Source organism: Ammospiza nelsoni, chromosome 2, assembly GCF_027579445.1.
Source record: "Ammospiza nelsoni isolate bAmmNel1 chromosome 2, bAmmNel1.pri, whole genome shotgun sequence".
In the NCBI taxonomy this organism is placed as follows: Eukaryota; Metazoa; Chordata; class Aves; order Passeriformes; family Passerellidae; genus Ammospiza; species Ammospiza nelsoni.
The window spans coordinates 36206509-36327361 of NC_080634.1; the positions used below are offsets into that span (position 1 = coordinate 36206509).

At 39.4% G+C, this 120853-nt stretch overlaps 2 protein-coding genes across 5 annotated transcripts; one reads left to right on the forward strand and one right to left on the reverse strand.

Annotated features, from left to right (window-relative positions):
- The first annotated feature begins 21538 nt into the window (after window positions 1-21538).
- Window positions 21539-87334, forward strand: PICALM (phosphatidylinositol binding clathrin assembly protein). Of its 4 annotated transcripts, XM_059492364.1 has the most exons (21): window positions 21539-21843; window positions 47002-47144; window positions 49299-49374; window positions 50606-50708; window positions 53004-53097; window positions 53597-53708; window positions 55077-55183; window positions 56072-56113; window positions 56829-56914; window positions 58126-58249; window positions 58585-58721; window positions 61039-61139; window positions 70476-70583; window positions 71455-71586; window positions 71676-71706; window positions 72511-72610; window positions 74386-74409; window positions 76406-76465; window positions 78789-78893; window positions 84872-84974; window positions 85894-87334. In XM_059492364.1, the coding sequence occupies exons 1-20, from the start codon at window positions 21714-21716 to the stop codon at window positions 84962-84964; spliced, it is 1908 nt and encodes a 635-aa protein (XP_059348347.1). In that variant the 5' UTR covers window positions 21539-21713; the 3' UTR covers window positions 84965-84974; window positions 85894-87334. The 4 variants fall into 4 exon arrangements, with proteins under 4 accessions (XP_059348347.1, XP_059348363.1, XP_059348354.1 ...); XM_059492380.1 differs by lacking the exon at window positions 84872-84974; XM_059492371.1 differs by lacking the exon at window positions 74386-74409.
- A 4964-nt stretch (window positions 87335-92298) lies between these two features.
- On the reverse strand, window positions 92299-109935 carry CCDC83 (coiled-coil domain containing 83). Its single transcript, XM_059492401.1, has 10 exons — window positions 109833-109935; window positions 107613-107697; window positions 104296-104464; window positions 103510-103677; window positions 100637-100728; window positions 99411-99479; window positions 96647-96768; window positions 95538-95617; window positions 93880-94031; window positions 92299-93166 (listed from the first exon to the last, which is right to left on the reverse strand). The coding sequence occupies exons 1-10, from the start codon at window positions 109916-109918 to the stop codon at window positions 92981-92983; spliced, it is 1209 nt and encodes a 402-aa protein (XP_059348384.1). The 5' UTR covers window positions 109919-109935; the 3' UTR covers window positions 92299-92980.
- Window positions 109936-120853: the final 10918 nt, after the last annotated feature.

Below are 120853 nucleotides of genomic sequence, written 5' to 3' on the forward strand. Positions count from 1 at the left end.
TCCTTTTAAGCTGGTGGATTCCTGTCATCCAGTTTAGCTGAGGCACACACTGACTTGTTGTGCATATCCAGTTATAATGGTAAAAATATTGAGAGCCCCAACTAGCACGGCTGGGTTATTTGCAATTACAAATGACCACAATTCTCAAATCTGGTGGGCAAAATTTTGGTTTTAGCAAGATGTTTCTCAGGTGATAAGCTAGGAAGAGATTTTTAAGCCTGATATCATTCTTTGTTTCTTCATGATAACTGCAAAAGATTTAAAAAGAGTTTGTCTGGTTTACATTTATCCTGGAAAAGAGATTGGAGAACTTGCATAAGTCTTACATGAAGTAAGCAAAAAATGGGTCTTAACCCATCTTTAAAGTATTTTGTCACCATTTAAAGTAGAATTTTCATTTATTTCTGTTGTTGCTACACATTACCTCCAATCTGACACATATCCTGAAGAAAACCATATCTGTTCAAGATCCCATGATGTATATTTATTTTGCTGAAACTGCTGAAAAATTCTCTGCTGCAAGAAAGGAGAAAGCTGATTTTCAGATTTTTAAAAGACAAAAACAATCAAACAAATTCCCAAACAAATAGATTGTGATGCCTCTAAAAATACACAAGTTAAACCATCTCTGTCTCAGATGCCAGGTTCCTGTACTGTTGTAACAATGACAGTTTATCTTTCTACACTGCACCACTGTGAAAAGATCAGTGGTGCTGTGTGTATATCAAATTCCCCCAAAACTGCGATCTTGTCTTCTTTATCTAATAACCAGACAGCTGAGGCCATGCTTGGCTGCTGTTGACAACAGTGATTCTGCTGAAGGAACTAAATAAACAGTTAAATGCCCAAAAGTGCTCATCCATGGCAAAACATCTCAACAATCAGAACTACTTCAGCTTTACCACAGCAGAAACAGAGTCAGAAACTTGTCCCATATCATTCTCATCCTGCTAATGATGAGTTCACTGAAGATGGCAGCTTCTGACTCTAAATGAAGAATAGAAATAAAACAGATATCTAGACTCCCAAGGTTTTTTCCAGACTGTGTTTGGTTTGTAGTGATGGTTCTTATATCTATACTCCACTCTGCTAAGACCACACCTGGAGTTCTGCGTCCAGCCCTGGAGTTACCAGTGGAGGAAAGGCATGGACTTGTTGGAGCAGGTCAAGAGAAGGGCCACAAAAGTGATCAGAGGGCTGGAGTACATCTTCTGTGAGGAAAGGCTGAGAGAAGAGGTTTTTCAGCCTGGAGAAGACAAGACTTCAAAAAGACCTTGTTACAGCCTTCCAATAAAAGATGGCTTACAAGAAAGCTTGAGAGAGACTTTTGACAAGGGCATGTAGTGCAGCAGAAGAAGAAATGGAGTTTCTGAAGTAGGGCAGGTTTACATTAGATATTAGGAAGACATCATTTGCTGTGAGAGTGATGAGACTGGCACAGAGAAGTGGTATATTCCCTATTCCTAGAAAATTTAAAGGGCAGGCTGGATGGTGCTGGAAGCTGGAAGGAAAGAAGGGCAGGAAGATGTCCCTGCTCAGGGCAGGGAGTATGGAATGAGATGATCTTCAAAGGTTCCTTCTCACCCATTCTATGATTCTATTCTTCCATACCTGATCAGCAGGTGCCAAACTCACCGCCTAAAAAAAGTCAAAGTGTTGCTATGCTCCACCAGTACAGTCTGCACCTGTAAAGCCACTTTGGAGCAATCTTGTATCTACCACACATCTAAAAAGGCTTAAGAGCATTTTTATCAACCGAAATCTTTGTTTGTGAACTGGAAAATGAAGTGGACCAGATTGTTTTGATTCCAGCTCCAGTGGGTACAGATGTTATTTGAACTTGCCATGCTCTTTTCAAGCCTGGCTGTGTCAAAGTGGTGACTTTTTTTTGTTTATTTGCAAAGAGCCCATTTGAATATATCCACTGCTTTATTTGTGTGTAATTTCACAGCATTCAAACATCTTAGTTTTTTATCCTTCTCTCACTGCAACATGGGAAGCTACAGAAAGCTAGCTTCACTCCTGGCATATCAAGCAGTCCACATCTGGGTCTGACTTCTTTTGATGACATTCAAGAAATTCCATTGCTCAAGGAGTTCTGTGAGGAAGACAAAAGTCAGCATTTCACAATGCCTTGGTCTGGATGTCTTGGACCAGGGGACCTAGTCAAAAATACTGCCTTTGATATACAAAACATAGTCAGAGTCCCTGAGCTCCACTGAATTTTGGACTGACAGGGGTGACACAGGTTCATCTCCTCTAAAAATCTCAAGCTCAAAAGCAACTACAGCCAATTTGGCCTCAAAAATAGTATAAATCAAAGCAAACTCAGAGAGACATCAGCTCTGCTGCTCATTGCTACATCAATACAACCTTAGAAGCAAATTTCAAATTTGCCTTTAAAAGAGTATTTATAAAGAGTTTAATCTCATTCAAGTAGTGTAAGAACATCTTGATAATAGCCTCTATACATTCTATAGGATGAAAACACCTGATTAAATACCTTACATAAACACGTTCTTAGCTTTGTGGTTTATCATTGCAGTACTGAAAGAAACACTATGCAAACATTCACTTTAAACATTTCATTAACCTTCTTAACTCTGACCCAGAATCATGGTACATGCTGAGAAACTAACAATGTATTTTACATAGCAAATGTATGTCTCTGTACCAGTAATTTCTGAGCAGAGAATAAATAAATGCCGATTTTCCAGCTGTACCGGCTGAGGAAATTATAGACCCTCCTCAGTAAAACACTTAGCATCTTGTTAATTTGAATAGCCCTGAAGGAAAGCTTTAAGCAGAATAAATGACCCTTTCCCTTAACAAGAAGTAAGGGGCAGCAAATGAGCAAATTTGCATATGGAAAATACTTACTATTCACCAGCACTAAATGTTTCCTGTTCAAACTGGCAACAGAGAAGAATCTAATTCTCTAGAATATTTTATTGAGGAACTAGAAAGTTAATGGAAGAGGGAAGATACTACTCATGTTTACCTCAGGAAATAAGCTAAAGTCAGCATTGATAAGTCTGCTGAAGTGCTCCCAGTTTGCATATTAAAGAGGTTCTTATTTGCTTGCTTAAATCCACATCTAAATAAGACAGGTCTGATGAGGCTTCAGGATTAATGCTTGTAGATTCTAATAATTCAAACAAATTTGCAGGGTCTTTTAAACATGCATAATAACTATAAGGTCAAAGAATAACTTGGCCAAGATTTTTAAGCGTCTGTGATTTTTGTTACTACCCATTTACTTTGTGACAACTGAAAAAGGTTCAATTTCACAGAAGAGAAGCACAGTTTTTTCCAAAAACAGACTTTCTGACATATTTTGTGGAGGCCACTCAGATATTAGAGATGTTAGTGCATTCAAGTAAACTGTATCTTTGGAAAATCTTAGCCGCAAGGGAACTGGCTTCTCAGCAATGTTGCAAGCTGCATGAGATAACCAGCTTGGCTTTAGTTTTCTGGCTAGCTCATAATCCAGCCCCTTCTTAAAACAAGCTATGAAAACACAGTCTGCTTGAAGTATTGCAAGAGGCTGTACCATTGGGGAAGCAGAAAAACCTTACATTCCCCTCACTGCATGACAAAATCCAACTGATAATGCTCAGATGTCCTTTTTAAGCAACCTAAGAGAAGCTGCCTCACCATTTTGGCAGATGTCCAGAGTGTGTATTTTGTGTCCAGAGCTGGGGGAAAAAAAGCCATAGAGGCAAATGATTTTCCAGGAAGACTGACACACAAAAAAAAGCAGTTGGAGTATTTTTAACAGAAGCAAATGTTTCACACTATTTTACCTTCAAAGGCCTGGCTGTGGCTCTTGTTTAGTTTCTTTTGTACTTGGCTGAATCCAAATGTATGATTTGCAGAACATAATCTGCCTTTCCTGTACCTATGGGTTTTTTGGTAGCTCCAGATTAGCATCCACTGAAAAAAGCATTTTGGAGATCTCAAGGCAGCACATTCAATTGCACTCACCAAAATCTATGTAAAAAAGATCAATAGCAGTGTGTGGGTTGTACAACCCAGAAAATAGTTCATCTTGGGCACCTCATCAGTCATTAGCAGTCACTGGAAAAGCCATAGGATTCCAACAGTGACTGCAGGTAGATACCAAATTTAATTGCAGCCAGAATTAAGTGTTTCAGGTTGGCAGACATTTGTTTAAACAGCTCTGTAAATGGCATAAGACTGGCCCATTACATCTACATAGCTGTTTCACATGGAGCACGGCATGTAAAAAATACCATAAAGGAAACCTTATCACGCTCTACAACTGAAAGGAGGTTGTAGTGAGGTGGGGACAAGTCCCTTCTCCCAGGTAGCAAGTGACAGGATGAAATGGCCTCAAGTTGTCCCAGGGGGAAGTTTAGATTGGATATTAGGATTTTTTTTTTTAATCTAAAGGGTTAAAAAGACATGTAGATGTGGCACTTATGGATATGGTTTAGTGTTGGGCTTGGCAGTTCTGGGTGAATGGGTGGACCCATTGATTTTTCTCACCTCAGTGACTCTATGATTCTGTAAAAGTAAATTCTCTTCCTGTCAGCTGCTCAGGTTCCCTCCACAGTGCATATTGGCTGCCCTATTCCAGCCATACACAGCAGCCATAAGTCCGCTGGGATGACCAATGTGACATGAACAGCAAGCACAAGGCAGCAAGGATGTTCTGTCTGAAAGCCTGACTCAGAGGAAGAGGACATATATGCATGTATAAGGGATGAGAGTTTGTGTAAATGCTGTGCATTTAAATATGCAGAGAAAGCATCTCTGCATATTTACATGCAGAGCTGTGTAAGGAGTCAGAAATTCCACTATCACTACATCATCACTGTTCCATCTGTGTCAGCAGAAGCATCCCACTGCACTGGACAGACAGTATGGCCTTGGTGGGAGAGAGGTGGAGAAAAATGAAGCTGTGAATGGAGTGCAGAGACAAAGAAAATATCTTCATGTCATCCACACTTCTGGTTTTTTTTGAGCATTGTCTTTATCCCCATCCTGTATTCCACAAAAGCTTCATATTTTTATGCTCTCAGCAAGGGAACTGTTCCACACTGACTATCCAGCCTAAATCCCACAAGGCCTGACAGCTCCTCAAAGCCTGCCTACAGTTTCTGTGATACACCAAACAGACAAACTCTTTAGGCCACTGTCCCTTTGAGTGGAAGAGCATGGGCCATGAGGTGAAGTTAGAAGAGGTGTGAAATAAACAGGAGATGGATCTTCATTTAATGGTTTGGCCACTGACCCTTTTGTCCCTGTGTCTTAGGGATGGGGATTAGTCCAACTCTGAAACACTATCAAAGCACTTCCTCAGAAACTAAGAAGGGATGAAAAAGGAGAGAAGGCAGAGAAAAGGAGAAGCCAAAGGACTGGAGGGAAGGGTGTCCGAAAAGAAAGAAAGACATGGCAACAAATGGTTAAAAAATTAAAAGTAAGGAATTGCAGAGGGAAAAAGAGCAAACTTCCAGCACTCTGGTGAGCTGCTGTAACAGTAGTGCTTTTCTGTCCAGGGGCAGAAGGACAGAAAAGAAACCTCACAAATTTAGGGATCAGTAAAGCTCAATCCTGTTAACACAAATGGACTTGCTGGCTTGGCCAAGACCAGAAGGAGGTAGGTGAGGAGGTCCAACACTGTGGTGGGAGTCTCAGTTGAGACAAAGGTAAATAAAAAGGTGAAGGGAAAAGAGCAGCTGCAGGGAGAAATTCTGTGGGAGCAAAAAGAAGGAACATCGATTGGCAAGCCTTATCTAAATATGTCATCTTACAGAAAAGGCATAATTCTTCTTATGAGCTGCTCTATGAACCTATTTCTGTAATAGAATCATAGAATAATGAAATGGTTTGTGTTGGAAGGGACCTTTGAAGAACCTCTAAGGGATTTTTCCACTTCTTGTCCACAGTGATCAGAGACATTAGATCACAACATAAACTGAAAGATTGGATACCGGGTTAAATAAAATCAGTGGAGAAAACAGGAGGAGAGGAAGAAATATCATTGTCAGGACAGAACATTTGGGCTAATATCTCCTGGATATATGGAGTGGAGGCACAGAGCTATGTGAATGATGACTGGACTCTCTTTGCATCTATTTTCAACAGAGCTTGACACTGTTACCATTACAGTTCTGGAGTGATGAGAAGTCAGGGATCATGGCTGGGATCAGGGCTGTCTGTATATGCCAGCTGCTTTTATTTCTCAAGTCTGAACACAAGAAACAAGAAGAGACAGTAAACAGACAGCAGCACTTTGAAAGAAAATGGTAGGTTAAGGAAGGAACACCTATATATCTTGTCATTAACATTTAAAAGACATCTATTGTCCTTTTTTCTAAATTCCAAACAAATTTACAGAATTACAGAGTTCAGAGGAACCATGTATTTCTCTCTTCTCTTCTGGAATGACAGTGGTAGGTCAACTGAGTCTTAAATAGATAATGTATAGAAGCATCTACTTCCTTTTCCAGAATTTAGAGCCCTTACTGAGACAGTCAGCTGGATTGAGGAAGACTAGTTTGTGGCATAAATTTAAGTGCAAGAACACAGACTTTCTGCCATGTACCAGTTAGACACTTTTTCAATTGTTTTTTTTAAGTACAGGAGTTCTTCATCTAACATAGAATTCATAATTCTCTTCGGGAATCCTATCCAGATCCCACAAGGAATGTATTGTCCTAAGTGGGTGAGGATAATACCTCTCTATTGCTCTGACATTCCCAGCAGGATATAAGTTAGAGGCCCTGTTTTGGCCCCCACCATACTTAGACAGCATATCTTATTCACTGGGAGTTAGAGTCTTTGCAAATGCATTCCAAATTCTCCTTGATTTAATCTGTGCAATTTTCTCTTTCCTAATGGATTGGCCTGTCCCTCTGCAAGCCAGGAAAAATTCAGCTGCAGCAAGAGCAGAGAGGGCTCACTGGTATCATAGCAAACCTTCCACCCTCCTGCTTTTCATGGTGTTTGTTCCTGATACCTTAACAGCAGCCCCTCCTCTCAAGGTCCACTTCAGCTCAGTGAACTTGACACCCTGTCACTTCTCACAGCCTCCTCACTCTTCTTGTAAATACAGGCTCCTTATAAACTCTCTGTCTCTGCAGTGACAAACTGCAACCTTCAACTCAGACTTAAGGAAAATTTATATCATCACAAAGCTCCCTCTTACCTCTTTTTGTCATCTCCAGGACCTCCCAGAGACCTCATCTCCAAAGGTTGTGGCAGAACTGCTTTTAAAAGGCTTCAAGCAATGGGAGGACTTTGTCCCAGACCAGTCCCCATATCTTGACTTTCCACCCCCACTTTCAGCTAGAATTTAATAAAATTGGCTCTTTTCCAAGAACAAAAACAAAGGAGAGAATATTGTTCTTAATCTCCGTGTCTTGCTTTCATTGTCTGTAAAGGAAGGATAATAAAACACATTTGCATGGTCTGAGGGGGATTGTGAGGGATAAATTAGTCTGTAACGTATCTGTAATTGCTCAAAATGCTATAACAAAAAGTGTGAACAGCATGTGAAAAAGGGATCACCTTTAGAGCCCAAGTGATGCTGAGCTGAAACCTTGCAGCAAGAATCATTTTAAGAATAAGAGTGCTGTGTGCTGAGCTCACTTGTAATGCTGATGAGAACACTGCATTGAGAAAAGTGGGGAAAAGCCACCACCTGTGAGATGTGCCATTCACATTGGCCTAAAGCTCTTCCTTTACTTGGAAGGAAAATAACTAACTGTGGAAAGGTGCAAGCAGTGCCTACCTGACATGACTTCTGAGATGTAAGCAGGTATCAGGGAACCTGTTGTACTACTATTAAACAACACAAACTGCACTGGGCCTATGACCAGATGCGAAAGAGTCTGTGGGACTATGCAAAAGACATTAAAATAGGACTATCAGCAGCTCAGATCTTAAAACAACATGACTCATATTTCATTACCATGAAATTTGCTTAAAAATAATACCATTTCCTAAAGGTAGCAATTATGGACAGGGGTTCCCCTTCCTCCTAACTTCTGAGCCCTGAATTCAGAAGTCCTTTCTTTGCAAACCTGAACACTAGAAACCTTCCAAAGAAACAAACAAAAATTGAATTTCTCACATAACCACTAAATTCCAGAAGCTGGGCTTTAATGTAAAATGCAAAGAATTATAAATGTTAACAACAGAGCTATCAGCTTGGCAAACTATTCTCTGTTCTTGGCAAAGGCTTCCTACAGGTGGCAAGTTTGAACTCTGCTCTGTCTGTGTCTCTCAGGGCACAGAAAGGGACAGGTTGAGGGAAGGGCACCTGTCACTAGATGATCCCTCAGGGGCAGCAAGGACTACTGCTAAGGTATAAAGGCTGCATCGACCTGTGCTGATTTGCTGAGCAAGTGACTTCAGAGGTGGGTATGGCTTCTATCAGTCCTCACATTTTTGAGTCATTAGACTGCAAGGCTGTGAATCAGTTGCTTTCATGCTACATGGAGAGCAATATTTACAGCGCCCAGAAACAGACTGAGGACGGGAGACACCCCATCAGTATGAAAGGCAAAGAGCTTAGCCACTTCCATAATTATGGTTTTAAGTATGTGCAGTCACATCTGGAGCGCAAAGCAGGATAGGTATTCTCCTCCCCCTTCCTCCTCCTTCCCATGTGAAAGGTATGGCACTATGATGTACTGTCCAAGGGCTAAGGTCATGTTTGCTTTGATCTGATAACAAATTGTATAATAATAGATGGTTGGCATTCAAGGAAAAACCTGCTTGTTTTAACTTGTGGTTTATCATCAGGAGTGGAAACAAGGATTACTTATTTTCAGGGAAACACCAAATGAAGGACAGTTTGCAGGAGACAAATTCCAGAGAACTGGTCCAGTGCACAGACCCAACTTAATAAACTCCAGCTTTTTATAGAGCTTCCAGCTACCTCTCAGACAGGAAATTCTGATAGTTGTGAGGTGGCATGGGCTTGAATCCCAGCAAGACCCAGTGTCTATTCTTACTTCTGCTACAAGTTTGCTTCTCAATGGCTTACTAGTTTCTAGAGGGAAACTGAAGAGCTTAAATGTACTTAGAATAAATTCCAGGGCATATCACCTTTAGCTTCTTTATGGAGATAATAGTGTTTACTCCTTAGCTTTATGAGGGTATTTGAGATGCTATTACAACTGCAGTACTTTGACCATGTAAATGCTACGTTGTCATAATATTCTCTCCTTCACTCTGTTATGTCTTGAACAGGACTTTGAGATTTATAGGTGTCTCACTCATCCTTCTTTCCTTAGTGTCAAAGACATCAGGAAATCATGCTTGCCTGTGACAAAGGCTTGTGAGTCAATATTAAATACAGCTGACAGTTTGACTCCTTGTTATTACATCACTAGGAGAACAGGTAATGTAGCTAGAAGCCATAGATCAAGGGTACATAATATATCACCTGCTCTTTGGGTACCAGCGGCACTCACAGAATCATCTTCTTGGAAAAGCTGGCCCTCTGACACTGTTGAGTGTATTTCAGAGCCAATGTTATGAACAAACCATTATTTCCTCTTTCAGATGCAGATTTTCACTGCAAATAAATATGCTTTGAATTGTGTCATCTTCAGAATTGTAACTCATATTTTATTGCTTGGGAAAAAAAAGGTTATTTTCAGCATTAATAACTAAGTCAGTGACGTTCTGACTAAAAACTCTTTCCAATGCCATTATATAGAACTATGCAACTCCTTGGATATGGTCAGAAATTCTGATATATATTAAAAAATTCAATTAAAAGCTTGCTTAGGAATCCTGGCTTTTAAATGTTTCAAGTCTTTCTCACTATTTGAAATTTTCTAAAGCTGTAAATCTAGATCACTCTCTTTCTCCCTGAGCAGAAGTCCTGCTACCTTTTTTAGTCATTCTGAAAGGATGAATTCTCACAGTTTCATTTTAAAAATGAAGGAAAAAGCAGTGGAGTATTCTATTTTGCATTTGTGAAATACATAAGTGATATGTTCAGCCACTGGGGAGGAAGGAGGGCTGGCAGATAAATTGTAGTGGAAATTCAGTAACTGTGTTTCTCTTTCAAAATAGGCTTGTTATAGTTTCAAAAGACATTATTTATAGAGCACCACATGCAGTAAGACTTTAACAGGTAAGGCAGACAGAAGGTATCCGTCTCAAAGCATGGTTCAATAGTCAGTCACTGGACACCAAAGACCCACGGTTTTCATATCCCTGAACTCCCACTCTCACCTGAACATTCCCACCTCTCACTGCCTTTACTCTGCTGACAGACTTCGGAGCCACATCACAAACTGGAACGGGGAACTCTGATCCAACTGAAAAAGTAACACTGCAAAAGAGGCCACATAAACATCAGCCATATTTTTCAGTCAGCTAAGTTCCCTGGTCAGATTCATCACCCAGAAGCACAAGTGCTGCAAGAACAAGGGTGGTGGAGGACGAAGAGGTGGCCACAGTGGGAGAAGAGGAGGAGGCTCACAGTGTCTGTTTAAGCAATGCAAACAGGGTGATTACTAAACTGGTCCTCTGGTGCCTTCACCCTAATGGTTTGAAAGCAGGCTTCACTTTGGATATGGTGAATCACTCCCTTTGCTAAATGGCACTATTCACAGCAAAGAAAGCCTAAGGTTGTCCCCTGTTCTTGTGATCTTTGTGGGAGCCTGGAGTCATGTCAGCCATGTGAGAACCTCAGCATCCCTTTCAAAAGGTCAGTTTAACTGGAATACCTCCTGACTGTGGAGGAAAAAGGCATGCACGTCACATCATAACACCTCAAACACTGAAAGCAAAGAGAAGAATCTCAGTGCCATAACAGCAAAAATGTAATGGCTCCATAGCCCTTGCTATGCCAAATGATATGATAATGCTCAGATATCTTCTTTAGGTAACCTAAGGGAAGCTGCCTTACCATTGTGGGATCATAGCTAGATATTCACATGTTCCACATAATCAGTGGAACTGTTTAATTACACAGAGTTGCTTCAACATGATGCTGTGCAAACTTCACTGACTATCATCAAAGTTCTGTTCCTGTGCTACAGCAAATGCCCTTGCTGCTTCTTAGTACTCAGAGAAGTGTCAGCACAGCTCTAAGACAGAGCATGTGGCTCCTGAGACTTGTACACTGCATGGAATCAAAGTTCTGTCAAAAGCTCTCATACTCATGGGAAATCCTCTTCATTATTAACATTTATGTAACGACTCCTTTGTGAGCCAAACATATGTTTACATTCCTCCAGTCTGTTTTTTTAAGGGACAGTGCTGGCCAGATGTTTTTGCTAGAGCACTGGAATTATGTCTTTGTTTTTAGATCTGCTTCATCTACCCATGCAATGTCTCTAAGTCTCTAAGGGGACAAATGCTCCCACACATGCCTTTGTTTACCAAAGAGCATGGATGCATTCTGCTTTTCTTGCGAGTAAGTATCAGGGAGAAGCGACAGAGAGCCTGTGGAGTGACTGAGTCATCCTACCTCCCCCACCAAAGGAGTATGGGTTTGGTGTAGAGAAGAGATCTCAGGATCTTTGAGAAACGATGCCCAAAATCGTGTCTCACTTAAAGGGGTCACAGCCCTTTGGAGTGTGCTGCAAAGGGAATCAGTGGCTCTGACTTGAGGAAAAGCAAGATTTCTGCCTCACCCTCTAATCTGCAGGGCCTTTCTTGTCTTTGTGCCTGCTGTCTTGGTGTTTATTGTCTGTAAAATGGAAGAACCACTATAATCCTCACCCATTGTGACTATAGAATACATCTCACAGACATCTGAAAGATGGAAGCTGGTAAAAGAGTAAGGTGCAGTCCAATTGGCTTTTGAGAAACTCTTCACTGCAAGTTCCCTTTCAGACTGGTTCACAGCCCTGGGACAATAACTTAATTTTGGTCAGAACCCCTATTTCGGGAACTGTTGCCTAAGGGTGCTCATGGTATACTGTGGTTTCTGAAGGCAAATTTTTTAACAAGCAAACCATCCATGCAAGGGAAACTCAGTCCTCTGAGGGGATGAGCTGTATTTTGTAGGAAACAAAGTGCTCTGGACTAGAGAAACACCAAGGGATGTGGCAATTTAGACAAGTTCTGCAGGTAGCTGCTTCTTCCCAAACCATGAAATGTTATATCTGGGAATGAGGCAGTCTTCATAATAAAATTCTTGAACAAAAATAAAATTTCTAAAGGCAGAAAATGCCACTAAAGGTAAATTTGGTAACTGTCTGCACACAGCCCTCTCATACAGGGGCCAGTGTTACCCAAGTTGAGCTGGGTTGTCTACAGAAAAGTGAATAGGGAGAGCAACTGCCACATGAACTAATTTAATGAATATCCCCCTCACCTTACTAGCAGGAATTTGAACTGCAATTTTAAACCATAAAGCTTTGCAGGGAGGGTAGCAAAGTCCTTCCTCAAGAAATTTCTCTGGATTTAGTCCTCACTGCCTCAGTGAAACTGAAAAATCAGTTTTACCTTTCTGTAACAGGACTGTTTCAAAAGCCGCATTTGATTTCATCAGAGGTTTTCTAATTGGGCTTTTCATAAGTTTTTCATGAGTTTCTTTGCTTAAGGATGTATATCTGAGAATGACAGAACTCTCGTCTAAAATTTCGACAAGAAGGTATCTGCTTAGGAAGACACTGAAGTTCATACACAGGGAGCTACTACATCTAGTCTAGATTTTGTAAGCACTAATGATGTTTACTCAGTTGATGTTTGTTTCTGTTTAATAAAGAATTTCTCCCCATCATAATATTATACCTCTAACCTAATCAAAACCCTTTTTTATGCAACTGAGCACACAGAAATGAAAAAGTGGTGGGTTTTAACATCTTGAAATGGAAAATGTTCACTCCAGTTGAAACACCTTGAGATTTTATTTGCCATAAAAGACTGGATTCCCAAATGAACAGAACTGTTCATAGGGGATGATGTTAATCTCTGTCAGTAAGAACACCAGAGTTTGGCTGAAGGACCTCACTGATTTCAATATGTAAGCAATATTCTTCAAAATTTTCATGTCACTGATAATCACTTTCTCTAGATTTTGTTTCTTTCAGCAACCTACAACTTTAAAATTGTGCTCTTCTGTTCTGTTAAAATGTGTGTACTAATCTCTGGTAAACCACCGTATTTGATTTAGTTGAATATGTTTTGGTAACATTTTAAGTTAGCACAGTTAGTTCATGTGCCAAGTATTACATTTTTTCATTCCCCACAAAATCAGGACAAACTGTACGTCTCCTGCTGTGTCCAAAGCTGATTTGGCTAACTTTCAGCTATGTTAATTAAAGAATTCAGCAATCCTATTTTTATCTGATTTTAAAATACTACAGATACACTGCTGGCAATTTTGCTTGTTTTGATGCAAAATTCCTTCAATGCAAAAAAAAGTTCGGTAGTTCATTTTATGCTATTCATTTTCACATCCATGCACAGATACCTGCTATAATGTTGAGAGCTGTCAACCAATTACAAAGATTTATCAAATCCACTTTCAGGATAAGGTTTAAGAATATAGATTTGGATAAACTTCACTAAAGCGAATATTGTGCAACAGAGGAGGAGGTAAAAAGAAAGAGAATACAAATGAAAAGGTTCAAAGATCTGTCTTGAGCAAAACTGGCTGCAATATCAAAAAGTTCTGGTTTGAAAAGAATGTTTCTAATGATTTTGAAAACATGGGTTAGCTATTTAAAAAATTATTTACCAAATAAAGCTTATTAGCAATAATCACTTCAGCCAATGGACTGTAAAATATTGTGGACCAAAAAAAGCAATGGTTGATATAATGTTCTAAGAGTAAAAGGGTTTAGTTTATTGCAAAATAAAAGGATTAAGATTAGGCATGCACTAAATTTCCAGCACCAACTCCCTACTCTTCACCTACACAATTTATTTCTATTCTGCATTAGTATTGCTGGCCATACTCATAGCTTAGAGGGACAAAACTTATTCTGTTTGAAGTCAGCAAGCATTTTGCCATAGATTCAATAGGAACAGAATATAGCATCTGAAAGTATACTGCCATGTGATGAAATTTGGACCTCCAAAGTATCTGATTTGCAGTTTTACCTGCCCACATTACTCTTTTCTGTACAACTGTTTTTAGTAAAATATTCTTTTAGGCATCTGATCTTTCGGGTCAACATGATGTCGCACAAACTACTCATCTTCTCCCCTTTCCTCCAACTGTGTTATTTAATCTGAATAAGTTCAATGCATGTGCTATCCATTTTTGCTCTTTATCATTCACTGATTTTTTTGGTTGTGAGGGTTAAAAAACACAGGTGCCCAGAATCATCAGCATCTTGGTTTTGTAGTTCTTCCTAGGTTTCATCTGCTATTGCAATGCACAAAGTCTTCAGCAATGCACAGGCTCTCTTGAAGAATATTAGAAGTGAACACCAACAAATTCAGGGCTGCTGTTTGACTTGAGAATATCCCAGTGCAATTTGAGAGACTGTAGTAATTTCTTTTGGATCGTTACTCCTTTACTCCTCTGGTAGCAAGCACTGCCAACATGTCTGGATTTCCATTGAAAAGGGATGCTGTATGAAAGGCAAAGGCATGCTTAACTGATTACTGAAAGCACATGGAAGTGGCACAAAGAGACGAACTGGGAAGGTGGATGCACCAAAACCACAGATCCTCTACTACCCTTTATTCCTGCCTTCAGAAAAAAAGTGACGAGTGAAAACTGTGGTGATTTTGTGATCCATAGAAACTGAGTTTGTTGGCCTGCAGCCAGTTGCCAGGGGAGAGATCCACATCAAACAGCTTTCAACACAGTGGGTGACTTATGATCTGAAGTCATAGAAGTTTGTTGCCAGATTCACTTGTAGCTTTAAACTGATACGGATTTATTGGGAGGTTACCAAGGAAATTTTACCCTTCTTGTAGCCCCTCTCCCACTCCACTGGAGTAGTGCTAGCAACTCCCTTGTTCCCAGAGGGGATATCATCTCATCCGCTCTCTGGCACCTCAACACTAGCCACAAGCAGTGGGGAGCTGTAGAGACAGCACAGCCTGAGTCAGGACTGTGATTTTGCATTCTCCTGCATTTGGCCCTCCACTGTGGGATCTCCTCAAGGCCATTGAGCTGTCAGAAAGGTGAGTGCCCAACACAGAGTTGTAAACAGAGTGCTGTGTCCCTGATATTAACATCTGGCCTGCATCTGTCCCTGGTTTCAGTAGAGAAGACAAGCAAAACATATTATTCAATCACTTCTAGACAAGGCTTGTGGCTGAAGCACATTATCAAGACAAGCCTGCTGTGCCACTACTACTAAGAAAGTATTGCTTTTTGAGTTCTAAGAAATAAATCTAGGAAACACAGGGTGACAGAGAATGTGAGAACATTCATTCCGATATTACTCACAATTCTTTGCTTCTCGGATCTTGAAAAAGAAAGCAATTTTAAATTGCCATTAACTTTTTTTTTCATGCATTTCCTCTAATTTACTAAACAGAAAGCACTTTCATTTATGTACTTGTGTTTACTGGAATGAATTAGGACAAATCCTCTATGGATTTTAAGATATAGAATAGCTTATACACCATCAGAATGTTAGGAGGCATTTAGTTAATGTTCTTTTCAGTGCAGTAGTTTGATTTAATCAGCATGAAGTCTTGCCCATGTGTAAATGCAGTCACTGACCCCTGAAGCACAGAGCCAAACACCGATAGCCTGACTCATTTCAGTGGGCAAGACTCAGATCTCACATGAAGACCAGAGAGTGGAACCGACCCATACAGGGCTTGAAGCCAGCTCATTGGCATAAAAGGATTGATTTGCTTGAGGAAGAAAACCAGGATTCACTTTTACTGCACAGACCTGATAATGAGAATACTTTTCACATGTAGGTTTTCTTCTGGGTAAGAAGCCCCATTCAAGTCAGCATTGGCAGGCCCCAGCTATTTACTCTCTATAGCTCGCATTGCCAGCATCCACATTTTTGTTTCAGCTCCACATCAAAATTCATGTGGGTGTAAAGCTTTCCCAGACACAGAGCACGAGCACATGATCCTCAACATTAATGAGGGAATTGATTAAGCTCTGCTGCACTTATATGTGTGCAAGAGTGTGAGAATGAGTACCAATTTTAGCTTGGCAGCAGTGGCTGTTCCATTGATACCCTGCCTGCTTTTTTGCTTATATCTTTACTTAAAAATATTCCTTTGGGGCTGGAGTGTGTTCTGCTTGCTTTTGGCTCAAAGGTGACTGAAGGAAATGATAGGGGCTGCTTCCGAGTTACAGGAGCCCAAAAGGAATGCAGTTCCTCCTGTACTTGCCCTGCTGGCTTGGTGTTTGTGAACTGGCAAGGAAGTGAAATGAATGCCAGTGCCCTCTCAGAGGTTCCCAGAGAAGGATTCTTATCAAATGCTCTCTCCTGCCAAGTCTCCCAAACACTGCCAGCCTGCAAGGATGGGGAGAAGCATTTGGCAGCAAGGCCCTAGGTTTTCAACATCAAATTAGGAAGAAGGGATAGGACAAGTGTCACTAGCAGGGATGGGGCCATTTTTTTTTTCCCTGTATGATAGATGGTCTACAGAAATGTTGGGGAAGTGTATAGGGGCACTTACCATGCTGGTGAGGCTGTGCTGTAAGGTTTGATTTTCCTTGTTCAGCACCTGAGTTACTGTGAGAGTGCCCACTGCCAAGAAATGATGTGTGAAAAACCACAGCAGGAAAGAGAGCAGCAGGAGTGCATTAGGAATGTTTGCTGATGGGCAATGCGTGGCAGGTGCAGAGGACAGAAAGCCTCTTGCTCTTCAGAGGTGTCAGTGTTTGACACATCCTCTGGGAAGTGTGAACAAAATGTAAGGGAGCTTGTTTCCTTTCTCTCTCACACTCAAAGACATTTACTATGTGCATTTGTCAGCCAGGTAGGAATCCTGCTCGCAGCATGAATGACACAATCAATCTTGCAGTGTGCAAGTTTCATGTCAGGACAAGAAGAGAAAGGTGTTAGAACACACAAGAGGATTCAGAAGCATCATATTTGTTGTTGGCCTCTACTTAGATACTCTCATGAGGCCTGGGAGCTCCTACACAGATGTCCTGCTCCTAAGTGAAAAAAATTAGTTCTGATTGCTACCCTCCTGTGCAATGGTATTGACTCACTTTTGTCCCTTCCTACATGCTTTTATCATGTCAAAATCACATTAGCTTTTGGACAGCTGCTTTCTTTATTGACAAAGTCAGCCTCTTTTCAGGGAACAGCACTGCAAGGGACATCAACTACTAGATAACTGGAGCTGCGTGAGAAGGTGCCACAAGCTGCAGAGCTCAGATGAGGAAGGAAGTTGGATATTTGCCTTACAGAGAGAGGCACAAAAGAGGAAATTTAAAAGGAACAAAAGAAACATGAAAGTTGTCACTATTTCCAAAAAGAGGGAAGAGAATTGTGAAAGAGATCTCTGATTCACTACAGACTTGAGGAAGTTGTCTTTGCAAGGAGTGAGTTGGAATAGATTTGAGGATTGATCGATTTGGAATAGTAGTGAGGACAGTGTGGAGCTTGAAGAAACACAGGTGATATGAGAGAAATGCAGAGCAAGAGCTCAATGTCACTTTCAGCAGGAAAATTCTGGATAGACTCAGGGTGGGTATTTGGGTGGATAAGGGTGATGTATTTGAAACAGGAATTAACATGAAGTAATGATCATTATGAAAGGAAGGAGCTGAGTACTAAAAGCATGAAGGACCAGAAACTGAATACAAGTGAAGCAAAAGGAAAACCTGTGGACATTTGGAGTAGTGAAGAGGTATATCACTTTAAAAAGTATCCTAACTCCACTGTGTTTCATTACTATTTTGAAATATTCCAGATTGCAGTGATAAATGATCCTGTTGCCTCCTTCCCTCCTAGCCAAGCAATGTGGCCACCTTGCCTACCTCTGTTGCCTTCTGCTCTTGTTGGCAGCATGAATGAGTTAACAAGAACCATACTCCTGGACTACTTCATTTCATTGTGCCACTAACAAGCATTATTTTAACCATAATTTTTCTTTGTTCCAGTTTAATTTACTTATCTTCTTAGAAGCATTGCTGGAAAAAGTTTATCATTGTCCATAAAATTATTTGTTAAGTTTCTATGGTGATGCAAATTATATTGAATTCTTGCTATTGTCATGGAAAAACAACATTGGGTAAATCTTTGCCAAACTGCTTGAACATGGTTTTGAAATTAATACACTGGAGTTAAACTGGCACAGTTCTACTAATTAGTCTACTCAAAAATGCATCACTAACTGTAGATCTCTGCATATGGTCAGTGAGTGGCCTGGTTCTAGCTGAGCAGCCGCTCTGGAGTTCTCTGTTGCCAGAGGTGCACAAGAAATGGGACCATATAGTGGCCACAGACATGGACAAATGTCATAGAGAGCTACATTTGGGAAGCTGGTGTTTTCTATTTCTTCCAGTCTATTCTACATCTTATGTCTACTCAGATGCTTAATTCCTGGAGCTAACATCAAAAACACCTTCCCTGAAAAGCTGGGGAAAATACTATAACCCTTAAGAGCAAATGAAACTGCAGTGATCCTTTAAATGGGTCATGGGAAACATTTGGATTGAAACTTATTTCCAAATCATTTATACAACACTGATAGGGCATTTCCCAACCTTACACAGGTGGCTTTGCCGCCCTTGCTTTTCCTCCCCATTGCTTCCTTGCCCCATCACTCTTACCATTTCCCTTCAGTTGTTCCAGTACCCATCCCTATTTCAAACTCATTCTCTCTTTTCAACTTCTCTTCACTAGACCCCTTAGCTTCCCAAATTATGGCTGATAGGATTTTTTTTTGTTGCTGTTAGCAGATATGGCCTCAAATCCTTGGTAATGAGCCTGCAATGGTTTATCAGCATATGCTCAGCTTTGTTCCTCTCTAGTTTTGTGGCACAGATGGGCTGATTTCTAATAGACCTGAAATTCAGCCAAAACACCTGGCTGAGATCTGAATCTAATTCATAGTGCCCCCAACCCATGGCTCTCCTAATACTGATTCCATGAAGCAATGAGGAAGAGCATGGATGCCAGCAGCACTGGGAACACCAAATCACCCTGGTGGACTGCAGACATGTCAGTGTGACAGGCACCTCACTGAGTGGAAATGACATTGTTGCAAGAAAATGATACACATAATAAATTGCAGAGGTCATGCTGAGGTTAGGTTTTCAGTACTATACAATACACATGGGAAGAAAAAGATCTGTTAGCTTGTTTGTCCTTCCAGGATAGCTGAATACCAGCTAAATACTGTCAATTTTGGGGAGCTTATGAATGTATGATACAGCACTTTCACAAGAGCTAGATCCAGATCCTGGAAGAACTTTTCACAAGAGAAAAGAATGTTGTTTAGGTTTGCTGCTTCACTAAATATAGGACTCCTATCTCTGGAGTAGTTTCTCTTCAGATATGTACTCCTTCCTCCTTTCATTTTCAAGCACATCCAGGCACACAAACAAAAACAAATGAGTTACAAGCTAATCAATCTTGTTTTCTCCAGGTTGGAAAGGAAAAGAGATAATATTTTGATTTCAATTTCCAAATCTTTGGGAGGTGCTCAGATATTATCTATCATAGTGCTTCAAGCTTCTTGCTGTAATGGCATCAAGTGCCTCCCAAGCAATTAAAAAGCAACAAATAATTATCAAAATACATTTTGCCATCAGTTCTCTCATCCATTTCTGCTTATGAACAAGCATTAAAAGCAGATTTTTTAACTGTGGAGTAAAACTGTGAGCTTTCTGTGAACAAGAAGAGATGTAAAAAAGGGAAAATTTATTTTTAGTTTTGGACTTCTAAGATCGAGGTCACTTTCTGTTCCCTTAGGAATGAGATATTTTGTCCAAATCTGGTCTCAGTAACTCCTAGAGTCACAAGCTTCCTCTGTTTGGACAGTTTCACTGCTCCTGGAGAAAGTGACAGGCATCATCTAAGAAGAACTGATGGAGCCTAATTTACTCAGGCGAATTCCATGGAGTTTCTCCAAATAGCAGCTTGAAATGGGGTGTTGAAATCCAGGTCCTAGTTGAAGTTAGCATAAAAAATACCAATGTGTGTTGCTGTATCACTAGCCTATAGCAGCCCCTGTGCTTCCAAAGTGTGAAGCTTTATGCTAAAGCTGTCTTATGCCAGAGTCTGCTGCTGTATACATCAGTGATTTACTTCCCCAGCCTGGATATTTGGGAGTCCTAAAGTAGTTCAGGAGGAGCTAAGAAATACAAATACAGCAGTATCCTCAAAGAGTTTGGCATTATGAAGAAAGCAAGTTCTACATGTTGCTAGCCTTCCTGACACACACACACACATAAATAGCATTATTTAGGTTCAGCTTTCACGCATTATAAACAGATAATGCTACTTACACATCCTGTCAAGCAGACAGAGCTGAGTATCATTTGTACACTGCTTCTCTTTAAGTTGCCCAATAAATATTTCAGTGGCTTCATGGATGGGGGGCACTTACAAAACAGCTGCTCAGGAGGCACTTCTGGGAGAGGAAGAACTTTGTCTGCTGGAAGCCTGTGGTTTTGCCGTGTTATTCACTGCTGTGTGTTCGGGGAGGAGGAGAGGAGCAGTGTTGCAAGGAGCAATGGAAGCTGCAGGGAGCGGGAGCCTGGGGCGGCTCTTGGGCAAGGGGCGCTGGGAGCTGAGGGCGCCCAGGAGCCGCTCCCCACTGTCTGTCACTGGCTGTCACTGTCTGTCACACGTAGCCAGGGTTACAGCTGTAGGTACCAGGCTGGGAGAAGGCACCTTTTTCTGATTTTTATGATTTTTATGAACAGAAACCGAGTAACTTCGTACAAAATCCCAGGCTGACAAGGACAGAGCTGCCGCATAGGTCCAAGAAGCATTAGCTGACTAGCAGAACGGTGGGAGGCTAAACATGAAAGACCTGAAAACCACCAGTGTTTTTATGCTAGCCGTGATGCACATTCGAGACATTTTTGGCCAGCTTTCAAGTAAAAGTAACTCCGAAGAGAAGCCCGATCGCAGCAACCAGCCGGCTCCGAACCCTTCGCTGCCTAAGAACAGATTTTTTTCCCTTTGAGCTTTCCCTAGCCTAAGGTGATACCAAAGGAGCTTCCAAAAAACTTTGCAGGCTGAGAAACACAAAATTACTTCCTTCAGGGGCGGAGACACCCCCCACTCGCTCCACGGAGACTTTACCCGGCGCTGAACCCGAACAGGGGCTCACCGAATCTCCCGAGGGGAGCGTGCCCATAGGAACGGGAGGCTCCCCAAGGGGAAGGGCAGTCGGGGACAGGGGAGGGTGCCCCGGACTCGGGGATCCCGGGAGAAGCGCTCCCGGCCCGAGGAGCGGCTCCGGCTCCCGCCCCGGCCGCGCCCGCCGCGCTGAGGGGGGCGGTGCGTGTCACGCGGGCGGGGCGCCGGGCGGTCACGTGACGCGGGAGAGGCCCGGCAAGGCCCGAGGAGGAGCTCGGCCGCCGCCATTTTCCTGCGGCGCCCAGTGCGTGTCCCTGTCCCCGGCCGGGCGGGCGCGCAGGGGGAGGGGACGGCGGCCGGGGGAGGGGGGCGGGAGGAGGAGGAGGAGGGGTCCCTGCTCGGGTGACAGGTCCGTCCCTGAGGGCGGAGCGGGGGCCGCCTGCGGCACGGCGGGGTGAGGAGCCCGCGCAGCTCCATCCCCCCGGCGACTCCTCCCGTCCCGGCCCCTGAGGAGGGAGCGGAGCCGCGCTCGGTTCCAGCGCCGCCAGCGAACCCGCCATGTCCGGCCAAAGCCTCACCGACCGCATCACGGCGGCGCAGCACAGCGTGACCGGCTCGGCCGTCTCGAAAACCGTGTGCAAGGCCACGACCCACGAGGTGATGGGCCCCAAGAAGAAGCACCTGGACTGTGAGTACCGGCAGGGACGGCGGCCCAGGGATCTCTCCGAGCGTCCCGCCGGGGAGCGGGATTGCCCGGCCTGTGCCGGGGTCCCGCTGCGGGGCTGCCGCCCATCCCACCGGCCTCGTGGGGACGGGAAGCCTCCTCCGGCGGGGAGCCCGGGCTTTCAGCGTCGGGCACAGCCCGAGGGCGGGGGCGTAGGGTCGGGGACGTGGCGATGGAGAGCCTGGGAGAGGCTGTTCAGTGTATCTGCTCTCCAAAAAGGGCCTTGCCAGTCTTCCTTATGCACAGGGCCCCGGACAATGTGAGCTGCTGAAGGACAGGACCTGCTCCGTACCCCTTTCTTAGGGAGAGAGAGAACCACGGAGGCCAGGCAGAGGAATGGGCTGTAATTTCCTTACTAATTGATCTCATTTGCGTCGTGCTAGGGCAGCGCTCCCCCATTCTCTAGAGGAGGTGCAGGAGTTTCAGGAAGGAATAGCTCATCAGTTATCTTAATTATTTTCCAGGTAATCTACCAGGGGAAAAAAAAATTCCTTCTTTAACAGTCATGTAAATCTTCCATGTAGGAAAATGTATGAAACGTCTGTTTGAGGGGCAGATCTCTCTCAGTGAGGATGTTCTTAGTCTTCTTTCTGCTCTGTCTCATTCACTTGGAAAGATGTATCTAAGAGGACTTCTTTAGAACTTTGGTACCTGGTCTTAACATACCATGCAGGTTCTGGCCATTTTTCAGCTTCTCTTAAGAACAGATCAAAGGTGGGAAGGCTTGAAAGGTTTTCTATCAACTATGATCCGTACAAGTGATTATGAGGAGAATGATGAACACCAAAGTTCACATTAGCGTTTCTCCACTAAGCTGTAAGGTCACAGGACCGAGGAAGTTCTTGGTCTGAATATCTTATTGTCTTGCATCTGTTTATTCTAGGCCTTTTAAGGACAGCCGCCCCCCCCACCCCTTTCACTTTTCCAAATATATAATAAAAGATACTGGAGAGATTTGTGTGTCTGTGCCTTCTCTATGTGTGCTTTCTCCCTTCCTCCCACCCACGTCTGCAGGAGAAGGTTGAGTCTTCATGAGTCTCGAGTTTGTGCCTTCTGAATTGCTCTGTATCCAAATGAGAACACCAGATGATAGTAGTAGGATTAATTGTACTGTAGTTCTGTAGTTCTTTCTTCTTTCCACTAAAACGTGTGCATATTAAAGGTTTAAGGAATTCTTGTTCTGCAAGTACCTGAGAGCAATGTGATTAATTTTTAGGGTAGTCCCAGAACAGCTGCCTCTGACTCTTTTTGGTATGCCCTCATGTAGTTAATCTTTTGGTTGAAGATACAGTAACTGAGTGGTCTTGTTGTATTTGGTTAGCTGAGGGTGTCAGAACACTGAGGAACTCTTTGGGCTTTGAGTAACTTATTGGCAGGTAGAGAGAACCCCTTGTCATATGGCATATGTATGAAATGGTGATGTTACTGGATTTCACACAGCAGCAGTGAGGCTTGCTGGAAAACAAACTTTGTCAGGCTTAGCCTGTAATTGTGCTAAAAGTAGGGTTTCAGTAATGAGGCATTTAGGAGCTGAATTATTTTGTGGTATAAACTGTGTTGAAAAGAATATGAAGCTGGCCAGAGAACTGCTCTTCAGGTGCGGGGGTGTGTGTGTGTAAAAGGGTGATGTTCTGGATAGGGCTGCTAGGCAACAGCCTAATGGAGACCTCCAGAGTGCTGCTTCAGAAGGTTGCCTGGACTTCCTTAGAAAGCTGTCTGCTAGTTGCTGGATGAGAAGACCAATTCTGTGTTTCCTTTTTCTACTCTAGACTGTCAGGAGTTTTAGTTTCTGCCTCTCTGAGAATTTTTATCAAAGCAGGGAAAACTTGGGTTTTTAATAATCTTTTTAGTGGTTAAAATATATCATGGCTAGATGTTTTGTACCCTAATATATTTATTAGAAGTCTCAGTTCCTGGCATCAGGAAATGACACATGGTCTTGTATTTTGAACTTTTTCTTTGTTCATACCCTTTATGGTTGTATACTTTAAAATAAATATTTTTTACACAAGCTGTGACTCAAGCCCCACTTCTGAACAATTTGTACATATCTTCCTTTTACAACAAACAGTTTAACATGGTAAGGCCTATGAACTGACATCTCTTTGTAAATGACAATTGATATACCTGTCTTCATAGGCAGCATGCTGCCCTAATATTTTTCTGATTATTGCTTATTATGATAATAGAGGTAAAGCTTACTAGAGGTTGTGTCCTGGTGAGCAGATGAGTTGAGTTTTCCTGTACTGTCCTGTAATGAAGTGTTAGTCTTGCAGCATGTTCTGTGGCCATGACATACATTCTTGCTTCTGTATTTCTTGTACAGATCTCAAGATTTCTGACTGTCCTGTTACTGAAATGCTTTCTTCATTAAGCTGGAGCTGTCACAAACAGATTTAACTAGCTCAGCCTCATGTTAACTCATTAAAATGGGGGAAAGTCCAACATAGATGCTCATGAACTTAATTATTCCTATTCTTATTTATCTTGCTTCTGACAGTGTGTGGAGTTTAAAAACTGACGTGCTCTCCATCCTGGGTTACCTCTATTTTCCTGAGTGATAGTTATCTTTATCAAGGAAGTTAAAAAGGAATTTTTTCCTTAGCTCATGGTGGTTAAAATGTAGTATGTTTCAAAGAATGCTTTCTCTCCCATTACAAAGCTTAGTTATTTGGTTTGGGGGAGAAAAACTTCTAATTTACAAGTGGACATGGCTTGTGATAGGTAGTAACATCATCTTGAGGCTGTATACTTGAATCCATGATACTGTTTTATTCTTCTGTTTTGAAGGTCCAGCCTTAGAGCTTAGAGCTGGGTTAAGGATTCTGTTTGCTGTTCTGAATGCTGTGCTTGTTGTGATGGATTACTTGTTTTACAGAAATCAGGTTTAATGGCCTTGGAACCCTCAAAACATAGTTCATCAATTTCTTTTAGGGAAAACCTAGTTTCACAAGGACTTTGTCCCCATTTTTACACCTATCTGAGCAGTGGGAGCTCTAAACTGGTTTGTGGGTTTAACTTGCACACACAGATTGGTACAACCCTTTCTTTCTAGGTAGCTTTTTTGTCCCCACGTTGAGTGTTGGATAGTGATGCTAAGAACAAGTGCTTTGGGTTGTTACAATATAAATGGTGCTGGGAAACTTGTTGCCAGTTTTCACTCCTTCTTTATGTGATTCTCAGAGAGGGAGGTGTGTTTGTATGTGTGGTGGATAATTAATATTAGGAATATCTGAAGTTAATGCCTAGTAAATTTCACTGGCTTGGTTCAGTGAAGCTGCTGTAGCAGGGATAGCTCAGTATCATAACAATGTTTGTGTACATGTGTGTGTTGTGGAGTGTATTTAAACAGCTTTGTTGTGATACTCGTTTAGGGTTGGCCTCTTGAATGAGTGTGCATCGTAACCCTATCTGCTTGTAGCTAATGGAGTAGCCCTCTTTAAATGAGAATGTGGAAGGATGACTTGGAAGGAAGTTGTGATGCTGTAATTACCCATTCTTAACAGGAAATATCTCTATAATTAAGCCAGAGTGTAATTTCCTTGATTTCTTATTGTGAAAGAAAACACATATTTTTAAGGAAGGCAGTAAACCAGAACCCTGCCCTGTATTGAGTAGATGTCTATGAGAAGCTGTGTAAGGCAGAGTAAACTCGAAGGAACTTGTTGGGAACTTAATTCCTAAATCACTAATGTCAGCTGCTTTGGTTTTGTCTGGAAGCTGCCTCTGGGATAGAGAAAAGCCAGGTGAGAAACTCTTGCTTCATGTCTGTGCTGGGGACAGCTTCTATTTCAAACTGAGATGGTACAAAAAGGGTAACTTGGAGAGCTGAGGAACAAAGATCATTGCTTTTTGCTGGATCACCCAAGAGATTTGTAGGGAAGCTGGGAAAGCCAGCGTTGTAAGGGTTCACTTGCCTTTTTATGCTAAAGTGTACCTGGGTGATGAGGTGAATTAACTCCTAGTTCTGTGGGTACTACTGTGTTCTACAGTAGACACAGATTATCCACATTCCTTTTATGGTATTTAAGTGCTTCAACTAACTCATATTTTGTCTCTGGTTTTGGCAGAATCACCTGAGGTTTCTTGCAGTTCTGTTTCCTTTTTGTAATTGACTTAAATTTCTGGAGGCAGTCCATTTTTATTTTTGCTTAGAAATGTTCTTTGTAACTGTAATTATTCCGAATACAGATAATTGCATTATTACAACTTTCTTCTGAAGTATTCAGTTTTCTTTCTGAGTTTTTTCTGTGATTCCTTCATAGTTTCTTTCTTTAGCCAACTTTCTTACTTTTTACTGGAATTCCTTTGGAATATTTGTTCGTGCCTTTTAGTAGAGTATGAGAACTATCATGCTCCTCCTGGCTGCCAGAGGGACAATTTTCTCCTACAGCTGCTCATTTGCAGAAAGAATAGCTGTGTAGTTGTGCAGCTGTTGTTTTATTTTGCTTAGCCTGAAGCAGTATTCTGCTTCAGATGAGGTAAGAGGCAGGAGCTAAGGAGGAGAAGCTGTAGGACACCTGCAATCAGCTTCCTGTGACTCTTCATACCACCACCATTGTTTCCCAGTAGCAGTGAGCATTCAGGTCTCATGTAACTTTGGGTATAGCCCTAGCTGAGATTTTTCTTAATTATTTTTTTAATCGTGCTGTCATATCTTGTATTTTCTAAAAGGGACACTTGGGAGAAACATTCTTTGCCGTTCAGCCTGTGACCTAATGATCTATTTCAGTCTTCAGTTCCTAATCCTAAAATCACTTTTTGATTTGTAGATGTGAAAATTTTAAGTTGTCCCTGATGGCTTGTCTCACAAAGTAATGGTAGTTTGCATAATAATACAAGAGATTACTTATCCAATGTGGAATTTAAGGCTTCCTGACTTTTGCATTTGGTGCCTTATGTAAAGTACATGATTTGTTGATGATGGTAGAATTCTGGGAAAGTTCACTTAAAAACCATTACTGGTGTCTCACTCCCTCTGGAAAATGCAACATTATTTCTGGAGACGAGACACCTTTTGTATTTGAAAGCTTAATTTATTAAACAGCTTTCTTCAATTGAAAATTTTCACTGCTGTTAAAACATTTTCACTCAAAGCATCTCACACATCAATTAATCCTTTAAAAATAGCACATAGTAGCTTTACTGCTGGTAGGCTATGTCCACTTCTCTGTGTACTGAAGTAGCTCTTTCTCAACCATGATAGTAGAAATCAGGTAAGAATTGTAAATGACTTGTGTATAAAGTCTCAAAGCCTTCTACTGGGGCAGTAATTTAATATTTTCAAGTAGTTTGCAATACAAGTCTAAAGCAATAATCTCAAGTATGTGTCCTTTTGAGTATTTTAGCAAACTCTTCTGCTGCAAACTTTTTATTCATGCCTATGAGAATTTAGCCATTTAGATTTCCTGCGGGTCAAAGTCTTAACTCTGGGAGTAGCTGCAATTTGGAGTTTAATGTTATCTTGCAAAGCCTTGGGTATGAGAGAGATTTTATTACTGATTGTATCTGCAGCTGATTAAAAGTAACCAACAAGTAACTAACAAAAAAGAATGCAATCAAGTGAAAAGAAGCTTTTGTTGCTATAAAGTTATTTGGCTTGGTGTTTTCCTTGCTCTTCTGGCCGTTTTCTCCATTGTGAAGTATGATCATGAGTGGGCAGATTATGAATTCTTAGTAAATTCAAAGTAATTGTATCCTTCAAAACTTGAAGGAGAAATATTGTTCTACTTTGTATTTTACCCCTAGTTTATATCAGAGCTTTATCAATTAACTGGTAGTTTCTAAACTTAAAGATAATGTTAGTAAATTCAGTGCTGAGGTGTGGTTGTCTCAAATCTACTGAGGATAAATCCGAGTTATGAGTAATATGTCACAAATCGGGTATTGGGAATTTAGAAATTAGGGGACTAAGCTGTATTTAACTGTGTGAGAATAACTTAATGAAGTTAAGCATTTCATACAGATTTAGCAAATACACTGGATTTTCTGATTGTGACTAAAAATCTCCTGTGCTATTTTGCTAAAGGAGCTTTATTAAAGTAATGCTTATCTGGATAATTTGCAATAGTATACAAGGGTAAATTAGGCTTTTATAAGTTTTTCCTCAGAAGAGAGGGTGAAAATGAATGAGACCTACATCAAAATTTGACTTGGGCATGTTAATTCACAGAATGAAGCATACAGCATTACTGGAGTGGACAGTGGTGGCATAAAGGGAAATCTTGAGACTTTTATGCAGGTCATGACATAAGTAGTCATAAGTAGTCTAAACCTAAAATAAATTTAAAAATCTCCAAAAGTGGGGATTATACTCATTCTGAGATTTCCTGTGCACTTTCATTCATACTGATGTTAATTCTCTTCATCAACTCCTTTTTGCCTTTTCTCCTGAAAAGACACTTTTGAAATCTTTACTTGCTGTCCTTTATTGCTTCCTCCTAAGCCAGCAGGCCTTCAGTCACAACATTCATATGCTCCAGCAGCGGTGCCATTCTAGCAGGAGTGATTCTTTTGCTGATGTGGGAAGTGAGAAGTTTGCATGGGTTGAAACTGCTCTGGCATTTCACATATTTACTCTAAATATGGTGCTTGCAGTAGCTCAGCTATTCCAGTTGCTGGCTGTGTGTTATGACATCAACAAGGTGCCTGTATTGTTTGTAACCTTTCTTGATTTTTTGAATCGATAATTTAATAAAATTTAAAGCATAAATTGTGCATACTTAATAACGCTGTGTCCTAGTTAAACAATTAGTATGTAAACAAATTGTCCACGTTAACAACTTGTAAAAAAGTACATTATTTTATCCATTTACAAAAAGGTGATAATGAGGTTTATATAATTCCTTAATTACTTTTGCTCCAAAAAAAAGAAAAATAAGCCCAACAAAACCAAACCAACCCACTTGTATGCATCTGCACAGCATAAGTTTCTAAAGTTGCTACAGTCAACTTGATTTTTAACTCCAAGTGTGTAACATGCAAAGTTTTAAATTAAACTCAGGCTACAAAGCTAAAGGCAGAATTAAGCATGTTTTAAATACTTATTTTTAATTTTAAAAAGAAATATTTACCTTCACCTGGCAGTAAATCCACTCAGAGCAGCTCTGGTTGTTTGTGATGTGTTACTCTGCCAGGTGAGACGGTTGAATGTCTTGGCTGTCCAAAGGTGGACATTGGTGTCCTCATGCTCCTTGGTGCCCTTAAGGGCTGCTGTAGCTTGCTTTGCTGTTGGGTGTGTTTGTGCTTTTCTGGGGTGGGTGCTGATCTGTAAGTGACCTGAAGTGTTTCTGTGCCCCTCTTTTGCAGTTCAAGTGTGTGCTTTTTGTCTTGGGTTTGGTTGTGTTATGTAGCACGTCCCTCTCTTCCCCACTTCTTCCCATATGTTCAGAAGTTGTATCACCATTTCACTGCATTTGCCTGCAGTTGCTCTGGGTTTATTTAGCTGCTACCTCCACTCTTGCTGAGCAATGGGTCAATATTTAATTGAAAATGGATCACACTTCAATTTGCTTTATCCTCTTTCCTTCTTTTTCTGCCCAGTATTATCATAGTAGTTTCAGCCATCATTGCAGCCTATTTCAAACATCATGAATTTTTCTGATCAGCAACTCTGTATTCTGGATCTGACCTTATTTTTTTATGTGAAGTGTAAAACCTTGTTCAAACGGTTGTGATGGTGGTGTTATTTCATCATGTTTAATTCTGTCCCCTTTTCTATTTGCCAGAAGCCACTGGTGTTCGTAATTCGGGATGTATACTGTTATGGAGAGATTAAAACTAACTTTCATTTTAAAATCAGTTTGTTGGGAGTATTTACTTGATTATGTATTGCAGCCTCATGGAGTTGTAGTTCCCAAAGCAATTCTTCATTTCTGGGTTGATGTGGGGCTGATTTCATCAAGTCTTGCTTACTCATAAAATGCTTTCATTCTTCTGTCTCACAAGGGGCACTTGAGTTTAATGTTTATGTAAGCAGTTAAGTCAGTTTGTAAGTTTTAGGGCTGAACTTCAGGTATTTTACTTGCAATTACTTTTTATTCATCATGAACCATAACTAGTTCAAATCCTAGTTGCAGATAAAAAAGAAAAATGTGTTTTTGAACAATATCCTTGTGTTCTTTTATTCTCTTGAAGTGAAGTTTCTTTACTGTTTAGAATGATACTGGAATCTTTAGGTAGATTTCAGTTTTGAATTCATTCTCTGAACGTCCATGTCCCTTAGCTTTCATTGATATAGCCATGATCGGATCAGCTGGTTTTTGTTGAAATGACTGAATTTGGATTTATTATCCTTTAAATCAGTTTTTCTATGATATATTAATAATCTCAAGTCTTAAATTTATTAGGGATTATTTCTCCCTAGTGTGTTTGCATTTCAGTCAGGAGTGTTACAGTGCAGCACTGCAGAATAAGATTTAGAGTATCAAAAATACATGTGAAGTGGATTTTAATCATAGGAAAAAAAGAAAAAAATGAACCCACATATGAACACCTCTGCATTTGTGGACTGTAGTTATTTCTAATAAGGATATTTCATGCTTAGTAAGTTGTCACATTTGATTAGCAAATGAATGGAAAAGCTCAGGATGCACAATTCTTAGCTATAAGCTGTTTGATACACAAGGACTAGTACACTATTTGTTGGGCTTTGAGGAAAAATGGTTGTTTGGATACAGACTTTTATTTTTAGGTTCTTGATAGTTAATAAGGAGCTAGCCCGAGCTTTTTTCCTGACCTGTTCAGTTGAAATGCCTTGCTGCTATGTAGCTTCATTTAAGCCCATTAAATGTAACATAAGTCAATTTCCAAGCAGGTTGCTTTGCATTAAAAATCTGGAACATATGAAGCTTGTTTCAGTGCTGAATTTGGTGTGTAAGCGGATGGAAATCCACAGAAGTTTTTGTGTTAGTTCTCAAATACTAGGGAGAAACACAGTTAGTGTAACTTGTGAAATTTGGGTTTTCATTGTTATGGATTTGAATTGAATATGCTTGGAATTTCATTGTTATGTGTTTAAAGCTCATGCATTTCTAGGGTCTGATTTTCTCTCTTGTTTTGCTGGGGATTTTTGCTTTTTGTTGACACATAGTTTATGAGGAGACTTTCTTCATATTTAATGATCTGTAAGTGAAATACAGTGAGTTGGAGGAGATGCTTTTGTCTTTATTTTAAACTGTTAATGAGGAGTCTTTGTAGACAGGAATGTGGTCAGTCTCTTGGTATATACTAGGGCTGACACAAGATGTCTTAACACATAGTTTTACCAGAGTTCCATATTCAGTTTAGCTCTCTGAGGGTTTAACCAATGAACAACCTTACTTTGAAGTAAATGGAATAACTAATTATTTTCTTTTTTGAACTTTTCTTATGAAACAGTTTAATTTTAAGGATAGAATCTGGCTGAAGGTTTATTTCCTTTTACTGAAAACCAAAAGACAGATGTTATTTACTACTTCTCTTGGCTTTAGTTTATCTTAGAGGCTGTTTGTGATAGGGACATGTCTTTGTTCATGGTAAACAGAGAAGTTCCCAGCTGAAAGCTGTGGATACTGAGGAGCTCTTTCTGTAGACAGTGTCCCTTACCCATCCAGTTTCAGACTAAAAGTTTGAAACTCTGTATTGGCTCTGAAACTTCATGAAATTTCATGACCCCATGGTCACTAATGAAGGGCTCAGGAACAGTCTCTAAAAGTGAGGCATGAGGGAAAGAACTGATTTGGATTTATGAAACTCAGACAAAACAGTGTTGCTGTAAGGAGGATGTGTTCCCCTTGGTAATATCCTCTGCTTTATCTACTGAGAATCGGTAAAGCTTAGTGTATGGTCTTGGAAAAACTCAGCTTCCTTTTTGCTCTGCATGTTAAATGAAGTTTGTTCCTGCACCATCCTAACTTCTTATCACAGAGTGTTCTAAAATATTTTCTGTGAGCAGCTTGGACGTGCTCTGTAAGGGATGGTTTTGTTGTGCCCTTGAAAAAGAGTGCTATTCAAATGTGCATTGAAGATGTGCTTGGGACGAGCCAGGGTGAGTCTTGTTTGGTCACAGAGCTCCAAATATCTCATGGGAGATGTTAGTCTAAATTGAAAAAGGAAGTAAAAGCTAAATTAGGCAGGCATTTCCAACATTTCTATTAATAGGATGGAAGAATTTAGCTGTACTTTTGCTTGGCTGCCTCCCTTCGTGGAAGAGTTTCACAGTCACAGTAGAGCAGTGTCAGTTGAAACAATTTTGTGGTGATACCTCTGTTTTTATAGGTAGAGAGGTTGGTTTTGGTTGTTAGTTTTGGTTTTTTGGTTTTTTGGTTTTTTTTTAGCTCTTGTGCTCTGCTTCATCCAGTTTTCTAACAGTTCATGTCAAAATCTGATCTGGTTTTGGTCAAAAGAAAAAGTATGAAAGTGGCTGCCAGTAAAAGATCTCCTTTAATGAGTTCACCTACTTTTAAGTGCAAAACGTGAAGTAGATTGTATGGAATTGATGGAGCTTGTATTGAAGTGACTGCAGAAATGCTCTAAATCCATGTATCATGAACTTTCCTTGTTACTTCAAAAATGGTAGTTTTTAAAGTAGTGACACTTTTTTAACCAAAATGACCAGGATTTTCCATGTCACCAAATAGGTTGACAAGGAAGGAGTAGTTTCTTGGTTTTTGTCATGCTTCTTTTTCCTATCTTAATGGGAAAAATTAAGATTAGTCTCGCTTAGGAATTAGACAGAAGTTGTGTAAAAATGTCTGATGTGCAGAGTTGTTTGGTTTTTTTTTTTTTTTTTAGTATAGAGAAAGATAAAACTCAGCCACATTGTGCAAAACTATTTTCATATAACACCAGGGAGTTCAGCATTTAGCCTATTTGATCTCTGAGATACCAGCTCAAGTACCCAACTGTGTAAACCTGTGCTGGCCTGTGTGTGATTTTCTGCCAGTCACTTTGTAGGAGAAGGATGATGTTTGATTTTCACTGAATGATAAGTATTTGAAGTTTGAGAATTTGCTGCTTTCATCATTCAAAAATTCAGATACTTTGTCAGGAGTTTATTTTTTTTCTTTAAGAAAATTCATTAGTTGATATAATAGGCAAATAATCTAAACTGATTTCCTCCTTGGTCTGTTAACTGAAATTTGGTAAGGACATTTTTGCAGCAAGTGCAAAAAAAGTGCACTTAAGGCAATTGTTTATAATCTTGAGGGTTACTGTTTTGAGCTTGACCAGCTACTTCTATAGAAACTTCAATAAAAAAGTATTCCTCAGCAAACCTTCTTCATGAAATCTGTGTTTTGTTTGTCACTTATTAGCCCCATGATTCAATTGTCTTTGCCTTATTTTCCCCTCTTTTCAAGTTTTTCCACTTTTGTTGGTATGCTTAGGTCATTGTTTATAAGCCTTTAAATCAGAGCTACATTGAGACCTGTTAAGCTCTGTTCACTCAGCTAAAAGAGTAAGTGATTATCTGACAGGACCCTGCTGTATGTATTTCCTGAGAGACACACATAGATTATCCATACAAAATAGGAAATGCTGCATAGTTGGATTGTGGTATGATGTGTGTGAAGTTTATTCATAGTAAAAATCTGTTTTAAAGCTGTCATCTGAGGAGGTTTTCTCCAGTAGCTGGGCATTGTGCTATTTATAAGGAAAAGCATTTGTACTGTTTTGTAATAAATAGTACTAATTTTAAAAATCTAAGTAATTTGGACTTCTATTTATTTTATACTAGAAAAGTACCTTATGCAGTAATTTTATATATTGGGCTTTTGATGCCTACTATATTAAAACTAATCCAAATGAGTAATTTTTGCATCTCTGTGATGTTGGAAGAACATGATGTAATAATCAAACCATTTTAGAATATGGCTTAAACCATTTTGGTCTTGGATGCAAGAATTTCCCATTTATTTTTTTTTATCAGACTAATTTTAAAAATCTGTGTAAATACATGAGAAGCAATAAAATGTGGAATGTGGGTTTTTAACCTGTATACTACAGGGGCAAAAGAACCTGTAGTAGGTGCTGACACACCTTTAGACTCCCTCAACAGTACAACTGTTTTGTATTTAGCATGGACTCTTGACAAAAGGAAACCTATTTCCACACATTTACAAGTTTAGGTTTTGGTTGGGTTTTCCAGTGGTTAACCAGGCAGCCCAGTTTTTTCCACTAGTTAACCAGAAGCTGTAGAGGGTGATATCTACCAAGAAATGTGTCCTACTGTGCATCAGATACACACATCTTCACTGGCAGTTTCAGCACTGACGGAGGAAGGCAAATACAGAGGCATAACTCCTTCAACTTAAATACATGCTTCCTGACAGCTCCCAAAGGCATGCAGGGAAAAATGTGCTATTCATGCTCAGAGTTAGATTTTGTCCAGAAGGAAATCTAATTTTCAAAATCGTGGTTTAAAATGGGAGAGAATGGCACATATTCCAAACAACTTTGCTGGAGTAAGACCTTTGAGCTACTGTAATGAGACAAGTATTGAAGTAGGAAAACCATAGGTCAGATGGCTTTGGTTTCTCTTATCTTTGGTTTTGTCCATTAAACTGTGTAATTAAAGATGGTGCACTGCTGTTCAGAGAGAAAAGGATGTGAATTACATGTGTGTGACTAATTCCAAAGTAACAAAGGTCTTTGGATTTCTTTGGCTTGAGGATCTGTTCAGTGGGATGTGGTGGCAGGAGGTCAGGTTGGTGTTAACACTCACTGGTTTCAGTTTCACTGTGCTCTACTGTGAGGGTGCATCACTACTACAACATTGCTTTCTGGTGTGTCTTTAGAATAAAGGGGTGTGGATGGTAAACATCCTAAGGAACACCGAAGTTGCCCTTGTGTGGATACTCTGTATTTAGAAGATACACATATTTAGATTCAGAAAGTGTGCTGGAAGTGTTTACTGCCAAAACGGGCTGTGCACGAAGTCTGGCTTTTTCTGTTTGCTCCTCGGTAACGCAGGATTAAGGAAGTCACAAATGATGGAAATTGGCACGGGCTGAGAGAGCTGGAGTTGTTCAGTATGGATACAAGAAGGCTTTGGGGAGACCTCTCTGCTGCCTTCCAGTAGCTGGAGGGAGGGGGACTTTTCATATGGGTCGATAATGACAGGACAAGGGGAAATGGCTTTAAACTGACAGAGGGAGAACTTCTTACTTGGAGGCTGGTGGAGCACTGGAACACATTGTCCAGAGAAGTTCTAGATGCCCCATCCCTTCAAGTGTTCAAGGCCAGATTCAATGGATCTTTCAGCAGCCTGATCATGAGTGACATCCTTGCTGTGGTGGCGGTGTTGGGAATAGATGATCTTAAGGGTCCTTTCCAACATAGACCATTCTATGGTTTTGTGATAGATACTTTGACAGTCTTTGAGTATATTTTTTAACAGATATAATCAGAATGCCATATAACCAGGTGAGCTAAAGTTGGGATTAGGAGTTTCTTGCAGGATTGAGGAGGGTCAGATACTGAAGTGAACCCTAGTTAGGTTAAAGGCTTACCTTCTTGCAAAGATGGAAGTTGCCTTGCTGCAGAACTACTGTAGAGTTCTGCTCATTGAGGATTTTTTGTTCAGTGATGTCTGCTATTAACAAAATGGTTTCCCTGTTCCTGTGGACTGGGCTATGGTAATGTCACTGTAGCACTGCTAGCAAGCTGCCAGGTAAGGCATTTGTTGGTGCTATGCCTGCATCCAGGGATTATCCAGAGCAATCTGCAAGGATTGGTTACGTGCTATTGGCAGTACAACAGCAGTGTGTACCTGTGTTTCACAGGCCTTGTTTTAAAAGCATGTCTGTTAGCACAACTTGTTTTTTATTGTATGGAGGTGCAATAGCTATAGAACATTTACAGGTTCTTTGGAGCAGAAAGAGAGGGCTATAAGTACATACTATAACCAAAACTTTACTGTATGCAAAGGCAGATGGCTTGGGCACTATTCTTGCCAGGGACAGAGAACAGTGTGGTAACATTCCGTGTGTACGTGGTGATGCAGAGACCTGAGGGTCAGTATCTGGCATCACATACTGATCTCTCAGCTATCTATGAACCATGTTATGTGCCTTTTCTATGCATCTTAAGGTGAAATCATAGCATAAACTCACATATATGCAGGCTGCTTGAAATACCTACATGTTTTTGGTAGGATATAAAAGCATTGTTAAAGCTATGCAATTTTCAAAGTAATTAGTCTTCCTCAAAGTTGAAATGTTCCACCTAATGTCATTCATCGTGCTTCCATTCACCCGCTATGTGTGACCATTCACACTATAAATATTACATTGGATGCTTAAGTATTATTATAAATTATTCTCATATTTAATATAGTAATTTAATATTAGGTACTAATATATTAGATATTATTGTTTGATTTCAATATCAAACCAATGGCTGTCATTCAAAATCAAAGCCTGTCCAACCACCTGTCCTAATGTGTTCTTAAACAGCAGTGCTCGTATAGAACCCTTAGGGTACGTACCTGCTTTCTTGCTTATCAGAACCTGAAATGGGTGCATCCTCAAGTGTTTGCAGCCATGCACTCTGGAAATACTGAAAATCTTGAACAAAGAACTGTTCATAATTTTATTCATGAATGCATTGAAATTAGCATGTGATTAGTGAAAAAGAATATTGATTTTTCCCTGGTTTAATTAGGCCAGTGGGTTAAATATTCAAATTGAATATACAGCTTATGCAAGAATTGCCATTTTAGTTGGCTGGTAGATAGAGACATTTTTCATCTTTTAATCAAGAATCATCTTTAGAATATGATTCACAGGCTTGTTATTAAGCATGTTTGTAAAGATAGGATCAAGGCTCTAAGTTTACAGATACTTTTCAGTGGGAATAATGTGTTAGTGTACGTGTGGGAGATTATAATTATTTTGAACTAGATTTCATGATAAATGCTTTTAAAGGGTATGTAGGAATTGAATGTAGAGCAAAAGTATTCAGTAGCTTTGGTATGTCTTGCATATTTCTTAGTATTAGGGAGCTGAAACAATTGTTGATTTGTTCTGTTTTGAGGAAGAATTTAGTCTTAAAAGTGGGTGGCAGCTGGGAAATTAATCCTTAGAAAGGTAACTAATAAATTTTAGATACTTTTGTATTGCTCAGTGTTTTAAGATTTTAACAAAGATAGTTCTCTCCTGTTGTAACAACTGATAGGTACAGGTAATAGCCATGGGTTTTAGTGTGTTTTTTCATTGATTTTCAAACTTAGTGGACCCAGAGAGTGCTGCTTTAGTACAGAGTGCTTACATCACTTTGCCCACAACTGGAGAATACTTAAAGTGGAGAATATGTCCATATGTAGTTCTAATGATGTTTTTTGTTAGTAACTGTATGTTGGTACACATTGTGTATCAACAGAGAATTACACTGTCCTGGGAATGTGTGCAGCTGCTCTTCAGGCCAAGATTAGAAGATGAAGTTACACTGATAAATTGGTGTCGCGCTCTATGAATGCTTGCAGAGGTCTAAACGTGTCAGGAAGGTTTAGTCTAGAAGGATTATCTGAACATGCAGGAACTGTGCAAGAAGGTCTGGCTCACTTGATTTTCATTATAAACCACCAACATGAGAATGTAGGAAAGATGGGCATTCTTCCATGTGTCTGTAGAAGGAAGTAATTTCCATTATCCAGCTGGGACACTATATTTAACTATATATAAAAATAAATATATACATTCATATATATGTATGTGTGTGTGTATTTATATGTATAAATCAGCGAAACTGTAGAAAATGGAGGTGGTCAGATGAATTAAGATTGAAAAGTTAGGAAACATTGAAAGAAAGTTATTTATTAAGAAAGAAAATAGTAGTTTTTTCATTATGGTAAAGTTTATTATGGGGAGTATGGATACTCAGTCTTCAGTGAGAAGCACAAAGGGAATTTATTTTTTAATCTGCACCAGAACATCAGACTTTGGACTATTAATGTCAGAAAACTTGGAACTGTAGACATGTAGAGTAACCACTGAAGGCCAAGGCAGACATCTTGGAAGGACAGAGGATGACTGTAGTGGCGTGGTTGGGTAGCAGTCACTCACTGGTGCCAAAAGTGGAAGGACTTGTCTACTTGCCCTTTTCCTCTTTCTTCTTACCTTTGCATGTCATCATCTCCTTTTCTTGTTATGGCTTTCACCTGTTTTGGTCTTTTGTGAGCGGTTTTTTAGCTGGTAGGATAATGAAAAAACTATGCTGTATTGTGTCACCTCATGTGTCATCCCCATTATCCCATCCAACACCACTGAGGTCAGGGGCTTTTGTGGGGTTTTATTTTCCTATTCTGAGAAGTTAGGATGGTTCAGAGAAGCACACTAGGCTGACATGACATAAGCATGTCATCAGTGGAAGTGTGTCAATGTTTGCAGGTAGAGACAGGAATGGGACCACCCAGATTTGTCATGAGTTACCATGAAAACATATCCTGTGAGTTATGTATCTTATGCATTTGTGTTGGTCTAAAATAATGAACTTCTGCCATATGTTAAACTTGGATGAAGATCTAGGTGAGCTAAGCTATGATTGTGTTCAGCTTGAATGTATTTGAAATGAGAATGTTATATTTACAGTCTGTGGCTGGAGCTGTTGAGGCAATATTTCACAGTATTTTCATGTTAGTCTTTAAAATGTGATGGGAGTATTTGGCAAGTTTAGATGAAAGTGATGCTAAAGTCTGTCTTGAGAAATCAATTCTCCAAAGGTAACATAGCCACACTTGTATTTTCCACAATATTTGTAACTGGAGAAGTTGGAATAATCATTATGAATATTAAATGAAGTGCTAATGTTGTACCTTCCAGTATTTAGGAACTGAGATAAAGAAAAAGGAAAATTGTGTATATAATGGTTTTAATTGTTCTTCCCTTATTTTTAACTTCTTTTGCTGTTTCTTTTACCAATGCTTTGTTTGTTGAAGAGTTTTGGTAGACACTACTAATGTTTTTCAGAGAATTCTTCATTGAAACCACTTGTTCAAGTGAACAAATTTTTACTCTTTTTTGCAGGAAGTATATTAATTAGTTTTTGCAGTTCTCAAACAGAAGTAGTAAGTTGCTCGAAGTGTTGCCATATGAGAAAAATTTATTTAAAGATAACTGAGGCAGTAATGCTGAGTTCACAGGGTTACTGATAGAGATTTAAAGTAATTTGTAAGAATTCCAATTAGAAACAGTGGTTTTAAGTAGGAAAGAAAACATGATAGTCTCATTTGAGTTGGAAGAAAAAGGCAAGATGTAGCTTGATTAAATGAAAATATAAACCTGTGGTTATAGAGCAAGTTATTCAATATTATAATAAATCTTTCTGCATTTTTTTCCTGCTTATCTAATATAAATTAGATTAAATCATCATTCTTTTTAAACATGGAAAGCTCAGAATAGAATGAGACTTCTCAGATTTCTTTAACTCTTCCAGAAATTGTTTCCTGAGTCAGTGCATGTAGCTGTTAAGATGCTTTATATATGCAGAGAAAAATTTCTCAGTGAGAATTTTTATTGTTAATTTAAAAATGTGTGGTCCTTGTCCATTTTCTCAAGGGGACTTTGGTGAAGCCATGGGACAATCTGATGTAGTAAACTACTTCTAGTAAAATGGTTTGGTACAAATGGGTTTATTCAGAAGATAAACCTAAATTTAAAACCAATAGTGTTTATGGCATATTTTGTTTTAAACTGCAAACGTAGGTATTTTCTGTTAATTAGGAAAATACTGAAGTATTCACTCAGTTTTCAAAGACATACTTGCTATATAATATTCTTCAGATTAAATTCAACAGATTAAATGTCCTTTAGTGAGTGGCTCAGAATGAAATTTACTATCACTGTGTTTCATTTGATCACTCCAGTATGTCATTTGGGGTATCCTCGTTTTTGCACAAGCCTAATTTTTGGTTACAAATGTATTATTTAAAAACTACAATTTTACCACTTTGCATTAATGGTCAGAATTATTCTGAGTATTATTTTTGACAAATTGCTTGGTTCTCTAATGAAAGTAGTTCTTTACCTCCAGGAACATTCAAATCCTATTTCCCATATTTAAATAAGGACATCACCTGTGGAAGAAGTGGGAAATCATTTAGAAAATTACCATATGCTTCCATTAAGTTATCTACTTTTAAAATGTCAGTTGGAATGTGTAGAATCAGGTCTGAACGTGTCAGGGTTTGTAGTTGTCAGAACTGTTAATCTGTAGAAGTAGATTTTAATTATAGATTTTACAGAAAACCTTTTCTTTTGTTCTTATTTTGGTATTCTGATTTTTTGAAGTTTTTATAAGTGTTCTTTCATGGCACAGTTAAGTCCTCCAAGTATTTAAATATTAGAGAAAACTGTCTCTATATGTTTCAGAAATGTTTTCAAAGCACTTTGCTAGAATAAAACTGTTATGTATTTGTGAAGTCATTTAATTTTTTAAATTTTGTAATTGGATAAAATTAGAGCACACTCTTCATAGTCATGTGTCAAGGTGAATAGAAAAAATAACCTCCATAATCCAAAATATCTGTTTTCATCTGTAGCCAGTTGAAAAACTCTACTTGAAACTTTTTATTGAAGTTTTGAAAATAAGGAACTACCTTGATTTGCCAATTATTCAAGGAAGGAAGATGATCTTATAGAAATTTGAAGAAAAAAAATACAACTGGGAAGAATATCTAATATACAGGGGTTAGATATTTCTATTATTTTATGTTACATTTCATGCAAACCACTCTGGTTAAAAAGACACTTCCAGTTCAGTAAATGACAAGATAAAAATAGACAATGAAAAACTTTGTTGATGCTAAATTCAGTTTCTCCTTCATTTAAGATCTGCTGACAAATGTTGCATTACTGTAATTGGAACATGTTAATTTCTTTTATTTTCCCCCCTCTCCTTCTCAATAACCCATATTTCCCCCCCTCTTGTGAAACTTTCTCAATGTCCTTCTGGAAAGGAAAGATGTGGCAGTCGTGTGCTTTCCCAGAACCTGTAACAGGACTATTTAAAATCTATGTGGCCATATAGATCATGAGCTCTTTAGGGGTAGGCAGGGGAATGTTGGTCTTAAACCTGTAAAATTTCTTTAGAAGTAGTAAAAGCTTGCTGTAACTTTATTCCTAACAAAAAATCAAATGAAGGAACTTTTTGGCTAGTGGCTGACTCCTCAATGGCATAAAACCAGTTTTTCATATCATTAACCAATTTGATGTGAACTTGCTGACTTCTGCTCTTTGAAATTTTCCCCAAATTCCTGAATTTGTCAGTGTTAACTGGTGCTACACAGTGTGTCATTGTGTGACCATTGGGAAATGGTCACTTTGCTGCTTTCTCACCTATCCTTTGGAAATGTTTTAGCTGTTTAATAGACTTTTCGATTCAGACCATTTGCATTTTGATTAAGATTGCTGACCAAATGAGGGAGCAGCTCTGTTCCAGTGATCAAATATTTGTGTGGAACAAGAAGAAAATGTGACCCTGACATAGAGGAAACTGGTATAATTTGAAAACCATTATAGGAATTGAAATCTAGGCAGCCAGGAAAGGAATTTAACTTGAGTATTGACAGGGTAGATAACCATGTCTTTTCCATTATTATTTTATTTTTGTTTCAGCCTTTTGGGTTGAGAAACCAATGTTTTTCCCACTCATTTCCAAAGGTATGGTAAAATGAGAGTGTGTCAGCTTTGAAGGCTTTCTCTCATTGAGAAAATGGTCCCTTAAGAGGAAAACAAAATAGCTCTGTATCAATAATTATTAAATCTTTTACTCAAATCTAAAAATTGTTTTGTATGGCCTTGGGTGAAAGAGGAATTGATCACAAGCAGATGCACACTGTTAAGTGAAATTATCTCAAGGATAGACACTGTGCTGTATTCCAACATTGTGACTGGCCACAAGTGTTCCCTCGTGAGTGGAGTGTCAGTCACTAGCATGTTTTCTTTTCAGTTTGAACAATACTAAATTAATTGTGTTCTCTTGAACTCCTCTGTGTGGGCATAAGTTGTGTGAATATTAATTCATGCAATAAATGTTTTATATTTCCTTTTGTATTTAAAAAAAGAAACAACTTTGCTGTGTTAACTTAAATTTTAAATTGGCCACTTATGTAAACATAATCTGATGTGTATTGGCTCATGCTTTGGATCCACCAATATGCATTTAAATATTCTTTTATTATTCTTTATTTTTTAACTGAAGAATGTAATGTGTTTAGATCTTGGCACTATCTGCTTACTCATGTTGGATGATCAATAGTTCAATTGCTTACTGAAAGGATACTGTCTCTCCCATTATATATATTTTTTTAAATGGTACAACTGTCAATAACTTGCAGGATATAACCAATTCCTTGCTTAAGGTAGTGTCAGTGGCGTAAAAGGTGAAAAAGCCATAGGTAACAAGATGGATATCTGTCACAGTTGCTTGACCTATTTTGAAGTAACTGGGGTGTGGGGCACACTTTCTGGCCTGGAAGATTTACTCTTGTAAATATTTTCAGATTGATACTTTACAAATAAAAATATTGTTCGAAATGAGAGATACAGGTAAAGCATTGGAAATAACCAGGTACTGCATGTACATGGAGTGTGTAAATCTGGCTTACATTCAGTCTGCTTGTCAAGTTACCACAAATGTCACGGTAAACTGAAACTGGACCTGAAACTAAAACTGTTAATGAAAGCTATTCTCAACCCGGTTCTTTAGAATCTTACTGTGAATTCATATGAGTAAGCTTCTGGGAAAAGAAATCATTCAGGATACCTTGTGGTTCTTTTTTTGTGTGGAAGGAAACCAGTTTTTTATAATTTTGTTTTAGCAGGCTGCCTGGTGCAGAGTGAGGTGCTGCCCAAGGCATTAGGGCACAGGCACATGCTGAAAGCACATGCATTCTTTGGGGTGATTTGGAACACATGCCTTTGGTGCTTTATTATCCAGCCTGACCTTCCTCATGTTTGCCATGGGTCAAGACTCATGATCTCTTGCCATGGGTTGGCTAATCCACATCTACATGCCTAATCTGGAGTAGACAGAAGTCTTTATCATCATAGCCTTGTAGTCACTGCTTTGTGTAGGTGATTGCCTCCTCTTGTGTAGGAATCTTCAATCTTGTTCTGCTTTTATTCTACTTTGCACCTTTATACTTGTTTCACCTGATAACTATGAATAGCAGAAGGCAATGAATCACTTGGCTCTTTCCCGTAATGAAGACTGAACAGTTGAAAGGCTGTAGAACTCTTGGTTGGGAGTTGCAAGTATATAATTTTTTCTAAGCCTGAGTATTGTACAGTAAGTATGGTACTGCATGTTTTGCAGTAGTTAACTTGAACAGGGTTAGGCAATGTGCTTGCTTTGGTGCAGGTGCAATTGCAAATCTTCAAGTGTTGCTGAAATGTCTCTTGGCCAGACCTTTGTTATGATTCCTTGCAAAACCCTTGCTTTGGTGGAAAGGGATCCAAACAGAACTGAATTATGTGAAAGTCACTTGGTGGTGAAAGCTTTAACTGTTACAACAAAAATAAAATCTAAATGCTATTTTAAAACAAGCTACAAGTGTTTCCTCGGAAAATCTAGTTTTACCTCTGAAACCTCTGCCAAAATTTGATACTGTAGGTAGGTAAGTGGTGTTCTCAAAGCATGTTTTGTCAGTCACATAAGTCTAAGGTTTTTGATCTTAGGAATACCTGTTGGACTACTCTTTCCAACTTCAACTTACTGTGTAAGCTACTTCTCTGTTTTTGTTGCCTTTATTTTCTTGTTCTGTAGATGTTGCATAGATTTGTAAATTGCTTTAGATTGAAAGGGATCTCAGGTCCTGTAATGAACCCCAGCTTTTAAACCATGCTGAACATTAGTAGCTCTGGCTGTTTACAGGCTCTGGTGCCTGACCATTTTCTTTTGCTTTTCATCTGTTTTCTGTGAACCTCCAAGAAATATTGAAGGCAGTCTTTATATTCGCCCTCTCTGCCTCCAGCCTTGTATTTTGCTGGTGGAATAAACCCACCTCCTTCAACCACTTCTTGTGCATTGCAAGAGGTGCTTTACACCCTGGGCAACCTGGCAGCTTTTCCCTTGGCTGTCCCCAGCCACATCCATGGATATGACTGTGCGCTTGATGCTGTCTAAGCTTCCCTCAAATAAGTCTCCCAGCCAGCTGCAAGCTTAAGATTCTTGTTGCTGATTGCTGCCTTCTTTGAAATATTTAACACCTGTATGCTGTGTGTCTCTTACTGTGAAAGTTTTAACAGATTTTAGAATTGCAGAATTCTGTGATTTTAGGTGGCTTATTTCCCAGGAGAGTATTTCCTTTTCTGCTGTGAGGTATTCTGGCCTTAATGCAGAAGATTGACACATAAAGTGATTTTCCTTTCTGTAGTATTGATGGGAGTAACTATTAAATCTTTCTCCCTGACTCCCATGACAAGATGATCAATGAAACAGGGATCACTCTTTTACCAAGGGTTATCCTTTGTTTTCTTGATGATTTTGTTTGTTTCTATTTGTGCTCTAAGATGAAAGCTGTTCCCCTTAGTGCTGTACTCTTTGGTTATACACCTGCCTGTGGTATTGCTCGTAGCATTTCCAGTAAGTAGCAGTCTAGAGATTTGTTGCTTGGGGGCCCTTAGGTTTCCAAACACATAGCTAGTGTTTTCATAGGTGGGTGTGAGACAAGTTATGTTAAGTGTAGGATGTGAAAATAACTATATATTTGTTCCTCTCCTTTAATGAAGGGTGTTTGTGGGAATAGGATAAGTAGGAACACTGTATATGTAGTGTGGGATGTAGTGCAGGAGTGTGGGATGAAGGATACCATCTTCTGCTGTCTGTACTATGCTGCTTATAGTATAGTTAGCACAAAAATTGCTGTTCTAATTTGGGTGTAACTGTGCAAATATTTCTTTACCTATTTAGCATTGCTTATGAAAATACTCTGAAAATAAATTTCAGAGTGATGGAACTTTTCTGAGATGTGTATGGTTTAGGTACTTTGAGGTATTAATACATACCAGATTGTTGTGCATCTGTTCAGTCTGTATTTTGGAGAGGGAGAAATTTCATGTTTTACTAAATTTAGTTTGTAGTAACTGTAGTATTGTAGTGACTCCCATGTTTGCATTGTCAAATTTACTTCCACTGGAGGCTGGAGTTGCCTCTGTACTTTGCTTCTTGCCTTTATTCTCTCCCAGTTGGTCACCGGTTCTTCATAATGTGCTGGCACTTTCCCTCTGCCCCTCTGCCCCCCAGGTTCATTCATATGCTTTTCACAGAAACACTCATCAGTCCTGTGAGGGATCATTTTCTGAGGGGTACAGAGCCTGTTTTCTTTTATACACTGCAACAGATAATGATTCCAAAGTTCAGTGGCATTTCAGAAACCATTTCTCCCAGCACAAAATATCGTCTATGCTGGATATTTATTTCGCGTGGGGTTTTTTAATATTTTTAGATAGTGAATTTTCAAGTGCCACCTCTTCTTTTGTATTTTTTATTACTGTTGATTTGCTGGCTGGTGTTGCAGTTAAGTATAGAAATTCTCACTTTCTAATATGCGCTTGCACCTCTTATGCCAAAATGTATGACTTGACATCCAGTGATGTGTGTACCTTTGTATTTAATGTATGTTCCTGCCAGATAGCCTTGCACAAAACTGCTTGTGTTATTATTTAGGAGGGAAGACCTGAAGGTGAAGAAGCTGCAGGGCTTGGTTTTGATGATCCAGTTCAGAGCACATCTCTTGCTGAGTAATATCCTGGCATTGTCTTAACAACCCCAAATCATCATCCAGTAACAGATAACCGTGACTTAGAAATGAGGTCATGAATGCCTGTAGTCATCACAATTTTACTTGTAGATAAAAGAATGTTTATCTCTCCATCTCATTACATTTATGAATGTGGAAATCATTTCCTGCTCGCTTCCTTTAATACTTAAACATGTAAATAGCAGCTTTTTCAGTTCTGACCATACTAGTTCAGAGTGTGTGGTAGCTGTGCTTACCTGCTGCTCTGGCTGAAGGAAGGTCCTGTCTTTCAGGAGTCCTTCAAGGTGGATGATTGTTCATAGGAAGATATAAAACTGTCTTCAAAAGTGAAATGTTTGCCTTCAGATTAAATGGTTGTTTCCAGTATGCCTTGGTAGTCCTTAGTCAGGAAGGCATAGGACATTCTGAAGTCTTGATTTTTATTGAGCTACAGCCTTTGACAGGGCTGTCAGTTTGAGTGAAATTTGCTGGTTTATTTTTGGAATGGTAATGGTAGAAAAATTTCATCACTGCTATGTTGCATTAAGTTACGCTTCATATTAAATATTAGCGAGCTGTATTATCATATAGTTGTTTCTGTTGTATTTGTCAACACAGTGTCGTGATCATAAGCCATCCCTTCCTTCACTGGCCTTTGGGAATAAGTTACTGGATGATGGGACGTTGTTCTGTTGGTTGTACTGAAAGTATAGCTCCCCATGTTTACACAGGTGGGACAGTAGTCCAGGTTGAACAGAGATTGGAAAGCTTTGTTTTAGTTAGCCAACCTCAGGTCTTGTGCTCCTAACCATCCTTTTGGTTAATGATCCAACTTTGTTTGAACTAAATGATCCTGTCAGTTTCTGGCATTGTTGCTAGGGGCTCCTTTTTCCACTCAACATTTCCTCTGCCCTTTTGAAGGTGTTGATTGCATTTTATGAAGACTAAGTAGTATTGGAATCCTGTATTACTCACTTTGAACAGTGCTGGAAAGTATTTACTGATCCATTAAGAGGCCAGAAATCTGAGATTACAGTTAATTCTAGTCATAATCTTCCAGTAAAACTTAATGAAATGGTACCATGTAATAATTATTTTGCTATTTAATGCTTTTGGTGTTTGAAAGCTGAGAGTTGTTAGTCAGAGATAGTGTAAGTCATTATGGTACTTCTAAGGCAGCTGCAAAAGCAGTTGAGTCTTGGCAGTGAGCAGAGTGAGCTTTGTATCATTAAGTTCTGATAGACCAGAGCCATGCTACTTTTTGATGTTTATTTTGCTGGAAAGCCCCTCAGTTTTCATAAAAAAATATTACTACAGAAAATGAATGTACTGGTTTTTTTAGGGAACATTACTGATCTTCCTTTACATAACTGATAATAACAACAGAAATTTTTGTATTGCAGATTTAATCCAGTGCACAAATGAGATGAATGTGAACATCCCGCAACTGGCAGATAGTTTATTTGAAAGAACTACCAACAGTAGCTGGGTAGTGGTCTTCAAGTCTCTTATCACAACCCATCATCTAATGGTGTATGGAAATGAGGTAATACAAAAGTGATGTATTATTTTGAGAACAGTTGCAGTCCCTCATTCCTGTAAATGCCACCTAAATGCTTCCAGTAATTTTTTTTTGTAAGACAATCTTCAGGTTTGCTTTTTTGGATCCTACTCTGAATGAACACAAGTCTCATTTTCTGTTTCTTTCCATTGTTTCTACTTCAAAGTGTGCAACTCTAGTGTAAAAAGTAAATGTCCCAAGTGCTGAGGGTGCTTTTTTCCTATCTTCATATTCTAATGATGAAAGAGAAAAAACCCAAGAAAAGCTAACTCACATGGGATTCTACAAGCTGAAAATGGAAGCAGTTTTGCCTTCATGCTGTAGCTAACTCTATGGTCTTTTTTCCTTGATAACTTCATTCTAAAGTAATTTCTACCATCACGCCCTAATTTTTTACAAAGAAAAAAAATGTGTGCCTATGAGTTGGCTTTGAGGGTCACCCTAGGACAGGGTGAAATAACACCAAACTATTAACAGTTGAACAGTTTAACAAACATAACCCCAAGTTACACAAAAAGGAATAAACCTATTTTGTCTCACAGTTCTAATTCCTATGGGCCCTTATTGTTTGGAATACCAAGCCAAGCATAGCAGCAGCATGAATGTTTTGTCTTTAAAAAACCAAAAAAAAATATTTCCAAGATCTTCTTAGAAAATGTTTGTAAACATTCCTTTTTACTGCAGAATAAGGTAAGCTATATGAACTTTGGAATTAAGATCCTTTTAGCAAATTACCAACATTTTTCATTTGAGTTTGCATTCAGAGGAACTGTTTCCTCTGACTGACTTGTGTGGGTTGGAGAGGGAGGTTAAGTTTTCAAACATATACTGGTTTCATTTGCAGGTTATTGCTGGTCTGGGTGAAAATCTATTCTGTGAAGCTAACTAAGCCACAAGAGGGCAAACTTCTGTTGTTGGCTTGAAGCTTAAACTTTTTCATTGGGATAATTGACACTTTTCAAAACACCTTGCAATTTGAGTCATATTAATTTTAAACTGATACCAAAATAGTTCATAGCAATTAAAAGTATTTAATGGGACCACTGGCTGAAATACTTTGCATTAAGAATATTTATAAATTTACAAACAAATTTTGCTTGCCAAGTATATTACAAGAGTGTTGAGGGTAAGATTGCTGCTCAAAATGAAATTTTTCACAGTTGGAAGTAGTACTTGGACAATGAGAGTGCAAACAGATTATAGCACCATTTAGATTGCGAAGGACCTTTAAAATCAAGTCCAGCTGCTAACCCAGCACTGCAAGCCCACCACTAGCCCATATCCCCAAATGCCACATCTGTGTGTCTTTGAAATACCTCCAGGGATGCTGCCTTCAACTTTAATTCCTTTACAACTAGATATTGAGTGCCTTTACTCTTCTCCAGTCTTTTTTCTATGTAACTTATGTATGCTAGTAAAATTAATTAAGTACTACATGTTACACTAATCAACACTGCTTTTGTCTTTTGTCAAAATGGTTCTTGCAACTGAATGATTGGCTTATTTTTGTAGCAGCTCTGTACAAGTTTTTTTTCCTATTGTGTCAACAATCTTAAATGTGTCTTTACAAGATGAAAATGGCATCCTTCACCTTGTGAAACATAATTTGTAATTAAGTGTTATAAGTATTGTGATACAGTGTTAATGCTTTACATGAATTGTTATGTTTGATATTTGATTTATAAGCCAACTAACATTTCCATCACCTATATTCATGTTTAAGCTAAGTACCATTACAATTGTATGCTGAGCAAAGATGACTTTGTTAATTAGCATTATTAAATCCGTTGTTATAAAATTGAAGTCAGTGAAACAACTATGAGCATGTAAAATGAGAATGTATTTGAAGGGATTTTTTTCAGAAGTTCAGAGTTCCATATTCTAGCTTAAAATAAACTCCAACTAAATGAGGCCTTCATACAAAATGCTACTTAGATTTTTTCAGAGATCTATGCATAAAAAATAACTAGCTTACTTTGATAGTTTAGCTGGTTTTGTAATAGTTTCCAGATTTGAAGTCAGTCTTAAGGCATAAAAGTGGAATTTTGTAACCTGGATAAAAAGTTTCTAGTGTTGTTACTGCAATTCCTTCTCCTTGGTAACACAGTGAAAGTATTCAATTTTTTCTCTTTTGTGTAGCGTTTTATCCAGTATTTGGCATCCAGAAACACATTGTTTAATTTGAGCAATTTCCTAGACAAAAGTGGATTGCAAGGTAAGGTGTCTTTTATTCATTAAATTTAGTAATGTGCTGAGGAACAGCAAAGGCAACTTGCTTACTCTAATGAACCCTGTCATTTAGGAAGTAACTTTTCTGTCCATTTTACCCCAGGCTGCATTTCTTAAATAAAGCACTGTAATGGTGTGGCAGGAGCTGTGTGCTGGAGGACCATGTTGAATCTGTTCTTACAGGCATACTTAAAGGCTTCTGACTTTGTTAGACATATGAATCTCAGTATCCCTCTTATTTCTGTAGAGATAGACATCTCCAAATGAGACAATTTTGATTATTAATTTTTTTAAAAATTCATCATATGTACTTACATCATATCAGTGAGACAAGAACCGTATCTAAATAAAATTAAAATTACATTTTTGGAAAATTGATCAAAGACTATTCCATTTATCTTTGAGACTAATCCAGTGGGCAAATATCTGTTTCTCTGGTTCAGATTTTTCAACTGAAATAGTCTTCCAAACTGTTATGCTGCAGTTCAGTGCAGTTCTGTCCATACCTGTAGCTAGCATTTTTTTTTCTCCTAAGATGGTTCCTTACTTTGTCTACTGCTTCTTACATAGTTCTGATCTTTGCCACAGGTGTACTAGAACAGGCAGCCAAAGTGATTGCCTGAGGACAGAAATCTTCTCACTTATAACCAAGGCTCTACCAAATTATCATTTATTTTGAGTTTTAACTTCTATGGTCTCAGCATAGACTATGAACAGATCTTCTTCTTAGTCTATACCCCTAGATTGACAGTTAATCAAAATATTTCCCATCACTGCTATCTTAACAGAGAAGAATTTCTGTCATAGTGTTGTGTTTCCATCAAAGCCTTTTTTTTTCTGTTCAGTTGCAAATGAGACAATGTGTTGCTGAGCTGATGTGAATGCCTTTGTGAATGCATAATTTAATTTCTTTGATAGTAATGTCTATTGTAATATAAAAGAACTTGCATAAAAATTACTTCAATTTGCTTGTGGAAGTGATTTCCTTAGGAAGTGAAGTGTAAACTTTAACATACTTGAGGTTGTCTAGATATTTGTGGTATTGTCTGATTTACATGGTGAATACAGTGACGTACGCAGTTATTTTCAGACTATATTTTTGCACAGTTTTCCCTAGTCAATGGAGCTGTCTTGTGCTAGTAGTTTGCACTTTATTTTGAATAACATTCTTGTTCTTTGATTAGGTAAGTAATAAACCCCTGAAACTTATTTTTTAGGTTATGACATGTCAACGTTTATCAGGCGGTATAGCAGGTATTTGAATGAAAAGGCAGTTTCCTATAGACAAGTGGCTTTTGACTTCACAAAAGTAAAAAGAGGGTAAGGACTGCATTTTGTTCTACTGATCTTGAGGTGTTATTGTATGTCCTGTAATTCTAGTGAAAAATATCGTCGTTAGCTCTGGCTTAATACAGACAATAATGACTCCTTTTCTCTTTTGAATATTTCCCATAACACTCCAAGGCCCAACAGCCTGAAAGTGTATATAGCAAAAAGTTTTTTACTTCAGTTGTTGTAATTTTTTATCTTTAAACATCAACAGTTTAATATAAAGGAATGAAAGATGGTATGCATGGAAGTCTGCATAAAAAAGTAGAAGTTTTAACAAGTCTTTCACAATAGATTATGTACTCTGCCTTTTATGTATTATAGCGGACCATGCAATTTATTTGTGCTTGTAGCTCTGGAAGGCTTAAATGACAGGTGAAACAACCTTGCAGTCCTTCCTGGTGTTTCTCTGTTCTGTCACAAAATATCTGTGTGACGTTTCCTACCTTTTTGAAGGTAGTGGAAATTTGTACTTTTAATAGTACCTTACAGCAGATGCTATCCTGAGTTGGTCGACAGGAATTCAGATTTTCCCTGGAAAGTGTGCTCGTTTAAGAGGAGTTATTTTGAGATTAATTACCTGTTTACATGTAAAATAACACAGTGCAGAGCACCAGTGGTTTGGTAAATTACATGTTATAGTGAATGATGGAATTAATCTGGAGCTCTTCTTTGGGAAGGCTGGAGAAAAGGTACCAATTACAGTTAGTTGAGTCTTTCCATCTTTGTCCATTATCTTTTTATATGGTGCTTTTTAAGGTTTAAAAGCATAATACTAGTTGTAGATTTGGATGTCTTATATATATATGTGTGTATGTATATGTGTATGTATGTATGTGTGTGTATGTATATATATATATATGTATATATAGGACACTCCAATCTAAATCATATATTATCCATATAGGTGAATTTATATTGAAACTAAAAGCTTAATGTTAAATCCACAGAAATCTGAATTTAATACTATTGAATGAATTAATTGTAGTGATGGGCTGTCAAATGATATTTTGCATTAAGGTTGTAAAGGCATTTGTAGTGGGCCTCAGAACACTGTCCAAATCCCTTCTGCCTCCTAAGACTGTAGGATCCATTTTTGTTTGAAGTGTGATGGTAGAGTAAAAGGAGGATTCTTTGGCTCCTTTTGCTCATTCTGCCTTTAGAGTTGCTTGGATTGCCAACAACACAAAACAGTATTTTCCATGCTTAAGATTTGTATGTGGTAAGGTGGCTGCAGCTGCTCTGAAGAGATACACCATTGTTTTATCAGGTGTTTTAGGTCTAATGAGATTAATTATTTAGCCTGCACCATGTGCCTGGAGGTGCTTCTGTGAGCAGTAGGAATAACTGTTCTGATGGCAGCAATCTGCCTTTCCTACTCCATTTTTCTCAGGGCCCTCACACCCATGCTCTGCCCCATTCAGTTTCTTGCATTTGCTGTTTGCTGTTAGCAGTAAATATACAGCACAAGTAGAGAACTGGAAGCAGCATGCTCCCCACTGCTTGCCAGCCTGGAGAACAGCCACAAACTGTTCTGTGAAGATGCACGATGAGATTTGCACTTGCAGAAGCATTTGGTTTGCTTTGTGCATGCTGATGAGCTGCAAGGCTGTCTGATTTGTCTTACAGAAAGCAGTTGTTTCATGTCACTGAGGGGATTTAGTCTCTTCCTCAGCTGTTGCTTTTCTTGGATATTTTTGGTATTAATTTGATGAGTTTTTCAAATGTGCAGCCAATCTTAGTACATTCAATCTGAGCAATTAATAAACAACCAAATATTGGTGGTCAGCCATTAAAGGGAAATTTCATGTAGTCTGTAGAATCTTTCTGAAAAAGCTTGAAAAACATACTGCTGCATTTTTTTATTCTTTCTTACCTCTTTACGTTGAAAAGAATCCAAACTGATACAAAATAATAATTGAGTGATTGGAAAAAGAATACGTTAAAAATTGCTTCAAAAATAATCTTTGGAAATTTTTTTCTTGTTACCTGATGCATTGTAGCTCTCCTGTATTTCTAAACACTATTAGTTTCATTTTCTCTGAGCAAAAATTCAGCTTGAAGTCACATTTTGACCAAATAAGTAATTGTTTTTCTGTGCTGCAGTTATTATCGTTACATTGGCTAGGCACCACTCCTAAACACCACAAGGATGGCTTTGTGTGGCAAAGACTTAAATGGTTTCTCTGATGACCTGCTATATTTTCTGTCATTTCTTACTAACAATGGCTTTCAAAATTCATGTGAAGAATTTTCTTTGTGGTTTTTTTTTTTTCCTCACAACAGGGCTGATGGAGTGATGAGAACAATGAGCACAGAAAAACTCTTAAAAACTGTACCAATTATACAAAATCAAATGGATGCACTTCTTGACTTTAATGTAAGTTTAGCAGCATGTACACTTCTAACATACAGTCAACTTGTACAAACATGTAAAATAGGTTAAGATTAAATGTCTTGCACTTGGTTCCATATTATCTGCACAGCTTAAAGAGCACAAATCATTTTGTTCATTGGTGTACCCCCAAGAAAAAATAGATACAATGCTCACTGGAGAGAATGCTTTGTGCTAAATGACTGTGTTTTTATTGTGTACCTTATGTAAGCGTTGCTTGTTTGTTGAAAAGCTGATTATTTATGCCCTCTGTCTTTTAGTTATGTTAGTTAACATTAGCTTTGTTTAACAAAAATGTCTGCCAAAATGATTTGACTTAATTCTGTGATGAGAGAAGCTGTTGGTTAGTTTTGGTGTTGCTTTCTGCTAACAGCCAGTGAGATGACAGGAAAGCTTGTCTTGAGACAACGTGCTAAAGTTTAACTAGAAGTTTTCCAGTAAGAGATCAATCCAGTTCAATTAACTTTTTCTCTGGTCTTCCTAGGTTAATAGCAATGAACTTACAAATGGTGTAATTAATGCTGCCTTCATGCTCCTCTTCAAAGATGCCATTAGACTGTTTGCGGCATATAACGAAGGGATTATTAACCTCTTGGGTAGGTATAACTGCTCCCTGCAATGCTCAGCTCTGGGGGGAACTCAGTGAATGATTCACAAGAGCTGCTCTCTTGAGAAACTGAAACAGTCTTACTGTGAAACATCAAAATTGTGCTGTTATTTCCAGTGTTTGTCTGTGCAGTTGCATTTGACATTGCTTTGTACTCAGGGCTAGGTAAAATCTGAAAGCAAAGTCCATCCAAGATTTTATTCACCTAATTTTTTTTCTTGCACTGCTCTGTTGGGAATTTTTGTGTGCATTGGTTTGGGTTTGTTTTTTTTTTTTTTTTTTAATTTTGTCTTACCAAACTGCATGACAAACCTGAATTATAATATTGATGTTGGTTGGGGATTTTCTTAAGAAACAGTTTGTGTTTCCTAGTAAAGGAATCAATTATGGTCAGTTGCAAATCTGCAGTCACAAGATCAGTGATTGCTTGGCTGTTGAAAGGTCAATGTTGCTTTGTTTCCATGATTGGTTATCTTATGTTGCTAGAGCATATATTATATATTAAGGAGAACTAAAAATTCAGAGTTAAGGCCCTTTCACGTGCACATACTGGAGATAAATTTTTCTAAATTTAGGAAAGAATTAAGTTGAAAGTAATCAGTTGATTTACTTGATTTTGTTATATGCTGTGATTAAATGAAGCTCCTGATTGCTGTCATTACCCAGTGCTTGCAAAATGAAAAGTAAAATCCAGAATAAGTCAGTAAGGGACAATCTGAAGTCAGTCAGTCTTCCAGTATGACGCCCCTGTCAGCTTCCTTTCCCTTGGTAAGAAGTAATATGCACTTGCTTTCTACTTATGCTTTGAGTGAAGCTTAGTAAAAAAGAAGAAGCAGGCCCTTGAAAAGGCTTTTCGAAGGAGGAGTGGGACCCTCTTGCTTTCAGCACTGTTGTTTTCTAATCAGTTTTACTTCACTGCCCCAGACCATAGTAAGAGGCATCAGTTTGTCAGAGATCAAAATCTTGCCTGATAGCTGGCCACTGGAATAGAGTAGGTATTTGACTGCCAGATTGTAAAACTGCTCTTTTTTTGTTTGTTTGTTCTTCTTCCCAAGAAGATGAATTTACATTTCTTTGAGTGACTTATTCTTTAACTTGATTGTCCTCTTCAAGGTGGTTATGCTTTCGTGGTATCTAGTACCTGCAAGGTAAGGTGTAATTTCATGCATGGAAGCAGTGGCTCACATTTGACAGAGCTTTTGTCATTTGGTGCAAGTTAGGCATAGTGACTTCTGCAGTTGTCATAATAACAGATCAGCAGGTATTTTCTGTTTGTCTTGGTTTATATGCTTTTACTTTGCATATCCATTGCAAATCTTGATTTCTAATTTAATGCAAATATTCTTACTGTTTCTAGAAAAATACTTTGATATGAAAAAGAACCAATGCAAAGAAGGCCTTGATATATATAAGAAGTTCCTCACTAGAATGACACGGATCTCAGAGTTCCTTAAAGTTGCAGAGGTAAACTTAAGCTGATCAATTTAGCTGTTTATTTGAAGCAGCTTGTAAAGTGCTTATTTTATCATAAAACAGGTGCTTCTTCCTCCTTGCTTAATTGCTATTCTCTCAAGGGTCATCTTGTTCATCTCTACCCTGGTGTTAGTTCATTTGAGGACTGTGTTGGAAAACCTGGCTGTGGAGTGCTTATTGGTTTATCTTTTGCTGAGGAGAGTTTATTAATGTGCATTTTAAAAATTCCTTGGTTATGGAATACTTGCGAGCTTTCTTTGAAAAATAGACTCACTTTTAACAAAGGAACTCATGGTGATCTGCTTTCTATGATTCTAGCTGTATTCTAGTTTAAAACCCACAATTCTACCAGAAGTTTTAGATAAAATACCAGCCTCAGAAATAGGCAACTGAGACAAACAGAAGAACATGGAATTTCTTCAAGATTTTTTGCTGATCTTTCTGTTGTAACAGTATATGTCCTGCTGCAAACATCCTAAATTTCATCTTCATTTTAGAAAAATGTTTCTTTACAAAACTTCATTGATGCTTTGTTTCATCAAATATACCCTGTGTGTCAGTAGGTCTGAGAGTTTGCCACATAAATTGTGAGACAGGCAAACTTCTTCATGTTCTAAAACACTGATCTTGCTCTCTTGTTTCTGAGCTTCTATCTGTTGAATATTTCTGTAACACAACCTACTTCAATGTGTACACATTTAACAAGAATTTATGACAGCCAACCATTACAGAGTACAGACTCTGGAGATTGAAAATTTATATTGAACAAGTTTGTGCTTTTTGCATTACTTCATGTTAATGTTGTTTACTTTCTGAGTATCTCTGCCTTAAAAAAAAAAAAAAACAAACAGGTTCTGAAGCTCGTTTGTTTTATTACAGCAAGTTGGAATTGACAGAGGAGACATACCAGATCTCTCACAGGTAGATAAACCTATTATGTGTTTGCCAGTGCATGTATATGTATTTTTAGGGTTGCATGATCAGAAATGCCATTATGGTACTCACTTAGGCATTACTGTATATGTTGTCACCAACTTATCTCTAAGTCTGTGATTAAATCCAAGCTCTGTCAGAGCCTAGCTTTTATATTCAGTGGTCCTGTTGTAAAAAATTTATAACATTTCTGTCATTCTCTAATTGAATTTTAAGATAACCTTATTTCCATCATGCTTGAAGACAAAGTTTATATCTGTGAGGTCACATAATGAAAGTCTTACATGATATTACGAAGCTGTGGTTTCTAGCAGCCTTGCTTTTGGCTATATGCCTATTGAAGTTAATGTGAAGTTAATGTGAAGGCTTGCAGAACATGCACAAAGAAATTACTTTAGGTACCATTTCCTTCTTAGTGTCTCTTAAAACACTGACTGCTTCTGATTATCTGCCTGCTGTTTCCTAGCTGTTAGTTTTAACATTTCTTGACTTATTTCAGTCCTTGCTGATAAATGATTATGATGGAATAATGTAGTGAATAGAATACAGCACCTTATACTTGAAGTCATTAAATATGTACAGAATGCCAAGAGGGGGTAAAAGTATTCAGAGCTGTTGTACCAGTTGCCCTACAGTTGCATTCTCTGAAAATATTTAAACTATTGGTTTCTTCAGATGTATTCCCCAATGTCTCTCTTTGCAGGCACCGAGTAGCCTTCTTGATGCTTTGGAACAGCATTTAGCTTCTCTAGAGGGGAAGAAAATCAAAGATTCCACAGCTGCAAGCAGGTGCTTATACATTTGTCCTTTTGGACAATTGTCAAATTGAGTGTTAAATAAGTTTTTTTTTCAATTTCATTGTAAATTAAGATGTGAAGAGGCTCCCTTAAAGGCATTGTATGAGCAATGATTAGAAAGTTGTCATATCTTAAAACAGCTTCTTCCAGGTCAGCAGAACTAGAATCTAAGGACCTGTAAGGGCCTCCTCTAGCATCCCTACTTACACTTCTAGCATTGGATCCTGAACTTCTGAAGAGAATCAAAGTTTCATTTATGTACTACCTGGAAAGGTTCTTTTTATGTTAATAATTAGACTTCTGCAAGGTATGCAGAAGATGTCCTTAGACTTCTACATCTCAGCTTTAATCCCTGTTTTGTCAAAAGCAAGGAAATACTTCCAGGAAGTCCTTACATTAAGAATGAATTTTGAAAGTAATTGGAAGTGAAAGCCATAATGCATATGGTGTAAGGCATTAAATTATTGTGAGTGCTTTCCGAAATACAACAGGCAATACAGAGAAGTCCCCTCTGCATGACAAATTTCATTGTTCCGATTTAACAAAGCATAATCTTGGGGGTAAGACTTGTAAAATTAAATAGCATTTCTTTATTGCATGTTCAAAAACTGAAGCACTAATATTTTATGAGTTCATTATGGCAGTGACTATTAGGGCACTATTTTGTTAGGGCACTAATTTTTAGAATATTTGCTTTCTTTTTTAAGATTACTCTGTTCAAAGTTAAGTATTTGTTTTAAATGTTTTTGCATATTTTTGAACAGGATGATAAATGAAAAATTTCTTTTGGGATATATTAAAAGCATTGATAGTTTGTTCACTAAGCCTGTTAAATTAACAACAATTTGAAATGGAGCCCAGATGATTGGAGATTGCTGTGTGCCTAAAAATATTGTCGTTTTAGACAAACAGGAGAAGGGAAAAGGCTTCAAATGTGAATTTTGTGATGCAATTTGGAGGGAAGCATTTAAGGTGGAAAATCCAAAAGCCAGTGGAGTGGACTGCAAGGTTTCTGGGCATTTTTAATTTTGCATTTCATATGATGTGTGTTATGTAAACTTTTCACTTGTGCAGTGTAAGATCTGGCCAATGTTACAGCGAGCTCAGAAGGAGACTGGGTGGGTACGAGTGAAGTGTTCTTCAGACGCCGCTATCACGTGTTGTGTTTTAACAGCCAGCTTTTCTCCTGTCCAATGACTTTAGGGCTACCACCCTTTCCAATGCAGTCTCTTCCCTTGCAAGCACTGGCCTGTCCCTCACGAAAGTGGATGAAAGGGAAAAACAAGCTGCGTTAGAGGAAGAGCAGGCTCTCTTAAAAGCTTTAAAGGTAAGCATACAGAATTTTTAATTGAAAATACTTTTCCTGTGCTCTTTTTGATAGCTTATTAAGATTCTTAAAAAAGCAAAGGGGAAAACATAGTTTTTAATACTTAACATGTACTGTTGGCAAAGTGCTGGAAGTAGAATTGTGTGTACTTAGATGGTACAGCTTGTGGAGGGTTTGTTAGTTTTCTGAAGCATTTGTGGCACCACTGACTCTTGTAATTACAAGTGGCTAACACTAGTGTGTTGAATAAATGATTCTTTACTTCTGCTTTATTTACCTCCAATGTCATACGCACAAATGTTCAGATTTCTTATACCAGCTCATTTTCCCAACAGGAGCAACGTCTAAAAGAGCTTGCAAAGAAGCCTCATACCTCTTTAACCACAGCAGCTTCTCCTGTGTCAACTGCAGCAGGAAGCATAATGACTACACCAGCCATTGATATTTTTTCTACCCCTAGCTCCTCTAACAGGTATGCTGAATCCTCCACTGGAGATGTGCTGCAGCAAGGGTTTCCTCTACACTTGTGCCACAGAGTGTATATTCCACAAGATGGGTTGGGTGTAGAGTACATTAGCAATGTGATAAGAAATCATAGTGAAGCTGATGAAAAATAGCCTTTTGTAATAAATAACATGAAACTATGTTCTCATCTGTTTGCAGAAGTTTCTGGTATAAACTGCCTGCTGACAGCCCTTGTAGCTGTTATTAGTCCATAAGCCAGACGGCTGGAACTGTAAAACACACATACTTTATCCCCAGGGAGCATTACAAGTAAATTTGAGAAAAGTCAAATAAAAATTCTGTTTGAGAAGTCATAAAGAAAATGCATTTCTAGATCTTTAAAGGTAGAGTGGCAAATATTCTGTCTAGTTTTTCAGAAAAAGAAAAGCCTGAAACAGGGTTTGAAATGAGAGGCAGGTTTTGCAGTCTTGTGTTGTATCTGGAACATTTCTGCAAGGACCTGCAAAGAAAGTCAAAGATCAGGATTAGCATGCAGTGAGTACTCTTGCACTAACAGGAGCTGTTGGTATGAGCAAGTGTGTGATGTTCATTCTGTAAAATACCTGTCAAACTAAGCAGCAGCGGAAGGTACAGTGCTTTTATCAGTGTAGAAGGAATCCACGCTCTGAAGTCATATTTTTTGCTTTGAGCCTGATCCTAAACCTGAAGGGATTGTGTAGTTGTTCTGTTGGAGCTCACATAACAATCTACTGCACTTTTGACAGCTTTCTTTCCCATTAAAAAGCTGTTGTAGGAAGTTACTTGACACCAAATATGCGGTAAATAGCTGAGTCACATTTAAGAAGCTGGAGAATCTGTCAGTGTTAGTAACTGAAAGACTTCCTGGTAAAAAGATGTTTTTTTTAAATTGCTTTTTAGAGACCAGAAAACTTGAAATGGGTGTGTGCTTTGAACTTGAGTATCTGATCTTGCTTCTTAAGAGGTCTGAAACATAGAAACATCTGATAAATCTTCTTTAAACAGACAGAAACGCTGCATAGTGAGGACAAGAGTGTTTTCTTGTAAAAAAACCCCAAATGCTAGTTTTTCTTGTTCAAATATCCTTGCTGGCAGAATGAATGCTATGAGCGAAGAACAGATTTTGAAGCAGGAGTTGCCCTCATGGAGATATGCTGGGTCAGAAGTTCAGTGGCTTGCTATTAAATGCAATGTGTCTGGTTAATCCCTGTCATTATCTTGAACAAGCTTTACCTTGAAAATTGTCTTTGTTCAGCTGCTCACATTACAGGGCAGTGCCAGACCATGCTGCTTTTTAATAGGAGCAGTAGTGGAAAAATGTGATTTCAATCACTGCTGAAATGAATAATGCAATACCACAAGTGATTGGGTGAGCAAGAAAATATACAGAGATCTAGGATGTCACTACTGGCCATTAAACTCTTGTGCTGTCTCATTTAGAGAGATGTTTGGATGTCACAGTGATTCAGCTTCTGTGCGTAGTAGAAGACATATGTGCAGATTTGGGTTCATTTCATGTCCTAAAAGTTTCTGGGAGAAGACCAGTACTCTTTTTTTTTTTTTTTTTCTTTTCTTTTTTCCCAAGACTTATTTAAAGTGTGAAATGAACTCTCTGCAAGAGGATGAATTTTACTGTTTTTGTCTGACTCTTTAAATTTATGCAGAAGTTGTATATAAGCCTTCACTCTTAATTTCCATGTGATGTTATAAGTTCTCAATTTGATTTTGAATGGTCTAAAATGTGCATTTAAATATGTTTTCATTCACATGCCTGATGTGTGATCAAGTGTTTCAAGGCCTCTGAGATTTTGCTTTCCCCAAAGGTCTTTAATAGTTCATGGTTGTGATGTAGTTTCTCAGCAGTGATTGTAGTGGAAAGATCAGAGTTGTGGAATTTAGAGTAATAGTTTGGTGGTGCAGCCCATTAGAGCTGATTTTGTCTTTTTTTTTTGTTGTTGTTGTATTTTAGAGTTTTCATGAGGTGAACTTTAAAAGTTGATGAAGAGTTCTGAATATAAAATCTCCTAGCCTGGCATTGGACTGTTAAGACACCTGTCTTTTTCTTGGACAGTTTTGATTTGACAAAAGCCCCTTGGTATAACATACAACTTACCTTGCTAAATTAACACTTCTTTACAGAATTAAAAACATGGAGCTCACCAGCCCTTCTGATTTTGGCTCAATTTTATCCATTTTGTAATAACCATTTTTTAACAAAGGTTTCATTACTGTTGACAGTGGCTAGTATTTGCTTATATTGAAAACTGTGATGTAGTTCAAACAGTTGTATTAATTTATCTTTGTAGCACTTCAAAGCTGCCAAATGATCTGCTTGATTTGCAGCCAACTTTTCATCCGTCTGTACATCCTATATCAGCTGCTCCACAAGTAGGAAGTACCTGGGGAGGTAAGAATTCTGAGTTGGATTAAGGTTCTAATTGCCATGGCCATGTTCCTGTACATGTTGCCCCTAGTCTGGGGGCTATTGCTTCCTTAAAGAGAGAGATCTTAAGACATTACAAGTGAATAAAGGGATGATAAAAAGTAAAATATGTGTATACATTAAAATAATATAGCAGTGTGTGGTGATTCTAAATTTTTTCATATGTGTTCTTATTAGCAAAGTTACTTTAATTGTTGATGAGATCTGCCAGCCTCATAACTGCTCTCTTCAAGGTTCACATAGCCAGCTGCAGAAATTTAGCATTCAGAAGTCAGTTCAGTGAAGATGTCTAAGAGGTAGACTGTGCTGCAAACAGAAACCTGAATGCAAAATCGTTTTAATACATATTCTAAATTTTGTGTAATATTAAATCAAACTTGCTGGTGATGGTAATGCAGAACTTGGATAAAGCCTGAAAGGAGGCACTTGTGACAACTGTGCATAGAAGGAAAGGCAAGAGTTAGTTATCAAAATAATAATAATAAGACTTCTCTGCCTTATTAAATTCTCTGCTATATTTCATTTAACTACAATAGCAAATCAGCAAAAAGCTGTGGTTGGATCTCTCAAGTGAAGAGACAAAATTTGCCTTCTTCCCTCTGAAGTGTGCTCCGGAACATCCAAATTTTCATTCTGCCCAGTTTCTAGGATGGACTCAATAAGTTGAAATGATCTTATCGGTACAGTCAAGTTCTCAAACCAAGGGAGAGTTCTAGAAAGTCATGAATTTTCCTTCAAGATTGGTTTGAGTGCTGGAGCATTTTGATGTTTTCTCAAAGTTCTTGGCTGCTTTGCAGTGTTCCAGAATAATTCATATACAGTATTATATTGCCGATATAACTGTTGGTTATACTGGTGGAGGATTAAAGAGCTTTATGACAGAGGGAGAGGGAGGTAGTGTTGCTTTATTTTTCTACATAAATGATGCTTAATAAAATAGTAAACTCCTGAACTATGTGGCTATTTCCAGATTATTTTTTACTAAACCAGATGCTTGCAAAAATGTTTTATTTTATGATGCGGAAAATTGGGAATTGCTGCTTCAGGAGGTTTCATAGGCATCAGAACAACCATGTTCTAAATTTTTACTTCCCTGTTTAGTTTTATGAGCTATAGCTCTTCTTAACATCTTTCCAGCTATATAATGTATCTTCATAATAAGCTGTGTATGTATTCTGCTTTCCTATTTACTTTTTGCTGTGTACTTTGTTTTCTATACTTCTCCCATTTGTTTGTAGGGAAATTACACAATTTTGAGTGAGGAAGGCACTACTAATATATGTGGCAGCTTCTAAAATAAATTAGTAGTTTACTTGTTCTTTAGTTCTGCTGAGAAAAGCATCTTTGGAGAAAGATGTAGTGAGGAGTGTATGGAGTTAGGCATACAAATTTCAGTGCTATGATAGATAGGCTTAGAGTTTAGAAATGGAGAAAAATGGTTTGGCTCATCTTGATTGCTTTCTGCCCAATACCTTCTGTTTCAGCTTGTCCTGTTTGTTTCATGTGTGAGATATAAAAGGGGTGAGCTATTTGCCTCTCAAAGGTCACATCACAATTCAGCATTTCTTCATGAACCTGAAAGTTGAGCCTGAAAGTCTGTTCAATGTTGTGTTGCTTGTGGTATGAGTCTTCAGTACTAGTTGTTGATATTTCTGCTTACTATTGACACATTTCTAAATACTTATAAGACTTAACTGTGAAGATTTTGGATTGTCTTCTAAAGTTTTAGGCTAAAATTCTGGGATCACCATTTTTTGTGTTACCTTTCATCAAGAAATCCCCAACTCTTCAGCTTTACAGACATAAACACTCACTTCACACAGGTGAGGTAGATAAGAAGTGCTTTCCACATTTTACAGATGGGGAAATCTGAGCAGTTAACTGACTTGTCTGAGGTCATACGGCAAGTCAGTGGCAGAGCCAAGAATGAAACCTGAACTAGTTCCAGTCCTGTGCTCTAACCACTGCACAGCATCCCTCCCTTAGGTAATTTTCTGACATGATGATCTTTATATTTGGTGTATATGGTGTCTTTGAGAAGAGTATCAGATCAGCCAAAATCAGTTACTGTTAAAAATTTTATGCAGAAGCTCTTAGGTGTGTAATGAAACAATAAATTGTTACAGAAGTGTTCTTTTTGGGTTGCTGCCTTTAGTTTTGTGCTCCAAAAATGTAAAAACTAACAAGGTTAAACTCCTGGGGAATGGGTTCTGTGATTGTATGTTTTCCGTTTACCTATTTCAGACTGTAAAAGTTGCCATTGAAAATCATTTGTCACTGTTTTCTTCGACAAAATACTTCTAATTGGATAACTTAAAGGTAGAAATTTGCAAATTTCAAACTACTCTTTTAAATGCACTTAAATCATTAATGCCTAATGATGGCATGCTGGTGCAGAGTGATTCCATTGCCATAAACAGATGCCATTTGTATTCAAGGATGAAATTGGGCTTTAGAAACATTGAGGTGTTGCTGTCAGAAGTGACAGCAATTTTTAAAACTTGAATATAGAAGGATATAAATTAGGATATGAAACCAAATAAATTTTTGGTAACTTTTGTTACTAGCATTTGCGAGTTCTGAGACTTGGACAAGATTGGACATGCTGGCTAGAGTTAGAATAGAGTAGACAAGCAAAGAATCTGAGAAAGGGTTAAATTTCTGAGAAAACCTTGATAATCTAAAGTTGGATTATATTGTTTTAACTAGTCAAAACACAGGAAGTTCCATATACAACCTTGGGAATTGGAAACAGAAAGTAATTTTTGGTTATTTTCTGGATGAGTGCATGTGTAAAATAATTTTAGTGGATGGTAGATTCAGACAAATACAGTTAAAAACTTGTGCTTATTAATTTCTTCCATATTGTTTTATCTGCACTAGTTATTGGGATTCTTTGGAGAACATTCTAGCTGTTTCTGGTACATTTGCCAGCTGTCAATTTGTACCTAAACTTCAAAAGCAAAACAGATGTATCAGTGTGGAAATGAACGTTTTGATCCATCTGTTTGAATTTTTTCCACTTATATAATATATATAAAGAGAACCAATAAAATAAGCAGAATGCAGAGTAGCAACGGAAAGAGCAAGGAGGAGCTGATGAACAGATAATCTGCCCCATTTTTATTGACAGATTTGTTTGTTCTGCATCTTTTAAAATGACATTCAAAGCAGAAAGCAGTTTTAAGGAGTAGCTGAAACAAGGACTCAGCTTCAGGCAGCTGGCTGATTGGCATATCGTGTATATAAAACCTACATGAGACAATATGTAATTTTGTATTTGTGTTATATATTCCAAATATTATATCAGTTTTTTCTACTTATCTTTTATTCAGTGTTGGACACTGTCATTTTGCTGACTGAATGATTTAGGAAAAGGTCTTTTAAGGTATTTGACTTGTTCTTGCAACATAGCCAAGCAATTTGGGGAAAAGTCAGGTCTAACCCAATAACATACCTTGAGCTTGCAGCAAATCAAAGCATGCTTTAAGCCTGCAAAGAATAATGTAGTTATTTTGTTTCCATTAGGACTTTTCTACACATTATGAGCACATTATGAAGCTGTGTGGGACTTAGAGCTAAGAATCAGCAAGTGAGATTCAGGGAGAGAAAATAACTTCCACTTCAAAACTGCTACACGCATCATGATAGTATTTACAAGAGTTATGGATAAATGCATAAACTGGCCAGGTTAAAAATAAAAAAAAGGCCAGGAACTGAAGTATTTAGCACATCTTTACTGTAATTATTATTCAGAAATTTCTCTCTAGTGGCTTTTTCTAGAAGATCAAGCTGCACTTCAGGCACAGTGATAAGTAGTAGGGCCAGGTACAACCTTTGCTGATCTCACCGAGTGAGTTCTTGAGTTTTCCATCAAGGGTTCATGGGCTCTGAAACCAGACAGCTAAACCACAGCTCCTTTGGTCAACAAGTGTTATAGCTGCTTTCTGTATCCTGTTTATCTGTCACATTCTGAATTACAGGAATACTCGAGCTTGGCAACTCCATCCATTCTCAGGAAACCCTGAAACTATGTGCCTTGGGAAGCCACATGTATAGATCCATGTTTCCATCATTCCAATAAAGTCTGACAATTTTTTAGTAAGGAACATTTTCCTTATTATGGCTTAGGGTCTGTTGTCTGTAAAAGCAGAGCAGTCCTTTGCTTGCTTGCAGGTAACAGCATACCCACAACAAGCTGCTGTTCCTGATGCCCCAGGTACCAAGGAAAGTGCTTATGTCCTGTGTGTTACCTTGGTATAATCATAGCTCTTGAAAATTTTGTGATGCTCAGTAACAGAAAAACCCCTAAACACAATTTGGACAAAGAGAAGCTCATCTCAGTTAGTTTTGTTCAGGTTTTTTAAGTTATCTTGGGGATGTTGCTGCATTGAATCCTCTCATAGCACCTTGGGTTCTGTAGTGCTGACAGGCGTCCTCTGCTCCAGAGACTTTGTTGCAAATGTCCGGACAAGAGTGGGAGAAACAAAAAGTGATGGTGTTTAAAGAGGAATAACATAGTTAGTTTCAGTCTAAAACACATTCAGGAAGAAGCACAGTTTATAAGTTGGTGTTATTGATTTAATAATTAAAAAAGAGGAAATTATTAGCTAGTATCTGCAGTCCTTGACAACTTGAAAGTGAGATCAATAGCTGGGTCATCCCAAGCTTAGAGATGTCAGGAGAAAACTAAATCCGTCTCCCTTTTCTTCTTTCTCTTGCTCTCTGGAACTGAACAGATCCTTTTTCTGCTACTGTTGATAGTGTTGATGATGCCATTCCAAACCTAAATCCTTTCCTTACAAAAACTAACGATGCTGCTCATCTGTCTGTGTCTTCTGATGTATCTACTTTCACCAGTAGGACACCCACACATGAAATATTTGTTGGTAAAGTACCATTTTAAACTAATTTCCTAAAAATTTTAACATTATTTTAGTTTCTAAAATATATTTTTGCAGCCTTTCAGAAAATAAAAGCTGGTCATTTGGGGCTGGTTTTATGCGATGTTAGAATTTGATTTAGTAGCTCTACAATGAAAATGGTGTTAAAATCCTTTCTTGGCTGCCTAGATGGGATTCTAACCTGATGTAAAGAAACAGAGCAGTTGCTTGAGTGCAGTTTTACAGTCTCTTGTACTTGGGAATTGTAAGGTGAAATGCTGCATATGCCTGAGAAGGAAAAGAAAATGCTGTTACTTTCTTCCTCAGGTTGAAATGCTCTTTTTAAACAAAGGAGTCTTTTCTGATTTTTTTAATAGTTGATGGTTTTGCCCCAGTCATGTAGTCACTAACAAAGCTGTTAAAATCATGCACATATTGATGCATAATCTACTCAGACTATGGGGCAATACCTATGGAACAATAAACTAATAACTCACCCGTTAAAAGGTGTTCATATTTTACTTTGGAGATGGTTCAGCATGGCTGTCTCACTAGAAATCCTTCCAACATTTGTGTTGGTACAGGAAGATTTAGTTTGTTTTCATAGATGAAAAAAATCACTCCATTACATGTCAGTTCTGTTAAACAAAGCAAGTTTAAAGACAGTTGTACGTCACAGGCTGTATTTATGCTGGTTGAACCTCACTAGAATTGGTCAAAGACAAATACAGACTATTAGAACAAAGAGGGGTTATTAATACCTCTGCTACTTGTTAACAGAGGTAAAACAAAAGAATTATCTCTTTAAAGATATTCATACTACCTATACTTTGTCAACTTAATAACTAGTTTCCTAGCCTGTTTGTCTTTATTGGAAAGACAAAACAGGAAAGATAAATATATCTTTATATGTAAAATACCTTTAGTTGGTACTGCTGTGTGATAATCTGTCTTTTCCATGCTTCAATGAAATTGTTATGGTTCATGTAAATATAGAATGATTGTTTGAAATACAGCTGGGGTTTTTTTAATAGGATGGTTATTTAGTCAGGTTAGTTTTCTCTGTCTAACTTGCTCTGCAGTCACATGAAAAGCTGCAGCAATGCAGAGCTGTGAACAAGGACCCTGGTGGGCTTTTGTGGTGCTTGCTGGTCCTTGCAGTATTTATCACATGACTGCTCTGAAGTCACTGGAAATGGGTGGTGTTGATATTGCATTCCCTTCCAGTGTCTCTGCTCTCAGGATATATCTAGAACCAGAGGGTGGCCTCCTGATAGATTCATGTGGGACATGTAGATGCAGTTTTAGCTGTAGCATGATCAAAGTGCTACAATAATGTGAATGTGGATTTAAAATAACTCTTTCTGGTTCTTTAGATCATTACAATCCATTTACTCAACTAAATCCCTTTGTGGCAAGCAAATATGAATATACTTCAGGTATAAGAAAAATGCCTTTTGAAGCTTTTACACTCATTTCTTCCAAGGGTGTAAAACGTGGCATTTGATTGGAAAACAAAAGATCCTAATATAGCTGTTCCTTGGAAACCGTGCTTTCCCCTTTTGTGTTAGAGATTGTGTAAACTTGTTTCTTACCGTCTGTCTGATGTGTATTGATTTCATTCCATTGGTTCTATGTTATTAGACTATATGTGGGTTTATAGACTGATGTGAAATTAAAGTTTTGAATAGCAGTGTATCTTGGTTCTCTTTCTGTAACTCTCCCTCTTCTCCTTTCCTGGCTTTCTCTCTTGTGTGATACTCCTTATCAGATTCTTTTTGTGGTCCTCAAGCTTATCCTAACGCTTCTCATTTCCGCAATGAGCCTTCTTCTGTAGCTGGTCTATTTGGAGGTAGGTAATGGGATACAGCCTTACCACACACACAGAAGTTTGAATGTGTTGTGTGCCTAGAACTAGTGGGCATGTTGCTGACTACAGAAGTGCCTTGTTGTAGTGGCTCCAGCTAGAATTCATGTGCTTGTGCCAGGTGTGTGGTCTCAAATGGTATGAATTTTTTCAGTTTCTGCCAAACTAAGGCTTATTTAGTCTAAACATGAAATGAGTATCTCCCCATTTCAGGATCTCTCGTAGTTCACTTGTTGCTGCATACAACACAAAAGACATGCATGTTTATAAGTAGCTTCTAATCTTGCTCTACCTCATTGTTTTTAAGATAAAGGGATTGGGATGTTTTTGCTGCTTATGGCAATTTTGTGGATATATTGCTCTTAAACAGTGCACTAAACTAGTGTTAAACTTTGCAACAGAACAGGAGAAAGAGGTCTCTGCTGCACTGAAGTACTGGCTAGTCATTTGTGCAGCTGTGTCATGTCTGTGTAGTAACCCCATACTGGTGCTGATTGTGGAACACCATCCTGATAATTGCTAGAGAGACTTTGGGCTGTGACAGGTTATAATCTGTCCAAACCAGGTTGAGCAGGGTGTGTAAACATTGCTGCAGTGCAAGGCTTAGGCATACCTTCAGTAAATGGTTTGTGGAAGGCTTAGGTCTTAAAAGCCCCATAAAGTCACATTTTGGTTTAGTATCTTTGCATAAAAATCAGATAGTGTCATTTTGCAGAAGTTAAATCCTACAAATTACTGTGTTCCCTTTGTTCCTTATTAAAAAAAACAGGATTATTAGTTTCTGTCAAGTCTTGATGCTCAAAGAAGCTCTATTAAAATACTGACCTTCCCACCTTTCAAAATATCCTTGTTAAACAAATTGCCCTGAGTTGGTGGTTGATATCAAGAGTAGGATTTGATTTTTCTCAGGGGCTTATTCAAAAGAGTCCTGTGTATTGTTTTGTCTAGGAGATGGTCTCATCTTAGTTTCATAAAACTTGAAACTTCTAAAATGTGAGAGAAGGAAACTCAGCTTGTTTTGGTTGAGGCTGATTGCTAAAGCAAAATACGAGCTATTATAAGTCAAGTTTTCTATTGGTACAGGCACAGTTTTAAGAGTTGCAGGACATCCCATCAAAGGAATTCCCATCTGAAGTTCAGAGTCTCTGAAATGGCTTGTAACAACTTGATGGTATACATGTCATAAAGATACTCATTTTGGTTTGTTGATTTACTCTCTCTTTTCCCACATGACTGCTTCCCATGTTTTGCTGTATGCAGTTTACTTTGATTTATTTTTAATGAAAATTACATTGTCTAAATATTAGTGATGAAGTTAAGAGTCTTATGTTCCTTTGAGACAAAAAGAAACAGATAATCCAAATTTGCTTTTTTTTTTTCTCTGAAACTTATGTTCAAGAATAACATCCTGTAGTTACTAATTTTTTTAGGTGAAATGTGACTTATTTCAGAAAAACAATAAGATTGAAATGATGTGCTGTCCCAGCAAGCAAAATGAAATCCAAGAAGTTTTCTTTGTCAGTCATTTTTGCCCACTGCAGTGTTTTACTACTGAAGTGGTTGTGATCCTTTCATTTCTCCATGGCATCATACTTTTTGTTAGAAACCAAAAGAGCTAATTTTCAAGGTGGCATTGCTTTTTTTTTTTTTTTTTTTTTTGGTGCTTTTTATATAAAGCAATGATTACTTCTGTTATTGCCTGAATACCAAGGTGTTGCACATGCACGGGCTTGTGTGTGATCACATATAACATTTAAAAATACTACCAACAAATGGCCATTACCTTCTTTATTACTGAATTATTGACTTATGCTGCTGAACATCATATGCAGTGCTTCATGCTGCAATAAATTTTCAGTGTTGAAAAATAATTGTGTATTTGTAGAACACTACAGACACATGGAATACAAAGGGAGTAAGTTTAGACAGCACTAGGAGCTGAAATGTGACTGTATTTCCCCATATCTTGCCATAATTTCTAGAAATTTGACTGAAAAACATGGTCAACTGCAAAATGTGTGTCCACAAGTAACTAAGAGCTATGAAAATTATTTGTATTAGATGTGTCTTATCAGAGGCATTAGTAGTTCAGGCATCTTGGGATGGTTTGGATCTTACTCCAGTTGTATCTGAAAGAATTGCTGGATCAATATAAACCACAGAGGAATAATCTTCAGTCAAATAATCCTGAAACAGATTCCACACTAGCCAGCTTCTTTTCCTGGAGAAGCATGGCGACTTTTTCCTCAGTAATTTTATTGTAAACGTATAGTAAAAGAATAAGGAAGGTGTCCAGAGATGAAGTAATTGCAAGGGGACTGTCTTTTATAGCCTGTCTGTTCAGTTTTTTAGACAAAATCTTTCTTTGGACGAGTAACTTCGAATAAAGACCAAACAAACTGCTCAGTGTCAGGGTGTAATCTGGACTTTTGAGGTATTTCTTGTATTTCTGCAGTGCTGAGATATTTATTTGACTTGTCTTGCATAAAGGTGGATTTATGGGAAATGCTGTATAAAAACATACAATTTCTTTGTTTTTTTTCCCCACAGGGTTCACCCCATCTCCTGTTGCTCAACCACAGCCATCAGCTGGCCTTAATGTTGACTTTGAATCTGTGTTTGGAAACAAATCTTCTAATGTTGTCCCAGATTCTGGTGGTAAGACACTTGCTAAAATAAATCACGTATATCCTTTCCTTTCATTTATTTTAGTCTTGAGGTATAAATCTCTTAATATGTATTTACTTACACTACTGGGGCAGAGTTTCAGATGAAGAAAAGAAAGCTGATTTTAAAAGGTCAATAACAGCATTAATCAAATAATTTTTCTTTACAGGCTATTTCTACACTCTGCTGAAATGCTTACACTGATTTCCCTCACTTAAATGTTTTATACATTAGAACTTCACACAGTGAACAGCCTTCATTTTTATATGCTGTGAGCTGAAATTAAGTCTGTATTTGTAGAGTGTGGTTGGAGGAGGTAAAATTTCATCTTCATTTTATATATCTACAACATGGTTTTTGGCACTCCTTTGCCTCCTCTTTTGACGTTAATATTGCTTCAGAAAATGATCAGTCAGTACAGTTAATTTGGATTGAAGTCATAGTGCTCTTTCTGTTCTTTTGAGCATCTGGAAAGTAGGTATTTTCTGATCTTTTTCATTAGACTCTTGACATCAGATTTTTTTTTTCCTAAGCCATTGATTTGCTAAAAGCAAATAGATGTGTTTGTAAGATTGAAACGCTTTCTATGGTTTTTTTGTTTAACATTTTGACTGCTTTACAGTCACTATGAATCCATTCCATGTAAAATTGTCCCATAGGTTAAACCACTGAACTGAAATCTTATTTCCATAGTAAATATCTTTTTTATCAAGAGGCATAATAAGTTTTATCCTTCCTGTATAAGGTAGCATCACCAGGGTAACTTAGGATTTTAGCCATTGTCCTGATTTGCTGTCTAATTGAATATCATGACATTTGTGGGAGGCCTGTGATTCAAATCACTTATGTTTCTCATTCCAAGGCTTTGATGAACTAGGTGGTCTCCTAAAACCAACAGTGGCCTCTCAAAACCAGAGTCTTCCAGTTGCCAAAGTACCGCCTAATAAATTAGTGTCAGATGATCTGGATTCATCTTTAGCCAATCTTGTAGGCAGTAAGTATGGAACCACTAACATGTAAATACTTAGTGATTTCTTTTAAACAAACAGAATTTCAGTAGTCTCTTTTTCTCCCTTGTGACAGATTTGGGCATTGGAAATGGAACTACTAAAAAGTGAGTATGTTTAACAGAAGTTGAGCATTTGGATTTTCATGATAGTAAATTTTCATGAATGTGCATGTTAAAACCTGTACATACCAAATCATAATGTTAGCCTTCAGAGGACATGTGGGAGTGTACAAGGTGTAATGAATTGTTGAGAGCTATTGGAAGGTGACTGTAGACTGAGTGGCAGTGACAATGATAGCAGCAGGCAAGGTGTCTTGGGTCTGATTCCTTTCAGATTTCAGGTATATTAAAAAAAATAGTTCATCAAAATGTTTCTTTGTAGTTGTTGCTGGTAGTCATAGCACTCCCTAAATACTTGGTATGACCTGAGTGTGAGCAGAGCGGTTTTCAAGATTATGAAACTGCAACCTCTGTCTTGAGGCTGACCTATAGACCAGTGAATTCTGAAGCAGGGTGTGTGTGTTTGAGGGTAGGGAACATCAGCTCTAGCAGCAAAGCCGCAAAATGGAATTGGCAAATTTCAAATTTGTTGGGACCATCTGTGTCAACTCTGAAATCGTGCAGAAAACTAATACGCTGTTTTGAAATCTTACTCAAATGTCTTGCTCTGAGTCAGATACTAACTTACCTATTCTGGGCAAGTTGATTGAGATGCTGAGGGGGCTCATGCTGAACATCTTTTCTTACTTTTCCAAGCCAAAACATGTTGTCATGAAATTTTTTTATCAATCCCTTGGCTAAATGAGCTTCATTAATAAAGAAGCCTCATTCCCAAGTGGAAATGGTGTTTACCTGTTTTTTAAGGAAGTCCAATGTTTTCTAACAATTTTAAAAAAAATTTATTTCAAGTGATGTAAACTGGACTCAGCCAGGTGAAAAGAAACTAACAGGTGGTTCCAACTGGCAACCCAAGATTGCACCTACAACTGCGTGGAACGCTCCAACGTTGGTAAGCAAATGCTCATTTTAAAATAGTGAGTTCCCTGCAATTTAGATCTGCAGGGTCTTGTGTAATGGATGAATTTGAAAATCATCTATAGTTGCATTAAAAGGGTAATAGAAAATTGAAGAAGTGGTCAGCTGGAGCTGTGTGCTACTGCGATTTGTTTTTATTGGCTGTGTGATTCTAGTAAACAGTTTGTGATAGGATGTGCAAGTTTAGCACCAACTTCAGTAGGGTTTGAGCAGCCTCTCTCTTGGGAGGTAGGGCTTTTTGGGTTTCACTCAATGGACTTTTCAAGTGCCTATTGAGACAGGACAAGGGGCAATGGCTGTGAACTGACAGAGGTCAGGTTTAGATTAGATACGAGGAAGAAATTCTTTACTGTGAAGGTATTGAGGCACTGACAGGGGTTTCCCAGAGAAGCTGTGAAAGCCCCAGTCCCTGGAAGTGTTCAAGGCCAGGCTGGCTGGGGCTTTGAGCAGCCTGGTCTAGTGGAAGGTGTCTGGGTCCACAGCAGGGGGGTTCAAACAGGGTCACCATCAAAGTACTTTCCAACGCAGGGCATTGTATGAGTTTATGACATAAAATTCGGAATCCCAAGGAGTGAGGAGGCATTTGGCAGTCTAGAAAGGTGTAAGTGTGGAAGTGTCCTTCGGGTGCACTTACAGGTGCACTTAGATCATTACATTGTAACTTGGCCTGCTCTGGGGCTGGGAACTGGCCCCATGATACTTGCAGAGGTGTCTGTGACTACAGCTTTAGTAATGTACATAACTACTGCTTTCCTGGCCTGGTGTGTGCACTTGCTTTTAATCCATGTCAGTTTTGATGAGCAAGTTCATGTATGTTTTAACAGGTAGTATTGGCAAGGATTTTGGGGTATCAGTGTAGGGGGAGGGCTTTTAATTACATGTTAAGGCTTTACAGAAGTAGTTTTCACAACATTCACAGAACATTTTTGCATGTGAATCCTACTCACCCTTTCACCAATGACCTGGAGAGCTGTACATGGGCAGAGCAGGTAAAAAACAGCCCCCAACGATTTATTGCATCTGATTCTGACTGGGGGACGTTGAATCTGCAGTGCAGTAATGCAACATTGTGGATTTGGAAAGATAGAACTTGTCTCCCTGGATCTGCCGTCTCTTCCCTATCAACCAGGCGTCCCCTATCAACTCACTACAATTATTTAGGGAGAAATATGTTTGTGGATCTTACTGGAGGATATGTAGATATTGAAGAAATTGTAACTACTTACCTGTGTTAATGACTGGTGTTTTGAGTTTACCTGTGTGCTTGAATCTGTTTAATAACTCATGTCTTCTATCTACATCTTGTGATGATAAGTCATTACAATTAACAGCTTTTATTATTGAGAGATACTGTTGAGACACTTCTTGTGAAACTGTTCTATAAACATAAAAAACTTGAAAGAGAAATAATGTGAGGGGGAAAAAAAAGCTTTGTTTTCCTCTGCTGGTCCATTTATTGTGGAGTTGCTGCAGCTTGCTAAGTAAATATGCTTTTGAAAATCTTTGATGAAAAAGGCATATACCAAATAAATGGACTATGCAAACCAATGTCAAACCTAATACCATCAGTATCAGACATTATCACAGGTGTGTTGTCTGAGTGAATGACTTGAATTACAAGAATGTGTTGGAATAAACATTTAATGTATTTGTGAACTAAAATGCTATCTGTGTATATTCTGTTGTGTAAGTATTTGCTTCTAATCCAGTGTTATTGCATTATGTAATTGTTCTCCCTGGGAAATACAGAATGGCATGCATTTTCCACAATACGTAAGTGAAACAACCCACAGCCTTTTTGCAATCGACTGGCATGCTGATATTAACCACTGCTGTTGCAGAATCTCATAACCTCCTCGCTATTTACACATTTCTCATTTGAAAATCTTTGGTGTGCCAAAAATTGAGCTTTTCCTAGCATACACAAACTTCATAGGTGGTGTGCAGGCTCTTGAATCGAATGATGGCATGGGAAATACCAAGATTATTTTTCCTTGCTTTAAACTGTACCATCTGCTGCCAGAGAGCTGGGGTGTGTGTCTGTGCTGCCTTTAATGCATTTGGTGGATTCTGAATGAAGATAAAAATATCGTGTTTGAATAACTGCATGAAACCTCACAGGCTTCTGTTATACATGGCACTTGATCCACATTTATGGTAGATTTTGATTTTTAAATTTTTTTAAGTGGGGAGAGACCAATATGTCATTAATACTCATATGAAGAAAGAAAATTAATGCAGATAGTTTACAGAGGGCAAGAACTAACCTGTGCTTGCTGTCTGAGGAATGCAAGCTTTCATTTCCAAGGACCTTTTTCTTTATGTCAACAGTAATATTGGTCTTTCCCTGTACTTTGTTTTTATTCCAGGGTAACTCTGTAACTAAAGGGTGGTAGGTCCATATTTGAGCACTCAACAATAAGTTTATTCAGCATGTTTGTGTAGGTGTGTGTACACAAGCAAAACAAAAAAAAACTTGTAATTTTCTGGATAGCTTTGCCTGCTGTGTGAAATATATTGCAAATATGCTGTCCAGATGATTTTCTATCTGTTCTCATGGCAATTGAAATGCCAGTTGCACTGGCTCTACTATATTAAATAAAGCAGCTGATACCTTTGAACTGAATTCAGAAGCAGCTTTCCTGATGCCCTATTCCTGATGAAACAATTTATCTGCTTTAATTAATCCAATATGATTAATGGTTTATGATTTGCCTTTTTTCTGTAGCAGTAATGTCTGTGTACCAAGAAATGCTTATGGTATTTGTCTTGAATAGAAATCCCCACAGCAAAAACATGAAAATTACTGTTTTTTTTCTAAGAGGGTAGACTAACAGGTGCTGGAGTGGATAGCAAGTTATCTAAATATCTGTAAGCACCAGTTTAGTCTGAAAAAAAATCCAACTTTTTTGTCCTTAAAATAGTTAATACTAATTTAGAAAGTGGATAATAAACTGTAGAATAAAGAATATGGCTAAGAGATTAAGAACTATCTTCATTTAAATTTCTAAGAGTTATCAGCTGTTTTTCTACCTAAATATTGCCAAGCTGTTTACAAAACAGAAGTTCACCCCAGTTTTGAGAGCAGTGCTGTACCTTCATAAAAGTACAGTAAGCACATCAGGGTAATAAATGTATCTGCCAAGTACTAAGAGGACTTTTAGCAAGTTCAAATGCAGTGTATGGAGTGAGTGAGGGAGAGGGAGTGCCAACTGGCTATTCCTGTGAGAATCTAATTTATATCAAAGCCTGCTAGGAGAATCCTCATAATGTGTTCATCCTGGCTAAAGAGAATTCCTCCAGCAGAAGCAATGGTAATTTCATCTTTTGGTCTGTCAAATTCTCTATTAAGACTTGTTGTGTACAATTACTTTTGATACTGAAATATAAGTATATACTACATAGGATTAAAAATGTGCTTCTGTTTCATAAATATTTTCTCTCAAACTTCTCTGAGTCTTGTACTGTGTTCTCTAAACGGGATGTTGAGAGAGTGGTACATGCAGTTTAGTTCATCAGCCAGAATCCTAACATGATAAAAGCAAATACATTATTAAAGATTTGCCAAGATGGCCTATAAACTTTAGTTTAGGTATTGTACTCCATCTGAAATAATTAGGATACACTCTTAACACCAGACTGCAAATGCTATTTATTCTTTGCTATGTTCATAATAAGCTGAGTGCTGCAGGTGATCCTTAGAAAGCAATGTGTTAGAGTGTGCAGCTGATCTCTTCTCCTCTCAGTTCACCACTGTTTCTCACACCAGGCACCCCCTGTAATGGCCTATCCTGCCACAACGCCAACAGGAATGATGGGCTACGTGATGGTGAGTGCAATTCCTGCAGCTCCAGCCAGGCACATGCTGTATGTTGTTTGATTGCTTATAGTTTGGTAGCTCTTGTTTTCCTCAACTGTTCTACTGAAGACTGAATTTCAACTCCCATTCATTTATTCCTCACCAATTAACAACTTCTGGTTTTCTGAACCACTTACATGCTGTTTGTCTGAACTTTTAAGTCTACCCTTCCTTACTTCACTTGTTTTATTCATAAACTTCTTAAAATGGGACTAGATCATGTTTAAGGTCCCTTCCAACTCAAACCATTCTGTGATTCTATGAAAATTACACAGTGTCTGTTCTTGGTGATCCTTATTGGCAAGGAAATAAGTTTAGCATAGAAATAAGTTTATTGCATCAATATAGATATCTGCTTTCAGAACAGAAATGTTTTCTTGGTGAAGTGAAGCCTTCCTTAAATACCTTCTGCTGAGGTCTGGGAGCAAGAATCTGTGATGATTCTTGCACACAGAAGTGCAAGTTTGTGACACTGCAACATGGTGTGGTTTCAGTTGAGAGTTGGATCTCTTGGTGACACACCAGCGCCTCAAGGCTTTTGACATAAACCTGACCTTCCTGCTTTTTGCTTGGCAAATTTTTGTTCTTACCTTAAATTTTAAAATATTTCTGAAATTATATGCCGTAGCTCTTTTTAGTATGATTTTGATGCAGCACAGCTTTCCTGGGTGAATAAAAGGCAAGAAAACTTCCTTCAAGCAGTTATTCTATTAAATGCTCACAGATTAAAGGAAACAAAAAGTTTAAATCTTTCATCATATAACCAAATTGCTTTAATGACTTATAACTTACATACACTCAGTAAGTGAACTGCAGAAGTGTCCAACTATATTTTTGAGGGCCTCTTGGGAGAGTATCATATATCATCATATTCCCTGTTACCTATCCATGAACTCCCATGTTCTTGGTCAAAGCTGTTATGCTTAAACTAACGTCAGTATGGATTCTACATTGATCTACATATAAAGTTGATCTACACAACTTTGCTCCTGTGGTACCAGCAGCATTTTCATGGTTATTTTGAGTCAGCAGCAGGGGAAGGCAACATGTACGAAAAGTAATCTTGCTTGTTATGTTACGTTGTTGTGTTATGTTTAATTGTGGGGTTTAAATGCCAGTGTGAAATAGAAACTGGAGTTAAGGAGACAGAACTCTGTTACCCTGAATTGCTGCTGCTTGTTCAAACATGTCCAGGATCTGAGCAGGTGGGTGAGGTGGGCCTTTACAGAATGACCATTGGGCTCCATAGCATGTCCTGAAATCTGCCCTGGCTCATTCAGACTTTACTCAAGACATTTACCATAAGGAATCTCTGAAATGTTGACTCAATATACAGCCCTTGCTGTTAACATTTTAGTTTTTCATAAAAGCAATAGTGAGGGCCAGAGTTCTGAGGATAGTCCTGTCTAAGTGCAGGCTTTTTCCTTATGTTCCCACATGTCGTGAGCTTGCTGGGGCAGGCAGGTTGTTTAGTGCTGTAGCACTGTGCCTGGGCATTCCCTGGCTGCTGTTTCCTGTGTCTTGGGCCAGCACTTGTTCAGATCTTCTTATATTTTTTTATAGTTATTTTCATTAGGGTCAGTTTGTTGAATGGGTTCACCCTGTGATTGCCCAAACAGCTGGTAGGCATGATAGGAAGAGTACCACCACTACCAGGATTAGTCAGGAAAAAGCTGCTTGGTGTGGGGATTGCTTCAGTAGGACTGCTGCTGGCTGTCAACCCAAGCCTGAGGGAAATGCCAAAAGCAGTGCCAGAGATAGGCATCTGTGTTAAATATAACCTGACTTTAAAGACCATTAATACCCATTAAACTTCTAATTTTGCTCAGCTGGAGTGTTGGTTACACTTTGACTCTGATTGCATAATTACTTGACATTAATTGCATGTACAGCTCTCAGTTTTCAATTTTGTCCAGAGCTATGTCAGCACTGCACTGCTGTCTCCAAAACTGTGCTTGTGCTGTCAGAGGCAGTCAGGGAGGTGCTGTCAGACCTCACGTTGGGGAGCAGAAGGACCAGCACAAATGCTTGTCTAACAAGTGTTTTAGTGCTTCAGATCATTGCAGCAAGAGATTGAATGGGCTCTGTTGTTATTGAGAAAAATTCCTTGGAAAGGCTCTAATGTTCCTTTCCAGTAACCTTTATTTGCAGAATATTGTAGAAGGATCTCACGTGGTTACATATCTCAAATATGACCAAGACTTTTCACCCATTTGCCATTTTCCTTTATCTCCTGAAATACTTGAAATGTATTAATGCTGTGTGTGATTTGATGCTGTCTGGTTTTTTTCAGCCATCACAGATGGGAGGCATACCAGTAATGACCCAGCCAACTTTGATATACAGTCAGCCAGTCATGAGACCACCAAACCCTTTTGGCCCTGTACCGGGAGCACAGGTGTGTATATTCAAATTGCTGGTGCTGGGAATGAATTACACAAGGCAGTTTCTTTAGAAGTATATTAAATATGCTAATTTTACACTTAGATATAATTAATATCTCTTATTTGTGTTGGGCAAATTATTGCACAAGTTCATGGAAAGTTCATGGAAGGCTTGCTTCCTATCTGCTTGTATCCATGTTGACAGCAGCAAATTTGTTTTACCGAACCAAAGAGGATAGGTCTTTTTCAGGCATTGTTTTTCTGGGAATGTGACAATGACAAAGAATAGCAAAAGCTCATGTCTGTGCCCTTTGCTGAAGATGAGCTTTTTCCCCAAAGTCATATTCCATGCTGCTTTACTCTCAGAGTGTGTTTATGTGAGATTGGCTATTCCAGCTTTTTCCTGAGTATACGTGTCACTGTTCTTTTCCCTGTTACATTTGAAAGTATTAGATTATAAGGTACCCAAGGTGCAAGGTGTGTGCTTGTATTATAGCATTTTGCAGGGGCCAGACAGGGTGTGTGTAGCCTTTTATGCCCATGACTGGATTAGGTGGGTTTGAAAGAATTGTGGCATTAAACTTGGTGAAAATTCAACCCACTACTCCATTGTTGGTCCTGAGCACCTCAGTGGGAGGCACGTGGCACGTCCATCTGGTTTTAACCACGCTGGTCTCCAGTGGGCTTTGTGTTCCTCCATGGTTTTGCAGGAGACTGCATGTGCAACATAGTGAGGATGCGCAATCGCAATACTGATCTACCTGACCTTTCCCTGTTAAGTGCTACCTTAAGTGGAGTGTTCCTTAAATCCCCTGGTTACCTGTTTCTCAGGATGTGCTATGTCCAGATTGTTACCGAACCTGCTGGAATGAGTGTGCCAAAGGGCCACTCTGAACTAATTGGACTTAAATACATACCTGTTATTGATTTGTTTTACTGTTTGTTTTACAAATATCTGTCACTGGGAAATTTCTGTCTGAACTCACTTTTATAACCCGATAGGCATCTAAAGAGAGGGTTTTTTTAATGGTAAGAAAAACATTTTAAAAAGTAGGAGGAAGAGGGGATGGATAACCCTGACCACCTTCATACTATTTTTGGAAAATTCTGATATCTTTGAGACTTTGTATTTGTGAACTGGAGTTAGAGGCAGAGCCAAGTTTAACTGGCAGACTGAAACTCCAGGATCAAGTGTAGTTTTACTCACCTATCACATTCCTCTTTTTCAAAGTTCACTCTGCACATCAGACCTTCTCTTAGAAAAATGAAATATATTGTGCCTGTATTTTGATCTTATTATAAAGAGCTCTGTTTCTATAGGTGAATGTTTAGAAGCATTCATGTATGACTTCACCTAGGTATAGGTTGGTGTAACTGCAGTGTTTGGGACTAGACTGTGGAGGGAAGAGAATTCAGCAGCAAGCTGGAACTAAAAAGAGCCTCAAGCATTTTCCAGTCTGCTCCTTTTATGAGAAGGGTTCTGCTGTGTGCTCCCAGTGGGCTGTATGCCCATTGTCTTCTTCAAAACACAGCCTTATGAATAGGGTTTTTTTCTAAATATCTCTTCTAAATGCTTTATCTGGAAGAGATGCTGTTAGATTTCTTTAGCTAGAAAGAAATCTTTAGCAATTCTCAACTGGCTTTGTCTTAGACTTCTGAGACCTGCTTTGCACCTTCACTGTCACATAAGTGATTTGGTATTTTTCACATGGATTTTATACCATTTCAAGAGGACAAATAGTGTTTATGACAGTTGTTAAATATTGACCAAGTAAAAGGATCCTTAAGGATAGGAGTTTTCTCTACATTAAAAAAAAATTGAGATGATCCTTAAAAAAAAAACCTGCCTACCTGCCTAATTCAGTTATGAACAGGTAGATGGGTCTGAATAGCTCAGTGAGCCTTTCTGCTTCATTTGACATTGCAGGGTGTGGCTTTGGTTGAATCCCAGCTGGCTGTCAGAACAGGAGAAAGAGGAATTAGTCACAAGTGAGGTGTATGGAGCTATATTTATTCTCTTACCTGACAATGTTTGGCTCCTGTGAGAATTAATTTCATTGAAAACACACCCTTTGATTCAGCATTTGCTGTGACCAAGAAGGGTTTTTCCCTGAGACAAACAGTCTTTGTTGCTGGAAGGTGTCAAGCTTTCAGAGCCCTCATGTCAGTAAAGCATATTAAATGAAACAAGGGCTGTATGTGAGACCTTCCCCATACACAGTAGAGTTTATTAATGTACAGCCACGGAGGGGAATTGCACTCTTATCACACTGAATTTACTGTGTGCTGAGTCTTGAGGCTCTTCTGAGAGCATATTTTGCACTTTAAGTTTAGTTAATGCTCTTGTTGTGCCAGAAATAGAAAAAGGAAAGTAAAAGAAACAGAAACGTGTTCTTGGGGTCAGTAAACAAATCTTGAAGAATAAATAATGGTTATCTGAAAGCCACACAGCTGAAACTGCCCACATGGATCACTGTAAACACCATTATTCTATTACTGGTTTTGCCCATGGTGTCATCATTTGCCAAAAACGAAATTGTTTTTCATATTTAAAGCGCCAGATTATATCACCTCTGGTCTCCTGATAGATCTTGGGTGTTGTCTACAGTAAAGAAAGCTAAAGGTATTTAAAAGCATGATGACAGATGTGAAGTTGTTGCCAAAAATTTTATTGCCAAGTTGTAGTGAGTTGAGAACACACTGGGGAAACAGGCATCTTAATGTTGTGCAGTTTCCATATAAATTAAACTGTTGTTCATAACTTGATATTCTCAGGGATTAGTCTTAATAAATTTTTTTCGATCTCTAGACATACCTGTTATGCTTCTCTTCCAAGTGTTCTCTTTACGTGCTTGCAACTTTTTTCCTAATTGTTGCATTCAAAAGCAAAGGTAGTTTGGTTTTTAAGGAAAAAATAATTTGAAATAATTGAGAATGAAACTAGAACAGTCACTTCTATGGAAATCTGAGCAAAGAAGGCATTTATAGTTTTGAAAGATGTGTAATTTTTCTTTGAAAATATTTATCTTGCAGTATTTCCCACCTGACAAAGAAAATAAGTTTTCATCATGATAAAATAGTGGGCATTACCCACTGCAACTTATTACCTTGTGCTACCCGGAACAGTGAGAATGGTTGGAGTTGTTTGATGGCATTGTAGCTGGTGAGGGGGAAGTGTGTGTGTGTGTGTCTGAGGAGGGGGCAGGCTGAATCAGTGCTTCAAGCAGAGGAATGGCAGATGTGATACAGGACAGCAAATGCCAAAAGTCCCTGACAAGCCAGATTTGACTGATGTACAGGGGCTGGAATGTGTCTGCCCATCACAAGGCCTGAGTATCCCAGTGGCTGTTAAGCCAACAACAGTGTTGTGTTGGCCAATATAAAATGGTACAATTAGGACAAATCCGTGTGCCTTTGCATGTCACATGTTCTGGTGTGGTGTCCCCAGAGGAACATAACCTTAGGAGGGGGAAGCAGATGGGTAGTGCAAAATTTAAGAGTTAAAAAAGAATAAAGAAATCACTCCACCCACTCCCAACATCTATGTAAATTGTAACACAGCCATTTGTACATGGCAAGTAGCAGGAGTGATCACCTGGGTGATGGAGAATAGGTAAATGTGCAAATGCGTAAGTTGGTTTGGTGGATCTGTTTTGTGGTTGGTTTTTGGCTGGGTGTAGGGAGGGGGGTTTGAGGGGTGTTTGAAGCTGTAAGAACAGGGTAGAAAGTTCAGGACAGACTTACGCCAGAAAATAGACCTTAAAGATGCTTGCTTTGGCACATTACCCCTGAAATATATGGTAAAACAGCTGGACAGACTCGTTTCATGGGAAACCAGAATGTAGCCAATGGTGGCAGTCAGCCCAATGCTCGCTTATGGACGGGTTCTTAGGTTTTACTGGAACTCCAGGGAGGTTTGTCTTTGTTGGAGGCAGTGAGAAGTGCCGACTGATGCTGGAGGTGAGCCTAAGCTGTCTGAGCAGTGTGGTGCAGTGCATTTCACATCACACCAGCTCTGGGCAGCAGGGCACTACATCCACAGCTCCAGTTAGGTCAGCTCCAGAGAAACTGATGGCCAGCAGTGTTGTTTTAAATGCTTCTCCTTAGAAACTGTTAGGAGTGGTCCTTGCTTTCAGATCTATTTATAAACTGGAGTAATCTGGAGAGGTGCAATGTAGGAAACTGTCTAACTATACTTCCCATGCATTTTTTTAGGTCTCCTTTTTGATAATTAAAGGAATTTTGTTAAAATGCGTATTTACTGCAAGTCCTGGCTGAATTTAATTATGGCATCTAGGTAATAGCATTATCAGGTTTTTTCCTCAGATTTTAACTTGAACAGGCTTCCTGAAATTTCCCCTGTGTTTGGGTTATGTACTGATGTTGCACAACTGGCCCAAACCTACCAGTCTTCCACACTGCTTTCAAACTGGGACGTTTCTTTGGACTTGATATGGGTTGGAGATCTGCCAGCTCAGTTTGATAGAAATCTATGTGACTTCAAGGCATTTGACCATGAAGAGGAGGAATGTTTCCTGAAATCAAGTGGCAGCAGGCATTCCTTGCTGAAGTTAGGACTGTTGGACCATATCACTAGTCTGCCTATGGCTTCCCAAAGGAAAGAACCAAGTTTAAGAGGGGAAATTCTGACATCCTGAAACTGCTTCTCAAGCATTTCCCATTCTGTCTCATGACTTTTGCATAATTTATTTATGGTGACTGGATCTGAATGCCCCATTGGGAATGGGGTTTCAGGAGGAGGTGAAGATTCCAGTGCAGATTAAGTATGTGCTGATCCTGAAGGAAGTCCTCCTTCTCATATGGTTTTCAAAATAGACGTTCATGTGAAAAATTTAAATGTGTAATGGCAATATTTACACTCTGAGCACTTGTGCAAGCAATTCCCATAAGCAGATTTCCTGTCATGTGTAGGTTGGCAGGTGCCTGGCATTTCCAAAGGAAAAGGTCTTCATGCAATGTTTTTTGTCATGGGCATGGAGTGCAAGTGACTCAGTTCTGAACAAACTGTTCCAGTGAGGAACCCAAATTGGAGGATGCTGACTTTGATTTATAAGTGCAGAAACATGTGTGTTCTACCCAGAGGAAGGGCAAATAGGATTTAAAAAAACACCATTTTCTTTTTTGTTAGGAAAAATACTAACATAGAAGGAAAAATAAATCAACAAATAGCAGATAATCCTGCAAGTACAGTCTGCAGATTATTGGTCTTTCCCAGCAGCAGTAGTTGGAATGCCAATATTACCCACCTTTAAGTTATGTGCTTTATATGACTGAGTTTGTGGTGTGCTGCTTTAGGTACATGACTGTAGGATGCAATTTTTATGAGTGTACAGACTATCAGTCACAGTCTTCATTTCTCACCTGAAACGGCCACAGTAGCAGTCGAAACTCTCATCTTTTTGCCTTTTTTTCCCTTTTTTCTCCTATTCACAGAATATATCTCTTGTTCTCCTTCTAGGTCCCAAATTGAGAATTAACTATTCTCTGCTATCCAACCTCTTTTTATATGCATCCTATTTTGACAAGAAAAGATGCTGAAAGCTATTTCTTCTGGAGAAACCATCTGGAAAGTTGCCATGCTCTGGCCAGACCCCAGCATCATCTCTCCCTGCCAGGCTGTAGTTTTCCCAGTAAAGCAGGGAGAGGACTAACTTGTTTCACAGAAGTCAGGCTGAATGTTTTGTATCTTCCTTTGAAGAAAGCTGCTGTGAAAGTGTGTATCTGCTTTTTGGCCAATGCCACTGGTGTTTCCTTTCTGGAGGGTCATGTCTGGCTTGTTTCTACATTACACCAACCATTGAAGAGGCTTTGATTTCCATATGACCAAACACCTTATTTTAATAGTTGACTTCTGCCAAGTGTGCCTCTTAACCTCCCCTTGTCCTTTCATTACACGTTTAGCTTTCATATTCTGTCATTCTGAGACCTTGTTTTCTTTTTCTTTCCCTTTCTCTGTCGTCTTTCTTACTAGCTGTCTGCAGCATCCAGCCCTTCCAGTCAGAGTCCTCACAGAGCCTCAGGAAAGGATCCCTTTGCAGAGCTCTCTCTCCAGGATTTCTTGTAGAACAACTTAGGTATTGTCCATTATTCTTGGGAGATGCTGGTGTTTGTGATATGAAACAAAAAAGTTCTAATTCAGGTTTTATTAACATGGCTAGAACTGTTTCTGAAGGAAATAAAACCAAATCTTGTTGAGTTGGAAGCATTGTGGAAGTGACTTGGAAACTCTTTGTGTTTAACTTCAGCAGTTTACAGGCCGATTGAGTGATTTTGCCTCAGTCCATTGGAAATAGAACCAGTTCATGTGGTACTTGCTGCAGTTAGGGAGAAGGAACTGGTGCTACCTGGTCTTTACCATCTCATCAGGAAGATGTTCAGAGTTCCCCGTTAGCAGCAGAGCCCCGAGTGCTGCTGGCAGGGTGCTCATGCGCTTCCCCATGGCTTGGCCAGAGTTCCCTTCATGCAGGAGGAGGTGCTTGTTTCACATGTGCCAGGGATCCATTATGGTACAGAGGTGCAGTGGAGGACTTGTGTTGGTTTTGACCAGTCAGGGGCAGGTGGGAATTAAATAGTAAAATGAGTGAAAACATGAAAAAGAAATTTGAGAATTTGTAGTATAAAGAGAGAGTAGGCTTATTGCACACAGCAGCTGCTTTTCTTTGTGCACTTCTCTGGTTCAACATGAAAAATGACCCTGAGTTCTCTTCATAATGGTGTTGGTCTGTGTTATGCTGCCGCTGGTGACAATATTGCATGGATAACTAGATGGGTTTTATTTTTAATGCAGAGCTATTCTAAAGGCTGGTGTCGATGGAAGAACATCCTGATGTCTTTTGGTTGTTTCCTGGCCCTGATTTTTTAAAAATATTTTATTTTTGTTCAAAACTTCAGATCATGGGGTAGCTTGGGCATCAGAAGAATGGAAAGAAAAAAGATTTAGAGTGAAGTCCTACTTCTGTTGCATATTAACCCCAGGGTTTTTCATCTTTCCAGATTCAGTTTATGTAACTGTGTTAGATGGAAGAGAAAGGAACGTTTCCAAAAAGATGTGCTCAGCAGTAAACTCCCAGGAAAAAAATGAACTTCAGTCCCTCAAACTCTCCTCTTCCATTAAGTGATGCAGTGAAATGATGAAGACCAATGAAGGAAGCTGGGACACCTCCATAAGAAGACATCAGTACACAACACAAAGCCAAGAATTGCCATGAATTAAGACCAAGACCTATTTTTGTCCTGGTGACTAACAAGTCAATACTCTCAGCTTCTAATAATATCCTTAATTGGTAACGTACGCAGAGAAGCCTTTATTCTGGAAATTGATATTGGTGTTTGGAAATGCTGTCTGGATTGGAGATGTGTCCTTTACCGTAACTCAAAACAAGACTCTGGGCAGGGGAGAGTCGAATCCTAACTCTTAATTCTGCAGTTACCTTTTCAATCCTCACAAATGTAGGCACAGCAGTAATGGAAATTAACTTTTTTTAAAAATTATATATTCAGTTTGCAGTAGACATTCCTTATGTATTATTGTTTGTATTTATTTATGATTATCAATTTAACATTAATATTGTATCAAAAAAACCTCCTTATGAAAATGAGTATGGGTGTATACAGTATGTCTGATTTTTATCCACAAAGAATGAATCTGATTCAGAATGCTTTTCAGCTGACATACAGAGCACTAAATATTTTAAAGGTCTGAATCTAATGAATTCTCAGTATATATGGGAATTAGGGAAGAGCTGTAAAACGCATTAATCCTTATAGTCAATTCTGTGCCTAGGATTTTGCAAGGGAACAGTTAACTGACTAGAAGAAGCACTACATTTTTAATTCAGCATTAGTGCATTGGGAAGGAACTTTATTGCTTTGTGCTTGGCATGTCATTATTTTTACATTTGACATTATAAGGCCTTTCCAAGATGAATGTGAGGAATTGCTTTCATTTTTAAGACTTTCCTTCTTTTCTGTAAAAAAAAAAATAAATTGAGGTGTTGTGTGTTGGGGGGGGAAAGCCTTTTCATTGGGCTCGTTCATGATCATGTACCTTTTAAAAGTAAAAAAGGGGAAGTAGCTTCCTTACATATGTCTAGTGGGTATTTAGTTCACGAGGAATTTAAGTAGCGCTGTTGATCGGTGCTTTGTGTAAATACACCATAACTTTTGGGTGGAGTGGGGCCTTCAGAAGGATAGTCAATGATACGAAAGCAATTCTGTACATGAATTAAGCATACTTGCTGCATTGTCTCTGCAGATTCTATTTTTGTTTAAAATATTAAAATGTATGTTAGCAAAAATGGGTGGATTTTCAAATAAAATGCAGCTTCCACAGAACTTTTGTTACGGTATGAAAGTCTGAGGTGCTTCTTTTCTTTTTGCTGCTTAAAATGTGCACTGATAATTGCATTGTTTACTTAATAAAATACCAAATGTATTTCATACGTGCATATTGTATTGCAGGAAGTGCAGCACTCTGAACCTGTGGCTGACGTGATCCATGCAGTCTCTTCCCTGGGCTGGTGTCACGGACAGCCTCGGTGGACACCTCAGTGACAAGGTGTCTCCTCCTTCCTGACCTAACGTGATATTTCACCACATTCTAGTTTTTCAAACTATTCATGGCAATAAACTTGTACTGTTCATAACTGACCAAGAAGCATAACTATGTCCCCAAAAATTGTTATTATCTTCCCTAATCTTACAGCAGAAGGTAGTGCTGGAAAAGCTATGAACAGTTTGCTGAGACCACCTTCTGTAATTAGACACAGGAAGAGTTGATAGAAGTGGAACTTTCCTCCTTACAACGACCTGAGGCTTGTCCTGGAGGCCAAGGTATCATAAACTGAGCAGTACAGGTCAGTAGATTTAAAATTTCTTTCTCAAAGCATGACTTTAAAAAACCCTGAACCTATTACAGAGTATGTAATACACACACTCAGATCTGGAGAGTTTCATACACATTTACTAAAATTTTGCCTTCCTACCGCTGGGGCTTTCAGTGTGGGTCAGTTTGCTTGTGGTCAGAATATAAAAAAGGTGAATTGTGAATTGTTTGAGTTGGGTCTGTGACCTGTTACCTACCTCAGTAAGTACCAAGAAACAGATTGTTCAGACCTTGTGTGAAGAAGGTAGACCTTCATCTTCCTCCAGAGCCTGATGAGCCGGGTTATGATAAAACAGATGCTAATTTTCTTCTTAGGTCTCCATTGCTCTCTGCAGAGTCTAACTTGAGGCTTTTGGCTGAGGATAGATGTGTTCCTAGATCTCTTTGATCCCTTGGACTCTTTGTGTGGCTGTGGACTTGAGGCTGCAAATCATGAAAGTACCAAAGAATTGTGAACACCCAAACCCATGTCTTCTGCAGGGATGCTGAACTCCTGTTACCCTTTAGTGCTCACTCGTTGTTGCTCTGTGTTCCTTGAAACAGCTGCTGTGCAGATTAGGCCTTCTTGCTGAAGGCTTTGCTAAAAACCCTTGCTCTTTGGTTTACTCTTCAGAGACAAACTGGCTTGAGAATTTTCCTGAGTAGTAGGTTCTCATTTGCTTTGTTCCCAGTAAGTGTTTGCTTTCAGTGTCACTGAAATAGCACACTCAGCTTAATTTAAAAAGCACAGCACACAGACGTATTTTGTTTTTTAATTACTGGCACTTTTCGATAATAGGGGGTAGTGAAAACCTGGTTCTCTTCAGAATTGAGTGGAAAGGCTGTTTATTCTACAGGAGCAAACTGTGTAGAGAAGCTGCCTGCCCTTAGCAAGCAGAGGACGATGGAGTGCTTTGCTGGGGGGATGTGGTTCCTCTTGAAGTTTTGTGTAGGGAGCTGCTGTGTCAGAATAACCACTTTTTTTTGTTTGTTTGTTTTTAGATTAGGGAATTTTATAATGAAAACAACTGGATTTACCTCTTGAGACAATTACTTTTGCCAGAACAAGAACTTGAACAGCTCCTGAGTTTCCAACATCACTAATGTTGAGTCTTCATATGAAGACAGATCTGAATTCCTTTGCTGCTTTTCTTTTTTGTTTCAAAGTCACAAACTAAACTGAGATGGTACCTCAGGACATGTTTAAAGTCTGTCTTTGCATGACTTTTTGACATCAGAGTTGGCAGTTCAGCCAACTGCCAGAATAAGTCACAGACGTTCCCAGCTGCCAAACAGCCCTTCAGCAAGAACAAGGGACAGGGTGAAACCCTGCATCTTTCATTAGACAAAAAGTGCCCATTTACAGACCCTAACACAAATTTTGTAGCAACATAAATGAATTGCAACTTAAAGGCCATGACATAATTGAGATAAAGATTGTGGCAGAGAAATGAGAATTAAGTGCTAAAAACACTGGGAAGGATAGTAAATGCTGATGGGAGCAGAAGATTGACAAGATAATGTGAGGGGCAGTGAAAAAATGTGCTGAATACAGACAAAAGAGCAGTGCTAATGGCAGCATATGTAAACTGAACAAGAGCTTGCTCCTTGGCCTGTTGTCAGTCTCTTGACTTGACCTTTGGAGATCTCACACAACAGTGGAGAGAGCAGAAACAGGCTTGACATCTTCCACTGAATTTGCCCAACAAGAAAAATCTGTGAGATGCTGCTGTTTGCCAAGTTCAATCTGGAGAGCAGAGGGACTTAGCTGATTGTTCAGCTGCATCCTGGCTGGATCAGGAGAATGAGTGGGGAGAAGAAAACCCTGGGCAGGTTCCCTGAAGGTGTAGCATTGCTGCCACCTCCTCAGCACCTTTTTGTACCAGAAGGTTGAGTAATGCGGTGAGATGGCCTTCCCAAGATAACAGATCAGTTTAGGAGCGAGTAAAACACATTTAATTATTTTCTTCCTTCTCTGATGATGAAATTTCCTGAAGCAAAGATCAAAAAGCCTTGGAACAAAAAGCCAACTTGCTTAAATTTCTATGTGAAGTGATAATGAGTAAAGACAATGAGTTGGATGCAAGCATAGTGCTTTGGATATCCGGCAGCTGCAGTACACAAGGAGCACAGGGGTCTTGGGTTTATTTTCATAGCATGGATCTCTGCTTTGTTCTTGGCAGTAACTGCTGAACTTCCCTCTGCCAGCTACAGCAATTGCCCAAGTACTGGAGTTTTTTAGAAATGCAGTATTTGATACAATTTTAGCTTCTTGTTTTACTTTAATCACTAAGTGAGCAAAGATCCAGCACCAAGTTAAATCCTAGTTTTCAGCATGGCTCAATGTTCAGTTGTCAACATATGGCAACAGTTGTTGGCATCTTGTTGCCATGTCATGTCCTAAAACAATATGGTGTTTGTGAGACTGCAGAACATGAGCCCTGAAATGTAGTATTGCAAAAAACATCCTTACTTTCAAAATCCAAGGAAAAGCCTTTTTTTGGAGGAACATCCAGCTGCAAAACATCAGTGGCTAAAGATGCTAACACCAATAGATTCTCTGTTCTCTCCTTGTCACTATGGTGTAGCTTTTCAGTCCATTACCTTCTGCCTTGACCTTATTCTGGCAAACTCCTTTTAGCCCACAGAAGCAGTGTTTAATAACTTCTCTCTCAGAAAGCAGCCAAACAAGAACAAATGCTGCAGAACGAGTCTCTTAAACCCTCCTTTCGCAAAACGTGCAGGTCTGAACCTGTGGACAGAGTGCCTTGTTATATAACCTCGCCACAGTGGAGGCTGCAAACCTCGTAAAAACCAGACCAAAAGTGAAATCACCCATGTTCCCTGCAGCTCAGGCTGGGGGAGATCACACCAGCACAGCCAGACTATAAAGCACTACAAGCCAGTCGCTCAGAGAGGGTTCAAGACAGCAGAGTGCTGAGGTAAGCAGCTCCTTTCATCACTGGAGTGGATACAGGCTCTCAGCACACCTCTCCTCATTGTGCTTTTTAGACATTTCATGGATTGATGTTTCTCACTTCCAGCTCATGGACCTCAGTTCTATTAAAGTAGTTTTTATTTCCATGCAAATTGAGTGATGCTTATATTTCTTTAATTTTGAATTCCAAGGAATACTTGTTGGGTTTTTTCTTCCTGTTGGAACTGCAAATTTTTTTGAGCTTTGTTCTACTTAAACACACAACTCCACCTCATCTGAAGCTTAGATTGGATTATAATTGTGGGACCCCTGCTTGCATCCTAGAGCTCTCTTGTGCAACAGTAACACAGTAAAGAAAAGCTATTTCATAATGCTGGGAATACAAGGGTGACTCCCATAAGTTTGGTCCTAACTGGAGTAGTGAACTCCAAGTGGGGCTTGGAAGCACTGGCTGTGCTGCCAGAAAGTGACTGATCTGCCCCCTGTTTTACAACATGCTGCTCATTTCTCAGAGATTTTGCTAGTAACGAATTTATCAAATCCAGATGCCTTGGGCTGAAGACCCAGCTTTCTCCATATGAAAGCCCTGCAGTGGCCTTAATGCTAATCCTGTAGAAATCAAGGGGATTTGGGACACTTCACTAAATATGTTTTGCTGAAGGCTGTTGCTTCTGGCTTGTGCAGGCTGCCTGTGGCTTGAACCCTAATTACCATGTTTGGGATTTCTTTTTAACTCCCTCTCACCCACACAGGCTGTTATGGGAAAAGGCTAAACTGACTGGAGGAGGCAAGGGGTCTTTTTTCCAAGGTGCAGGTTGATGTTGTCTTGCCATATGTCCTGCACATGGTGCTATGCATTATGGGCATAAGCCAAGAGAAGCCTAGAGATGGGCCCTACATTTACACCACCAGAAAATAAAAATCCCCTCTGGGAGTGGTGGGAAGGAGGAGAGGCCTTTCTTTAACAGAAAAGCCATTCAGTATAAGCCACATTGTAATTCTGCATCTAAAGGAGAAGCTAAACTAATCACTGAGCAGAACTAATCTCTCTTTCAAGTCAGCCATTTCATGGGGCTTGCACTGCACTCAAGGCAGGGGAGCCGAGGGGAGGTGTCTGTGGGGCTGCAGACACAGCCCAAGTGCAGATCCCCATTCCATGGACACACAAGGGATAGGAATCACCTCAGCCTTAACAGTCACTCCACTGGGTTACAGCAAGGGCACGTCCAAACTCGCTTTACTGTTCACCACGTGGCAGAGAGGTGAGAGTCAGTGTGAGCTGGAGTCTGCCATCTTTACCTGTCTGCTTGTGATCCCTGCCTCGGAGGAACTTGGTCGGTGGACCCCAGAGACCAGTGGGACTCACCTGCAGCCCAAGGAGACACCTGCTGGCCAGGAACAGCTGAGCGTGCTTGGAAAACCAAAAGTGCCTGCACTGCACTACAGATACACTGAGATACTGCACAGAGATACAGGTTGTTTAAAAAGTAAGTTTTTTTAAAAGCTTTATTCCAAACAGATGATTATCCTCTCAAGGGTTAAAATTGATTATTCAATTCTGTCACAAGTTTTTAATGAGGAAATGCATGGGTCAGAGCCTACATGTGGGAAGGACCTGTTGTGTGCTGCTGAGAGGGTGTCCAGAGGGAGCCCCTCCACTGCATCAATGCACTGAGATAAATGTTCAAAGGGACCAGCCACAAACCAAGGATAAGGGCTTACACAATATATTTGGCCAAAATATTTCAGACCTTAGAGATTTTTATGCTGGTTTTAAATTGGTTTTAAATTAATTTATGTTTATTTCAGTGTATTTAAGTAGGGGTCTTGTGGAGACAGATAAAAAAGCATTCAGACACTCCATTTATAGCAATAGTTGAATTATGCTTGCAAAAATTAATTCTGCTTTAGCAGAGCATTATGTATTTTGTAACAATTCTGTGTTTTATGGCAGCCTGCATTTACCCATTCATTGTCTGATCAAGAAGGAATTCCACATCTGCAAGTGGAGACCACACAAACTAAATATTAGCTCAGACCTTTTAGTAGATATATGTGCTATGTGGACTGAATACCCCAGAGAGTGCACAAGACCTCTCTCAGTGGTACGGAAAGGAACGTTTCAATTAGCCTCTGCACACAGACATACCTCTCAGGAAAATTATAATCATGATTCAGGCACTCTAAAATAGTTTCCTCAAAGCCCCATGCCACACAGAAGAGATCAAATATTTAATGAACTAAGAATGTTACATTTCTGTGTAAAGAGCACAGCTTGTCTAGTTTTCATCATTTTCCTTAAATAAGGCCTGGATCATCTTAGCTGTGATACGCCCATCTGATTTACCAACAGTACGCCCTTCTCTGTGGCTCCCGCTTGGCACTTCTTCTGTTTCCTTACAAGTAAGCACAGCTTTTCCAACCAAAAGCAGCTTTCTCTTCAGAGGTCCCAGTTTTGAGTATGCCTTAAGAAGAAAGAATATGGTTCATTTGTAATTTCATAGAAAAGCAACCATTCTTAAGAAAAAAAACCAAAACAACAAAACCAGAAACTTTTATTTTTAAAGCAACTGTAGAGATGCTGCTCTGGGGCTGTGTTTGATAATGTCAGAGATAAAGGGCTTCTTTTGCAAGCCAACTCATTTTAGGAGGCTACAGCCCTGCTGCCCTCTTCTCTGTGTTTTCACCAGTGCACTGTTGCCTCAACCCTGAAGTTTGCACCCAGGAACACCTTCATCCTGGCTTTCTGTTGAAGGAATCTTGATCCTTTAATGCTGCTGTGCAACACAGACTCTAAAGGACCTGTTCATTGCCATCCAAGCCTCGTAATCTCTCGTGACATTCAGAATTCTTTCTAGGGGAATTTCATCCTGACACTCCATGGGATGATTCTTAGGACATCATTCAATGGCCAAAACACATGCCTCATGGTATCAGAGATGCCTGAAGGCATCCAAAACTTCCATGTGCTCTTTTGGCCCAGCATCTGAAGGGCATGGACCTAACTGTCCCAAATATCACCAGAAGACTACAATCCATCTGAACAGCCCAGCAGGTAAAGGACATTGGATGCCATAACCACTGGAAATAGAAGGGTCCTGACAGTAGCTCATGCTCCACACTGAAAGTGTTAAAGTGTGTTTGTGTCAGTGGAAGACCTGATAACTCTGGCTCATACCTGGAACTCTTCTTCTTCATCCAACAAGCTGTCCAGGGATGGAGTGAAGAATTTTTTCCTCAATTGTTCATCACTGTCTGGAGGCTTCTTATAATCTCTTTTAGAACAAATCTTTGGAAAGGCACTTCTGAGGCTCTTTCCATCTGTCTTTGCTTTTCAAAGAGAAGAAAAAGGAAGTATATGTAATAGTTAAGCCTTATGGAAGTCAGAATCAGTACTTGATATGAGCATTGCCTGCAATCTTTAATATGGCTTAGCCCCTGCAATGCAAAGAACAGCTTGGTAGCATTTTTAATTAGCAAATTAATTAGCAATTCAAGCCAAATGCTCATTTACACTGGGGTTTTTTATGTGTTTTTTGTTCACAATTTCTGATCAAGACCCAGGGACTGAAATTGATTGGAAGTTAGAACTAATGGATCTGTAGGAGGGGGCAGGGAAAAAAATGAGCTTTTGTCAGTTCAGCTTAAATCCTGTAGAGCCCTGAATAGTTAAAAAGAATAAGAAAGGCAGCAAAACCAAGTATAAATTTCTTCTATATCCATGTTTGTGTATCTGTAGTACATAACTACAAGTTCCTGAAACACAGTCAACTTATAACTCCCCTAAAGAGATCACATCTGTAGTTAACTCATTCTCAAGATGATACAGAGGTTTCTGAACATGGACTGCCAAGTTACAGGTTTGCCTGTGACTGTGACCCAGCTTCTTGAAACAAAGCCTTATCCTCCAGGTAACTATTGCAAAAATCTAACAAATGTGTTCAAAGTACATGTGTTTAATACAGAAGTTCTGGTCAACATGTTCGCTGGTGCCTGATGTTTCAAAAGGCCCACCTATGGCTGGGACTGATCAGAACTTCAACAAACTTCTTCATGTATCCATAACTGTATGATTTCCATTTTTCTAACATATCTCTTTAATTTTAATTAAAGAGATATGTTAGAATTATCTTCTACTTTTTTCCATCCTCTTTCTTCTACTCACACAAAGATGTAAAATAAAATTTGTGATACTTAGGAACCCACAGAGTCTGCCCTAAACAGATAAGCACAGGCTCCTGCTCCTTCTTGCTTAACAGTATATCCTTTCCCTGGCCACACCTACCAGAAGGGATGGAGATTCAGCCCAAAATTCAGTACTGCTTACCAAAATTTTCAGTTTAGGTTGAGCTCCATGTAGCTTCATCTCCTCTTGCTAGGGATTTAGTTATAATTGAGCTCTGGTGTATTAGATTAATGACTGCAAAGTGCATGCACACTTAAAGTGAAAGCCTACATGGAGTTTAAGAGTGTCCTCACAGGGACAAGCTATAATGAAGTTATGATATGGATCAGTAAAGAACTGATTAGGATATGATTCATATCTTCATAAAAGATGGCCAATCCTGTAAACTGTATTCCAGGGTAGCTCTGGATGAGTAATAATATTCCACAATCTAAAACCAATTTAAATTTAAAAACTGTATTACAGATAGATTGTGATTTTATCTCCTTATGCAAATTACAATCTATTATGGCTGTGGTGGCTGCAATCAAGAGGGGAATAAGGTGTTCTCCATGCCAAACAGGTAGTTTGAATAAAAAGTTTCAGAAATAAAAAGTCTGTGCATGTTTAGTAACTTAGTATTTCTTATAAGCTGCTGTCATTTGCATTACCTGCATATTTTCTGGTTTCCCTTTTCATTTCATCCTTAGGAAGTTCTTGCAAGCCAGTTTCCTTTGTATGAAACAACTGCCTATGGAGTAAAAAATATAAAGTGAAATCCATAATAGGAGTCTAATTTTTTCTCTAATCTGTCCTGTGCAGTGATTTGGGGTGAGGGGGAGGCTACCCTTTCTGAGAACCACTGCTGCTTAACCACAGAGGCAGAATAGCGCAATGGTTCAAAAATGCAATGGAGGCAGCCAGGTAGCTTAGTGGCTAATAAGCTGCTCCTTTTTATTCTTAGTGCCTTAGTTCAACTATGTCTATGAGACTAAAAGAAAACAAATGTTATAGTCTCTAGTCAGTCCAAGATTCAGACCACAGCTGGCAGCTCTCACTTCAAAGAAATCCAAAGTTTGGAGAGAAAAATGGTCACTTCTTAAGACTTGAACTTTTTGTGCAATATGGCTAAAATCACTGAGCTGGGACTGGAAACTGAAGATGGATCTCTCACATTGTTGCACTGTGCTTTTGACACCATTAGTGTTGACATTTTGTAGCTAAATTAATCTCTCTCCAGGGAAAAAGTTAAATCATTTCAACACAAAAGAAGCTAATACTACAGACACCTCTGCAGACAGACATTTCCCAAGGTCTCTTCCTCTCTCAGTGTCAGGTCATTTGTTTCACTCAAGATTGCAAACCCCCTATATATTTGCAAATTAATCTTCACATCCTTAAGCATTTTGCAAACAGTAAAGAAAAAAAAAATCTATTATTCAGCACTTAGTCTGAAAAGCTGGGGCTGAGACCATTAATTGCAACACAAAGAAATTATTTCCAAGCCTAAGTGATATAAAGTGAGTAGTGTTAAATCTTAGTAGATTAATTAAGGAGCCAGTTTCTTCCCTGAAATTCAGTACTTGAGGAATCACAATCTTATTGTCATCCTTCAGAGATACTGCTCCCATGTATACTCAGTCAAATCCTGTCTTTCCTCAACTAGGAGACTACCTTGGCTTTGATGTGGGAGAGCCTAAACAGCTCTAGAGGCAGACAGGAGCATTATTTAAAAAACAAAAAAAAAATCACTTTTGAATCCATGAAAGCATTATTTTACCCTAATACTCTTAGATGCTGAAGTTTGATATCAATCAGTTTTGCCACCAAACTGGTATTTTCTTCTTCCAGGAGCTGGACAGAAGCTTTCAAATCCTTTTCTTCCTTTCGGTAGATCTGAACCTTTTGACAATTAAAAAAAGAATAAAAGAAAGTCTTAGAATTTCGTAAAGCTTTGATAGCAACAACCTTACCAGCACACACCTAGGAAAAATGCAGCTATATCAGCAAGATTGCATATTTGGTGGGGAAACACAGTGACACATCTTCAGACAAAAGGAAGGACTCGCTGGTTCTTTCACACCTTTATTAGAACCCTTTTACTGTCACAGCACATGTGTGTCAATCACAGCCACATATTTGGGCTATGCAACCCTGACAGCAAAATTTTCTTGTACAGTCAAACACGTCTGCTAGACAGGAGCTCTAGATTTTTCTTTTTTGCTTTCACATCAGAGTTTTGAGAGAGGAAAAGCTTCTTTGCAGAGGTAAAGTCAGGGTCTTACTCAGCAAGTGTTGTTTTTCTAATTTCTTCCTATACCTGAAACCTTCTTACCTAAAATTAGTGAAGTTTTCAGTCCAAGTTACCACAGTATTTCTTCCCTCAGAGGGTGGTGGTGGGGCTCTGGAACAGGCTCCCCTGGGTCACAGCCCCAAGGCTGACAGAGCTCAAGGAGCATTTGGACAATGCTCTCAGGGGGCTTTTCAGGAGCAGGAGTTGGACTCAATGATCCTTGTGGGCCTCTTCCAGCTCAGGATGTTCTATGGCTCTGTGACATTGGCTGAGCCCCAGGTACTATTTGCTTTCAGACTGGCAATTGCCCTTTATCAGTGTGGAGATATACTGACCAAAGGATGCTGGTTATTCAGTTCCCACAATGCCTCCCACTTCTGCATAAGTACCAGCAAGTGTTTACCCCCTTACTGGGAAAGGGAATATACTATGGGAAAGATCTTCCCAGAAAGCTTAGCCATAATGCATGTGTTCAAGAGAAGTACCAAGCGATCTGAAAGCGTCCATTCTCATCAAAACCAAATTAACCCAGCTACAATAATCCAAATTTGCAGTTAAAACTAGTTCCAACTTCTCCCAAGGATTAAAAAGGTGAAAATTACTAGAAATTAACCAGTAACAGGATGTGGCTTGGCACAGTGAGGTGATGCAGCTTTGCACCATCTTGGTGTCACAGATTAACCATGGAAAAATGTGACTGAAGTCTCCAAATCTGTTTTAATTTTGGAGGTAACTAATCTAGAGCTATTTTGGTAAGTCATTTTTCAGTTCAGTGGCCAAACTTAAATAAAAAAAAAGAACTGAGACAAAACTAAAATTTTTGGTTTATCACCCCCAAAGGAAACACTGAAACAGTCTGTCAGCTACATATAAACATTAGTCTGAGAGAAAATATTTCATCCATGTAAGAAAAGCAGAGAAAATGAATGGGTGAATTCAGAGGACCGGAGAAGTTAGTGATAATAGTTTTGTTTTTGCCCAAAATTCAAAGCAGTAATTCATAACAGGAAAGTAGCAACATAGGAAAGTAACTCATAACGTAGGAAACTTCTGCTTGAGAAGAAAGAAATCCAAATCCCTCAGCTCTGAGGTGAAGGCCTGTCAGGACATAAGAGTACTCCAAAGTGCTCTCTTATTGGCACTGCTAATGTGTGTAAAACCTGTAAGTGTTCAGTGAGACAGGGAGAAGGGAAGAGAATTCATACTCATGCAGTGATGGGATGTGTAGATTTGAGCTCCTGTTTGTTTATACAGAATAAAACATTAATTCTTTCCCATTTCTTTTCCTTACCCTCATTGCTTCAGAAGTTGTGGTTTGGACACCCTCCCTGGAAAGTTAAAGATGCATGCTCAGAGCTCATTAAGGGGAAGAAGGAAAGCTGTGTCCCTGCATCCTGGCAAGTACCTTAAATTAGTAACGAAAATGAAGAACCTCTGCCAGGTTTGTTGATGTGGCATGGAAAAGTAAGAAGTACATTTATTAACTTTCCAAAAAGTTTTGCTCAGCTCTCAACTGTGAGGCTTTAAAAGTGAGGAAAGGCATTTCACTCACCAATCTCATGCTTAGATTTGATTGAAACAAAGAACCTATATTGACTGGAATAAAAAAAATCAAACTTTCACTATGGAAAAAATTATTTTCCTAAATCTGGCACACAAAAATATTTTCTTGTCAAGAAAATTACAGCTATCTAATATAGAGCTCTAAATTGTCATTAAAGGTCAGTGTAAGAGCTATCAAGCAATTAATTAGAGCCATATATGATTTTGATTTTCCTTTCTTCAGTGTAGAGTCCCCATGGTTTCTTTATGACATTCCATTTCATGTCGTCTCAAGCCATTTCTCAGAACATATTTCCAACATCCATATCCATTTTCTTTCAATACAGCAGCACTGGAACTTTAATGCAATTCAAACCTCCCCTCTTCAGCTACTTACCTGGTTGATCCTTTATAGCATCCCAGTCTCCACAGATAAAGATCCGTAATTGTATGGAACATTGTAGTCCTTCATGTAACAGCTTGGGCAGGAAAGGGGGTCCTCCATTTGTGAAAGCAGATGTTCACCTCTTACCTTTATTCACCACATTGCACTGCTTTCTGCTGAGGATCACAGATTAATTACTGGAAAACTGCTCTCCTTTGCCAAAAGAAGTCTCCCAGGCCCATGACTGGAAACAATTCTGACCATAGGCCACATTATTTTAAACATGAAGTGCCATGATAAACTGCAGGCAAGCAATCCTCTTACCTCTTCTTTTAGCCACTCGTTCTCTTCAATCTCTCTGCGACAGTTCTTGTCTAAGTACCCCACAGCATTCTGAGAAAACACAAGTTAAAATAATCCCATCGGAGAGCAACACTTCGACAGTCCTGCACACTATAAAGAAAAGCTGTCTGCTCTTTAGCAGGAAATAATTAAGACACATCTACACAACAGACTGTAGCATCCTCTGAGGGATTACAAGGGGATTTACTTCACAAGGCCAGATGTTTCTCCTCTATCATTCTGCCTAGAGCAGATTATATGTCAAGCAATTTAGCAATATTTTTGATTTCCCATATTAAAATAGGACATTTCCCTTTTTGTCTAATAAATTCTTCTGTGTACCACTACTGCTCAAGTCTTACTGCTTTCAGAAAATCAAACCTTCAGCTATTAAGAATCCCAAGTAAAATCCCAAATGAGGCAGTACTGCTCTACAACAAGTGACCTAAGCATGTAGAGGTCTGACCCCAGGCTACAATTTAATTATTGATGTCAGTAAAGTGGAAAGGAAGAAGTGAGGGGGAAGATGCCCCAACAGATCACCATAAACACAGTCCTCTGGATTATGTTCTCACATGACTGGAAATTCCAGCACTGAAGTCAGGGAATTTAAAAACCTAATGGGCCTAGTGGTTTGTACTGAAGTATGCTTTGCATTTTGTGAAAGTAAGAAGTTGTCACTAGAACTATTTGTAAACCATGTTTTCAAATCAGAGCTGGCAGAGATTACAAAATCATAGTGAATCAATAAACCTATATTTTCCTGAGACTGCACTATTGTGACATTTAAAAAATGTTGTACTTTACAAGTACAGTGAAACCCTTTTTTTTCAAATTGAAGTATATTTTCATGCAATCTATTGGTGTATTACTGCTTTTGGAAATCTGTGTAAATGTCAAAATCAAGGCCATGGCAAAAGCAACATGTTCTCAAACAAGCCTTGTCAGTGCATGGTGCCCCAGTTTCCTGTGCACTGTTTGTAAAATGCCCTCATATCTACCCATTGTTATTCTGGTAGAAAGAAAAAAAAAAGGTACATATATGTATAGCAGTAACCAAATCCATATGTACCAGGATTTGCAGGTTATTTTACTCTCAATTTATTAAAAAAGTTTGAAGTCTTAATATGAGTTAAAATAATTAATAATGCAGAGTACATGTACCCCAACTGTAACACAGGAGTTTTTAAAAAAAGCAAAAAGAATACCTTAAGAGCTTCTTCACTGAGTAATTTCATGTGCCTGTCAAACATTTTCTGATTTTCCTCTCTCACAACTTCCAAAGCTTTGCTATAATATTCTTCAAAACAAAAAAACAGGGAAATCAGAAATCATTATTTGCCATCAATTTTTCCTGATAACATATAGAAAACTGACATGCCATTACTAAACTGCAACTTATCAGTGAGTGTCACCTGGGCAGATACTCCACAGAGAAGGATTCAAATATCCTTTTCTAAAGAATTTCTCCTTCCAAACCCAAAGAACAGTAGTGTTAACTACAAAACTGGAAATTGGAAGTGGAACAGAAATTACACATTTCTGTTCACAACTGCAAGAGCGGAGCAATTCACTGCTAACTGAGCAGTGATCTAAGCAATTCTCTGCTAAAATACTGGCATCTTAACATTAAATTTTGTCTCTATCAATAGCAGAGCTCCTGGAGCCATATGAGAGATTTGCTTAGAAAATTTATTTTTTTGACATAGAAGCATACTGGATCTCCTTCTCCACATGACATTTTTTCAGATAGTTATTATAACGTGCCTAATAAATTTTCTGACTTATTTAAGACTCTGAGGTTCTAATTTGACAGCGGGACAAAATGGAGAATGTGGCAATTGCCACAATGATTTGCTTCTATCATTACTTGTGGTCATTATTTAAAAAGTGTGTCTTACACTGAACTGAATAGGTTTGGATTCATGTTCTAGTCACTTGCTATTTAATTATTTCATCCTTCCATTTAGTTCTTTTGTTTTTGCTCTTCTAAATAGCTCACTCCTGCTTGATATTTCCTCCTTCTGAAGGAATGAATGAGATTATAGTAATTTTCTGTGAAGGAAGGCATAGCACATTTATTTCAAATGGTTGAAATTCAGTCTTTTACTGCACTTGTGTTGCAGACAGCCTATTTCTGATCTAGCTGCAAACAAATATCTACTTATGCATGCACTGTGGAGTCAAAGGCAGTCAAATATGAAAGGTGTATTAGGAGTGCATTAATTATTAATTTAACACAGTGGAAGCTGGACTCCACCATCTAGATTTGACAGAATGAAAAGGAAGGACTTCCATACTATAATGAATTCACTCTTCCATTATTTCAAATAGCTAAATAACCTGAGTTGTACTTGGAGAATGAAAAAGGAGAAAGTGTGTGTCTGAACAGTTGCTAAAGAGGCTATCTTCCCTAATCCCCTCACTGCAACACTGTTTTCCCCACACATCACCTAAATTGTGACTCTCTTTTGCTTGCTCTCCTCTCCAGCTGTTTTGCTTAAAATGTCACCACCAGAAACCATGAACTGTGCCAGTTCCAAGCCCTTCAGTGGTACACACAGAGACAGATACCTGCTTACCTATGCTTATTCTCTAAGCTTGTTACACATTCAAGGCGTGAGCAAGCCAAATTTGTTGCTGCCTTGCTCAGAAAGCTTGATAGATTGAAAGATAGATTTCTGCTGGAAGGCTGTACTCCCCAGACACTTTCTAGGTTCAGTTTTAGGGAGTTAAGCAGAATAGTATGGTAAACATCCAGTACTGTCAGCATCATTTTCCAGTATGTTATGTAGGGCATTTACATATGTACCACTATAACTGATTTTCAATAAATACATTTCTGTTGGACCATGACTTTTTGTTAAACCACAACATTCTGTACCCTGTGGCATGCAGGAGATCAGACTGCCTATCCCTATTGGCATTCTATATAACAGCCCATTCTCTTTTCCATTTCATATTTCAGCAGCAATATAGAGAAATTTTAAATCAATTAAGAACACGGAAAATGAATAAACCCCAACCTCTCCTGAATACAGACGTGGATATCTAGCAAGGTATCTGGAAATGTAGAAATCACAGAGCAGATCTTAATGGTGGTAAAATATGTTTTGAGAGACAAAAAGATAGCTTATTCACAGTAGCTGATGCCTGGTAATGGCTGGCACAGAATATACAGAGACCCTTAGAGCAGTGTCACTGCCTGTTACTACCAGCTGCTTGGCTGCAGCCACGCATACTGAGAGGGACATAAAGAAAGAAAACCAGGACATCCTTCTCCTGTTGGAAGCATGGCTTATGTAACAGCAAAATATTTAAATTATTTTTAAATAATGCAGTAATAAAGAAATCTTTGTAAAGCACTCACAGCACAATGTATAAGCTCTCAAATGAATTGCACTGCTGTGACAGGGCTGAAACAGTTCTCAGTGTGTGTCTGGGTGCCTGTGGGTGATTTTGCAGAGCCTCACACAGTGCAATAGGAGGAAAGGCCCAGACCACTGGCTAAAGAGCTCCCTCTAGTCCTGCATGGAAACCAGTGCGCTCCACAGAAAAGACCGTTCCAAGAATGAGCTCATACTGCTTTCCTGTCAAAGGGGCTTTCAATATGTGAAGTGCTTGTAGATGATGAGAACTAACAGCAGCAGAGTCAACATTTTCAAGTATGACTGCTAAGGGAGCCCTCTGTGTAGGTGACCTAAATATGTGTAGACTTATTTTTACAAAAAACTGCTATCCTTCTCAGTAACTTGTTTTTTTTTAATGGGTTGCCTGTATTTTACAAGAAAACCATCAAAGGACCAGCTTATCAGTTTCTTGAAGTGTCATCATTTCTGTAAACTTTACCAATTTCTTTAATAAAGGAACTTTTACAGAGAGAGAAATAAAGAAAGGGAGTCATTCTATTTTTCAGGATTATGCAGCCCATCTTAGGTGCACTTAGAAAAGTTCATGCAAATTACTAGAAAAGTTGATAGAAGCTACTAGAACTTGATCTAAAATTAATTTTATCATTTCATTCCTGCAGGCAATATGCAAAGCCCCTGTAAGACTTGCATTACACCAGTTGTAAACTGACCTTCAGTTCTTTCAAGTTCATATTTGACATCTGCAATGTCTTTTTCCAGACGGCTAATCCTCTCAGCATGTATTTTGCTTCCGACATTTTTGTACTCCAACCAATAATCTCTCTCACGCTGCTTTTCTACAATTTTTTTCTTTGTTTCTTCAATTTGGGAGCGCAGATCTATTAAAATAACAATGTCAAAACTGATTTATTGAACTGATAATTCTTACTATGTCAACTTCTTTAAGAAAGGTCTTTTCATAGGGAATGGAAAAGGAAGGGGGATTCTTCCACACTATAGTACATCACAACCTGATGGCCTTACACAGTTTCTAGGGCCACTAGCATTGCTGAAAACAGCTTGATCTTATTCTTCCAAAGAGAGACAAGTGTTCTCACCAAAATGTTGTAACCAAGGTCACGTGTCTCCCACAGAGAATCGCAGGGATGGCAGCTGGAATTTTCAACACTCAAAACTGGTCTTTTTTCCTTCCATCAATAATTTTTTATTTTTAATCCTCAGTAGATCCAGTGCTTAGGACTTTCGTGAGTTTCAAAAAAGAGGAAGCCTCTGTACTTGCACAATACTATACATCATTTGGAAGGGACAGATTGATTTATAAGCCCTCCACAATCTCCTACTAAACTCAGAGAGCCCAATTTTGGGAGAGGAATAGTATTGATACTTTTTATACAACAAAGAAGTTGAATCTCTACTTAAATTGCAAAACAACATCAACATGTACTTAATCCCAAGTGTGTAAACTGCAAACCACACTTCCCCAGCACACAATTTACCTTCAAGAAGTTGTTCTTTGTCCTTCACAAACTGGAAAACTGCTTTCAGTGACTCTTCCACATCATCCCTGGTTACAATCCCCTTCTCATCTCGTTTGTTCTCCTTTTCTTCTATTTGCCTTACTAAGCGGCTGATAAGCAACTTCTGCTCTTCCTTCAGAACAACATTCTAAGGAAGAAGACATAGCTGATATTAAAATGTTTTCAGAGTGAAAAACTTTAGAAAAAAAGGAAAATATGCCCTAGTGCCAGATGAAATGCAAGAACAACCTGTGCTTCATATTCTGAAAGGTTAGAGCAGGAGGGAGAATTTGCAAGGCTCAGATATTTCCTCAGTAACTTCAGACCACTGGAAGGAAATGAGAGACCAATGACAGCTGTACTGGGTACAGCCCACCAATAATCCTCCATTGCCTGGAAAGAAAGGTCCTTGCAGACAATTTAATAACAATGTTTCTATGCAGGAGCTGTTTGCTTCCTGTGGACATTCCTCATGAGAATGTACCATCTTCATATAGAAAAATCATGAGACAATCAGGTCACTTGCATATAACCACAGCAAAGAGTCTTGTCAGAGCTGAAATGAGTAATACGTCCTGAAACCACAACTGGGATCATAACCCCTGGCCATGACCCTCTCGCTCAGATTGTTTGAAATCCAGATTGTGTATGTTTGCTCCCAAAGGATACCACACAGGAGCAAACAAGTGGGAAGTAAATAACAGTGAGTAGGCAGTGGAAAGAGTCTCAAGCATTCCTCACTTCTAGGATTAACTCTAAACCACTCACAAACATTAAGCAGGAAATAAAGAATGGAGCTCAAAGCACTGTCAAAACATGATTAAATTAAAACAATAGCACTTCACCCATGCCTTAAAGTACCCTGCTCAATCCAAAACATGGAGTCCTTGAAAGACCATGAACTAGCAGCAAATTGGGGGAATAACTGTAGAAAGATAGCTGGGAGTAAAATTATAGGAAACTAGGAAGTTGTATTCACATCCTAACAGAAGTTGGATGGTAGGGAAATTATAGACTAAAATGCAGCTGCTACTATCTGAATGGAATGCAGCTGGCATGCTCGAAACCCACTCCATGATGATGCCCTACAATCTGCAACCACAGCCCCTGCTAAGGGCATGGAACAGAGGGTGGAACAGGGTGGAGACACCGTGGCCAGGCTGCACAGAAATCTTTGCAGGGAAGGGAACTCAATGGCACGCTGTAGCTGACAAACAGCACAACACCTGTCAGCCAGGGGAGAGAGAAGAAGATGAATAACTAGAGTCACTCAAGCTCTGCCTAAACATAAAGAAATAGTATAAAAGTAAAGAATGGGGAGAAGTTTGGGAAGTCCATCATAACTGCTGGGATCAGTCATGAGGCTGAATCTGTCTTCTCCCCCACAGAGGGACACCTATTGGGTTAGAACCATGCTCTGTGAGCACTGAATACTTTGGATTAGAGCTTGTCTGTGTGTTGCTTTGATATGCTTTTGCAGAGAGATACTATCATTGAAAATCCTCAAAACTTAATCTAACTTTATGTTAATAAAGAGCATTACTCCATAAACTGTCAGTGTGAGCCCTTCACAGGCACTGGCTGTCAGTAACACAAACAAACTGGGGAGACCCACTGAGGGGTCACAAAGTGGGGATACCAACTGAGGGGTCTCCCTTATGCTGTTGCTCTGTGTCTCTGAACAAGGCAGTTGAACCACCCTCCAATCCAGCAATATAATCCCAAGAGACAAAACACCCAACAATAATCATAAAAGCCTTCAGATGCCTGCAGAAAGAAGAGCAATTGCCACTTCCAGTGATAGTTAAACCACAAATGAAACACCATCCAGGCTTACAAGACTGCAAGAAGTACCACAGAGAGCTGAACAGATGGATGCTTATAAAAGCACGGCAAGCATCAGCACGGGAAAGACAGAGAGGCGTTGTTTCAATGTTTCACTGCTATGAAGTGCAGGCTGCAACATGATGCAGAATAAGGATTTTTTGAGCATTTTCAATTAATTTCAATAGATGACTCTCTAATATCTATTTTCAAAGTTCACTGCTCACAGTTACCAGATGCCATATTATGGCTGTTTATATACAGCTCATATGCATGGTTCTTTAAAGTGTCACTCAGGTGAGATCAGTAGTTACACAACCTTGTTCTAAAAGTTACCCAAACAATTATTAATCCATGAGAAAGTGTGTCTTCATCCATCAGTGCTAGAAATCACAGCTAGCAAATAGCATGATGGTCTTTCTCCTTTATTCAATTTTTATTGTAACTACGTTTGCAGCAATAACTAGATTCTCACAGAAACCTGTGCAATCCTCAGAAGGATTCAAAGAAGCTTAGCAATTCCCAGTGCTTGGTTAGATCTGCTAATACTACCAACAAAAATTAAATTTATACCATTTAATCTTCATGCATTGAAATATTGAAGAATATTTGTAGGACTGGTTAAAAGGCATATCTGATGTACTGCAGGAAAGGTACCTACTGAAAGGTGGCTTGCTGTCCTGTGCTTGCTGCAGAGAAAAATGCCAAAGAAGGGAAATAAAGTTGATAAAAGGACTAAAGCACATGTGTGATGTGGAGCAGCTGAGGATGTTTGGTCTGGAGAAAAAGAGGCTCAGGTGGCACCTTATCTCTCCTTAAAACCACCTGGAATGACTTTGTAGCCAGGTGGAGGTTGGTCTCTCCCCCCATGCAACAAGTAAGAGGGCAAAAGAAAAATAAAATTGTGCCAAGTTTAGATTGGTTACTAGGGAAAATTTCTTCACTGAAAGGGTGGTGAGGTATTGGAACAGGTTGCCCAGGAAAGTAGTGGAATCACTATCCCTGGAAGTGTTCAAAAGACACATGGATGTTGCACTTGTTGACTACTTTAGTGATGAACACAATGGTGCTGGGTTACACAGTGGATTTGATAATCTGAGAAGTCTTTCCCATCCTTAACAATTCTGTGATTCCATTAAAATATGTAGGTGGTTATAAGGATCTCTTGTGCATTGGAAAGCACCTGCACTGAACTCACTTTACCTTAATCCTCTGTCCTATTCTGTAATGTTCTACTCCTGCAGCTTCTTTTTAGCATGTTACATTTAGGACATGCATGCTATATGTCACATTTAATTCAGGTAACACTTTAACTTTCAGCACATAAAGTGACTCACTAACTCCAGTTTCATTGACTGTAACAAATGCACTGCAATAACTAATTTTAAAGTATGTAGTATTCAAATGGAAAGAATAAAACTGAATCTATGAGTAAGAATACCACAAATAAAATTTGTTGTATAGTAACTTACCTTTTTAATATCTTCTTTGAGCTTTTCTTCCAATCCTTTCAGATGAAACAAAACCCATGCAATTGCTGTTTGTTTGGCCGCAATGCTATGAAGAGAGAGTAAAGAAAGAGACATTCTTACAAAAAATTAGAGAAAGGAACGCTATTTAAGCTAGATTAAATGTAAATACTACCAAAATGTTTATTTTCACATCATATTGCTAGACTTATTTGGGTAAATACCACTGTCTGCTTACTACACATAAAGAAATTATTTCCCACATACATCTGGGCCTGCATGTTAGTTTGGATTTCATAGCCCTACAGATCAGCAGACTCCGTGGGTCTATTGTTCCTGTGTAGCCTCCTGAGAGGCTGGAGCTGGTTTGCTCATTCTGCATGAGGTTTAGCTGACCTCTTACACAGGTCACCTTCAGGACAAGGTAATTCATGCTCCAAAAAGTATTACTCTAGCACTCTGTACCTCTGTTCCCAGCATTCACTCATCATGTGGTGCAATAGTATTGCAATTATCATAAAACCTTTTATTCTTTTAACAGTTCTTCTTCTCTCAGTTTTTAGTTTGAGGGTTTGGAGTGCTTTTTTGTGGTTTTGGGAGTTTTTCCCTTCTCTGTTGATTTCAGCTGTTTCAAAAGAAGATAATTAATTTCCTAGTTAATTTGCTAAGTTTGGATCACTGAATCATGCAAATTGCAGTTTACTAAATTTGCATCCTCTGGTGTCAGTGCATTGTGTATTGGTGTCAGCTCCAAGGTATTCTTCAGGTTTTCTATTAAGTAGAAGGATATTAGTTAGAGAGAGACTAGACCAGGGTACAGTGGTCATGGCCACAGCAAAAGCACATCATAAGATTGTGTTCCTAAGAAATGCTGAAATGAAGAACTTTAATGAAAATGCAAAATAACAAACTCCCTAGGAACAGTGACCATTCTTCAGTGCAAGGAAATAAAAAACAGGAATCAAAGTTAAATAAATCCTACATACTCGATAAATCCTAAAGGGGAATGTGACAGCTGTTCACTTGTATGATTATCCACCTTTGATCAGTCAAGCAGTACAGAGAATTTACAGAGGTGAAGAGAAAGAAAGGAAGAATAAGAGGGACAGATAAGAGAGTGGCAGAAAGATAAAAACAGCAAGAAGAATACTTTTCTTCCCTTTTCCCCCTTCTGTTGCTGTAGAAACTACATATTCCATTTCAATGAAGCACCTATTTCAGTGGAAGACTCCAGACAAATGAGTCATTTGCTTGGATATTAGCATATGCATAACAATAATTTTATCAGAAAGTGGTACTGGTTTTTTCTCAGCCCAGTAATACAGTTTCCTTATTCCTTCACAAAATAGGTGAGTTAGTTTTGGACTTTTCAGAAGGTATTTGTTTGTGATATGATTCAGGTAAATCTAGGCTATTTCACTATGGAAAATTGTACTCTGTGCTCTGTAAAATGAAACAGAAAATGCCACATAAACCCTGTGAACTCATACAGCTGTCACTACAACTACAGGAGCATCCTTTTTAGTTTGCTTACTCCACTTGTCATTTCCACACTGAGGCACTACTCCCTGCTCCCTAAATGCTGATAATTGTTGGATACTGGGTGTTCCTGAGGTATTTCCATTTCAATTTCTGTCTCAGATAAAAGTCATGAAGCTTATTTTTTCTCCTTTTAATCATTTACTCAAGAGACTAGAAATCAAGTAAGTTGAACAGGTTTGTAACTGCTTCAGATATCTCCCCCTTGGCTCTTATTTTCCTCTGCTTGATTTTAAGAGACCTTTCATTTATCCATCTCTTACTTTCAAAATAAAACACTTCATGCTCTGCTCTCAGCTGCACCAAGGAAGAGAGCAAACTGTAAGTCTTGAGGTTCTGGCTAGTGACAACAAACCTCCACGAACCCCAAGGAATCCTAAAAAATACAGCCAAATGTGATCTTGCAACTTCAGCATATGCTGATCAAAAGCTTGCTACTAACAGAAAAAATGTCAGGGTTTTTGGTTTTAATATTTTTTCCCAAGTTATAGCCTAATGGCATAAAATTTCTGACCCATTTAATTGCTTTCTTACAGCTACATTTTAAAAAGCAAACCTTTCTGAAATAGCCTCAAAACCTCAAATAATCAGCTCAGGCTCCAAATTGTGTAAGTTGTCTTTGTTATCTGCTTTCTTTATTCACATATTCTGTATGAGTGAAAAGTTAAAATATATTAAACCTACTGATAATCTAGTAAGGATTCTGGTAAATCAGATTCAGGCTCTTGAACTTGCTCTTCTGGTTTCTTCTTTTTCTTACTCTCTTCCATTTTTTTTTTGGGTTTTTTTTCTTAATGTGCTAGAAGTGAAGGGAAAAAAAGTATAGAGATGAATAATTTACAAAACATTGTGTGTTCACTGGCATTTGTCACTTTTGACAAGCTTGTAACAGTTCTGAAATAAAAAAAAAACCAAACTGGGTTTTTGGCAGCAACAATCCTTCCCAGGGGTAGCACTCAAGGCCATATCTCTATATATATATACATATATATGTGTGTGTATATATATACATATATATATGTAATGTATACCTGGGTAGATACAGTGGGCTCTACCACCATTACTTATTGCATCCCTTGCTACAGGTTGTCTTTTACATTCTTGCAAATCAAACCAGAAGCTGCTCCTTTTCCAGTCCTTTGTTTCTTGATCATGTTTGTTTTATCAAGTCCACTTGTTCACATGCCTCTCTTTCCCTCTCCTTCTGTTCTCCTAGCACTATGAATATCTCCCTTTCACCACAATTCTGATACCAGTTTTCATTGTCAGAGCTGGAACAAAAGCACTTTCTGAAGGGATATGCATGTCAGCAGTATTCCCCAGGCATGCTGTCACAACCACCAACCTCAGAATTCAACTGACAATGAACAGTTCTGCAATGGAACTGGTAGCACATATTATACAAAATAAAAAATGTCACAAGAAAGGGCACTTAAAATAATGATTCCTCACTTTTAGCAGTCACATAATCAAAGTTTATAAACCAAAATAATTTATATAATATAGAATGTTTTATTACTGAATGAGTAGAAACATTGTATATAACCTGGTTTTGCATTAAACTGCTTCTCTGAATTTAAATTTTGAATTTTACAATAATAGGTCAAATTGATTAAAACTTGTTCTGCAACTAAATACAGCAGGCTGGATACTTTTTCCTGTTAAAATGAGCACGAGTAAACAGGACAAAATATCAGTAAAAAGCCACAGAGGCAAGCCTGTAAAATCAATGGAATGAAGTGAAACTATTGACAGATGCACTGCAATCCAAACACTGTCCTATGCCTTCTCACCACACTCCCCATACCCTGCAGCAAGGCCATGTCAGCTTTCTGTATACAAAACAACTTTCTATCCTATTTCATATACAACCTTTGCAGTTTCCAATTCAGTACAATATTTTTTTTCATGAAGCTTCCAAAAATCCTAAAGACATGGCTGTTGCAAGACCTGAGATTTAAAAGAAACCCAATAAACAAGTGAATTAAGAAAAAAATCTCACTGAGGCAGGAAGTTGGGTACTTTGCTCCTCCTAGACCCCTTTGATGTTTCCAAACCAAGTGCACAAGTGCAGGATACACTTGTTAAGTGTAAAAAAGAATCCATCACACTTCTTCAGTGCAGAATTAACTGGACTGCTATTGATTCCATTTCCACTTGAGCATTTATTTTACTGATTTTCCTCAGAAACTGAAGATCACTAGAGCACTCCCTAAGGGTTTCTTTAAATTGTTTCTGTCTCTTTCACTAAATGGAAAATCAAATTCCCTGCTTAAAACTGGATACAAACCAGAAAATTTTGAGTAGAAGTATTTTGCAAAGGCTTAGAGTGTTTTTGGTTTTTTTAACTACAGACCCAGATGAGCTCCAGTGACATAATTATAAAATTGTTCCCAAGTAGAGAGGAACAAGAAAGCCTCCAAGTTGCAAGAGGTGAAAAAACACATGCTACAATAAAGGATTTTGCAAACCATAGAAAATACTCTCACATGAGACAGAGAGGAACATATTTAAGGGGACTGAGGATCGACTGCACATTTGAAATGCACAGGAGAACATTTACAAAAGTAAAGGTCTATTTCTTCTCCCAAACAAATAAAATTGTGAAGCTCTTGACTGACCCCCTTTATATGCACCAGCACTGTCTCAAGCAATAACTTCACTACCATTGCATCCTTAGAAGGAGCAGGCAGTTTCCTGACACTGCACCCCAACTACAGTGACTTTCCAGACACTTTACAGAGACCACCTGTACAGCAGCTCACCACTCTCATGAGCCCAATCATTATCATTAACACCATCCAAACTAGCACTTGCACTCACATAATAATCCCTGTATATCGAGCAGCTGCCCTACCAGAAGCCTCCACTCCCTCAGTTCCCAACATTTATAGACTCACAGAATACACTGAGTTGGAAGGGACCTGTCAGAATCATTGAGTCCAACTTCTGGCCCTGTGCAGGACACTCCAAGAATCACACCACATGCCAGACAGCATTGTCCAAGCATGCCTTGAACTCAGCTTTAGGCCATCAATCCCCTTGGATCCTCTCACTGTTTACAAGGGAGGAGATTGGTACCAGCCCCCACCATGAGGAAGTTCCAGACATTGATGGGGTCTCCCCTCAAGTCTCCTTTTCTCCAGGCTGAACAGACCAATGACCTCAGCCACTCGTCATATAGCTTCCCCTTAGGACCCTTCACCATCATTGTGCCCTCCTTAGGAGGCTCCCCAGTAGCTTAATGCCTTTCCTGTGATGCACAAAACTGCACAGAATATCCAAGGTGAGGCACCCTAGTGCAGAGCAGAGGGGACAATCCCTTCCCTTGCCTAGCTGGTGATGCTGTGGCTGATGCACCCCTGAACCCACTTGGTCCTCCTGACTGCCAGGGCACTGCTGACACATGTTCAGCTTGCCATCGACCAAGACCCCCGGGTCCCTTTGCACTGCCTGCTGTCCATCCTCTCCCTCCCCATTCTGTCTGTACAGCCGGGGTTGCACGGTCCCAGGTGCAGAATACGGAAAATCTGTTACCTCAGTAATGGAGGTACAACGCTACAACACGGTGCAGTCACACTGCAAACCTTTCCCAATCTCCAAAGCAGCCTAACAATTCCCCCTGCCCTCAATCCGTCCCTGGCTAACACTTCCCCCATGTCCCTTACACTATTCCCCCAGCCCCCTTCACCACCAGACACCTCAGTGGACAAAGCTGGGCCACCCCTCAGCGCCTCGCTGCCCGCAGGCACCAAATCCCGCCGGCACTGTCACCCTGTGCCTCAGCCCCTCGCCCCCCCTTCCCGCCACGGCCGGAGAGCTCCCTGAGGCAGCTCCCTGAGGCACCTCCCCGGCCCTGCCCGCGCCCCTTCCCGCGTCCCCCCTCACGGGGCCCGCGCCCCGGCACCCGGCCCGCACCGCGCGCTGTCTCTGCCCCGGCCCTGCCGCGGCCCCGGCGCACGGCCCGGCCCTGCCGCGCGCCCCGCCCGCCCGTCGCCATGGCGACCGGGCCGAGCGCCGTGGGGGCCGCCGGCGCCCTCTGCCCCGGGAAACGACAAGTACGGGGAAAAGGCTGTGGGACGGGCTGGGTTTCGCCGAAATGCGGTGCCAGGCTGAAATGCTGAAGTTGTAGCTCTCGTCAAGAAAGAGACTGTGTCCCAGCTCCGTAGTGGGACAGTCCTGCTGACACGGAATGTGAGCAGGGCCACCCATCACCGCAGAGCTGCTCTCTCAGGAACCAGCTCCCTCTGTCCAAGACACTGCGATGGAGCCTCGGGTGGCTCCTGTACTGCGGTAACAACAGCCGAACTTTGCGGCCTGTGTCCCCTTTGCTCCACATGAGAGCAAAAGGCCATGGCCAGCGTGGGGCAGGGCTCAAGAAGGGCTCAAGACTCCAAACAAAGGTTGGGATCTGATCCTGAACTACTTCTGCTTCTCTCCTCCTGGCCTGTGGTCTGCTATAGATTTTGGATAGCTCTGGTCATTTCCTTCCTTCATAGGATATCAGTGCCTGAGCCACATAATCCTGGGAGCCGTACTCAACCACAGAAATAAATTATCAGTCACAAAAGTGCTGCTGCCTGCATTCTTGGGTGACATAGAATCATAGAAAGGCTTGTTGGAAGGGACCTTAAAAATAATTTCACCCCCTGCCATGGGCAGAGACATCATCACTAGTTCAGTTTGCTCAGGGCCCCATCTATCCTGGCCTTGGACACTTTTAGGGATGGGGCATCCACAACCTCTCTGGGCTCTCCTCTCTTAGTTAAAAACCATTCATTCACCCTTGTCCCATAACTATCTGCCTTTATAAAAAAAGTCACTCTCCCTCTTTTTTATAAGCCCCCTCTATGGACTGGAAGGCTGCAGTGAGGTCTCTCCATAGCTGCTTTTTCTCCATGATAAACATTCACATTTACTTTGTTCATAATTCTTGGCCATCCCTGTGGGAATTTGTGTTTTCCTTTGACAAGTCCTGTTTGACATAGTAGAGCAGTCTCTGTAATTAAGACATGTTCGTTAAAGTGAGGACAAAATGCTTGTAGTCCTACAGGCAGAGATCTGTAGCCATGCTGCATAAGACAGTAAATTTAAAGATGCCCTGGTCACTGGCAGCAGGATTAAATTTGTTTCGTTTATGAGAAAGAGAAGGAAAATGATCAGGCCCTAGTCATGCACATTTGATCTTTGAAGCCATTCCTTTCATGATCATTATTATCAAGCCAGTCTTTTTCTTACCACAGAGAGCACTGTATAGAGTAATAGAAATTATTCATGCTCTTTCCTTTTACAGTTTGCACTTCTGGTATACATTTTCTTGTAATACTTTAAAATAAATTCTAATAATTCTAAAATATTTTTGAAGACATACTTTTTAAAGACTCTGCACTCCTTCATGTGTGAAGAGAGGGACCTTTGATGGGCTGAGAGCCCCTGTGGTGGACTTGGGGGCAGCCAGGCAGGGTATTTCTCAAGCTATTGCTCTCACCATTTTTGCTCTGCCTTCCTTTGTGCATGTAGAGAACTTTTAACAGCATAACCTAAGAGCGTGGAAGATTTTAAAAGAAGAAAAGAAGTTACCTTGATGCCCAGGAACCAACTGAAGGATGAAAAGCCACCTGGTCAAAGCCACCTGGGAAATGTCACTACAGCCATTAAATGAACAACATCAGAGTTAGCTGTGATTTGGGTTAGTTCATCAGAGAGCAGCTCAGTGTCAAAGGCAGCTGAGTGACAGGAGGAAACTGGAGGAAGGAAAGCATTATCAGCTCAATTTGCTTCAGTGGAAGCTCCTGTCTCTTCAACTAATACCTGTCATTTTGTAACCACACCAAGGCACTCACTAATTTTTTCATTCGTGGAAAAAGATGGCATGACTTCCTTTTTACTTTGGGAAATCACTAGAGAGTTAGACATGCTGAATGAGGGGGTGAAGGAAGAAAGGTGATCCACTTTCTGAATCTGATAGCAATACTACTGTACAAAGATACCTGCAGACTTCTTTGGTTTGGGTCTTTATCCTGAAGATGCCATAACACTCTTTGTTGCTCTGCAATCAAAACCATGCTTAAATCTTTTGATTCTGCTGAGAACTTAACAACTCTGTGACTGTGTCTGGGGAACACAAAGATGAGGGTGGGTAGAGTATACCCTTCTGTGACTAATTTTTGTTCTCTTGCTGCCACCTTGAGAGTGTTCAGGCGCAATTCACTTGAAAAACAGCTGGTCTGCGCTTAAATAAAACGAGTGGATTCTTCAAATCTGCTGAACAGCTGCAGAGTAGCTGTGGGGACAGGCTGGATACTGGGTGCAGACTTTTTCCATCTGCAGTTACTGAGGAATGGGTCTGAGGGTCCTTCAGGTATTCCATGTTCTGTCCATATCTTCAGTTTCTTCTTTATGAAGATATGAGCTGGCAACTGGTCTGAGCTGAGACAGTCCTTAGACACATAATCCCACAGATTTCATCTGAATCCATTCTAAGAGCACATCACTAAATTAAATTTGAGCAGGAGAGCTCACCTATGTATTTTAACAGACACAGCACACACCACATACACAGTTTCTCAGCAGTCACTTCTCAGAGTAATGGATACCTCTACGATTTTAGCACCAAGGAGCTGCTTTTTCCTAAGCTTGGGTCCAAAGTCCCTGGTTAGAGGGGGAATTGCTTTGGGCAGTGGGTGCACCAGACCTGTCAGTTCCAAGTCCATCCAGCAGGGGTCAAGAGCACTCACAGCGCCAGCTGATACAGCCTGCCTGGTCCTGAACTGCTGTTCGACTCACATTCCTTTTCCTTCGGACTGCTGCGAGAGGGGGTAAAGAGGCATTTTACACACGAGAAAAGGATGAGTGTCAAAAGGGCTTCGCATCACTTCTAATTAAGTGATGTTTCTCGATCTGCACTGAACAGCACTTCAATGTGGGTTTTAATAGATGCAGCTTAGTATGCTGCATTGGGGTGAATAAACTGGCTATGTAGATGAGAATGAAGTTATTGAGGAGAGAAAGCGACTTTTCGTCTTTCACAAGGTCTCCAATTCACTCTGATCCTTGTGAGCTGAATGTAAGCCTTATTAAAGGCTTATTAAGCCAGAATTTTACTGCATAGTGCATGAAAAGCATGCTTTCGTCCCTTATTTTGTCATCAAAAAGGAAGAGCCGCGTACCGAATGCATGAAATTGAAAAGACATGTAATTGACCAAGACTTCACACCAATGCTAGGAACACTAAATTTTCTCTAAAAATTGTTTCACCGTATCTAAGTTTGAGAAGGAAATGAAACATAATTTATTGTTAGGAGGAAGCCTGGGCTGATGGTGTAGGATTTGGGGTGTAAATGGATTCGGGCTGGGAGCAGAGTAGGGGTGCAATTCGAACCAGAGCTGCTGCGAGCTGAGAGCCGAGCCAGCGCTGCGGGCGGCAGACGTGGGCAGTGACAGCAGGGCCGCCCTCAGGGCACAGCGGTCCCACTCCCGGACACGCCAGAGGCTGAAATCCTTCAGCTGCCCCGAACTAGAATTGAACCAGTTAGGTCAAGCACTGTGAGAAGAACGTGTGTAAGGGGAAAATACCGGCACAGCAGCTCTCCTCATGCTGGGCTCGGTGCTTTCACCCTGCTCGCAGAGGCACTCCGGCTTCGGAAATCGCCGTGGTGCCTGGCTGCTGAGGGGAAGGTCCTGCTGGAGCACCCCATGGAATGGCGGCATGTGTATTTTGTGCCACTAATTAAACAGAAAACCACTTAGAGCGGCTTCCTGAACAAATAGATGACTGCAACCTCTGTTATCGCGGCTCGTATCTACTCAAACAGAGGCGTATGTTCACACTTCTCGGGCTGCCTATCGCCAGGTAAAGTGAAATACTGATCATTGTCCCTCAAGGCAGCTCGTCAAGTCAAGCCGGCACTCCCTGCGTGGGCTTGTGTAAAGCAGCCACTGTCCGCTGTGGAGCTGCTGCCTCAGAGCAGTGCCCGCTGACAGCCGACCCGAGCTGGCCCGGCCTGCGGGCAGTGTCACCGCCCCCGCTGTCAGGGCCCCGCCGGGCACACCCGGGGTGCCACAGGTGACACGGGCGTGAGGGCGGGCCCGGGCCGGGAGAGCCGCCCTGCTCGGAGGGGCGGGCGCCGGCATTGGCCCAGGGCGGCGGGACGGGCTCGGCCTCGCCCCGCTCCGCCGTCTGCCTGCCTTCAGACAAGCGGGGGGAGGCGCGGGACAGCGCCTGCCTGCCGGACCGGGGAGCCGGCGCTGTCTCTGGCCGGAGGGAAGGAAGGGGGAGCCGCGGAGGGGACGGAAGGAGAGGTGAGGCTGACCTAGAAAGGGCTCTGGGGTTGGGGAGCGGGAGGACTTGTTAATGGCGTGACTCGGAGTTAAAAGGGGTTGTAGAAGCACCCGCGCTCGCGGTGCGGGGACAGCGTGCGAGCGAGCCCGCTGGCCGCTGAGGAGCCCGGGCTGCCGGCCTTCGCCAGCCGGGCTGCCCCGCAGGGTGGGCTGGGCTGGCAGGGCCCGCTCGCCTGAGCACGGCGCAGCGCTCACAGGTGTCTCGGCGGGCCGGCTCCGGCTGTTGGGGCCGCAGGGAAGCAGCGCTTGTCAGCGCCTTTCCTCATACCCGCTCTCGAGAGCCCCGCGGAGCCGAGCGCCGGGACATCCCCGCTGCTGCTGCTGCCCCTGTCCGGGTGAGATCTGTCCGAACTTGGCTGCACAGAGCTCTTGACTCTGCTGGGATGGGAGGAAAGAACACTCTTCATTGAAATAAGGTGCTTAGATCTCAGCTGAGAGATGTTAATGATCTTTTTGTGAATAGTAAACACTTTTAATCTCAAAACAGTGAATTAATCGCATCATTCACGCTGTCTCTGGAATGACTTGCAAGATTGGACCTGGCCCTAAAGTTTAATGCAGCCAGTTGTGTCTTTCCTGTGTGAGTGGAAAAATCTTCTGTGTGAGCAGAAGACTTTGCTTAGAGGATTGCAAGGATGTAGGTCACTTAAATCTGGGGACAGCTATTTTGACAGTGACAAGTATTTTTGAACTTTTGGAGAAAGTGTAGGGAAAGGACTTAGAACATGTTGTGGTGATGTGTCCCACCCACACTCTCAGCTTAACAGGATGTTGTGAGAAGAAACTTGATCTTGTTAGCTGAAAGAACTGATCAAAGTGTTGCACCAAAACATTTGCGTGTTTCCTCACAGGTTGAAGCTCTCAGTGATGGATTGTTTAAAAGACTAAAGAATCAAAGCACTGTATTAAATTCATATACAGCAACAAAGCAGCTTTCCGGTCATTAGTTCTTAATTACCATTAGTCGTTAGTATCTCTTTCCCAAACGGTTCTTAACAATCTCATATATAAGTGGTAGTAAACCTGGAGTATACAATGCCCTGGAGCTGGTGCCCTGTGTTTAGCACCGATGACTACTCTTCTTGATTGTTTGTTTCAGTTGTAGGAGTCACAGTAAAGTGCTTGAGAGTTCCTTGACAAGAGAAGCTGGAATCAAAGTGAAGTTTCTTGTGATTTTCATAAATTATCGTCCTTCTTTTCTAATTGTTAATGTATTGTTCACCTTGCTTCCTCCCTGGAAGAAAAGGGGGTGATTTCAGATGATGTAGCCCATGTTATTTGAGGGAATAAGCTTACAGTAGTGTTGCTCAGCATCTTATTTGTTTTGCAGGATTATTCTGGTTCATCAGACACATCTCTGTAGGGGCCTGAATATATGTATTAGGTATGGAATCCCCCGGACAGCCGAGAGCTGTGGCAGCCGGAGAGCTGGGACAGTGGAAGATAGGACAGCTGAGAGCTGTGGCAGCCTGGGAGCTGGGACAGATATGGATATTGTAACTGTGTAATGGAGAAATTGTTAAAAGAAAAGGGGGGAAATGTAGGGGCCTGAATATATGTATTAGGTATGGAATCCCCCGGACAGCCGAGAGCTGTGGCAGCCTGGGAGCTGGGACAGATATGGATATTGTAACTGTGTAATTGAGAAATTGTTAAAAGAAAAGGGGGGAAATGTAGGGGCCTGAATATATGTATTGTTATAAAGGAGTCCTTGTGAATATATATATATGTAGTGAGAGTCCTATGTATTAGATAGGTGGGTCCTGTTGCTCTGGATGAGCTACAGCTGTGGGATCCTTGGTTGGGTAGCAGCTGTAGCTCATCCAGAGCAACAGGACCCACCTATCTAATACATAGGACTCTCACTACATATATATATATTCACAAGGACTCCTTTATAACAATACATATATTCAGGCCCCTACATTTCCCCCCTTTTCTTTTAACAATTTCTCAATTACACAGTTACAATATCCATATCTGTCCCAGCTCCCAGGCTGCCACAGCTCTCGGCTGTCCGGGGGATTCCATACCTAATACATATATTCAGGCCCCTACACATCTCCTCTTTGCTCTGCAATCTTATTTTAGTTTCATCTGACATCTTTCCTGACCACTCTACATTCTCTGTTCTTATCTTGCAGATTTTACTATTTGCCTATGTTTTCCTGTGCCCTGTTCAGGCAAGTATACTGCAAGTCTCTGTTCATTTGCAGTTGTGTGTTATTCATGTATAGTAAGTTATAAAATGCTACTGAAACTGTTGCTGTGTTACAAAATGCTTATACATGCTACCAATTACACACCTTAGTGTGTTTATGTCTAGGTCTAAAGCAAGGAAATAATAAGCATCTTAGTCTGCTTCTACCTTATGTTTGCAGCCCTTCTCTGCTTTGGTTAAGGCATGTTTTTGAATTTGTTGAGCTGTCATTGGGCTTGTCTCTTGTTAAACAGATTTCATTCCGACATTTCTTGCATCCCAAAATAGTGTATTGTCAGTTTCACTGTCAGACTTTTAAAATTCAGTGAAATAGGTCTTCATGTTATTGTTTTCCAATTCTGACAAAGGCCAGAATAAACAAGATTCCCTTGCCCCCAAAAACGGATGATAGAAAAGTGAATCTGTCAGTTCCATTAAGAGCCAGTGCTTTAGAACACTGGATAGCACTTCAGGAGTGCTCTGGAGACCATGTGCAGGTATTCTCTGGAGTAAACCCCAGTTATTCTGCAGGAGATGCTTGCCAGATTCCCAAGTGAAAATACTCCTTCAGTTTAGTATATGGAGAAAATTTTGATAGTTTCATCTGAAAAAATGGCTTAACCAGGAAAGCTGTTGGATGAAGTTGAAGAAATTACTTCTTTTCTACTTTGTATTGTTTCCTGTGCTCATGACAGAAAAGGATGAAACAGACTTAAATCAAAAATCTAATAAGAAAACATTATTTACAAGGAAATATAAACATCATTTGGAGTCTCTCAGTAGGAAAAAGTGTTTAATTTTCTTTTTTTTTAATTAAAAGTGATGCTTCTATCCTTTGGAATTCAGTCTTTATTCAGGAGTGACTTGTTTTGAGCCATAGTAAAGAATTCTTTCCTCTGCACAGAAAGTGCTTTTCACCTGGGATTGCTGACTAATGGATGACTGCTAAAAGTAGTAGGTACCTTTCTGGTGCTTGAAGTCCTTCACCTGTTGCATTTAAAGGCAACTTATTTAGGTTGGTCAGAAGTCAATTTAAGGAGGATCCATAGTTTGATCTTCCAATTCCAAAACATTTAAGCCAAAATGTGTACAACCAGTGATGTTGCATTTGTGTATCAGCAGTCTCCAATTTTTTAACTTACTTGGGCATAACTTGAGAGTGACA

Bases quoted from the DNA above. Each gene is read 5' to 3' on its own strand.
- PICALM (XM_059492364.1), top strand. From the start codon at position 21,714: ATGTCCGGCCAAAGCCTCACCGACCGCATCACGGCGGCGCAGCACAGC. The intron at 55,184-56,071 runs GTAAACTTAAGC...GTTTTATTACAG, and splicing joins AGTTCCTTAAAGTTGCAGAG to CAAGTTGGAATTGACAGAGG. The intron at 58,722-61,038 runs GTATGCTGAATC...TTATCTTTGTAG, and splicing joins ACCCCTAGCTCCTCTAACAG to CACTTCAAAGCTGCCAAATG.
- CCDC83 (XM_059492401.1), bottom strand. From the start codon at position 109,918: ATGGAAGAGAGTAAGAAAAAGAAGAAACCAGAAGAGCAAGTTCAAGAG. The intron at 99,480-100,636 runs GTATTCTTTTTG...GTGTTTTCTCAG, and splicing joins TCAGTGAAGAAGCTCTTAAG to AATGCTGTGGGGTACTTAGA. The intron at 94,032-95,537 runs GTAATGCAAATG...CTCTTTGAAAAG, and splicing joins GGAAACCAGAAAATATGCAG to CAAAGACAGATGGAAAGAGC.